Below are 137319 nucleotides of genomic sequence, written 5' to 3'. Positions count from 1 at the left end.
TATGTCTATATTATAAAACAGACACATGTGAGGCTTCCCAGTTTATATGACTATGCTTTAAAATGTATCATAGACTAGTCTGTTCTACCTCCACCAAGTATCTTAAAACAGATATGTCAAAAGTGATTCTAGCCTTGCCACATCAAATGTGTGGTAAATGTTCAAAATCTACATGAAACATTTCAGGTATAACTGATAAATATGGATTTACTACAGTCCTGACATTAAAAATAACAAAATTACCTGTAGTTTGAAAATGATGTACCGTGTTTTATAGCATAGGGGCTCTGGTGTCAGACTGTTAGGGGTTGAATCAAAGCACCTATCTTAAGGGGCTACTGTGAGGATAAAATATGTAATATATATAGTGCATATAAACATTTAAAAGACTGTTTAGTGAATATAAGCACTCAATATAGTTGGCCACAGTTATTTTATTATACTGCTTATATCTAATTCTTATGGAATTGCCTATAAATATACTTGGACTTTTCCTACTTAGAAAATATGTTCATTATATCTACACATGTTAAAATCTAACAGTAAGGAGACTTCTGGTTAAATATGGTGCATTGAACACATGTTTTTCTCTACTCCAGATCCCTCACTAAAATGACAGTGAAGGAATAAAAAAGGTATAAACCAATAAAGACAAAGAAAACAGAATTAGAGATATCTGCTGATGTAGGTTGTCAACAAAACTTAGGAACATGGAGAGTAAATGGATGAGTGATAACTGACTTACCAAAACTAAGAAAGTGAATACCTAAGCTTTTGGGAGGAGGTACAGCCAGCCTATTCACATCATAGACCCTGGAAAGTCTCTGAAACTAAAGTTGCCAAACCTTCAAAAGCAGAGTCAGAATGAGCTACAAACCAAAATCCATTATGAAAGTTTTATAAAGAATGGTGGGATCCTTTATTCCCCCTAATTCTTACTCCATTTCATGTTGCCTTAACTCAGCAAAGGATGGAAGGTTTACTGTCTGGAGAGCTCCTCCGGACACCAGGCAGGGTTCAGGACAGGGATGACTCACTCCAAAGAAAAGCAGAATTAAAAGAATCTGTACATATTGAATTGTGAGCCATAACCTACCCCCCGGCTTCATTCCCAAATTCAGATTCTAAAATGCTGGGATCTTATTAGGAAATTGGAAATATCCTCTTAGGGGAAAACCAGCTGGTCCAAGAGAAAGGCCTACAAATACTGACTTTGGGAGTCCTACAATGGAGAATGTGGCTTGTTACCTATCTGTTTATAGAGAAGTCCAACAGTAGACAATCCCTGCCCATACTAGCAGAGGCTCTAATTGACTTTTTATCATCTCATTCTTAAATGTGAGTATAGAGTCAAGGGTCCCCAGATATTTGAAGAAACCCTCTTACATGAAAGAGGCTCAAATAGACAAACAGGAGAGAAAGAATAGAAATAAAGAAAAGAAACCAAAGAAATAAAGCTAATGCAGAGAGCAGAAAAAGTTGACAAAATGAAAAAATGTTTTCAAATATTTTAATTCACATATGTAAGGAAACTACTGGAGGGAGGTATTCCACTAAAATAAAGTGTAAACCTAAAAACGGAAACACATAGAGCCTGGTAAACAGGAGTTCCAACAAAGGAAAAAACAAAAAGAATTCCCGGGGTCAAGGTGCAGGGAAGTTTGAGGATGACAGCTGTGTACTAGGTCTACAGAGCATCCACCTTCATTCTGATAAAAGAGGGTAGTAGGCTCCAGAGGGGATGTCTCCAAGGAGAAAAAACATCAGAACTGATTGATGACGTATCATATTTGAACCTTATGAACATATAAACATGAAATTACGGGTATAGAGAAAACATAAGCAACCCAAAAAAAGAGTGCATTATAAACTCCAGGGAAAACAAAATATTTGTAGTGAACCGTAGGATTGTTTAAGAATATTTTATGTAAGGTAATCCAAGATGGTGGAGGAGTAAACAGAAGCTACACTAACCTCCTCCCAGAACCAATCTGGAATTTCCACTAAATTGTGGAGAAAACATCCTGAATGACCAACTGACACTAGCTAGAGAGAACTCTTATAACCAAGGACAAAAGAAACCACTTCACAACAATGAAACTGATAGTGAGTGTGGAGGAGGGTCAGAAGGGCTGGATGGGCTCCCATGGGCAGCAGCTGAAGTCCTGGAGGGATATTTTTGTGGCCAGGGGGTTCCCCCTGAGAAGTGTGGTATCTAAACCCCAAGCTGGGCTTCCCAGCCTATAGCGCCAGAGCCAGAAAGAAACCCAGATAACATCCAGCTGTGAAAAGCAGCAGGGTTTCTGTCTGCCAGGGAGGAACAGCTGGAGTTGCAGAGAGCCTCTTAAGGGCCAACGCACAAAATTTCATTTGCAGCCACTTACCCTGGGTTCCAGCAGAGAGAGGGCAGAGTGGACTAGAGAGGCTTGTGGAGAGTCTGGGGTTGGTGGCTCGGGGGAGAGAGCTGAAGGAACAGCCACTAGGAACCCTGTGCTGAGTCATTCCCCATACATCACTCTCAGGCAGAGCACTCCTCTCCCAATGACATCAGGGTGAGGAGAAACATTAGTCCCACCTGCAGGGGTGATCCTGTGGAGTTTAAGCCAGGCTGCTGATTAGAGCTTGATTATTTTAACAGCTGAAACACTTAATGACTGATTAGCTTAGGATAAGAGAAGAAATAACAGACACCAAGGAAATACAAAGGATTGTAAGAAAATATTGTGAACAACTATATGCCAACAAACTGGACAACCTGGATGAAATGGATAAGTTCCTAGAAACATGCAATTCCAGAACTAAATCAGAAAGAATCAGAGAATCTGACTAGACAGATTATACCAAGTGAAATTGAAGTGGTAATCAAAAAATTCCCAACAAACAAAAGCCCTGGACTATATGGCTTCACAGGTGGATTTCTAACAAACATGTCTAGATGAACTAACACAGCTCTTCTTCTAAACACATTTCATAAAATACAAGAGAGAAGGTTCCCAAACTCATTTTACAAGGCCAACATGATCCTAATTCCAAAACCAGATAAAGACACTGCAAAGAAAGCAAACTATAGGCCAATATCCCTCATGAACATAGAGGCTAAAATCTTCAACAAAATATAGGCAATCCAAATGCAGCAATGCATCAGAAAGGTTATACACAATGATCAAGTGGGATATACTCCAGGAATGCAAGGTTGGTACAACATTCACAAGTCAATAAATGTGATTCGCCACATAAACAAAATAAAGGATTAAAACTGCATGATCATATCGATAGACGCAGAAAAAGCATTTGGTAAAATCCAGCACCCATTTAGAATAAAAATTCTCAGCAAAGTAGAAATAGAGGGAACATACCTAAACCCAACAAAGGCCATATATGACAAACTCACTGCTAGTGTCATATTCAATGGGCAAAAAGTGAAGTGTTCCCTTAAGATCAGGAACAAGACAGGGATGTTCACTTTCACCTCCCTTATTCAATATAGTACTGAAAGTCCTAGCCAAGACACTAAAGAAAGAAACTGAAGATGTGGAAGCACTTACTATGTTCATGGATAGCAAGAATTAACAACATTAAAATGTCCGTACTACCCAAAGCAATCTATAGATTCAATGCAAGTCCTATCAAGATTCCAATGACATATTTCACAGAACTAGAACAAATATTTCAAAAATTTATATGAAACCATGAAAGACCCACATAGCAAAAGCAATCCTGTGAATGAAGAACAAAGTTGGAGGAATCATGCAACATAATATCAAACTATACTATAAGGCCATAGTAATCGAAATAGCATGGTACTGGCCTAAAAACAGACACATAGATCAGTGGAACAGATTAGAGAGTCCATAAATAAAGCCACAACTTTAGAGTCAATTAATCTTTGACAGAGGAAGCAAGCAAATACAATGGGCTAAAGATAGTTTATTCAATAAACGGTGTTGGGAAAATTGGACAGTGCATGTGGAAAAATAAAACTAGACCACCTTCTTACATCCACACAGGAATAAATTCAAAATGGATTAAAGACTTAAATGTTAGACCCAAAACCATAAAAATCCTAAAAGAAAACATATGCAGCAAAATCTCTGACATTTCTTTTTTTTTAAATTTTATGTAGTTATTTTTCAAGTACAGTTTTCTGTCTATTTCTCCCATCCCAGAAACATTTCTCGTAGCATTATTTTTTTTTGACATAGCATCTTAGGCAAGGAAAACAAAAGAAAAAATAAACAAATGTAACTACATCACACTAAAAAGGTTTTGCACAACAAAGAAAATCATGAACAAAATAAAAAACAACCAACAGAATGGGAGAACATAATAGCCAATAGACCTGATAAGGGATTAATATCCAAAATTGATAAAGTACTTTTAAAACTCAACACCAAAAACAAACAAGTCAATTAAAAAATGGGCAAAGGACCTGAATAGACACTTCTCCAAAGAGTACATACAAATTGCCAATAGACATATGAAAAGATGCTCAACGTTACTAATCATCATAGAAATGAAAACTAAAACCGCAATGAGATACCATCTCACACCTTTCAGAATGGTTATCATCAATTAATCAACAAATAACAAGTGCCAGTGATGATGTGGAGAAAAGGGGATTCCTTTTGCATTGTTCATGGAAATGCAGATTGGTGCTTCCACCGTGGATAGTAGTACAGAAATACCCTTCAAAATTAAAAATAGATATGCCTTTTGACCTAGTGATCCCACTTCTGGGAATATATCCAAAGGAATCCAAAACACTAATTTGAAAGAACACAAGCACCCCTATGTTCACTGCTGCATTATTACAATCACTAAAATATGGAAGCAGCCCAAGTCTCCATCAATAGATGAGTGGACAAAACAACTTTGGGACATTTACACGATGGAATACTACTCAGCCATAAAAAAAGAAGAAACTTTTACCCTTTGTAACTGTATGGATGGACCTGGAGAAGAACATTATGCTAAGTGAAATAAGCCAGTCAGAAAAAGGCAAATATCATATGATTTTCTCATGTGTGGAATCTAATGAACAAACTGAACTAACAAGCAAAATGGGGACAGACTCATAGATGGAGAGCAGGATAACAGGTATTGGGTTGGGGGGAGTTTAGGGGATTTAGAGATTGAGCAAAAAGGAAAAAGGAATCATGGACATGAACAACAGTGTGGTGAATGCTGGGCAAAGGGAGGGGTATAAAGGGATGAAATGGTAATGAAAAAAGTGCAATACATTAATTTTTTTTAAAAAAAGAATATCTGATGTTACCTCCTTGGAGGAAAATTATACTTCCCTGACTCATTGATGTGGGACCTGGCAGTATGAATTACAGTGGCCAATGAAATAGGGGCACAAGTGAATGTGTCCCTTCCAGGCAGAAGCTTTAGGAGCCATGTTTCTGCCCCTGCCACAAGATGGGCACTGTTCAGATAGGGGCTGCCTCTGGTCCTGAATGAAGACACCATAGAGCAGAACTACAAGGCCCCTGGACAGGCAGCATGAATAAGAAGTGAACCTTTATTGTTGTAGGTTGCTGAGGTTTTTGTGGTCATTTGTTAATGCATCATAATTAACCTCACCTGACTGATATAACATGGGGTGCTGTAGACAATACATGATAGACACTAAAGTATACACAATAATTACTGAACAACATCATATAACATATTAGGAAATTAGTAAATGGCATAATGGCTAAAACTGGAAAGCTAAGACGTGGCAGTAGAAATGTGCTCTTTAGACATGTGGAATTCAATAGAACATTCATTTTCCTTTGAGAAGCAGGCATCAGTGATGACAGATGGAACAGGGCCTCCTGTTTATTATGAGCCTTGTAATTATTTGAGTCTGAAACCTTATACATTATCACCTTGAAAAATATTAATGGTAAGAGGAGGGTAAGTCATATTGTTTTTAATTCAGCCAACTTAATAGACTGACCATCAATCATCCCACAGTACTAGTAAGATGAAAGTTGAACTAATTCTTTTTTTTCAGATAATACAAATATTTACTTAGAAAATTTAAGGGGATTTATAATCATATTGATAATAGACTAGAAGGAGTCTTATTTATCATCAATAAATATTTATAAAACAGTAAAAAAAAAGAAAAAGCCCAAGACATAAGGGCAGCAAAAATCTATAAGATACAACAAATGTGCATTGGACAGAGATGCACACAACAACATTATAAATGAAAAGGGAGGTTTACCGTCGGGCAGAAGGGTCAGCAGTGTGGAGAGGCTGCAGCTGGACACACCATTGAAAATGCTTCAAAAGGATGCTGTCCCTATAACATTATACACATTAATACAAAAGTTAGGAAGCGCCCGTGAACACCTGGTCAACTATTTAATAATAATTGTTTCTTAGCTGGCTAAATGACCTTTTGGACCAAAGCTTAACCAGAGGACATCATATGCCAGTGCTGCTGGTAATAGCTAGAAAAAGCTTTGCTAACTCACCATTTTGCTCAAATACCAAAATAGGGAGGAAATGAGTTTTGGGGGACACCTGGGGTTTGCCTTTTCTTAAAATCTAGCCTTTATGGCAGCATAACATAATGTTTAAAAGTGCAGTCTCTGTAGCCAGATTATGGTTAATCCGAACCCCTATATGCCTGAGTTTCCTCATCTGTAAAATGGAAAGAACAACAGCTGCTTTGCTTAGAATATTAAAGGGATTGAAACCGGAAAAGCCGGCATTCGTGCTGCCTGTCACCTATCAGACCCAATAAGCAAAGACAGGGACTGAATCTTTATGGTGCTTTATTCAGATGGTCGTGCTCTGATCCTTTTTATAAGGAGAAGGAAAGTGTAGATAAGGGCTTTGGAATTCAGGGAAGAAGTTAATCAGATAAAAGCTGCAGAATTCTTTCATCTGTGCCTTGGGTGGTGGTCTTTCTATAGGTCCTGAGCATCTCACCCTGGAGCACAATGGCTCAGAGACCATCCTGATTTCTTGCAGTCCTCGTGAGGCACGAAGGTGGAACTGCTTAGGGTCTCCTAGAGTCAAGGCGGGTCATACTGACAGTTCTGAAACAATAGCTTTTTATATACATTGATAACTAATCTTCTTTGCTATTACCTGAAACTAAAAATTTTCCACCATTTGAGTCCCCCACCATTCCCCCACTGTTAGTTTAAACTACCATATTTCTATGAGATCAGTTTTATAGGTAAGTACTAATTTTGCTGTTGAGCACATGTCTTAGCATTAGACCACCTGGCAGGGGGCTTAGGAATACACTTAATTGCAGATCCACATATGGGGGCACATTGTATGCGACAACAAGCTATGACAAAGCACAAAACAGTTTTTAGCACAGTTAACAAAAGTTGCACACTCTCCAGCTGGGGCTACAGTAGGGACTTTTAAGGAAAATATTTCCCTGTCCTTCAGTGTTACCACAGGTCCCCAAGTATAAATATTGCAGTAGGTTATTTTCTTATTGATATGCTTAAACAAAGTATAACTTCAAAGGCTTTCTAGGGGAATACAAATACCTATAAGACATGAGGTGAAAGTTTATTCAACATAAGTTCCTCCTGAAAGACAAAATTCAGAGATGTTTAGAACATTTTTGCTAAGTACACACAAATGTTTTCATCTCATTTGAAAGGAACAGGTTTCCTATAACATTACCAAAAAAGTAATGAAAAGACTGTAAGTCACTGTTTTTGAAAGGCAACTTTCAGGTCTTCTTGAGGTTCAGCGGTCCATTGTTCCTCCAGTGCTTTCTTTGCTCTAGTTCGATGAATCCAGGGTTTTATTCCTGCCAACTTTATCATGGTGGGGGTGGTGAGGAGTACGTCCCAAGGTTCAGTCCACTTCTAGTTGTCTTTCTGGAGATCCAGTTGTCCAAGTCTTGAGTAGTACCTTATCTCCAGCCTCAGGGTGTGTAGCCAAACTTGTGAGGGAGAGGTCTCTGATACAAACAAGGTCATTAATTACAGCTAAGTTCTAACTTAAATGTTGTACATTTTCTTTACGTTCAAGTCTTGATCTACATATGTATCTCTCACCGTAATCATAGCCTGAAACGGACACCCGTACACAATTTTGTAAGGACTCAGTTGAATCCCACTTCGAGGAGCCACCCTTACCCTGAGCAGGGCAATAGGCAGGGCTTGATCCAAATGGAAATGAGTTTCTCGGCACAGCTTTGCTATATTTTTCTTCAAGGTATGATTCATCTTCCCTATCTTCTCAGAAGCCTGAGATCTCCGTGCCATGTGGAGTTTCCACTTAATTTCTAAAATTTACTAAACTTGCATGATTTCTGAAACAAAAGCAGGTCCATTATTGCTCTGGATGTTGCTGGGTAGGGAAAAGCAAGGAATTATTTCCTTCAGTAAGTCTTCCACTACCTCACAAATTTCTCCGTTCTAGTGGAATAGGATTCTACCCATCCTGAAAAAGTGTCAACAAAGACTAGCAAATATTTCTACCCTTGGACCCTTGGCATCCGGGTAAATTCCATTTGCCAGTCCTCAAATGGGCTCTGTCCTTGGTATTGTTTCCCTTCTTTCTTTTGATGGGGATCAGTCTTGGGGTTGTTGTTCTGGCACGCAATACATCTAACAATTATTTTTCACATGGCTTTAGAAATTCCAGGACCTGTGAGCCACAGTTTAACATACATGGTTAATGAGTCCCTTACATAGTGAGTGACCTCATGCAAATGCTTCATGCCTGGCTCTACTAAATGTTCAGGAAGCTGTATAACTCCTTTCTTATTCTTTTTCTATCAGCTCCTTTTTCATCAAAATCCCAGCTCTCAGCTTTCTCTCTAAGTCTACAGTCAAAAATTCGAGGTCAAATTGTGACAAGTCTAGAACAGGTACCAAAGGCATTATAAACATTCCTTTAGCAGCCTCTTTTGCTGCTTGATCAGCCAGATTGTTTCCTCTAGCCACTTCAGTGTCCTCTTTCTGACGCCCTGGGCAGTACATAACTACCACCTGTAAAGGTACCTGAAAAACCTCTAATAATTTTAAAATTTCTGCTGCATACTTGATCTCTTTCTTATTGGAGGTTAATGGTTCTGTCTCCTTCCAGATGGAACCATATGATTGCAAAATTAGAAAAGCTTACCTTGAGTCGATACATACACTCACTCCCATCATGCAACAATTCCAGGGCCCTTGTGAATGCAATCAGTTCAGCTTTCTGAGCAGAGGTTCCCAGCCTCAAGGCCTTGGCCTCTGCTCCTCCTTCAAGAGTCACAACTGCCTACCCAGCCTTTTTATTTCCTTTGTCCATAGAACTGCTTCCATCTGCATATGGAGGCCAGTCTGCCTCTTCTAGAGGATGGTCCTGTAAACCAGTTATGATAGAATAAACTTCATCAATTATCTCAGCACGGTCATCAGTGCAGCTAAGTCAGGCTTCAGGAGAGGAGAGGCAGGATTTAACTCATAGTTTTGAGGCAGACATTGGGATTATCAGGAAGAACGACTTGGTATCTGCCCCTTCTTCCAGCAGTGAGCCACAAATTTCCCTTTTGCTTCAGCAGTCTCAACACTTGGTGGGGTGCATAAATGGTAATAGGCTGTCCCAAGGAAATTTTTTTGCTTCCTGTAAAGAGCTCCCAGGTGGCTGTCACAGCTCTCAAGCAGGCTGGCTGCCCCTGGACTGTGTTGATCTAGTTTCCTTGACAATTAAGTGAGGGGTTGCAAAATGTCACCAAGCATTTGCATGAGGACTGCTAGGGCAATGCCCTCCTTTTCATCAATGTATAACTGAGAAGAGTTTAGTAGGTTTGGAAGCTCAAAGGCTGGTATAGATGCCAGGTGCACCTTCAGGGTCTCAAAAGTCTGAGTGCACTCCTTCATCCATTCTAAAGGGATACATTCTGGTCCTTTCAGAGTTCTTGCAGTTTAACAGATTTGATGTAGAAAATGGAGTATGTGTCCAGTAGCATCCAGCAGACTAGCCTTCTGGCCCTACTTCCACTGGAAGTTTCCACAAAGGGTAGTGCTCTGTCCTAGTGGGGGCTTTTCCACCACCAAATTTGGTTCCCTGACGGGTTCGAGCTGGCAAGAGCAGTTCAGGCTCATTTCCCCCAGTCCCCTTACCTGAGTAAGGAGGGAGATTTCCACAGGGCTGGAGGGGGTGTAGGAACCCTGACCATCCTCACAGCAGCCATAATATCTAGATCTTTTGGGGCCCCCTTCTTTGAGCTTCTGCTATCTTTCACAGGCAAATTTCCTTTCCTCTGGACCATTAATCTATTTCCTTTTAATCCTGCATCCTGATTATGTAAACTCATGAAAGTTTCTGAAGATCACTTCCCCAATCTTTGACAAAACAAATCTGGTTATGGTATAATGCAGTAATTTAAAGACCCATTCAGTGGCCAGGGCTCTCCTGAGTCCAGATTATACAATACATAAGCCAAACAGTATTACAATAAAAACCACTTTCTTTTTAGTCACAGGTTTATAAGCATAGGTTGACCAACTCACCAAAACTTGCCCCAAAATACTGTTTTCCAGAATGAAGGCTTTTTCCCCCATTCTACCAGACAGAGAGACCTCTGTAATGTCACAAGAATCAGAAGCACCTTCTGGTTTAATTAAACCAGAAGACATCGTTTTACCAGACAGCGCTCTGTAAATCAGAAGGCACTTTAATTCCTGACGATCTAAGTTGTGAACCAGGATTGTAACCTTAACCAGAAAGTGCAGTGATTCAATCAAATTTGAAGACTATGAAAGGTGCTGAGAGTCAGAGGAGGGTAGTCCCCTACTGAAATCACTTGGCAGCTGCTAGGGAGTCTCCAAATCCCATTGCGGGGCCCTCCAGGCCAGAGAGCTGATGGGAAGCCCTGTCAAATACTCAGACTTACCAGAGAGTCCCAAGTCTGTCCCAATGGAGTCACCAGAATACGAAACCTGAAAAGCCCACATTCATGCTGCCTGTCACCTACCTACCAGACCCAGTAATCAGAGATGGAGATTGAATCTTCATGGGTGCTTTATTCAGATGGCCAGAGATCTGAGAAAGATGGTGGTGGGTTTGTACCCTAACAGGCCATCTTTAAAATTAATTCTTTTAATTAATTTTACTTTTAAAAATATCTTTTTTAGAAAATTAAATAAATTAAAGCAGAGCTTTTTCATTGTTTACATTGTCCACTGCAAAATAGAAATGTGTATGCTGCTTTTCCAGTATTTTGATTCCGCTTCCTCCATCTGTTGCCCTTACTGTGGTCTTTCTTATTTATGCTGTACTACTTATATGAAGCTGTCTTTCTTACTAACTTAAATTTGAAAATAACCTCCATGACTATGGAATTGTTATGAAAGTCTACTTTATATATTTCAATTTTTTCTTTTAACTTATTTTAGAGACAAGGGATGTGGGAGAAAGAGAAGGAGAAAAACATTGCTATGAAAAACATCAATTGTAGCCTCTTGCTCACACCCCTAACTGGGAACTAAACATGCACCCCAACCATGTATCCTAACCACAATCAAACCTTTCCGTTCACAGGACAACACCCAGTCAATTGAGCAACACCAGACAGGGCTAAAGACTATTTTATACTTTCAAAAATACTTACACAAAAACTAAATCCGTGTTTTCCTCAGCAGCATTGCAGTGTTAAAAAAATGTTACGTGTACATAGACATATATGTATACAGTTATATATATAACACTTATAAAATATGTGCAAATAATAAGTGCTACATAATGGGTTTTTCACACGCTTTGGACATTTTGTACCTCATTCATACTATTGTATGTACAGAAACAGGATTGGGGGCAAAAAACTAAGCAAGTCCAATTGTTCCATTAGTCATACAGATGAAATACAGCAAGCTCTCCTTAGTCTTTCAGTTCTACAGTGTGTCCCCTTTGTGATGTTCAGCACCTTCCTATCCTTACCCCAACTATGCCTTTTTCTGAACAGCAATTCAGAAACAGTAATTCTCAACAGATAATTACTTGGAATCCACAAAGTACTAAGCATATTACTAAACTCCTTGCAGTGCGCTGAGTATATGATGCTGCTGCCACTTTGTAGATCTGGCACTTTGTAGATCCACTTTGTAGATTCTTGATCTAAAAAACTATTCCTCTTATTCCTGAAGGTTCTTCCCAGTTAGACAAAATGGCCGCCTTTTCAGGAAGTTACCCTACCCCCAGAATTTGAAGACCATCCTCCTTATTCTCATAGTACTCTCTATGTTTTCACCAGAGGCATCAGTTCCTGCTATATATTTTGAGCACCTTTAAAACAGAAACCTGGCCTGTTCTACCAACTACACTGGAGTAACCTCAGTGCCAGGGTGACTGTCTGACTGATAATGGACTCGGCATTATTGTCTATCTTTCCCCAACATGCTATACCCTCCTTAGTGGTGGGCCTGTGATTAAACTTTTCCCTTTAGCAGTTAGCATTTAGCATGAGGCAATACCATAGAAATTGTAAAATACATTAGCTTCTCTGCGTTATGACTCACCTTTAAAATGTGTAGCTATCTAAAATATAAAGTATCTTCACATTATAGAAAGAGGGGGTGCTGGGGATGGTTACTGTTTTATTTTACACATAGGAAAACAATACAATATGAAAAATAAGAGACTACAACTACAAATGCTGAGTTGTGCAGCTGTGCTCTATGCTATTATTCTCACATGTAACCGACAATAGGAAAAGTAGAATAAATTCTTAAAGGAATAGCCTTATACTCAGCTAAAAATTTATCAACAACAACAAAAAAGTTGGTACTTCTACCTAAGTGAGATTCTATCAGTAAATATTACCTAATTTTCCTTATTCATACAGTGGTATCTTTCTAGCCCAAATATACTAACCACCAAAACCAAACTGTGATCAATATACAAAAAACACTTCTAGTACCATACACATGAGAAACTGAAATTACAAACACAAATCAACTTACAATGGCATGAAGAATAAAATATTTAGGAAAGAATTCAATAAAAATGCATTAAAAGAATTTAACGTTTTCTACATAAATGGAAAGATAGCCCATGTTCACGGATTGAAAGACTTAATACTGTTAAGATGTCAATAGTCTCCAAATGAGAGTTACACTTCAAAGGAACCAAATTGAACTGCTCATAATTGCCAGTGTGTCACAGGTAATGCAACAGTCCTAGGGGAGTGTGCTGCTCAGTCCCTAGAAAAGGACAACATAGAGGAGGACCCTTGGCCCCATGGGAAGGGGTTTGACAGGAAGCACTTCCCCACCGGACCCCCCATTGCAGGGGGCAACTCTGATGGTTTCGTGACACAAGGAATCAAAGACTTCATCTGCCTCTGCCAGGACCAAAGGGCACTGTCCTGTTCCTACCTGGTTAAAGCACAGACTGCGTCACACACACAGTGATCTATCCAGAGACAAGGACTGCAGGGTACATTCCGAATACCACAGATAAAATCCTCAGACTTGCTTAAAGGAAGCCTTTGATCCTGAACTTTTAATGGTTTTTTTTCCACATGGTATTCTGTATGCTCAGTGTCAGGCTTCTAGAACAATTCAGAAACAAATGGCAGTACACATTACATTTGTACTTATATCCTGTTCCATACTTCCATGCCGCATATTCACCTGAAATTATTCCTTTTCTCAATAAAAAATAACTTAATTAATACGCCTGTAGGATAAAACATTTGAAACACATTTTTGCAGAAAATCATAACCTATTGCTACACCTCAGAGGAAAACTCATGGGACCACAAACAGACAAAAATCATATTAAAAAAAAAAAAACAAAGCTGGGAAAGGGTTTACAGGCACAACTATAAAGGACACCTGGACAAATACAAAAGGATGTGGAAATTAGAGGGAGGTGGGGAGCACAAGGGGATGGGCTGGGATGGGAGTGAAAGAGAGAAAACTGTACTTGAAAAACAATTAAAATAAATTTTAAAAAAAGAACAAAGAAGATAGTGTGACACTTACCAACAGCAAAAGCAGGTTTTCACAAATTTAATTTACTTATTCATAGAGAGAAGGGAAGGCAGGGAGAATTACTGACAGACAAGCATCAATGTGTGGTTTTCTCGGGCTGGCCCCCTAACAGTTCCTGGCCTGCACCCCAGGCATGAGCATTCACTGGGAATCCAACCCTAGAACACTCGGTTCCCAGGCCAGCACTCCATCCATTGACCACAAACTCCAGGCCTGAGACTATGTTATACTTTCAAGAAAATTAGACAAAACGACAATCTATAGTTTCCTCACCGCCCTTAAAATGACAAAAAGGAATGTTATGCATAACTGTGTATAGATATATGTAACACCTATAAATAATTTGAAAATCAATAGGCAACTTCATGTGTTTCTCACCCTCTTCTGGTATTTTGTACCTCATTCATACTATAGCATGTGAAGAAAAAAGCTCAAGGGCAACAAAAGTAAAATAATCCAATGGCTATAGGCATCATCCAAAATGAATATAGTTAGCTCTCCCTATTCTTTCAGTTCTTCAGTGTGTCCCCTTTGTGATCTCAGACACCTTCCTATCCTCACCTCCACCTCTCCCTTTGGCCCAGAACTAGTTCATTCTCAGCAGATTCTTACCTGGAGTCCACAAAGTGCGAAGCCTACTGTGAAACTTCCTGTAGTCCCCTGAGTATATGATACTCCTGCCACTTCTTAGCTTTGACAGTGGGGTGCCTTGATCTAAAAAGCCACTCCTCTTATTCCTGTGGCTTCTGAAAGCCATGTTCCCAGTAAGACATGACAGGCACCTTCTTCGGGAAGTTACCCTAACCCCTGAGTCTAAAGCCCTTCCTCCATGTTCTGATAGTACCCTCTATGTGTTTTTACCAGAGCCATTATGACCTGCTATGTATTTTGAGCCCCTTGAAAACAGAAACCTGCCCTGTTCTACTAGTTGCACTGGCAGTGACCTCGGTTCCAGGCTCACTGTATGCCTTCAATTGATCTCCGTGTTATTATAGATCTTTCTTCAATATAGTATATGCTCCTTGGTGGTAGGCCTCTGATTAAACTTTTCCTTTTAGCAGTTAGCATTTAGCATAAGACAAGCCATTGGAAATTGTAAAATACATTAGCTTCTCTGCATTACCATTCATCTTTAAAATGTGTAGTTTTCTGAAATGTACAGTGTCCGCACATTACATAAAGATCAGGCAGGCACTGGGGAGCATCCTGTTTTGCTTCACATGTAGAGAAAAAATAGACATGGCAGACCTGAGACCATAGACTACAAATGCCGAGTCCTGCAGCTGTGCTTTATGCTGTTATTCTCACACTTAACATACCAATAAGAAAATTAGAATGAATTCTCAAAGGAATAACCTTAAAATAATCAGCTAATAGTTTATCAACAACAACAACAAAAATGTGGGGATTTCTACTTAAGTCAGATTCTAGGAGTACATGAAACCTAAGTTCCCACATTCGTAGAGTGGCATCTTTCTAATCTAAATTTACTAAAAACAAATTGTGATCAATATACAAGAAATAGGTGTAATTACCTCCACATCTGAAACTGAAATTACAAACATAAATCTACTTACAATGGCATACAGAGGAATAAAATATTCAGGAATGAATTTAACCAAAGAATGTGAAAAGAAATTAAAGAGCTTCTACGTAAATGGAAAGACAGCCCATGTTCATGGATTGAAAGACTTAATACTGTCAAGATGCCAATAGCTTCCAAATGAGAGCTACAGACTCAATGGGACCAAATGGCAGTGCTAAAAATGCGAGAGTTTGAGAGGTAATGCAACAGGCCTTAGGGGAGTGTGCTGCTCAGTCCCTGGAAAAGGACAACATAGAGAAGGACCTTGGGCCCCATGGGCAGGGGTTGGACAGGAAGCACAACCCCATTAAGCCCCCCATTGCAGGGGGCAAGTCTGATGGGTTTGTGACACAAGAAACAAAAGACTTCATCTGCCTCTGCCAGGGCCAAAGGGCATTGTCCTGTTCCTACCTGGTTAAAGCACAGACTGCGTCACACACCCAGTGATCTATCCAGAGACAAGGACTGCAGGGTACATTCCAAATACCACAGATGAAATCCTCAGACTTGTCTAAAGGAAGCCCTTGATGCTCAACCTTTAATGGGTTTTTTTCCACATGGAATTCTGTGTGCTCAGTGTCGGGCTTCTAAAACAATTCACAAACAAATGGCAGTACACATTACATTTGTACTTATATCTTGTTCTATACTTCCATGCCCCATGTTTTCTTCTCGTCAAATCGTTCATTTGCTCAATAAATAAATAAATAAATATACATAAATATACATGTAGGACAAAGCATTCCAAGCAGGTTTTTGCAGATAATAAGCTATTGCTAAACCTCGGGGGGAATCTTAAGGAACCCCAAAAGATAAAAACCATATTGAAATAGAACAAAGTTCATAGTGTGACACCAACAGCAACAGAAGTTTTTCAAAGATATTATTTATATGTCTTAGAGAGAGAGGAAGGCAGGGAGAATTAGTAGGAGACAGGAATCAATGTGTGGTTTCCTTGGGGTGACCCTCTTCAGGGTGCTGGCCTGCCATGCAAGCATGAGCCTTGACTGGGAATCCAGTCAAAGTTCAATCCTAGAACTTTTCGTTTCCAGGCCTGCACTCAGTCCACTGAGACACACAGGCCAGGTGTGAAGGCTATGCTATACTTTCACACACCACTAGACACAATGACAATCCATACTTTCCTCAGGGCCCAGCAAAAGGAATGTTATGCATAAGTGAGTACAGATATATCTAACACCTATAAATAATTTGAAAATCAGTAGGCAACTTCATGTGTTTTTCACCCTCTTCTGGTATTTTGTACCTCATTCATACTTTGTATGTAAAGACAAAGGCTCAAGGGCAGCAAAAGTAAAACAATCCAATGGCTATAGGCATCATACAGAATGAATATAGTTAGCTCTCCCTATTCTTTCAGTTCTTCAGTATGTCCCCTTTGTGATCTAGGACACCTTCCTATCCTCACCTCCACCTATCCCATTGGCCCAGAACTAATTCATTCTCAGCCGTTTCTTACCTGGAGTACACAAGTGCTAAGTCTATTGTGAAACTTCTTGTAGTCTTCTGAGTATATGATGCTCCTGCCACATCTTGGCCTTGACAGTGGGGTTTCTTGATCCAAACAGCTAGTCTTCTTATTCCTGTAGCTTATGAAAGCCAATGTTCCCAGTGAGACAGGACAGACACCTTCTTCAGGAAGTTACCCTAACCCCTGAGTCTAAAGCCCTTCCTCCATATTCTGATAGTACCTTCTGTGTTTTTACCAGAGCCATTATGTCCTGGTATATATTTTGAGCCACTTGAAAACAGAAACCTGCCCTGTGCTACTCACTACACTGGTAGTGCCCTTGGTGCCAGGCTCACTGCATGCTTTCAAATGACCTCGATGTTATTATGGATCTTTCCTCAACATACAATATGTTCCTTGGTGGTGGGCCTGTGATTAAACTTTCCCTCTAGTAGTTAGCACTTAGCATAAGAGAAGCCCACAGATATTGTGACATATCTTAGCCTCTCTGCATTACCATTCATCTCCAAAACACATAGGTATCTAAAATATAAAGTATCCTCACATTACAGAAAGATGGGTTTCTAGGGACCATTCCTGTTTTGTTTCACATGTAGAAAAAAATGGACACAAGAGACCTGAGATAGAAACTACAAATGCTCAGTTGTGGGTTTGTGCTTTATGCTCTTATTCTCATACTTAACCTAGCAATAGGAAAACTAGAATGAATTCCTAAAGGAATAACCTTAAAATAATCAGCTAAAAATTTATCAACAACAACGAAAATGTTGGGATTTGTACTTAAGTCAGATTCTAGGAGTACATGATACCGAAGTTCCCTCATTCATGGAGTGGTGTCACTCTAACCCAAATTTACTATACACTAAAACCAAATTGTGATCAATATACAAAAAATAGGTGTAATTCCCTCCACATCTGAAACCGAAATTACAAACACAAATGTACTTACAATGGCATAGAGAGGAATAAAATATTCAGGAATGAATTTAACCAAAGAACATGAAAAGAAATGAAAGAGCTTCTACATAAATGGAAAGACAGCCCATGTTCATGGATTGAAAGACTTAATACTGTCAAGACGCCAATAGCTTCCAAATGAGAGCTACAGACTCAATGGGACCAAATGGCAGTGCTAAAAATGCCAGTGTGTCAGAGGTAATGCAACACGCCACAGGGAAGTGTGTTGCTCAGGCCCTGGAGAAGGACCACATAGAGAAGGACCCTGGGCCCCATGGGCAGGGGTTGGACAGGAAGCACAACCCCATTAAGCCCCCCATTGCAGGGGGCAACTCTGATGGTTTCGTGACACAAGGAATCAAAGACTTCATCTGCCTCTGCCTGGGACAAAGGGCATTGCCCTGTTCCTACCTGGTTAAATCACAGACTGCGTCACACACCCAGTGATCTATCCAGAGACAAGGACTACAGAGCACATTCTAAATACCACAGATGGAATCCTCAGACTTGCTTAAAGAAAGCCCTTGATGCTCTGAACTTTTAATGGGTTGTTTTTTACATGGTGTTCTGTGTGCTCAGTGTCGGGCTTCTAGAACAATTCACAAAGAAACGGCAGTACACATTAAATTTGTACTTATATCATGTTCCATATTTCCATGCCCCATGTTTTCTTCACCTGAAATTATTCCTTTTCTCAATAAAAAATAACTTAATACCCTGGATGATAAAATATTTCAACTGCATTTTTGTAGAAAATCATAAGCTATTGCTACACCTCAGAGGAAAACTTATAGGACTACGAACAGAGAAAGACCATATTGAAATAGAACAAAGCTGGTGAAGAATTTACAGGAACAGGTATAAAAACCACATGGACAAATACAAAACAGGGTGGAAATGGGAGGGAGATGTGGAGTACTAAGAGATGGGCTGGGATGGGAGTAAAAAACAGAAAACTATACTTGAACAATAATTAAATAAATTTAAAAAAGAAAGAAAACTGTACTTGAAAAACAAATAAAATAACTTTTAAAAAAAGGACAAAGAAGATAGTGTGACACTTATCAACACCAAAGCAGTTTTTCACAGATTTAATTTATTTATTCATAGAGAGAAGGGAAGGCAGGGAGAATTACTGACAGACAAGCATCAGTGTGTGCTTTCCTTGGGCTGGCCTGCACCCCAGGCATGAGTATTCACTGGGAATCCAACCCTAGAACACTCAGTTCCCAGGCCAGCACTCAATCTACTGACCATGAAATCCAGGGCTGAGGCTATGCTATACTTTCAAAAAACTTAGACAAAACAATAATTCATACTCTCCTCAAGACCCAGCAAAAGGAATGTTAGACATAAGTGTATACAGATATATCTAACATCTATAAATAATTTGAAAATCAGTAGGCAATTTCATGTGTTTTTCACCCTCTTCTGGTATTTTGTACCTCATTCATACTATCGTATGTGAAGAAAAAGGCTCAAGGGCAGCAAAAGTAAAACAATCCAATTGCTATAGGCATCATACAAAATGAATATAGTTAGCTCTCCCTATTCTTTCAGTTCTTCAGTGTGTCCCCTTTGTGATCTCAGACACCTTCCTATCCTCACCTCCACCTCTCCCTTTGGCCCAGAACTAATTCATTCTCAGCAGATTCTTACCTGGAGTCCACAAAGTGCTAAGCCTATTGTGAAACTTCTTGTTGTCCCCTGAGTATATGATACTCCTGCCACTTCTTAGCTTTGACAGTGGGGTGCCTTCATCTAAAAAGCCACTCCTCTTATTCTTGTGGCTTCTGAAAGCCATGTTCCCAGTAAGACATGACAGGCACCTTCTTCAGGAAGTTACCCTAACCCCTGAGTCTAAAGCCCTTCCTCCATATTCTGATAGTACCCTCTATGTGTTTTTACCAGAGCCATTATGACCTGCTATGTATTTTGAGCCCCTTGAAAACAGAAACCTGCCCTGTTCTACTAATTGCACTGGTAGTGACCTCAGTTCCAGGCTCACTGTATGCCTTCAATTGATCTCCGTGTTATTATAGGTCTTTCTTCAATATAATATATGCTCCTTGGTGGTGGGCCTCTGGTTAAACTTTTCCCTTTAGCAGTTAGCATTTAGCATAAGACAAGCCATTGGAAATTGTAAAATACATCAGCTTCTCTGCATTACCACTTGTCTTTAAAATGTGTAGTTTTGTGAAATGTACAGTGTCCGCACATTACATAAAGATAAGGTACTTGAGATCGCTCCTGTTTTGCTTCACATGTAGAGAAAAAATACACATGAGAGACCTGAGACTACAGACTACAAATGCAAAGTTGTACAGCTGTGCTTTATGCTGTTATTCTCACACTTAACATACCAATAGAAAAACTAGAATGAATTCTTAAAGGAATAACCTTAAAATAATCAGCCAATAGTTTATCAACAACAACAACAAAAATGTGGGAATTTCTACTTAAGTGAGATTCTAGGAGTACATGAAACCTAAGTTCCCTCATTCATAGAGTGGCGTCTTTCTATTCTAAATTTACGAAATACAAATTGTGATCAATGTACAAAAAATAGGTATAATTCCCTGCACATCTGAAATTGAAATCACCAAAAACAAATTGTGATCAATATACAAAAAATAGGTATAACCTGCACATCTGAAACTGAAATCACCAAAAACAAATTGTGATCAATATACAAAAAATAGGTGTAATTCTCTCCACATCTGAAACTGAAATTACAAACACAAATGTACTTACAATGGCATAGAGAGGAATAAAATATTCAGGAATGAACTTAACCAAAGAACATTAAAAGAAATTAAAGAGCTTCTACATAAATGGAAGGACAGTCCATGTTCATGGATTGAAAGACTTAATACTGTCAAGACACCAATAGCTTCCAAATGAGAGCTACAGACTCGATGGGACCAAATGGCACTGCTCAAAAATGCCAGTGTGTCAGAGGTAATGCAACAGTTCTCAGGGGGATGTGCTGCTCAGGTGCTGCACAAGGACAATATAGAGAAGGACCCTGGGCCCCAAGGGCAGGGGTGTGACAGGAAGCAATACCCCACCAGGCCCCCAATTGCAAGGGGCAACTCTGATGGTTTCATGACACACGGAATCAAAGACTTCATCTGCCTCTGCCTGGGACAAAGGGCATTGCCCTGTTCCTACCTGGTTAAATCACAGACTGCGTCACACACCCAGTGATCTATCCAGAGACAAGGACTACAAAGCACATTCCGAATACCACAGATAAAATCCTCAGACTTGCTTAAAGAAAGCCCTGATGCTCTCAACCTTTAATGGGTTGTTTTTTACATGGTGTTCTGCGTGCTCAGTGTCAGGCTTCTAGAACAATTCACAAACAGATGGCAATACACATTACATTTGTACTTATATCCTGTTCCATACTTCCGTATCCCATGTTTTCTTCACCTGAAACATTCCTTTTCTCAATAAATAAATAATACATATGTAGGATAAAAAATTTCAACTGCACTTTTGCAGAAAATCATGAGCTATTGCTACACCTCAGAGGAAAACTCATGGGACCATGAAAAGAGAAAAACCATATTGAAAAGGAACAAAGCTGGGGAAGGGTTTACAGGAACAAGTATAAAGGACACATGGACAAATACAACTCATGTGGAAATGGGAGAGAGGTGGGGAGCACTAGGGGATGGGCTGGGATGGGAGTGAAAGAGAGAAAACTGTACTTGAAAAACAATTAAAATAAATTTTAAAAAAAGAACAAAGAAGATAGTGTGACACTTACCAACAGCAAAAGCAGGTTTTCACAAATTTAATTTACTTATTCATAGAGAGAAGGGAAGGCAGGGAGAATTACTGACAGACAAGCATCAATGTGTGGTTTTCTCGGGCTGGCCCCCTAACAGTTCCTGGCCTGCACCCCAGGCATGAGCATTCACTCAACCCTAGAACACTCGGTTCCCAGGCCAGCACTCAATCCATTGACCATGAAATCCAGGCCTGAGACTATGCTATACTTTCAAAAATTTAGACAAATGACAATCTATAGTTTCCTCACCACACTTAAAGTGACCAAAAGGAATGTTATGCTTAACTGTGTATAGATATATCTAACACCTATAAATAATTTGAAAATCAATAGGCGACTTCATGGGTTTTTTCACCCTCTTCTGGTATTTTGTACCTCATTCATACTATCGTATGTGAAGAAAAAGGCTCGAGGGCAGAAAAAGTAAAACAATCCAATGGCTATAGGCGTCATACAGAATGAATATAGTTAGCTCTCCCTATTCTTTCAGTTCTTCAGTGTGTCCCCTTTGTGATCTCAGACACCTTCCTATCCTTACCTCCACCTCTCCCTTTGGCCCAGAACTAATTCATTCTCAGCAGGTTCTTACCTACAGTCCACAAAGTGCTAAACCTATTGTGAAACTTCTTGTTGTCCCCTGAGTATATGATACTCCTGCCACTTCTTAGCTTTGACAGTGGAGTGCCTTGATCTTAATAGCTAGTCCTCTTATTCCTATAGCTTATGAAAACCAATGTTCCCAGTGAGACAGGATAGGCACTTTCTTCAGGAAGTTACCCTAACCCCTGAGTCTAAAATCTTTCCTCCATTCGCTCAAAGTACCCTCTATGTTTTTACCAGAGCCATTATGACCTGCTATGTATTTTGAGCCCCTTGAAAACAGAAACCTGCCCTGTTCTACTAATTGCACTGGCAGTGACCTCGGTTCCAGGCTCACTGTATGCCTTCAATTGATCTCCGTGTTATTATAGATCTTTCTTCAATATAGTATATGCTCCTTGGTGGTGGGCCTCTGGTTAAACTTTTCCCTTTAGCAGTTAGCATTTAGCATAAGACAAGCCATTGGAAATTGTAAAATACATTAGCTTCCCTGCATTACCATTCGTCTTTAAAATGTGTAGTTTTCTGAAATGTACAGTGTCCGCACATTACATAAAGATAAGGTACTTGGGATTGCTCCTGTTTTGCTTCACATGTAGAGAAAAAATACACATGAGAGACCTGAGACTACAGACTACAAATGCAAAGTTGTACAGCTGTGCTTTATGCTGTTATTCTCACACTTAATATACCAATAGAAAAACTAGAATGAATTCTTAAAGGAATAACCTTAAAATAATCAGCCAATAGTTTATCAACAACAACAACAAAAATGTGGGGATTTCTACTTAAGTCACATTCTAGGAGTACATGAAACCTAAGTTCCCTCATTCATAGAGTGGTGTCTTTCTAACCCGAATTTACTACCCACCAAAAACAAATTGTGATCAATATAGAAACAATAGGTGTAATTCTCTCCACATCTGAAACTGAAATTACAAACACAAATGTACTTACAATGGCATTGAGAGGAATAAAATATTCAGGAATGAATTTAACCAAAGAACATGAAAAGAAATTAAAGAGCTTCTACATAAATGGAAAGATAGCCCATGTTCATGGATTGAAAGACTTAATACTGTCAAGACACCAATAGCTTCCAAATGAGAGCTACAGACTCAATGGGACCGAATGGCACTGCTCAAAAATGCCAGTGTGTCAGAGGTAATGCAATAGGTGCCAGTGTGTCAGAGGTAATGCAACACGCCACAGGGAAGTGTGTTGCTCAGGCCCTGGACAAGGACAACATAGAGAAGGACCCTGGGCCCCAAGGGCAGGGGTTTGACAGGAAGCAAAACCCCACCAGGCCCCCAATTGCAAGGGGCAACTCTGATGGTTTCATGACACACGGAATCAAAGACTTCATCTGCCTCTGCATGGGACAAAGGGCATTGCCCTGTTCCTACCTGGTTAAATCACAGACTGCGTCACATACCCAGTGATCTATCCAGAGACAAGGACTACAAAGCACATTCCGAATACCACAGATAAAATCCTCAGACTTGCTTAAAGAAAGCCCTGATGCTCTCAACCTTTAATGGGTTGTTTTTTACATGGTGTTCTGCGTGCTCAGTGTCAGGCTTCTAGAACAATTCACAAACAGATGGCAATACACATTACATTTGTACTTATATCCTGTTCCATACTTCCGTATCCCATGTTTTCTTCACCTGAAACATTCCTTTTCTCAATAAATAAATAATACATATGTAGGATAAAAAATTTCAACTGCACTTTTGCAGAAAATCATAAGCTACTGATACACCTCAGAGGAAAACTCATGGGACCATGAAAAGAGAAAAACCATATTGAAAAGGAACAAAGCTGGGGAAGGGTTTACAGGAACAAGTATAAAGGACACATGGACAAATGCAAGGGATGTGGAAATGGGAGAGAGGTGGGGAGCACTAGGGGATGGGCTGGGATGGGAGTGAAAGAGAGAAAACTGTACTTGAAAAATAATTAAAATAAATTTTAAAAAAAGAACAAAGAAGATAGTGTGACACTTACCAACAGCAAAAGCAGGTTTTCACAAATTTAATTTACTTATTCATAGAGAGAAGGGAAGGCAGGGAGAATTACTGACAGACAAGCATCAATGTGTGGTTTTCTCGGGCTGGCCCCCTAACAGTTCCTGGCCTGCACCCCAGGCATGAGCATTCACTGGGAATCCAACCCTAGAACACTCGGTTCCCAGGCCAGCACTCAATCCATTGACCATGAAATCCAGGCCTGAGACTATGCTATACTTTCAAAAAATTAGACAAATGACAATCTATAGTTTCCTCACCACACTTAAAGTGACCAAAAGGAATGTTATGCATAAGTGTGTATAGATATATCTAACACCTATAAATAATTTGAAAATCAATAGGCGACTTCATGGGTTTTTCACCCTCTTCTGGTATTTTGTACCTCATTCATACTATCGTATGTGAAGAAAAAGGCTCGAGGGCAGAAAAAGTAAAATAATCCAATTGCTATAGGCATCATACAAAATGAATATAGTTAGCTCTCCCTATTCTTTCAGTTCTTCAGTATGTCCCCTTTGTGATCTCAGACACCTTCCTATCCTCACCTCCACCTCTCCCTTTGGCCCAGAACTAATTCATTCTCAGCAGGTTCTTACCTACAGTCCACAAAGTGCTAAACCTATTGTGAAACTTCTTGTAGTCCCCTGAGTATATGATACTCCTGCCACTTCTTAGCTTTGACAGTGGAGTGCTTTGATCTTAATAGCTAGTCCTCTTATTCCTATAGCTTATGAAAACCAATGTTCCCAGTGAGACAGGATAGGCACCTTCTTCAGGAAGTTACCCTAACCCCTGAGTCTAAAATCTTTCCTCCATTCGCTCAAAGTACCCTCTATGTTTTTACCAGAGCCATTATGACCTGCTATGTATTTTAAGCCCCTTGAAAACAGAAACCTGCCCTGTTCTACTATTTGCACTGGTAGTGACCTCAGTTCCAGGCTCACTATATGCCTTCAATTGATCTCGTGGTATTATAGCTCTTTCTTCAATATAGTATATGCTCCTTGGTGGTGGGCCTCTGGTTAAACTTTTCCCTTTAGCAGTTAGCATTTAGCATAAGACAAGCCATTGGAAATTGTAAAATACATCAGCTTCTCTGCATTACCACTTGTCTTTAAAATGTGTAGTTTTCTGAAATGTACAGTGTCCGCACATTACATAAAGATAAGGTACTTGGGATTGCTCCTGTTTTGCTTCACATGTAGAGAAAAAATACACATGAGAGACCTGAGACGACAGACTACAAATGCAAAGTTGTACAGCTGTGCTTTATGCTGTTATTCTCACACTTAACATACCAATAGAAAAACTAGAATGAATTCTTAAAGGAATAACCTTAAAATAATCAGCCAATAGTTTATCAACAACAACAACAAAAATGTGGGGATTTCTACTTATTTCAGATTCTAGGAGTACATGACACCTAAGTTCCCTCATTCATAGAGTGGTGTCTTTCTAACCCGAATTTACTACCCACCAAAAACAAATTGTGATCAATATAGAAACATTAGATGTAATTCTCTCCACATCTGAAACTGAAATTACAAACACAAATGTACTTACAATGGCATTGAGAGGAATAAAATATTCAGGAATGAATTTAACCAAAGAACATGAAAAGAAATGAAAGAGCTTCTACATAAATGGAAAGACAGCCCATGTTCATGGATTGAAAGACTTAATACTGTCAAGACGCCAATAGCTTCCAAATGAGAGCTACAGACTCAATGGGACCGAATGGCACTGCTCAAAAATGCCAGTGTGTCAGAGGTAATGCAATAGGTGCCAGTGTGTCAGAGGTAATGCAACACACCACAGGGAAGTGTGTTGCTCAGGCCCTGGACAAGGACAACATAGAGAAGGACCCTGGGCCCCAAGGGCAGGGGTTTGACAGGAAGCAAAACCCCACCAGGCCCCCAATTGCAAGGGGCAACTCTGATGGTTTCATGACACACGGAATCAAAGACTTCATCTGCCTCTGCCTGGGACAAAGGGCATTGCCCTGTTCCTACCTGGTTAAATCACAGACTGCGTCACACACCCAGTGATCTATCCAGAGACAAGGACTACAGAGCACATTCCAAATACCACAGATAAAATCCTCAGACTTGCTTAAAGAAAGCCCTGATGCTCTCAACCTTTAATGGGTTGTTTTTTACATGGTGTTCTGCGTGCTCAGTGTCAGGCTTCTAGAACAATTCACAAACAGATGGCAATACACATTACATTTGTACTTATATCCTGTTCCATACTTCTGTATCCCATGTTTTCTTCACCTGAAACATTCCTTTTCTCAATAAATAAATAATACATATGTAGGATAAAAAATTTCAACTGCACTTTTGCAGAAAATCATTAGCTATTGCTACACCTCAGAGGAAAACTCATGGGACCATGAAAAGAGAAAAACCATATTGAAAAGGAACAAAGCTGGGGAAGGGTTTACAGGAACAAGTATAAAGGACACCTGGACAAATGCAAGGGATGTGGAAATGGGAGGGAGGTGGGGAGCACTAGGGGATGGGCTGGGATGGGAGTGAAAGAGAGAAAACTGTACTTGAAAAACAATTAAAATAAATTTTAAAAAAAGAACAAAGAAGATAGTGTGACACTTACCAACAGCAAAAGCAGTTTTTCACAGAATTTATTTATTCTTAGACAGAAGGGAAGGCAGGGAGAATTACTGACAGACAAGCATCAATGTGTGGTTTTCTCGGGCTGGCCCCCTAACAGTTCCTGGCCTGCACCCCAGGCATGAGCATTCACTGGGAATCCAACCCTAGAACACTCGGTTCCCAGGCCAGCACTCAATGCATTGACTACGAAATCCAGGCCTGAGACTATGCTATACTTTCAAAAAAATTAGACAAAACAACAATCTATAGTTTCCTCACCACCCTTAAAATGACCAAAAGGAATGTTATGCATAAGTGTGTATAGATATATCTAACACCTATAAATAATTTGAAAATCAATAGGCGACTTCATGTGTTTTTCACCCTCTTCTGGTATTTTGTACCTCATTCATACTATCGTATGTGAAGAAAAAGGCTCAAGGGCAGCAAAAGTAAAACAATCCAATTGCTATAGGCATCATACAAAATGAATATAGTTAGCTCTCCCTATTCTTTCAGTTCTTCAGTGTGTCCCCTTTGTGATCTCAGACACCTTCCTATCCTCACCTCCACCTCTCCCTTTGGCCCAGAACTAATTCATTCTCAGCAGATTCTTACCTGGAATCCACAAAGTGCGAAGCCTACTGTGAAACTTCTTGTTGTCTCCTGAGTATATGACACTCCTGCCACTTCTTAGCTTTGACAGTGGGGTGCCTTGATCTAAAAAGCCACTCCTCTTATTCTTGTGGCTTCTGGAAGCCATGTTCCCAGTAAGACATGACAGGCACCTTCTTCGGGAAGTTACCCTAACCCCTGAGTCTAAAGCCCTTCCTCCATGTTCTGATAGTACCCTCTATGTGTTTTTACCAGAGCCATTATGACCTGCTATGTATTTTGAGCCCCTTGAAAACAGAAACCTGCCCTGTTCTACTAATTGCACTGGCAGTGACCTCGGTTCCAGGCTCACTGTATGCCTTCAATTGATCTCCGTGTTATTATAGGTCTTTCTTCAATATAGTATATGCTCCTTGGTGGTGGGCCTCTGATTAAACTTTTCCCTTTAGCAGTTAGCATTTAGCATAAGACAAGCCATTGGAAATTGTAAAATACATTAGCTTCTCTGCATTACCATTCATCTTTAAAATGTGTAGTTTTCTGAAATGTACAGTGTCCGCACATTACATAAAGATCAGGCAGGCACTGGGGAGCATCCTGTTTTGCTTCACATGTAGAGAAAAAATAGACATGGCAACCTGAGACCATAGACTACAAATGCTGAGTCCTGCAGCTGTGCTTTATGCTGTTATTCTCACACTTAACATATCAATAAGAAAATTAGAATGAATTCTCAAAGGAATAATCTTAAAATAATCAGCTAATAGTTTATCAACAACAACAACAAAAATGGGGATTTCTACTTAAGTCAGATTCTAGGAGTACATGAAACCTAAGTTCCCTCATTCATGGAGTGGTGTCTTCTAACCCGAATTTACTACCCACCAAAAACAAATTGTGATCAATATAGAAACATTAGGTATAATTCTCTCCACATCTGAAACTGAAATTACAAACACAAATGTACTTACAATGGCATCGAGAGGAATAAAATATTCAGGAATGAACTTAACCAAAGAACATTAAAAGAAATTAAAGAGCTTCTACATAAATGGAAAGATAGCCCATGTTCATGGATTGAAAGACTTAATACTGTCAAGAGGCCAATAGCTTCCAAATGAGAGCTACAGACTCGATGGGACCAAATGGCACTGCTCAAAAATGCCAGTGTGTCAGAGGTAATGCAACAGTTCTCAGGGGGATGTGCTGCTCAGGTGCTGCACAAGGACAATATAGAGAAGGACCCTGGGCCCCAAGAGCAGGGGTTTGACAGGAAGCACTTCCCCACCGGGCCCCCCATTGCAGGGGGCAACTCTGATGGTTTCATGACACAAGAAACCAAAGACTTCATCTGCCTCTGCCTGGGCCAAAGGGCACTGTCCTGTTCCTACCTGGTTAAAGCACAGACTGCGTCACACACCCAGTGATCTATCCAGAGACAAGGACTACAGGGTACATTCCAAATACCACAGATAAAATCCTCAGACTTGCTTAAAGAAAGCCCTTGATGCTCAACCTTTAATGGGTTGTTCTTTACATCGTGTTCTTGTGTGCTCAATGTTGGGCTTCTAAAACAATTCACAAAGAAATGGCAATACACGTTACATTTGTACTTATATCATGTTCCATACTTCCATGCCCCATGTTTTCTTCTCCTCAAATCTTTCCTTTTCTAAACAAACAAACAAACAAACAAACATGTAGGACAAAGAATTTCAACCAGGTTTTTGCACAAAATCATAAGCTATTGCTAAACCTCAGAGGAAAACTCAAGGGACCCATAAAGATTAAAAACCATATTGATAGAACAAAGCTCATAGTTTGACACCAACAGCAAAATAATTTTTTCAAAAATTTTATTTATATGTCTTAGAGAGAGAGGAAGGCAGGGAGAATTAGTGGGAGACAAGAATCAATGTGTGGTTTCCTTGGGGTGACCCTCTTCAGGGTGCTGGCCTGCAATGCAAGCATGAGCCTTGACTGGGAATCCAGTCAAAGTTCAGTCCTAGAACTTTTCGTTTCCAGGCCTGCACTCAGTCCACTGAGACACACAGGCTAGGTGCGAAGGCTATGCTATACTTTCACACACCACTAGACACAATAACAATCCATACTTTCCTCAGGGCCCAGCAAAAGGAATGTTATGCATAAGTGAGTACAGATATATCTAACACCTATAAATAATTTGAAAATCAGTAGGCAACTTCATGTGTTTTTCACCCTCTTCTGGTATCTTGTACCTCATTCATACTATTGTATGTAAAGACAAAGGCTCAAGGGCAGCAAAAGTAAAACAATCCAATGGCTATAGGCATCATACAGAATGAATATAGTTAGCTCTCCCTATTCTTTCAGTTCTTCAGTATGTCCCCTTTGTGATCTAGGACACCTTCCTATCCTCACCTCCACCTATCCCATTGGCCCAGAACTAATTCATTCTCAGCCGTTTCTTACCTGGAGTCCACAATTGCTAAGTCTATTGTGAAACTTCTTGTAGTCTTCTGAGTATATGATGCTCCTGCCACATCTTGGCCTTGACAGTGGGGTTTCTTGATCCAAACAGCTAGTCTTCTTATTCCTGTAGCTTATGAAAGCCAATGTTCCCAGTGAGACAGGACAGACACCTTCTTCAGGAAGTTACCCTAACCCCTGAGTCTAAAGCCCTTCCTCCATATTCTGATAGTACCTTCTGTGTTTTTACCAGAGCCATTATGTCCTGGTATGTATTTTGAACCCCTTAACACCAGAAACCCGCCCTGTGCTGCTCACTACACTGGTAGTGCCCTTGGTGTCAGGCTCACTGCATGCTTTCAGTGATCTCGATGTTATTAAGGATCTTTCCTCAACAGAGTATATGCTACTTGGTGGTGGGCCTGTGATTAACCTTTCCCCTTAGCAGTTAGCATTTAGCATAAGGAAAGCCATTAGAAATTGTGACATCACTTCTTGGCCTTTTGGCTAAGATCAAGTGTAGAAATTGTGATATGTATTAGCTTCTCTGCATTACTATTCATCTTTAAAAAGAGTAGGTATCTGAGATATAAAGTATCCTCACATTACAGAAAGATGGGGTTCTAGGGACCGTTCCTGTTTTGTTTCACATGTGGAAAAAAATAGACACGAGAGACCTGAGACCACAGACTACAAATGCCAAGTTGTGCAGCTGTGCTTTATGCTCTTATTCTCACCCTTAACCTACCAATAGGAAAACTAGAATGAATTCTTAAAGGAGTAACCTTCAAATAATCAGCTATAAATTTATCAACAACCACAAAGAAGTTGGGATTTCTACTTAAGTCAAATTCTATGGGTAAATAATACCTAAGTTCCCTCATTCTTGGGGTGGTGTCTTTCTGACACAAATTTACCATTCACCAAAACAAACTGTGATTAATATACAAAAATTAGGTGTAATTCCTTACATATCTGAAACTGAAGTAACAAAAACAAATCCTCTCACAATGGCATAGAGAGGAATAAAATATTTGGAATGAATTTAATCAAAACACACTAAAGGGAATTAAAGATGTTCTGCATGAATGGAAAGACATCCTATGTTCATGGATTGAAAGACTTAATACTGTTAAGATGCCAGTAGCCTCCAAATGAGAGTTACAGACTCAATGGGCCCAAAGGCAGTGCTCAAAAATGGTGGTGTGTCAGAGGTAATGCAACAGGCCTCAGGGCAGAGTGCTGCTCAGGTGGTGTATGGGGACAACACTGAGAAGGACACTGGGCCCCAAGGGCAGGAGTTTGAGAGGAATTACAACCCCAGCAGGGACCCCATCCCACAGAGTGGAGGGGGCAACTCTGATAGTTACATGACACAAGAAACCAGAGACTTCATCTGCCTCTGCCTGGGCTAAAGGGCATTCTTCTGTTCCTTCCTGGTTAAGGCACAGACTGCGTCACACACCCAGTGATCTATCCAGAGACAAGGAATGCAGGGTACATTCCGAATACCACAGATGAAATCCTCAGCCTTGCCTAAAGGAAGTCCTTGATGCTTAACCTTTAATGCATTGTTTTTCACATGGAGTTCTGTGTGCTTAGTGCTGTGCTTCTAAAAGCAGTAGCAAAAGAACTAGGAATACAGCTTACATTTGTTATTTATTTCCTATTCTATACTCACATAGCCCGTCTTTTTTTCCTCCTCAAATAATTCCTTTAATAAATTAATTAATTAATTAATTAATCCCCAGGACAAATAATTCCACCCAGGTTTTCACAGGAAATTGTAAGTTATTCCTAAGCCACACAATGAAAACTCAAGTGATCCCAAATAGTCAAAAACTATATTGAAAAAAACAAAGCTGATAGTATGACATTTGCCAACATGAAAAGATTTTTTTGAAGGATTTTATTTCTTTATTTTCAGAGAGAGGGGAAGGCAGGGAGAAATAGAGGGTCACAAGCATCAACTGTGGTTGCCTCTGGCTGGCCCACTGCAGGGTCTTGGCCTGCAACCCAGGTATGTTCCTTGACTGGAAATCCAACCCTAGACCCTTTGGTTCACAGGCCAGCACTCAGTCCCCTGGGCCACACCAACCATGGTTGAAAGGCTATTTTATAGTTTCAAAAATAATTAGACAAAACCACAATCCATCATTTCCTGAGGACCCTCACAGCAGTCCAAAGGAATGTTACGTACAAGTGTCTACAGGTATACCTGACAACTATAAATTATTTGAAAATAAACAGCACTACTTAATGGGTTTTTCATCCTCTTCTGATATTTTGTACCTTACTCACATTTGTGTCTAAAGGAAAAAATTTGGGGGCAGCAAAATTAAACTAGTCCAATTGCCATAGGAATCATACAGAGAGAATGTAGCTAGACCTCCCTAGTCTTTCAGTGCCTTAGTGTGTCCCCTGTGTGATCTTAGCCACCTTCCTATCCTCACCTCCACCCATCCCTTTGGCCCAGAACTAATTCATTCTCAGAAGATACTTACCTGAAGTCCACAAAGTACTAAGACTATTACTAACTTTTTGCAGTTCCCCAAGTATATGATGCTGTCTGCCACTTCTTAGCTTTGGCAATGTGCTTTCTTCATCTAAAAAGCTACTCCTCTTATTCCTGTAGCTTCTGAAAGCCAATGTTCCCATTAAGGCACAATTTGTACCTTCTTAGGGAAGTTTCCCTTACCAGGATGAGTCTAAAGCCTTTCCTCCATATTCTCATAGTACCCAATATGTTTTTTCCACAGCCATTTTGTCCTCCTTTGTATTTTGAGCCTTAATAAAACAGAAATCTCATGTGTTCTACTAACTGCTAGTTGCTTGGTGGTAGCTTCAATGTACGCATTCGAATGGTCTCAATGTTATTATCCATCTTTCCTCAACACACTATATGCTCCTTGGTGGTGAGCCTGTGATTAAACCTTTTCCTTTAGCAATGAGCACTTAGCATAAGACAAACCCATAGAAATTGTAAAATACATTAACTTCTCTGAATTACCATTCATCTTTAAAACATGTAGCTATCTGAAATATAAAGTATATTCATATTTTAGAAAGATGGGGAGCTGGGATTGTTCCTTTTGTGTTTCACGCATAAAAAAATAATACATGACAGACAAGAGACTAGACTACAAATGCCGAGATGTGCAGCTGTGCTTTACCTGTTATTCTCACACTTAACATACCAATAGGAAATCTGGAATGAATTCTTAAAGGAATAACATTAAAATACTCAGCTAAAAATTTATCTGCAACACAAAAGTTGGGATTTCTACTTAAGTCAGATTCTGTGGGAGCATGATACCTAAGTTTCCTCATTCATAGAGTGGTGTCTTTCTAACCCAAATTTACTATCCACCAAAAACAAATTGTAATCAATATATAAAAATTAGGTATAGTTCCCTATACATCTGAAACTGAAATTATAAAAACAAATACATTTACAATGGCATCAAGAGGAATAAAATATTTAAGGATGAATTTAATCAAAACACATTAAAAATAATTAAAGATGTTCTCCATAAATGGAAAGACAGCCCATGTTCACCCGTTGAAAGACTTAATACTATTAAAATTCCAATAGCCTCCAAATAAGAGTTACAGAGTCAATGGGACCAAATGGCACTGCTCAAAAATGCTGGTGTGTCAGAGGTAATGCAACAGGCCTCAGGGGAGTGTGCTGCTCAGGCGCTGGACAAGGACAACATAGAGAAGAACCCTGGGCCCTACGGGCAGGGGTTTGAGAGTAAGCACAACCCCACCAGGCCCCCCTTTGCAGGGGGCAACTCTGATGGTTTTGTGACACAAGAAACCAAAGACTTCACCTGCTTCTGCCTGGGCCAAAGGGCACTGTCCTGTTCCTACCTGGTTAAAGCACAGACTGCGTCACACACCCAGTGATCTATCCAGAGACAAGGACTGCAGGGTACATTCCAAATACCACAGATGGAATCCTCAGACTTGTCTAAAGGAATCCCTTGATGCTCAACCTTTAATGCGTTGTTTTTTACATGGTGTTCTGTGTGCTCAGTGTTGTGCTTTTAAAAGTAGTATTAAAAACAACTGGAAATACACCTTATATTTGTATTTATTTCTTATTCCATACTTACATGTCCTATTTTTTCCTCCACAAATCATTCCTTTCTAAATAAATTAATTAACCCACAGGACAAAAAATTCCACCTGATTTTTGTAGAAAATCATAAGCTATTTCTAAAACATACATGAAAACTCAATGGACCCCACATAGCCAAAAACCATATTGAAAAAGAAAAAAGCTAACAGTGTGACACTTGCCAATTTGAAAAGAATTCTTGGAAGGATTCTATTTTATTTTCAGAGAGAGTGGAAGGCAGGGAGAAAGAGGATTAGAAGCATCAATTGTGGTTGCCTCTGGCTGGCCCCCTTTGGGGTCCTGGGCTGCAACTCAAACGTGTGCCTTGATTGGGAATCCAACCCTAGACCCTCTGGTTCACAGGCCAGTACTGGACCTACCAGTCAGGCCTAAAAGGCTGTGCTATATTTTCAAAAATGCTTAAGACACAGTGACAGTCCATATTTTCCTCACGAGCCTTGCAGTTTTCAAAAGGAATGTCATGCATAAGTGTCTACCAGTATATCTAACAACAATAAATTATTTGAAAATAATTAGTGCTGCTTAATGAGCTTTTCACCTTCTTCTGGTATTTGGTACCTCATTCATACTATTGTATCTATAGGAACAGGCTTGGGGGCAGCAAAAGTAAACCAATCTAATTGCTACAGGAATCATACAGACAGAATGTAACTAGCTCTCCCCACTCTTTCAATTCCTTAGTGTGTCCCCTTTGTGATCTTAGCCACCCTCCTATTTTCACCTCTACCTATCCTTTGGCCTAGCACATCTTCATTCTCATCAAATACTTAAGAGTCCACAAAATGCTAAGCCTATTACTAATTTCTTGCAGTTCCCTGGGTGTATGATGCTGCTGCCACTTCTTACCTTTGGCACTGGATTTTTTTTTATCTAAACAGCTACTCCTCTTATTCCTCTAGTTTATGAAAGCCAATGTTCCAATTAAGATACAAGGGGATCCTTCTTAGGGAAATTTCCCTTACCCCTCAGAGTCTAAAGCCCTTCCTCTATTTTCTTTTAGTACCTTCTATATTTTTACCAGAGCCATTATGTCCTGCTTTGTATTTTGAGCTTCATTTAAACAGAAACCTTCCCTGTTCTATTCATTACACTGGTAGTGGCCTCAGTGCCAGGCTCACCGCATGTCTTCAAATGGTCTCGATGTTATTATCTATTTTTCCTCAACATACAATATGCTCCTTGGTGGTGGGCCTGTGATTAAATTTACCCTTTAGCAGTTAGCACTTAGCATAAGACAAGTCCATAGAAATTGTGACATATATATTAGCCTCTGCATTACCATTCATCTTTTAAAATGTAGGTATCTGAAATATAAAGTATCTTCACATCACAGAAAGATGGGGTTCTAGGGACCGTTCTTGTTTTGTTTCATAGGTAGAAAAAAATAGACACGAGAGACCTGAGACCACAGACTACAAATGCCAAGTTGTACAGCTGTGCTTTATGCTCTTATTCTCACCCTTAACCTACCAATAGGAAAACTAGAATGAATTCTTAAAGGAGTAACCTTCAAATAATCAGCTATAAATTTATCAACAACCACAAAGAAATTGGGATTTCTACTTAAGTCAAATTCTATGGGTAAATAATACCTAAGTTCCCTCATTCTTGGGGTGGTGTCTTTCTGACACAAATTTACCATTCACCAAAGACAAATTGTGATCAATATACAAAAATTAGGTGTAATTCCTTACATATCTGAAACTGAAGTTACAAAAACAAATCCTCTCACAATGGCATAGAGAGGAATAAAATATTTGGAATGAATTTAATCAAAACACACTAAAAGGAATTAAAGATGTTCTGCATGAATGGAAAGACATCCTATGTTCATGGACTGAAAGACTTAATACTGTTAAGATGCCAGTAGCCTCCAAATGAGAGTTACAGACTCAATGGGCCCAAAGGCAGTGCTCAAAAATGGTGGTGTGTCAGAGGTAATGCAATAGGCCTCAGGGGAGTGTGCTGTTCAGGTGCTGGACAAGGACAACATAGAGAAGGACCCTGGGCCCGATGGGCAGGAGTTTGACAGGAAGTACAACCCCACCAGGTACCTAGGGGGCAACTCTGATGGTTTTGTGACAAAGAAACCAAAGACTTCATCTGCTTCTGCCTGGGCCAAAGGGCATTCTTGTGTTCCTACGTGGTTAAAGCAGGCTGCGTCACTCACCCAGTGATTTATCCAGAGATAAGGACTGCAGGACACATTCCAAATACCACAGATGAAATCCTCAGACTTGCCTAAAGGTAGCCCTTGATCCTTAACCTTTAATGCGTTGTTTTCCACATGGTGTTTTGTGTGCTCAGTGTTGTGTTTATATAACAATTAGCAAAACAGATTAAATTTGTATTTATTTTCTATTCCATACTTCTGTGCCTATTTTTTGCTCCTCAAAATCCATTCCTAAAAAAAATCCATTCCTTTCCAAAATAAATAAATATATCTTTTGGAGAAACTATCCCAACAAGCTCTTTTGGAGAAAATGGTAAGCTATTCCTGAAATTCATATGAAAACTCAGGGGCCCGATATAGCCAAAAACCATAGTGAAAAAGAAGAAAACTCATAATGTCACCCTTCCCAACTTTAAAATTTACTACAAAGCTGAAGTCTTCGTAGCATGGTAATGTTATGAGGAGAAATGTGAGCCAATGGAATAGAATGAAGAATTCAGAAACAAACCCAGACATCTACGGTCAACTGGTTTTCAACCAGCGTGCCTAAACAGTTCAATAAGGATCACTTTTTAAAATACAAATAATACTAAAATACTGGATATGCACATGCTAAAAACGAAGTTAGCCCTCAACTTCAGTGCACATGAAAAAAATAATTCCAAATGGACCCAAGTCATAAATGAGCTAAAACTATAAAACTCTTAGAAAAAAACATAGGTGTAAACCTGCATGATAGTGGATTAAGTAATGGTTTTATAGATGTGACACTTGAAGCACAATCTAAATAAAATACAGCAAGTAGATTTCATCAAATGAAAAAACTTTCCATGAAAAGGACACCATCGAAAAAGTGAAAAGACAACCCACAGAATGGGAGAATATATTTGCAAATCAAGTTCCTTATCACTGTCTGATAAGGAACTTGTAGTAGAATATATAAAGAACCCAACTTTGATCTGGCCAGTTAAACTGGCATAATCAGGTCTTTACCTATAGTTTCCTTTCTTATGGGAGATAGTCAACTTTGTAATAAACCTTACTAAGAGGACCTCAGTACCAGTGAAGGTAACTTCCAGAAAAACTGTTGTTAGGATTCTTTCTCTCTGATTCATTTGCTCACAATCCAGTAGAATACTTAGGACTGTAGGTTCCATTACTATTAATGTGTTGGCCTTCTCTTTAATTACTTGGCTATGCAGGTCATGAGTGCTTTGATCTAAAGAGAGACAAATTATTCCTTAACATTGGCAGGTACTTGCAAACTAAGGAGAAGGAGCTTATCTCAGAATGCTCGTACAGAAGAGGCCACCATGGTAATGTCATATTTAACTCTAACATACTTATTGAATATAGCAACTAAGAGAATCAAATGCCAAAGACACACACAGTTAATTTGATCACATAACTACATATATAGCAAAAAAATCGACTTAATATTTTACTGTTTCCTTGAGGGAATAAATGTGTTTTCAATATCTTTGTGATTACCTCATGGAAACCATTCTTTTGATTTAAGGAAAAAATTTTAAGATTTTATTTTACTTTTTAGAGAGAGGGTAATGAAGGAGAAAGAGAGGGAGAGACACATTGATGTGCAAGGGAAACATCGACGGTTGCCTCTCACTGCCTCTTGCAGGCCCCTAACTGGGAACCAGGCCCACAGCCCAGGTGTGTGCTCTGACTGGGAATCAAACCTCCAACCTTTCAGTTTGCAGGCCAGCACTCAATCCACTGAGCCGAATCAGCCAGGAAAGGAAATTTGGTTCTAGCCTAACTAAACCGGTAACTCACAAATGTAATTGTTACTAAGAAAATAAGTAACAAATAAGCAAAAACTGGTGGTTAAAAACCCATTAAAAACATATTTCACTTGTAAATCAAATATGTAAATCAAACATATTTCACTTGTCATCCAATACTTCTTATGGCTCTAAAAATACTCATCCAAATCTTTGAAATATTTTCTAGTGAGATTAGACTTCATATGAAACTTCCCAGAGAATACTGATATATCTACTTTTGCTGACATACAGAACTAAAACTCTGAGAATTGGTTTAAAAGTTTTATTGTATATAAATCAGAAATACTCTAGTAGAGAGAAAAATTAACCAAAATGGTTAGGTACTGTTTTATAAAAATAAATGCTGTCAATTAATGCCTACAGTGTGTGATTTAGCATGTTATTTATGGTTCTACAATGGTAAAATCATCTATTTTCTTCAGTCTATGTTATGGCTGTTGGAATTTATCTTGAACTCTTTCTTATAATTCTCTATTAAATGGCTCCACAATTTTCATTCAAATTTTGCTTCTCTTCCTATAATCCTGAATTGATAGTAATCACAGGAAGGAGAACCAACATAAAAACCAGGATGTCTATTTTCAAATGGCAAAATCAATACTACCTAGGCATATTCTTTAGGGTTTAGAGATTGAAGTTGTTTCAGTGCTGTTTCCACAGAATTAAAGTATATTTGCTCAAAATAGTTTTCAAAATTCTTTGCTGATCTATGAAATGCTTTAAAATAAACCTCTTTGTCTCCTTATCAGAGCTATGTGAAACTTGGAACATTATGGGAGTGAGGGGTAAGTACAGTTACAATTTACCCATAATTTTTTGGTGGTAATTGGAGAGGGGGTTGGGGTCCAGAAGTAGTTCTTTTAAAAGACCCCTCAGATTAAATAAATTCTGACATTTACCACTTTGGACTTGAAAAATTATACCTTGCTTTATATATATTATAATAATAAGCTTGAAAACACAGTAATACAGTATGTGAATGTTATTTTAAAATATATTTCTTTTGTTCTACTTTAATTACACAAGTATTAACTAATAAACAGCTTTAAATTTCCAACAATCATCCGTATACATAAAATTTTTTAAATGTTTAAATGTTTTTCTACTCTTTGTGTGAATGGTTTTGTTCTTTGGGAGTATGAGGAACTTATTATAACGAAGTATGTGACACTGTTGTATTTTTCTTTTAAAGTTCTATACAAATCACTCAGTAGAGCTGTGTAATTATTTACCAATGGAACTTAATACCTAACTCTAGGTCAGTATATTTAGGTTCAATTAAATTACACTGCTAGCATTTCAAATAGTGGCAATTGATTGTGGAAATTCCTAGGAAAAATATAAAAGGAGATAAATAAGAACTACACAGAATATCAAAAGCCAGTATTATGCCTTGGCCAGGTGGCTCAGTTGCTATGACAGCACAGTCCCATGCACCAGAAAGGTTGTGGATTCGATGGGTCAGGACGCAGACCGAGGTTGTGGGTTTGGTCCCCAGTTGGGGTGCATACAGGAGGCAACCAATCCATGTTTCTCTCTCACATTGATGTTTCCCTTTCTCTCCCTTCCTCTCTCTCGAAAATCAATAATCATATCCTTGGCTGAGGAATTTTTTTAAAGTCAGGATTACAACATAAATTTTTCTGAGGTTTCTGTAATTTCTCTTGTTCTAATTAACTCCATGTTATGGTATTCTTGGGGTTAACATGAAGGTCATTATGAAAATCAAACACCACCCCAATACATGGTGGCATGTGTATACGCACTGCATTCCAGGAGCGAGGAATGGAAGCAGTCACCCCTGACACAGGCGACAGAGAATACATTGTTTGCAGAGTATTTAAAAATGATGAAACTTAGGAAAAGTCGTCTGCTTTTTATTTTCAGGATCAAACTAAACAACAACAGTGAAAAAATACTCCTCCCTGTAGGGCAGAGTCTCCCACCGCTCCACCCTTTGAACACTATTGCCCGTATGAGTTCAAAAATACAACATAACCAATGCATTTGAGATATTTATTGTGTAGAAGAATGTTATCGATACTAATGAAGGCAACTGCAGCCTGTAATAACCTTAATTGTAGAATGTATATAATGAATATTTCTTAAAATTCCAGTGAGGTTGAGAGAGGAATTGTGGACATGAGCTTACAGATATTATACACATTGAGCATTCAAATATTGATAATCCAGTGTTTTAAAAACTCTCAAGTATATGCCTGAGGAAGTAACTGTAAGAGCAAAACATGTCACATTTGCATTCAGTGCATGAGAATCTATAGAACCAAATTCCCACGAAGGATGTGACTCCTTAGAAATTCATTCTAAGACAGTGTAAGACCTTTATTTATTTATTTTTTTCATAATAGACACCCATCCTTAAGTAAGGATTTATCACTTTATTGTACTGGACTAATGCAATATTCCAATCATGTTCACATTATTGAAGCCCATGTGTATTTTAGCTGACTCCTTGGAGCCTGAGTTCATAAAGATATGAAGAATTGTAGAACAAAAAAAAAACCATCAGCAAAAGAAAATAAACATTAAAGCACAAAAGCACCTGCACTGATGTTCTTACTGCCCACAGTTTCCCATACTTATGAAATTCTCCGACACTTTACCTGTAACACTGTGGAGTTAGGGAAGGAACTAGTGCTTTTCACATGCAAACGTTTTCTTTCAAATGCTCTGGTACAGGTGAAACCCATAATGAACAACAACAAAAAAGAAAATGATAAGCATTTTATATACATGCAAAAAGGCAAACACAATGACCAACGGTTTAAAGAAATACAAAGTAAAATTTATTAGTAGTATATGTAAAAAAATAATTTTACTTGCCTTGGGCAAATGCCTTAATTTTTCTTTCCTTTGTGGGGGGACTAACTAAATTAGAATGACAAGAAGTTCACTTCCAGGATATATTATTCAGGATATTACTTTGTGTATTTGTATATGTATATGAATGATACATGCTTAACTGGAAGGAAAAAACTGTACCTCTGTTATTTATAAGTCAGTTCACATTTGCAATATCAAATCTAATCATTGTTTGTTGGATATAAATTTTGTTGTCTATAAGAAAAGAAACACATTTGCACATTTCAGAAAACGTGTTTGTATTTTCACAGGTAAAACAAATATGTGTCAATTTCTTGGACAAGCAGAATTCCAGTGTTAGAACACATTCTTAAATGAATCATTTCTAAATTACTACTTAATCTTATAAGGAATTTACAATTGGGAACTTCATTAATAAATATGTATTTATTAATAAATATATAATTGCTGTGCTTTGTTAAGGCACTGGCATTTGGCCATTATATATTTATATTCACATTATGTGTGATATACGTTAAATATATATCATACAAACCAAAGGCAAAAAGGTAAACTCACTTAAAGCCATAATCTGACTTCAAATATCCCTGTTAATTCATTGTAAATTCATTGTCTGAAGCAGTTTCTCATTGGGCCAAGGTTATAAACTGCAGTTCAGCCTCCAGGTAAGTCCACAGAAGTCTATTAACCCATAATTTAAATGAATTTTAGTACCATGTTTAAGAGATACGGAAACTACTCACCAATTTAGGAGTTTGTTTTGGTTTGGTTTTCTTTTTCTATAGGAGCTGGTTTTTAGCTGTGGGACCAAGGGATCCTACTCCAACAGTCTGGGTCTTAGGAAGGACTGTCAGGGTCAACAGCAACCGAGAAAAGGACAAAAGGAAAACTAGTAGCAACATCAGATAAAAAATGGAGTCTTCAAGGAGGTAGGTGACTAATTGAGTAGGTCCATAGTAAGGGTGGTTTTGCTACTGCCCCACCCAAACATTAATTAATTTAAGAAACAACTTTATTTTATAAGTGAAAGTTTCAAAAAGTAAAAAAAATAACGTAAGTGAAAAAATCTTACAAAATACCTCTCTGGTCATTACAAGGAGATGTTTTCTGTGATTGAAAAATATGGTGCCAAAGTACAAACTGGATTATGTTGGGCAAATCAATGTTTAGTTCTTGATTCCAAACAAAGTTTATATTATATAATAAGGTTTAGACCAAAAAAGTTTGAAGAAAAGTTTTCATTTACATATACACAGCCCTGATGTAGTCTGGCCTATGTAGAAAGCCTACCTGCGCTTACACAGAAAAATCTTCTGGCTAGACTTCAAGCTTTACAGGTACACGCCAAGTGATCAGGTTATCTTTTCCTTGAAATGTTAGAATGCTGTAGTGTTATTCTATTATTGTTTCCTTGTTCCATAGAACTGCACCCATTTCTCCCATTTTTAGTAGCACAGAAAGATGTTGAATAGACAGGGCTGGAGAGAAATGAAAACTTATATTTCATAATATTAGCAAACAATAATTTAACATTCTAAAAACAATTCCAGAAAAAGAATAGAGGCTGTGTTTAAAAAATCAAGACTGGTCATTCAACCTCTGTGGGCTCTGAGGACCATAAATTAATCCACAAACCTCTAGTTGCCTCAGCCCACAGACTGCGTTTGGCCACACATCTTCAGTTGTGCCAATACACGTGCAGGTGTTTCTCCCTCTGACATCAGCAATACTTAACAGGATCTTTTAAAATAACGAAAATATACTTGCATTTGGAACAAGAATAACTTATAAGATATAATTATTGTCTTATAATATACTTATATAATACCCTACATTTATATTATAACATACATTTGATGTATATTTGTTTATTATTCTACTCTTAGTCTTGTTCTTCAAATATGCCTGGAAGAGAATTTTAGACAGATTTGTAAGTGAAAATATCTAAATGTTCAATTACTTTATAGTACTGGAAAATGTGTTTGGATACTATGAAAAAGCAAATTAAAACTCTCCAAATATACTGTAGAAGATTACATATATGTATCACACAAAAGGAGTAGGGATTCCTTCCTCTTCTTCTTCCTTTTTCTTGAGGGAAGAGCTAGCGAGCTTAAGCTTTAATTAACAGGTTAGAAAAAGGCATTTTACACATATAATAAATTAAAAGTTCTGTTAGTAACTACTAAGTGTTTAAGTCACTAGGTTTCCTAGCCACTTCAATGGAATCAGCAGTCATAGATCCAGCCTCGACTCCAAGGCTGGACCGTCGTAATGAGAGTTCCAGGGCAGAAATTTGACGTAACTCTTTGCGGCACAGCTTTACAGGCATGACACTATGGAGCTGTCTCACATTTCCCGTTGGCTGAATTTGGGATGATAGTTGACTGTGAGGTTTTAGAAACTGATTTTCCTCCATTTCTGTTTTATCCTCATTGCTTAACAAATGCCCACTAGTGGGTGCTAAAGAGCTATAAATCGGAGGTAATTCTGGGCCATCTTCCCAGAGCTTCTGAGGATTTGGTTGTGTCCTTGAGCTGCTTGCTGAACTGTCTAATTCTCTTTCCCTTCCACTTAATTTCATACTTTCAGTTCTAGATGCCCATTTTAATTCTTCTGAAACTGTGCCTGCTTCTTCTGTATTCAGGACTCCATCACCAGCATCATGATCTAATAATCCAAAAAGAAAAAAATTTAAATATTTCCTCAAAAGCAGGTATTTTAGTCATAATAGCCTAACATAATTTTATTATTATTACACAATATAAATTCTTTCAGCTTTTTTTTTTGTTAAATGACTTCTTAGACAAATAGAAAGTAGGTATGAATTATTCTTATTTTACTTTGAGGCATCTTGCATATGAATAACTGAGAACTTTTCATTCCTGGAACAAAGTTGAGAAATAGCCTGCTAGTAATTTTGGCACTCCCTGGAAACACAGGAGTGCACTGACTGGGCCTCCCTGGTGCCCTTCCACACCTGCCCTCCACTGAGCTTTCCACTGGTGACCACATCCAAATCCTGGCTAAAGTAAAGCCATTGCTGGTGAATACTGTCTCTGCCCCTCCCTCCAGTGACTCTTCCAGGCTTTGGCATTACATGTGTGAAAATATAGTCTTGGTTAGTGCTCCCAGCATGACAGGGGTATGCTGCTCTCTGAACATACTCTGGGGTTCTATTAGAACAGAGATGGGAGCATAGGTCCTCAGTGGGGGATACCCTGCTGGAACACAGCTTTGAGGTCCTCAAATCATAGAATCATCTAATAGCAAAGACAAAAACTTGCTTAAGGGAAGTCCACATAGGTATTGGACCTATTATAATAAAAAATGCCAACTTTAACATATGTTGACACATGATTAGTACATTCTGGTCCTTTGAATACCAAGTTTAAACACAGAGGTTGCACAATGGCAGCTCCCAAGCCAAATCTGGCCCACAGACAGTTTTTACTTAGCATATAAAATAATGTATGATCCAGCCCTGGTCAGTGTGGCTCAGTTGGTTGGACCATTGCCCTGTAACCAAAAGGTTGCAGGTTTGATTCCCAGTCAGGGCACATGTTTGTGTTGTGGGTTTGATCCCTGGTCTGGACACTTACAGGAGGCAGCCAATCATGTTTCTCTCTCTCCCTTCTCAAAGCAATGAAAAAAATGTCCTTGGGTAATGATAAAAAAATAAATATAATAAAATTAAAATTAAAAAATAATACATGACCCAAATTAAAAAATTGTACAGTTTCATATAAAGATATAGACTTCCAACACTTCTAGGAAAAAAGGGAACTGATAGTTTCTGCCTGGCGACAGCCACTGGAGCAGAGCTGCCCGCCCACCCAGACACGCTGCAGGCGCCACTGCCCACTTGGATTCCCGGCTCCTGCAGTCATGTTAGTAGTTTGTGACCCCTGGGTTAATTATTTTCTAGCTTTTAAAATTCTCTCACAAAAAACCCTGAACTAGCAATGACACTGATCCTCACATAGAGCTAGCAGATCCTCACAAAGCTGTCCACAGACAGTGGCTCCCAAGGTGGGCTTCACAGTAGAATCAATAGGAATCCTTTAAAAAATCTTGATGCCCAGGCCACAGTGCGACATGTGGGACAGCTCAGATGGGCTCACTAGAGAAGCTCACTCACAAGCCCACTTAGATTCATAGAAAGTTACCCTCTTCCAGAATTTTACCATTTGGGAACAAATTAGAGAAACATTCATTTGCCCAAGGTCACAAAGCTACAAAAATAAGAAATTAGGATTCCAACCTAGGTCTTCTGACTCTAATACTCCTCGCACAGAGTTTTATAGTGATTTGAATTGATACGAGGATATGGATTTTAAATACTTAAATAAGTGCATAGACTATGTGTCCATATAAACTGGTTTTATCCTCACAAAATATGTTGGAAAACAGATGTACTATACAAGGCATGACCAAGAAGTAACTATAGTATTTTGGTCAAAAGATTAATTTTCATGTCCTTGAAAATGCTAAAAATAATCAAAGAAGATGAATATAAGTCTGATAGGCAGACAATGAAAAGACTACTATCAAAAACCAATGAACTCAATACAAGACAGTTATGTATTAACTAGGGTATTGATTATTAAGCACACAGTACTTTTTAGGCAACTCAGAATTATAAATTGCCATATTTTATAATTCAAACAAATCTTGTTTAATGTCATTATATTAGAGTAACATTTTGAGATAGGATATGATACAAGCTATATCCCTAATATGATTCCAACTGCATTTTTTTTTAAATCATGGGGGAAATACTAACCAGATTTATACTAAATGTTAATAGTTCTAGGTAGAATTATGGGTGATTTTTTTCTGTATTTTAAAATTCTTCTATAATGACTATATATCATTTTTTATAGCAAAAAAAGTATTTAAGATGTTTCTAGGTAGAAGAGTGAACTAGCTGAAATAATATCTTCAACATTTTTATCAAGACTACCTCTCCCAAGAAAGTTGGTCAGATGGGAGTAATTATTACTTTATACAATTCCAATATTATTTAACTTAGAGGTTTTTATGTTTGTCTCTTTAAAAAGCAGGATGAGGATCCAAGTTCTTAAATCTGTATTCCACCATGCCACATGGTCATTCTAAGAGATGTCTAGTAGATACAAATATGGGCCATTTAAACACCAGCTATCTAATGTGAGATATCTCAAATTTGAAAGTGGCCTTAAGCTAAAATGACCTTATGCTGATTGTTCTGTTTCCTATTGAACATCTTTTTACATTTAATATTTCATAGGTAGTGTTTCAAATAAAAGGTTCAGCTATATACTGCAAGGAGTTTTCAAGTAAATGTTTTAATTATATTAGTAAGTACCTCTGCAATACAACATTGAGAAGTTTAGTCTCTTTGGCCAGATTTGTGTGTTTGCATCACTTCTCTATCCTGAGACAACTTTTATCATAGAATACTGCACCAGGAGTCAGAAAATGAAGGACCTTAGACCACATTCCTATTACTGTTCTATGAGTCACTTGTCCTCTGTAAGTTTCAAGTCCTTCCTCTAAAAATAGGGTCAGCAGACATTGGCCTACCTTGAGTTTGAGGGTTAAATGGAACTACTTGTGAAAATATGTGCAAAGTGTAAATATCATAAACATAAGGTAGCATTAGAACTACTTTTCTTTTTTTTAAGATTTTATTTATTTATTGTTTTTTAGAGAGATAAGGGAGGGAGAAAGAGAGGGAGAGACACTGACCAGTTGCATCTCTCATGCCCCCAACTGGGGACATGGCTTGCAACCCAGGCATGTGCCCTGATTGGGAATTGAACCAACGACCTTTCAGTTTGCAGGCCCGCACTCAGTCCACTAAGCCACACCAGTCAGGGCTAGAACTACTTCTCTAAAATATTACTGAGTTTTAAATTTAAAAACTATGTTAATTCTGCCTGCATTATATATTCAACATATAAACTTTTCATTACCCATACATATATAATTTTTCACTGGCCTTTTGTTGTATCCATCGTTAAGCAGTTTTCTCCACAGATACAAAATACTTATATTCTAAAAGGTTGTAAAATCAAATCTTCATAAGCCATACTCAAAGTATTACAAGTCTTCTGTTTTCTCTAAAGGAAGGCTAATTCTTTTATAAAATGTAGAATATATTCTCTGAGAAATATTGATTCCTCGTTGGCGGGCTCAAAGAGAGTGTATTTTAATCATGGCACTTTTCACTTTTACAAAGTATTCTGTCATGTTTTAATATTTCATTTAGAAGGTGCTAATTCTGCATCTCTACACACAATTATGCAAAAAAACATCTTTTGTCGCAATAATGAGTTTTATTATATTTTTGAGTTTCCACAGGTCGTGATATGAAAAAGATCTGATAGATTTTAGAAATACATATATTATTATTTCACCTTTACTTTTATTATTCTCTATTTTACATCTTTGTGTGATAATCAGAAGACGAAATTTACTATAAAATAGGAAAGCAACAGCTATCTTGGATTACAGGGTTATTTTAAGTCAGGGAACACACAAGCCCACGGCACACGGCAGGCAATCAACACATGCAGTTCCCTTTGCGCGCGCGCACACACACACACACACACTCTTATTCTTTCCTTCAATTTTCTTTGGTTCTTTCTATCTGACACATAGACTGGAGAATATTTTTCTTTACAGAGTCAGGCAGAAGGTACATATCCAATCCTAAATAACCAAATCAATTGGGAAAAGCTAACCTACAAATCAGACCAACTTCATCAAATGTTAGAGAAACAGCATGACAATAGCACAAGATGTCTTACGTTCTGATGGTACTAGTCGCCTCCGAATTGCTTCCCCTAACAATTCCTTAAGTTTCTTCTTAAGATCTCTGCTGGTTTTCTTATAGAAATAAAGATCTTTTTCCAGCTGCTGGATTTTATCTTCATATGTTTTTAAAGTTTCCGTAATGCCTTCCCCATCTTGCTCTAGAAAACAGAAATTTACATTTAAAATCAGCTTAAATCATTGAAAATGAGGTTTTAACATAGCTCCCAGACCACATTTAAAGGGTCAGAAGGATGTTACCATTGTATCTGTCACCTGAATGGATTTGTTTTCATCTACAATTTGGATTTTTCTGCCTGTAAAATTTTTCAAAGTAGGACTGATGCCTTAGTCAATTTCTCTACTTTAACCCCTACAAACTACCACATTTTAATGATTTATATGCACTTTCTGTTTAGCTACTAACTAGATTTATCCTTAGGACAACAGAAGGATTTTTTTCTATAAAAAGTTCACATTTGGAACTCTGTCCATCAGCTGCATCAATATCTTAAAGTGTATAATCAGGAATAGTGGGTATATGAAAAGCCACAAGCCTAAAGTTTATAGGCCCAGAAAATATACAACACCCCCCCCAAAAAAGAACTCACCCCCCCAAAAAAACCCTGCTAAAAGAACCTAGAAAGATAAAATTACAAAGGAAAACACCACAAAAGGGGAGAAAATAGCATAAGGCAAATTCCATTTTATGCTACAATATAGTAACTTAAAACTTCTAATTAATATTATTAAATATCTAGAAATGTCCCCATTGGGGTATTTTCTAAAACCACTAAAACTCAGTAACCTTCAGAACATACAGACTTTTAGACCTATTCTTTTCTACTGGTAAATTTATAAAATGGTCCTACTGGTTTGTAATTTTCTTTTGTCATAATTGGTTATTTTGTAAAATTTTATCTAAGTGTATTTATATATTTACAGGGTGGGGCAAAAGTAGGTTTAGAGCTGTTCATATGGAAAATAAAATAATAATTAATAAATAAGATAAAAGACTAAACTGTTTCACATACTCACAGCTGTAAACTTACTTTTGCCCCACCCTATGTAAGTAACCCATCTTCTTCTAAAAGATAGTTGAAAGTAAATAACATCATAAATAAAAGTCCCCACAAGTAACATCAAATAAATGAACTTAATTTTATATCCCATATTCAACTGAATTTAGAAAATTTATAAATTGTTAACATTTTCAGATACAACTTTGTTATGGAAAACTCGTCCCAGTTTTAGAAATGAATTTTTAAGTCTCTTACTATTAGAGACTTAAGATAGAACTAAAATAAGGTAAGCAGAGCACATTTGAATGGTATGATGTATGGAATCCCGTCAAGAAAATCCTGTCATCAGGCAACTGGATACCAATTAACTAATTACGAAATTAATTTAGAAGCAAACTGCCTTAACACTTAAATTCATATATTTTGTCATTTTCTGCTTCCTTGGGTTGCTTTTTCCAGATCCCTTTTAACTCATTTCCAGCTATAAATTCCCAAGAATCAAGACTAAGCAGCTAAGCAGCCTGGACTGAAGCACTACCACTATCACCTAGCAGTGATTTTGTTGCCATAGCAACTGTTTTTGTACCAGCCATATGCCCAGGTAATGTGAGGACTGACTGCTATGACAGCTCTTTCCATACCAGAGTTGATGGTTGAACTACTGTAAACTGGTACGTGCCCATCAATGGTAGGCGAATTTTGACCTAAGATATAACCTTAATGCATAAAAGTTATAATCTACTGAAAATTATTACAAGAAACATAACCAGAAATCTGACAGAGCCTATCACCTTAATTTTATGAACGGAAAGTAATTTAAATATCAAGGTACTATATCCTTAGGAGACAGAAACTTTTCAACTGTACCCCACAAAGCCAAAAGTCATCCCATATCCCTACATAAACACTAGACCAACAACAAATAGGATTGCAGCAGTTCTTTTGTGTGGCACTGGGGACCTGCACAAGGGGTGGCATTTCAAGCATGAATAACCCTACATCAAAGACAGCAATGCCAACATGTGCTAACCAAAACATAGAAAGCACAAAAACATGTGTAAGTAGTAACTATTGATACATGTTGGACTTTTAAGTGATCAAATGCTGTTCTATCTTCCTTCCCAAATCCCCCTCCTACTCATCATCTCTACATCAGAGCTGACATCAGGGGAGGTACCTTGGAAATGATGTAATAGCAACTGCAGTTTTTGCTCATGTTCCTTTTGCTGGAGGGTCAGTCTCCGGTCACACTGCAATTTCAGATGTTCCAGTGCAGATTCCAACTCACGTACCATATTATCCCGTTCCAGAATCTGCATTTTAATTTCTTTATTCTGTAACTGTAGTTTCCGTTCCGCTTCTCGCAAATTAACCACCTAGCAAATACATGTTTTGATTTCTTAAGTGTGTCTCAGATAGCCTGATATAATACATTAATCTACTTCTGTTCGGCTTCATAAGATAAACTTCCTTAATCATCAGGGTATAATTAGGCAAATGCCTTGTAACATACCCACAGAATAACCTAAGAGCCTTTTGAATTTGTTAGGATTCTGAAATGGTAGTAATTTTATTTAAGCATAATGTTGCTCTACTAATCACCCTTCCAACATTTCTTAGGCATTTTTAATCCCCTAATTTACATTTAAAATCCTATAATTCTGTTTCTCTTGTAAGTGGATTCAGAAGCTAAGAACTCTTGTAACTCCTAGATAATTCCCCATGTTAAATCCAAAATGGATGTGACAGGTAAGTGAAAGAATTTTTTAAACTCAAAATACAGAGTTTGGTTTTAGATTGTGCATTTAGTCCATGGGCTATTCTTTGCATTGATATGAAGTAAAACTGACTGTGTCACAGAGCTTGTTAATAATGACCTTTTTAGAAAAACACTCATTCCTACAAGTGGTTCTCAGGATCAGAAAACCCACTGACCTTGGCCTGGATGCTTTAGGTTAAGAACACTTGATCTGACAACACCACAAAAGAGTTATCTATATCCAGACCTCCGACAGTACTCTACCATTTCTCTGCCCGCCACACCCAGCAATAGGACACACTCTCAGCCACAACAGCAGCTTTCTACTGACAGGAACTATGCAGGAGGAGGGCTGTGTATGACATCTCCATTAATTTTTCATCTTTATTTCACTCATCTAACAGAATTAGAACTTTATTTTAAAACTTCAGTTTTTACTGTTCATTAATTATCTGATATTCCTTCATACTGCATATACTTTTCAGAGAAAAAAAGTTACCTATTTGTTTAACACTTCATAATATATATCATAAGAAAATACATTATAGGAAAGATGGATATAGTTCTCCATGGTAAGAAACATCTGTGAATCAAATTGTCAAATATGTATAAAAATATTTTCACTAATATTAAGCACACTCAGGTTAATGCTAAAATTTATTACTGTCTTTGCCAGTTATGTATCACTTCGTTTCCACATCAGTTCACAGGTTATGATGAAAAAGTAAATGTACCCCCACCCTACAGCAATGAAGGAAAGGGAACCCAAACTTGGAGGCCCTTAGTCTTTCATAAATGCTGATTAGCAAGATTCAAATCTAGAAAACATCAAGAAGTAGTGACTGAGAAATCTAGCTTAAATTCTTTTCTTTTAAACACTATTTCAAAAAGCTCTTCTTACAAAAGGCCCTTCAACTTTAAGAACCACACAAACTTAGACCTATATACTTAGATAACCGCAAAGCTTTCTGCTCACAGCATGCAGTACTATAAAGAGAAATCGTGCTTAAATCTGAAGTTACACCATCGAATCTTTAAGGCTTTAAATTTCCTTAAAAGTTCTAAATAAATGTGAGATATATAGGCATCTTGGCCCTTATTTAGAAGAAAATCCTCCATCCCTCCAAAACTAACCTTATTGAAATATCTGAAAAGGATAGCTCTGATCTCAATAGGATTCAAGCCAATTAGTTTTTCCAAGACATTTGCTTCACTATGAGAGAGGTTTTGAAACGAAGCTCTGAGCGAGTTCTGACGACTTCGGATACTTTCATTCTTGTATTCAATTGCAGCTTCTAAAGCTTCAATCTCTTCTTCAAGTTGGAAAAGAACATGTTCTTCCTAGATATAATACAATAGAAATCACTCATTTTAAATGAAATACTATACCTTGGACTCTGTCATATACTTATTTGCTAATTTACTTGTATGTCCAAATTTAACATCATTGATAGGTTCTTGGAAACTGCAACTGTAAGCAAAACAATGCATAATGAAACCAATGTTGCCATACACTAATTGACACAAACAAGGGTTAAGTTCCTATGGCATTTGTCTATTTGGCCATAAAAACATCACCAAACCTCTGAATAAAGACCCAAACACATTAAACACTGAAATAAATGTCAGCTCTACATACATTTAAGAAAGATTAATAAAAAACAAGTGAGATAATGATTTCCAACCCAATGATTCCAGTTCAGAGTTATAGGTGGCCAGAATGTGTCCCTGCAGCTCATGTTACAAGGTGGGAACCCACACTGGATGTCTTTCCGTTGCAAAACATGCTACACCCACACCAATATTCACTCAGACTGGGACAATTTAGACATATATCTTCTAATGTGCAGAACTTTGGGATGTGGAAGAAAACAGGAGTCCACAGAGAACCCTCACAGACATGTGGAAAACATGCAAATGCCAAACAGATAGTGGCCCCAGCCTGGAATTGGTATTTTTTCCTTATCAACATTATAATGAAATGAGACTTCTGGTCAAGATGGAGGCATAGGTAAACATAGCTCACCTCCTCACACAACCGCATCAAAATTAAAACTAAACTATAGAATAACCATCACTCAGGACTGTAACATACTGAAATGAAGGGAAGTCCAACAACTATGGAATTAAAAAACCACATCAACCCACACTGGTAGGAGAAGTGGAACGAGCTAGCCCCACACCCACATGTGACAGATAAAAATTCAGGAGAGATATTGTGGGAATGAGGGGTCAAAGCTCCATACCAGGAGCCCCAGCCTAGGGTTCCAGTGCCAAGTAGGTAAGTCACCATAAATTATGGCTATTAAAACCAGCAGGGACTGAGTCAGTGGAAGAAACTGCGGGATTCCCAAGCAGTTCCTCTTAAAGGACCTACACACAGAACTACTCAGACTCACTACTTCTGAGCTCCGGTACCAAGGTAGCAGCATGAAAGCACCAGTGGCATACAGAGAGGAACTGAAGTGTCTGGCTTCGGGGTGAGAGCTGAGGGACAGTTTTGTCCCAGGCAAAAAGGGAGGCAGAGGTCATTGTTCCTTCCCTGAACCCTCCCCCCCACAGAGCCACAGAGACAGCAGGTAGGTGCCATATGGGACAATTCATCAATGTGGCTAATGCTGTTTGCCCCTTGCCCCACCCTGCAGACCCTCTGAGACTCTGCCCCACCCAACTCACCAGTCCACCCAAGCTGTTAACAATGGATTTTCCATATGAGTGGCTTGTCTTGGCTCATGCTTCACATCTTCCTAAATCCTCTCAAACAAGCAACAGCTACCCTCAGTGAGTACCTAGCCCCCATACCTCTTGCTAAGTGGCCCCAGGCCAAGGACTAGCAGCAGCCAGCCAGGGTTCACAGCTTGGCTTTGCCTAGGAACCTCCAAGCCCAGCACAAGTAGCAGCAATTTGCAGGTTGCTTTGTAATACCTCATGTTGGGTGGCTCTGGGAAGAATATGGTAGGGGCTGATGTTAGCCTGCACCACCTGGCAAATCCCAGAGCCTGCATACCCAGCAGACAGCTACAGACCACATCGGGCACCACCACACTGCCCCTGTACAGCTAATTTCCATGGAGGGTAGAGGTAACAACCTTTGCCCTCCATGGGTGGTCAGTGGTCACAGCCAGTCCTTGCAGCTGACTGGCCTGGGTAAAACCCTCCCATTGACTTGCCAACAGCAACCAAGGCTCAAGTACAAGAGGAAGGTGTACTCAACCCACTTGGAACCTCATACCTAGCTTGGGTGACAGGAGAGGCTGTGCCTCTGGACTCTACAGGCCACCTGCTATATAGGCCACACTATTAAGACAGGGAGTCATAGCAGCTCTACCTCATACACAGAGAAAAAAACACATGCAGGCTGCTAAAACGAGAAGACAAAGAAACATAGTCCGAATGAAAGAGATCGAAAGTCCAGAAAAAGAATGAAACAAAATGGAGAAAATGCAGAGTTCAAATCACTGGTCATAAGAATGCTCAAGGAATTTAGTGAAGACCTCAACAGCATAAAAAAGATCTATTCAGCCATGAAGGATACACTAACTGAAATAAAGAACATTTACAGGGAAACAACAGTAGCGTGGATGAAGCTGAGAATCAAATCAATGACTTGGAACATAAGAAAGCAAAAAACAACCCATCAGAACAAGAAGAAGAAAAAATCCAATAAAATGAGGATAGTGTAAGCAGCCTCTGGGACAACCAAAAGTGTTCCAACATTTCCATTAGAGGGGTGCCAGAAGGAAAAGAGAAAGAGCAAGAAATTGGAGATCTACTTGAAAGAATAATGAAAGAAAACTTCCTTGATTTGGCAAAGGAAAAAGATATGCAAGTCCAAAAAGCACAGAGAGTCCCAAACCAGATGGATGCAAACAGGCCCACACTAAGACACATAATAATTAAAATGCTAACGGTCAAAGACAGAGAATCTTAAAAGTAGTTACTTACCTACAGGGGCGTTCCCATAAGACTGTCAGCTGGCTTCTCAAAAGAAACTTTGCAGGCTAGAAGTGACTGGCAAATATTCAAAGTCATAAAAAGCAGAGACCTACAACCAAGATTGCTCTACAAAGCAAAGATATTGGAATCGAAGGCCTGATATAGAGCTTCCCAGACAAGAAAAAACTAAAGGAGTTCATCATCACCAAACCATCATTATATTAAATGTATAAAGGACTTATACATATCAACAATTTAATCTAAAAAATTAAGCAAACAATATGAACAGACAAAATCATGGATATGGAGAGCATTTTGATGGTTGCCAGATAGGAGGATGTGGGGGAATGGGTAAAGAGGTGAGGGGATTAAATACAAATAGGTAGTTATAGAACAGCCATGGGGATGTATAGTACAGTGCAGGAAATGGAGTAGCCAAAGAATTGATGTGCATGACCAATGGACATAAACAAAAGTGTGGGGATTGCCTGAGAGAGTGGGGAGTACTGGGTAGAGGGTGGCAAAGGGGGAAAAATTAAGACAATTATAATAACATAAGCAATAAAATATAATTTAAGAAAAAGCATTGTAACAAAATTACTTTGAGTGAAATGACATTATTCAAGGACCTGCTGTGTCTGAGTCTAACAGATTACTAACCTTTAAGAAAAGAATGTTTACTGAGTGCTTGCTTTGCTACACAGTACACTGTTCGTATACACATGTATAACAGTCATTGATCCCTGCAATAAACCTATGCAGTAAAATGAAAAAGGCAGAAGCTTACGTAAGTTATGAAACATCCCAAGGTCATACAGCAAATGCTGAGCACCAGGGATTACACTCAAAGCCACAGCCCACAGGATTAGCAGTTTTGTCATATATCTCCCTAGCTCTTAACATGTATATTATGTGTCGGTGAGATCTGGAGACCCTGTGATGTTTCTTCAAGGATCCATTAAACAATTATACTGCTAGGAGGGAAAGAAAAATAGATTCGGGATAAATTAAGAACTAAATCAGCTCTAGCTGGTGTGGTTTAGTGGGTTGAGCATCGGCCTACAAACTGAAAGGTCACTGGTTCAATTCCTAGTCAGGGCACATGCCTTGGTTGTGGACCAGGTCCCCAGTTGGGGGTATGCAGGAGTCAACAAGTTGATGTTTCTCTCTCACATCACTGTTTCTCTTCTTCTCTTCCCTCCACCTCTAAAAATAAATAAATAAAATATAAAAAATAAAATATATCTAAAAAAAGAAAGAAAAGTACAAATTGGTAAAATAGCCATGGGGATGTACAGTACAGTACAGGAAATGGAGTAGCCAACCGAAGAGCTCATATGCATGAGCCATGGACATGAACAATGGTGTGGGCATTGCTTGAAGGGGTGAGGATGCTGGGAGGAGGGGGCAGAGGGGGCAAAGTGGGACAAATTAGGACAACTGTAATAGCGCAATCAATAAGATATTTTTAAAAAGAACTAGTAATCAAATTTAAGTCTCTAGGGAAAAAAACAGTATGTCATTTTTTAAAAAGTAGTAAGGATTTAAGGACATGAGGCATTTCATAAGATTTCTATGAGACATCATTGGAGGGAATATACAGGCATTAAAAATGGTTGCAACATAACAGTTTTTTCCTTTGTAGGAAATCTCTTTGCCAGAGATTTCCTTTGTAGAAAAAAATGCGATGAATACCTGTCAGGAAATCTAGTGGTTCTTTGAACTATCCAAATAACATATTATTTGGGGGGAGGGATCCAAATCTCGGTTAAGAAATTATTTAGGACTTGGTGACATTTTAATACACACACACACACACACACACACACACACCTATACATATGGTGGATGTCACCTAAACTTTAAGTTTCTTGAGGGCAGAGTGTCTTGTCTATATTTGTGTCCTGATTGCCTAGCACAGTATATATCACACAGTTTAAACTCAGTTAAGTATCTAATGAATAAGTTAATGAAGGATGAAGAGAAAAAATATTTTCATTATGTCTTGGCTATATAACCCAAGTATTTCTTTACACTTCTCTCCCCAGCATTTCAAGAAAAATAATGTCAGTATTTCTAATCTACCTAAAGAACAGAGTGACTTCCAGAACTCCTTTTCTGAAATTCAGGGAAATAGTACGTAATAACCTATTCCAATGGAAGGTCAAAGAATACTTATTTTTAAAAGCCAATTTATAAAATATCCTGAAAGAGCCATTTTGAAAAAAAAAGTTCTACAGCCATTTTATTTCTCTGTGCAATCACTAACCATCATGAAGGGCCTGGAAGAGATTAACCAAATAACGTATCTGCACATATGCACAGCCCATGGACATAGACAATGGGGGAAAGGCCTTGGTGGGGGGATGGATGGAAAAGGGCAAAAGGTGGAAAAATGGGGGACATCTGTAATAGTGTCAACAATTAAAAAAATATTTTAATGATTTGATAATGGCTCCATAAGAAGAAAATAATATTTACCATATAAAGAAAAATAAACTTAAATCCTAAAAGGTAATTAGGTGAATGAATGAGGAACCAGAAAATAAATTATTCAAAGGACACATCTGACTTATGAAAGCATACTGTGTTTATATTTCCACCAAAAACAAACGTGGAGAGGTTTGCCTCTATATATGGCTAAGGACACTTTGGTACAATTTTAGTTCCTACAGTTCTGGATCTAAGTTAAGGAAGCACCAAGATATGACAGGGTAGTACAGCAACCACAGAACCCCGAGACTATCCTGCTCCACAAGGCTTAGCGTGTAAACATGGGTGGTTTCCGCTAAGCCAGCAATAGGTATAGGGTAACAAGATGAGTGGCAATAGAAAACTGTTCCAGGATGAAAATTAACCACAACTCAAACCACAGATTACTAAGAATTAACTATCTTTTATCATAGAGCACTTTTCAAAACTTTATTGTGAACCCAGGAGCTTGTTATAATGCAGATTTCTAATTCAGCAGGTCTGGGTAGAGCCTTAGGCGCTGCATTTCTAACAGGTTCTCTGGTGATCCTGTTGCTGCTGGTCTGGAGAGATCAGGGATGAGGGTAATGGGAATCTAAAGCAGTGGGTTTCCAAACCTCTTAGATCACACATCCCAATCAGTGAAAAAATAAAAATGAACAAAAAAAAACTAACAAAAACTTGAGCAAGCACTACACATGTACAGAGGTGGGCAGAACTAGGCTTACAGTTGCATTGTGACATTCTTTTGACTTAATAAAGCTATTGTAATCATCATGACTTGCATGTGTTTTTCCATAGGAAAAACGTACATACATACATACAGAGTATGTATTGTATATTTCTCAATAAGTTATATGTATCCTCTAATCCTAAAACATGAAATTGAAAGTTTAAAATATGAAATAAACATAGATATAATCATTCTTATACTTTCTTCCATACCTCAATTAATAGGCAACTGCTCTGCATTATTACAAAAATTGTTAATTTTAAATCTTAGTTTCTGGATTTTATCAAAAGTGATTTGCTTACGTTAAATTGTTGATTTAAAACCTATCACTTTACCATAAAGTAATACAATCAGAAAAATATTTTGAGTTATTGTGGAGAGAGAAACAATTCTAAGCAAGGTTAAAGACATCAAAACGGCAAACCTTTCCACCTAGGTGTCCCATCAGGATCTGATGTTCCCCATCATCTGCTCTTGGCAGATCCATCCGGTAATATCAGCATTGGATAGAAAACAGTGGGGAGAGCAGAGCCCACTTCAGAGCCGCACTAAGAACCAACCACGTGGAAGGAAGAAGGGCACAGAGAAGCTAACCTGACTAAAGGGGACCGAGTGGCTTCTAAATAGGTAGCAAGCACACTTCTCCATTTCTACCACAAAACCCTACATAATTTCAGTTATAGAATTCCACATGAAAAAGAAACTAAAAGTTTCTTGGTGACAATAATGGACCCTTTATCCTTCTGCAAACATAATTTGCTCATTCCCATCTTCATGCCTTATTTAAAAGTGTTCTGAAAATTGTCTTTTCTATATTGACCAATGTAGTATAGTATATTATGTTCTTCATAATCCAGATCAGGATTCCAACCCACCAAGGCTGCCTTAATAATCTTCTCCCAAATGATCACCACATTGCTTTGTGTAAACAATGTAGTAAGTATGGCTTTATTATATTGTCTGTAACTTGCTTTTTTATGTTCTTCAGGGTTTAGAGTTTTCTTATCCTCCTGTTTCTTTTCTTCAGATAGAGTATAAATTTCTCAAGAGAAGCATAATATTTCTTGCTTTTTTTTAAATTTATTCCATAGGGCCCAGTAACAGTCCTGGGCAGGCCAGAATTCCTTACTTATATGTTTTTCTGTATTTTAGGCTCTCATACCTTCAAATTTACCAGCTTGGGCTCCAACGTGAACAACCCTGGGAGGACAGCCTGACCCTGTGATCCTCTGCAGAGCTACCTAAGATGAGTTATAAAATAGGGCAGTAGAGGTTTATAACCGCACAGAGCCCCGAATTAATTTAGTCTTTAACACCTCTGATCAACTCAATGAGCGATAATCTAATATAATGAAATCCTTTCTCCTGTTCCCTCTTAACCAGGCCCCTTAACTTCCTCTCATTCTTGCTCTCATCTAGAACAATACAAGACTCAGCAAGGTGCCTGTTTCCCAGCTACTCACTTTCCCTTAGCAATTTTCTCTTGCTTTGGTAATGACAAGGTGTCAAAAATAAATATTCACAGAGAAAACTTGGGCTCAAAAGTTCATCTTTGTTTGATCATAGGTACCATTGCCAAATGAGGTAAAATTCTGAAAAAAAGACAAGAGTCTGGGGCAATTTGATAGGCAATATGTGAAATATCTTTTACATAATTTAAAAAAATAAAGGTGACAGGAGCTATATGGTCCATTAAATGAAAACTCTAACTAAAGGGTATTTTTATTGGGATTTGAATTTTATGCATCTGCCTGGAAGGGACATGCTCTCCTTTATATTAGGCCTTTGTCAACAGAGGTAACATTAAAAATTAACCCTTAATTCCCTAAACATCCACTGAATGTAATAAATTACCTAGTATCATTCAAGAAAGATGCAGAGAGAGAAAGAAGGTGCCCTCTTTGGAAGAAATGAGAAAAAGAGTCCCTTCAAACCACTGTGTGCTTTGTGAGTTCAGAGGAGAAACCTGGCTGAGAAACTCCGGACTCTCAAGGAAAGGGTTAGTCTTCCAATCCCTGGCAACCCAGGAAGGGACCACGTTCAAGGACCTCTGTCTGCATAAGGACATGGCAGTCCTAGTGAAGCATGGCTTACGGTGCCCAGTAAACTCAATGCATCTGACGAATTGTCAAGAAAACAAAGTTCACCAGATTTATCGTTTTTATGTTTAAGTGACAGAGACGAAGGAAGTCATCCAAGTGATCCGTCATACAACACTTCCAGTTTCAAAGAATACTGACTTACTTCAGGTGACAGCGTGCTACCATTTTTAAGTTTCTCATCCACACTGTTTCTTCGTCTCTGTAGCTGATCTTTTTCTTTCTGGAGGGCTTGAAGTTGTTCCGAAATCTTTCTTTTCTCCTCAGTTGTACTGCTCTGGAGCTGCACGTTCTTTTCAGACAACTCTTGGTCCAACAAGTTCAGGCGAGTTGATATTTTCAAACTATCTGTGTTTAAGGCCTAAAAAGATACAATCAACAAGACACCCATAAAAAAATTTATTAGAAATCCAGACTACGTATAATTAGGAAAAATGTACAGAAAATTACTAACATATTTTTAGCTTCTACATTATTTTCTCCCATTAATTTTTTGAAAGGAGGGTAGAGGGGTTTCATTTTCTAAAATCTTAGGTTGACTGACTTTTTTAAAAAAATGAAAATTCAAACAATAAATTTACTACCAAGTATTGCTGGGCCACACCAGACCACACAATATAGGTTTGGAGGTGTGTGTGTGTGTGTGTGTGTGTGTGTTTATATTTATATATTTATTTATTATTATTTTTTCTAAATTGAACTTTTCTTCTTTGACCTGGTTACAACACAGAATTAATTACATTAAAATTTCCTAGAGTTTGAGATTTGGTTTGTTGTTGTTTAAACATATAATTCATTTCTACTTGTTTCACTCTAGTCAGAAAATACAGCCACTTAGATTTATCAAGATCTTCATCATAGACTAAGTTAATTTTTTACTTACTAATATTTTTTCACCAATTTTATGTATACATCACCATAAGGTTTATAATTTTTTAAAAGCCATCCTCTATCCCAACCTTCACCCAAATCTTGTTCCCCAGAAACAACCATCATCAAAGTTTTAGCTATTTTTTCTGGCATTTATGTCCATGTTTCTAGAAAACGATCAGTTTTAGATATCATCTACTGACTGACAATTATGAAAGATCGGGATTTGGCGCTTATGCCTTCTCTTTCCTACTTCTCCCTTCATTTTCCCAATATGTATTATTTTACAGTTTTACAATAAATCAATATTCAGTTTACATGACCTCGTGAATACAGTTTATAACTGATCTATAAAAAATGATCACACTTCTACCTGATACAATGTTTTTTTGTATCTTTTAACTAATTCCTCTCCAATAGAACTATATGATTCCTCTCAACATGATTTTTTCACTTGATCAAATTTAATGAGGAAATTTTTTCATTCCATTCTTTTCTGGAAATATTTTACCTGGAGCCTCCATATTCTGGCTCCACACTGGACAAGTTGTTTTGGGATTTCCCTTTGGTATTATCCTGGGAATTGCCTTGTTGGGTCACATTTTCAGTCCTGAGTCTTCCTTTTTCATTGTTTATGCCCTCTTTTTTGTGGAGGACATCATTCAGTAGCTTCCTGAGCCAGGTGGGAGATAATTTTTTTCACTAGAAAATGTCCATATTCCATCTTCACATACAATAGGTCTTCTTTTGTGACTAGCTTCACTTACTTTACATATTTCCAGGATTTTCCATGTTGCAACATGTGTTGCTACATCATTCCTTCCCATTGCTTAATAATATTCCACTGTAAGGATATACCACATTTTGTTTATCCATTCGTCAGGTGATGGACATTTCCATTGTTTTCAATTTTTGGCTATTATGAATAATGCTGTTATGAAAATCCATGTACAAATTTTTGTGTGGATATGTTTTTTACTCCTCTTGGACATATACCTATAAGTGCAATTGCTAGGTCATGTGGTAATTCTATGTTTAGCCTTTTGAGAAACTGCAAGATAGTTACCGAAAACAACAGAACTATTCAAAAATCCCAGCAGCAGGATATGAAAGTTCCAATTCCTTCATGCCTTCACCAACATTTAATCTATTTTTCTGATCATAACCATTATTGTTGGTGAGAAGTGGTATCTCACTGAAATTTTTATTTGGACTGGTGTAGCCACTGTGGAAATAGAGATACCTCAAAAAATTAAAAATGGATCTGCCTTTTGTCCCAGGGATCCCACTTCCAGGAATATACCCAAAGGAACCAAAAACACTAATTCCAAAAAATGTAGGCACCCCTGTGTTCACTGCAGCATTATTTACAATTGCCAAGATATGAAAGCAGCCCAAGTGTCCATCAGTAGATGAGTGGATAAAACAACTATGGGACATTTACTCATTGAAAAAATACTACTCAGCTGTAAAAACGAACAAAAAAATTAACCCTTTGTGACAGTATGGATGGACCTAGAGAACATTATGCTGTCAAATAAGCCAGTCAGAGAAAGACAAATACCATGTGGTTTCACTAACATATGAAATCTAATGAACAAATTGATTTAACAAGCAAAACAGACAGATTCATAGATGGATAGCAGATGATAGCTAGTGGGGACGGGGGCAGGCTGGGGATGGAAGGATTGAGCAGAAAGGAAAAAGGACTCATGGACATGGACAACAGTGTGGTGGTTGCTGGGGGAAAGGAGGTATAAAGGGATGAAACGGAAATGGCAAAATACAATAAAGATTAAATTTTAAAAAATTTGATTTGAATTTCCCTGATGGCAAAGGATGTTAAGCATTTTTTCATGTGCTTATTGGTCATCTCTTTATCTTCTTTGTCTATTAGATCCTTTGCCTGTTTTTAATTGAATGTTCTTTATATTATTAAGTTGTAAGAGCTTTTTATATATTCTAGATATAAGTCCCTTATCAGGTATACGATTTGCAAATATTTCCCCCAATTCTGTGGTTTTTACTTCTTTAATGGCATCCTTTGCATCACAAGTGTTTTTAATTCTGATGAAGTCCAATTTAATTTTTCTTTTGTTGTTTATGCTTTATGTGTACTATCCAAGAAACTACTGCTTAATCCAAGGCCATGGAGATTTATGTCTGTTTTCTTCTAAGAGTTTTTAGTTTTACCTTTTATATTTACTTTACACCTTTGACTCATTTTGTAGTTAAACTCATATATGGTATGAATGTATTTTTTAACTATCATGTTCCTTGTCTGAAATGCATATGATCAATTCCTGTAGTTCTTAAACTCTAAAAAATATATAATATTTTTATGCCTTTTATTCAGAAAAGAACCCAGTAGTATAACAATCTTAAGTTTTCCTTCTGTTTCATTAACACAATCTTGAAAGAATTAATTTTGCTTTGATCTACTGTTTCATTTATTTATACCGTCAACATATCTCAGTATGTTCTTGCTCCTAAATATTATATCTTCTTGGAACTATGAAATATGTTCTCATTTTTCTTCTGTATCATGGAGTAGATTTATCTCTAGAAAAAACTGTCCTCCTTATTCTTTTTTATTTTTTCTTATGATACAGAACATATCCTAAAGGTCCCAGGTTTTCTTCTATTTACTCACTTGATATTTTAATTTGGTAATTCCCTTTGCTCTCATTTACATGTTTTAAGGGGCAGCTTTTATGTTATTTTTTTCCTTTTGCTTTTAATTGTTGTTCAAGTATATTTGTTTTCATTTTCCCACCACAACGACCCCCACCCCACCCATCCCCATCTCCCACCCTTGAACCTAACCCCTTTGGCTTTGTCCATGTGTCCTTTATACATGTTCCTTGATGGCCCTGCCCTTATTTCCCCCCGTTATCTCTCTCCCCCATCCCCTCTGGTTACTGTCAGTTTGTTCTTTATTTCAATGCCTCTGGTTATATTTTGCTTGCTTGTTTGTTGATTAGGTTCTACTTATAGGTGAAATCATATGGTAGTTGTCTTTCACTGCCTGGCTTATTTCACTTAGCATAATGCTCTGGCAGCTTTTAAAAATTCACCCCAATAGCTAATGTGAGCATGCCACCTGGACATAGCACCACCAACTAAGGTGACTGGAGGGGAAGCCCTTACCCCTATGTAAAGCAGCCTGGTGCTAATACCTATTTCACCATGTTGGGGGGATGGAGACAGAGCAGAGTTCCATATAGGTCGCCATCCCTGTCTACCTAGTATTTTGAGTAGAGAGGTTAAGAATACGCCATGATCAGTTCAGATCCTACTGATCTAGATTTTGGATTAAAGGCAGATCTGATAAAGGGCACTGATCCTCTTTGTTCCGTGATTCAACATTAAATTGGCCTAGGACTCAAGGCCTCCTGGAGGCAAAGGTTTGGGTAGGGAGTCCTTTCAAGTCTGTGGCGAGCCAGCTTCATTTTTAGATTCTGTTGTTAGTGTTGCTAATGATGAAGACATGCGAAGATATAGCAAAAATGTATTTTCATGGTCCTTCTACTCCCTTCACAATCTTTTTTATTTCCAAAACTTGAAATTGAGGCAAGCTCCTTCATAAAATCACTTCTTTGGCTCATAAAATCCAAGTCCTCCAGCAAAAATTTTTGTAAAAATCCTCAAGTCTTTATAATTTGAAAAATAAGCAAACCTTCATTAGATAAAATCCTCTTTTATAGGATCCCCTGCAAATTTCTGACTTTGGATGGTAGCGATAGCTAGATCACTTTGAGTCTATTCTTCCAGATCCCCAATGTTCAGTGTACAGCATCAAATATTTATCCTGAAAATATCCACTAACGTTAATAATAGAGGTTTCCAGGGGAAATGGAGAGTTACTGCTTAATAGTTACACAGTTTCTGTTTGGGGTAATAAAAAGTTTTAGAAATAGGTAGGAGTGATGGTTGTATAACATTGTGAATGTAATTAATGCCACTGAATTTTACACTCAAAAATGCTCAAAACAGTAAACTTTATGTTATGTATATTTTACCACAATTTTTAAAGTACCCCAGAAAGTTAGTAATAAATCATATTGGGAAGAACACTCAACATTTTACCTCAAAATTGCAATAGATTTTAGTGATGGCCATTACATAAGCAGTGATAAGCAAAATACACTGAAAACCAGAAGAGTTTTCTTCTTATTTCCAACTTCACAATGATTTACTTTTTAGAGGAAAAAATCCTACTTTACATGACTTACGACCAGAATGAAACAGCGTATTAAACAGAATACCTGACTAGTTCTCAACTTCTTATTTTCCAGGTCATTCTTCTCCTGTAACAGGGCCTCCTTCTTAGAAACTATAGCCTCTCGTTTCTTTAGCTCTTCTTCCAGCTCCTCTAATTCTTGGCGTTGGTTCAGCACTTTCTCTACTTCTTCGTCTAACCACTTCTTTTGCTCAACCAATTTCTAAATTAAAATATCAAAGAAATGTTACTCGTTCCCCTTCATTGATAAAATTTATATAGTCACCTAATTTCAGATGGGCTGAAACTCCTTAAATGAACATTGAAAACTACTAGTGAAAATAACCAAATAGTGTTCCTGTCTAAAACTGTCTAGAAGTACACAGTTTCAGTTACCATCTTGCTGTGTTGTTTAATAAGGAGTTAAAATTCACCCCCCAAATATGTTCGAGTCTGGGATTTTTTAGGTTGACCTAGGAAAGGACCAACAATTTTCTTTACCTATATTAAGAGTTAGAATATGCTGGGAACCTTTTTCTCTGTCATAGCGCTGCATACGTCCACCACAGCATGTACGCTGCTGGTTGTTCCACATACAGTTTGTCTTCCCAGCTTGAGATCCTTGACTGATTGTGGGATTGTACTTTCGCCTTTGTTTCCCCAAAGCCTGGCCCATGATTGGCCTTCAATAAAATGTTATAGGAATGACTAACTAATTGATGTTATAGGAATGACTAACTAATTGATGAAATCAATGAAGTGAATGAATGGATACACACAGTGGAAGGTACAGATGATGGAGCATTAAAATTCAATCTGTACTGTATTCTGTCCACATCTAGTAATTATACAATAAAATATAGTCAGAAAGATTTCCAAAACAAGTATCTTAATATGCTCTTGGATTAAGGATACCCAGAAATAAGAACAAACAAAAATATGAATAGAATTTGACTGTGCAAGATGAAGTCCACCAAGCACTCATTTGCACTACGTGTTTACAGTAGGGAGGCAATGCCAATTAAGTAACAGATACCACACAACAAATCAACACAATACTATTTTCCAGTTCATCTCAAACTTGATTTTAAAAAATGGTTCCTCAAAATCTATATTAAGATAATGACATAGTAAATATGCATGAGAAAATAAAAAAGAGCAAAATGGCCACAGCAAAGAGCCGCAGTCTTCGACCCAGACCTAGAAAGTATGGTCGGATAGGACTATCACATTCAAGCTATACTGACGCCTAAAATGGTAGCTCTATAATCTTTAGGAACAGAAAGGATACCCCAGAACAACTATAAAAATACTTTCATTTTGTTATATCCAGCTATACCTTAAAAACTCCATATATGAGACCCTATGAAGTCCAGCAATTAAACATATTCTACAAACATTCCTTCACTATGAGACTGGTTGGAAAGATGAACTACAGCACTTTTGTAAGCTCCATACCAACAGGAAAGAAACCAGAAAGTTATTACTGTTGATAATAAATGCTAACGCCTACGTACCATGTAGGCAAAAATTAAGAAAGGGATTGGTTTTGTCTGAAAAATGGAAGAAATGTCAATGCCAGCCCTACAGAGTAGATAGAATTTTAGCTGTCCTTTGAAGAATGGGTAGGAGTCTGCTAACATAATACAGGCTTTTTAGGGAAACAAAAATAAGTGGATTTTTCTGCAACTGATACAATAAAGGTTATTATGATTTGTGTAAATTCACTGTATCTTAGTTTTCTGAAAATTTCTTGATTTTTATAGTATTTTTGATTTTTAAAGAACTTTTTATAGCAAAAGTTCTTACCAAACAGTTCCAATATTAAATACTTTCTTCTTATAAAGGAAATCCATATCAAATCAATGTCCTATTATAAGTTCTCTGGATACGCATATTGATTAACTCATAATCCTGTCCTTGTTTTGAGTCAAATTCTGAAAAATGGGTTTTAGTGTTTACAACATTAAAAACATCTAGTTTTGTGTTTTTTTAAAATCCAACAGTCAAAGCCCTGGCTGGTGTAGCTCAGTGGATTGAGTGCCAGCCTGTGAACCAAAGGGTCACAGGTTCAATTCCTAGTCAGGGCACATGCCTGGGTTGCAGGCCAGGTCCCCAGTAGGGGGCCTGTGAGAGGCAACCACACACTGATGTTTCTTCCCCTCTCTTCCTCCCTTCCCGTCTCTATAAAATAAATAAATAAAATCGTAAAAAAAAAAAAACAGTCAGTGCAAGCAACAGGAATCTATCACTGTATTCACTTAAAATTTGGATCCCTAACATTTTAAAACATACCTGTCACTATTCTTTGCCTTCCAACCTCTCCTACTCCCCCCACATACCCTTTCCACCACAAATGCTCTTTACCAATTTCTAAAATACACTAGGAATATAAATAACTGGGAATACAGTAGTAAGTCCTCACTTAGTATCATTGGTAGGTTCTGCAATTTTAGGCAAAACTAACTACTTATAATGAAAAATTTTTACTATAGGCTAATTGATATAAACAAAAGTAAAGTTCTTAAAGCATCTCATCAACATTATAATGATGTTGAATGAAATAATGTTATTGAAGAACCTACTGTACATTTATAAACTAAACTTTACTATTAAAGTATAAAATTTAGGAAAAGAGAACAAATTTTTTAGCATCAAGGTGATGTGTATGCATTTGAATGTAATTATAATGTTAAGTGTAGTATTTTTCTGTAAGACTTTTAAAATTGCCATTTTGAATTTATATAACATTAAGATTTTGTTTCTCTGAAATTTGGTATTAGTTTATGAATTTCGTTTTTTAAAGACTGTTATTTATTTTTAGAGAGAAGGGGGAATGAGAAGAAGAGGGAGAGAAACACTGATGTGTGAGAGAAGCATCCACCAGTTGCCTCTCAACACATCCTCATCTGGGGACCTGGCCTGCAACCCAGGTGCCCTGACTGGGAATCAGACCAGCAACCCCTCATCTTGGGCACCAGCACCCAACCCACTGAGCCACAGTGGTCATGGCTGAATTTCATTTCTTTAAACTTTTTTCTTCTTTAAAGATTTCATTTATTTATCTTTAGAGAGGGAGGGAAAGAGAGAGGGAGTGAAATATCAGTGTATGGTTGCCTCTTGTGCATCCCCTGCTGGAAACTGGCCTGAAACCCAGGCATGTGCCCTGACTGGGAATCAAACTGCAATCCCTTAGTTCACAGGCCCACGCTCAATCCACTGAGCTACACCAGCCAGGGCTGAATTTCATTTTTTAAATGTGGTGTTAAAACAATAGCTTCTTAATATATTACATATGGTGCATATAAAATGAATGGAGAGCTCTGATTTTTAGAAATACATGAGTATGTTTCCATGAAAATAAACCAGTTTTGACATGGGAATAAATACAATCTAGTAAACATGGATTTCATGTATATATTCCACAGCATTCAAATACCCATTTTTTTACTGAAATAAGAATACAGCACATTTCTAGATAAGAAAATAATTTTTAAATAAAAGTTTCAGAAGAAATATTAGAAATTTTAACCTCAAGTGCAAAAATCTAGGGTTTGAACATTTTCTTCAGAGTTCACTACTTTTTACCTCTACTTAGACAATCATCAAATAGAAGAAAAATCAAAAGCACTAAATAGAATTGACAAACCTGTAACTGGTCTATACTTCCAAACGAACTTTTATTCCTTTTCATCTTAAATGCATCGAGGTCCTCGGCTTTCAGTTTTAGACGTTCTTCCAGTTCTGTTTTTAACTTTAGTTCCTGTAGAAAAGAGAAATCAGAATACCTTATGGCTTTTACTATGTGGCCCTCATTAAATATTTATGAAATAATCATTTTCTTAATATTTGCTTCCTTAGTTTCAGAAAGAAAATGAATAGATGAAAGTTGAGGCTATTTTGAGAAGAAAATAACATTAGCTTCTCATGGAAGCAATTAAATCTCACATCAAAAATCAGGGTTTACTGACAAACTAAGTGGGTTTTTTTTTCATTCTTTCCCACTGTTACAAATTAGTGTTAACATGGATAAGTCTGAAAATTATAAATGTACTTTTGTGCCTTTGTGAACTCATTACCCTTAGTTAGTACACCCAAAGCACCCACCCACCATGGGGACATTAGAATTTATGACAAAACAGCTTTGCACAATGGCAGTAGCATAGCCAATGAGGTTTAGTGAGACACAAGTACTGCTAATAGAATTTATGACAATAGATATGTAAAAAGGAAGGTACTACTCCCTTTGACATTCAAAAATCAGATTTTATAGCATGAGAATAGCCTTGCGGATGGATCATGGTCCTGTGAAGAGTATTTTCCAAATTCCTTTAGTTCCCATCCACATCTTAAGAGTCACGTCAAGAAGCCCAATGCTCCCAGGGCTCTCCCAAGGTTTAGAGAAGATGCCACTGTCACCACCACAGCTTAGCAGGAATCAGGACGGAGGACAGGAATCAAAGTGGGCCAGTCCGCAGACTACCTCTTACTGATCCATGATAGGTAAGTACAGAAACTGAAAGTGCTTAGAAATTTTTATCACAATTTGACAGAATAATTTTAAATCTGTTGAATTTACTAATTAAGAAGATGGACTTTTACATTTTAATTTATGGTTTTTACTAATTCATGTTTTTAAGAAGTATTTGGCTGTGATAAATTAGTAATAAAATCCAAATTGTACCTTTTCCACAGGTAATTTTAGAAGTATTGATATAAAGTAAAAAGGAAGTCTACCATTTTCCAGCCCTGGGAACAGCAGAAAGGAGAAGAAAGACAGTAAGAAAAATGTGTGTTCCAATTTTCCTCTCTTTAGTTCTGGCCCAGAATGGGGGTGATAAGTAAGGTATCACCACGGGCAGAGGTAGAAAATGTAGATTGCAGTGTGGAAGCCTCACACCAATGTGGGAATGTCCAGCTTTCCTGAAAGAGAAAAGTGCGGTCAGGAAAGAGAGACTAATTCAACCTGCTGGTCTCAGGTGACATGGACCCTGAGTTGAGAACCAACAGGGTCAATTATACAGAATCGACCCCAAAACTGAAGGTGAGGATAGACCACAAGCTAAGTGGAAGACCATTAGGACATGAGATGAAGTCAAAGCAACACCATGCTCTATGCTAAAAGCAAGACCAGACTGTGAGTTATGCCAGGCACAAGTTTCATCACCGGAGGCCAGCAGGGAAAGGTGGACGAAGGAGAGCAGATTCCAGCTATTCACATCCAAGGACCAACTGAAACTCAAGGGGCCACTTCCCTCTCACCTCTACATGTTGCAATAAGAAACTCACACCCAACCACCACATACACTGGATTCCATCTGAGGGAGAGAGCACAGGGCAGAAGAGGCTAAGAGAATGAATATTCTTATTGAAGAGAGCTGAAAATCATTTAAAGGAAATGTTTAATTTAAATAGACTGGACATTTAGTTAGTTCCCACCATGTGTCTGGGAATTATCATGACATGTATTAGGCAGGGTCAGGGGATGTCATAAAGAACACAGGTCTGCTACAGACTAAATAAATTTTCACTGCCCACCTGAGTTGCATTATGGGTGAATTTGGACCCTATTATAATTATTACCCATCAATTTTTCAGGCTTCCCTAGATCTAGCTCATAGTTACGATTTATCGCCTGCTATAGTCACAGAAACTTCAGGATGCTTAGACGAAGGTAACATGTACTTGGAGCTAACTCTCTATAATTCCTATTCTTTCCTATACGCTTTGAAAGAACATTGCACTAGGTCTAATTCCTTCCTCTACATGATGCAGTAGACACTACTGCCTTTATTTTATATTGTAATCCCTGTTACAATATTAACATAACTTTCTGCCAGGCACTGTGCTAGCCTTTTTACATCTATTCAAGTACCCCACTGAATCCTTACAATAATCCTATTGTCAGGGATTGTTATGAACTAAATTTTATAAATGAGGAAATTAGTGCTTACAGAAGTAAAAAGCCCAAGATCACACTATGGCCCACAGTACCAAAAGTTCCCACACCTTTTCTTTATAGCTCATCCATGGACTTCAGTGAAGAACTGCTGTTCTAAGAAGAACCTATGCAGAGTCATAGGATTCTCTGGAGGTGGCGCAATTGAGTGGAAAATGGACAAACAGCCGTGTCACTTAGCTCCCAACAGAGGGCAGAATGACCTTTAGGACTGTGAGCAGGTTTTCTGTTTGTGTGTGAAGTAACACAAACTTCAATATATCTTTGGGGCAGATTGTTCCTTTTTCTGGAATACTCATTCTTCCCCTTAAATAAGTCATTTCCCTTGAATGTAAAATATGACTAAAGGAACAAAACCGTCCTACGTCAGAATGTAAAAAGTTAACATTACAAGCAGAATTATATTTTAGCAGTCTATGCTCTCTGACTAAAAGAGTTTTTTCTTTTCCCTAAGCATAGATTTAGAAAGTTCTATGTCATTCTTTTTTTATCCTCATCCAAGGACATTTTTTTATTGCCTTTAGAGAGAAAGAAAGAGAGAGAGAGAGAAACATTCATGTTTGAGAAACATCAGTTGGTTTGCCTTCTTGAATATGCTCCGACCAGGGATTGAACCTACAACTTGGGTATGTGTCCTGACCAGGAATTGAACCCGCCACCATTTGGTTTATGGGATGACACTGCAACCGACTAAGACACACTGGCCAGGTTGAGAGTTCTATGTCTTGGGTTAAGCCATGGCCTCTGAGAGATGAGCAGCTAAGATCCAAAGACCATAGAATGGCAAGCAGGTCTGTTTCCCACACTGCAGGAAGGACTAAAGAGACAAGGTCATTGGCAGTAGAAATAAGAACTGAATAGACTCAAGATATTTAGAAGATATAATCTATAGGACTTCGTGGTTCATTGCACATGGGATAAGGAAAGGAAAGAGTCAAAAATTACACCAAATTTCTAGCTTACCCAACTGAGTAGTTTGAAATATCAGATAAAGTGTATTAGAAAACTATATTTTTCCCCCATGAAGAAAGCAGGAAAGGGGGACAGTAGGGAGATTAGCAGGGAAGATTGTAACCTAATTAACCATTAGCATAACCTAATGAAGATGTCAACAAATATGAATCCAGAGTTCAAAGAGCAAATCTGGGATAAAGAATTAAATCTAGGAGTTGTCAGAGTTTAACTGCAGCCATGGAAAAAGATGAGGTAACCCAAGACAGAATATAGAAGAGGACACAGGGTGGGCTTTGAGGAATTCCCATATGTAAAGGACTCCTAGTGTAAGATGAGCTAGTAAAGACAGAGAACAAGTAATCAATCAAGAAGAGAAAAAGACAGATAATTTCACCAAGGCACTGGGGAAAATATTTCAAGATGGAGGAAGTAGTGAACTGTACTAGATGCAACCAAGGTGTTAAGACAAGGACTTTAGCCCTGACCACTGTGGCTCAGTTGGTTGGAGCATTACCCCGTAACCAAAAGGATGCAGGTTCAATTCCTAGTCAAGGCACATACCTATGTCATGAGTTCAGTTCCCTGGTCCAGGCACATATGATCCCCAGTCTAGGCACATACAAGAGGCAACCAATCGATGTTTCTTTCTCACATCGATGCTTCCCCCTCTCTCTCTCTCTTCCTCTCTCTCTAAAAGCAATAAAAAAGGTCCTCGGGTGAGGATTTTTTAAAAATGGGCAAGGACTTCACGGACAGAGAGCACTAGTGAACTTCTCAGAGCTTTGAAATGGAGCCTGAAGCCAGACTAGAGAGGATAAGAAATTAAATGGAAGCAGAGAAAACAGAAACAAATACAGTAAACTTTTCCAAGAAGCTTGGTTAAGAAGGGGAGAACAGAATGAGAGAAAGTAATATAAGACTGAAGGATTAATTTTAGGATGAGCAAAAAAATCTAAGATGTTTCAATGCACTCCATATCAAAATTCTAGTGGCCTTTTCTACAGAAATGGAAAAGTTGATCCTTAAGTCCATATAAAATTGCAAGGGGCCTCAAATAGCCAAAATGATCTAGAAAAGGAAGAAGAAAGTTGGAGGGCTGACTACCCAATTTCAAAACGACCAGAAGGGAGAGGGGAGGGAATTTAAGGGGAAAAAATGGGAGGGATTTAGAGGAACAAGTATAAAGGACACAGGGACAATAACTAAGGGGGGTGGAAATGGAAGGGAGGTGGGGTGCATGGGGGAGGGATGGGCTGGGATGGGAGAAATAAACAGAAAACTGTACTTGAAAAATAACTAAATAAATTTTTTTAAAAACTTAGTACAAAATCACAGTAATCAAAACAGTGTGGTACTGGCATTAGGACAGACTGATGGACAAATGGAACAGAATTGAGAGTTTAAAAATAAATCCATAAATCTACAGCCAATTAATTTTTGACCAGGGTATCAAATCCATTCAGTGGCGAAAGAATAGTCTCTTCAACAGATGGTGCTACGATGAAGAGATTTTCACACGCAAAAGAATAAAGTTGGACCCCTATTTCACACCATACATAAAAATTAACTAAATATGAATCAATGACCTATTAAATATAAGCGCTAAAGCCATAAAAATCTTTAAAAAACACCAGAGGGGTAAGTCTTCATGATCTTAGCTTTGGCAGTGGATTCTTAGACATGAAGTACAAAAGAGAAAATACATAAATTGGACTTCATAAAAATGAAAAACTTTGCTGCATCAAGATTATCAAGAAAGTTTAAAGACAACCTATAGAATGGGTTGAAATATTGAAAGTCATGTATCTGATAGAGTTAAATGTCCAGAATATATAAAGAACTCCCATAACTCAATAACAAAAGACAATCCAATTAAAAAGTAGACAAGACTCCTTCCATCACCATCCATCCTGCATATACCTTCTGCCTCCACCCCCTTCCCCTCTGGTAATCACTATGCTGTTGTCTGTGGCTATAAGGTGTTTTCTTTTCTTTTGCTTAAACTCTTCACCTTTTTCACCCTTATTTTATTAATCAGTGTCACCCCAATAAATTCAATAAAAAATAAAACAGGTTGAAATAGGAACAAAAAAGTAAATGAAGAACTTGAATAGACATTTCTCCAAAGAAGATATAAGCACATGAAAAGATGTTGAACATCTTTAGTCATTTGGGAAGTGCAAATCCACAATGAAATACCACTTCACAGGGAATTGGATGTCTATAATAAAAAACAGAAAATAACAAGCATTGGCAAAGGTATGGAGAAATCGAAACCCTTATACATTTTTAGGGAGAATGTAAAAGGTGCTGCCTCTACTGAAAACATTAAGGGCTTCCTCAAAAAAGCTAAATAGAGAATTACCATATGACCCAGCAATTTCATTCCTGGGTATGTCAATTCCAAAGGAACTGAGTGCAGGGACTTGAACAATTACTCGTACGCCAATGTTTACCACAGCATTATTTCACAATGGCCAAAGGTGAAAACAGCTCAATATCTACCAACAAAGGAATGGATAAACACAATGTTGTATATGCACACAATGAAATATTATTCAGTCATAAGAAGGGATGAGGTTCTGATACATGCTACGATGTGCATGAAACTTGAAAATATTATATTCTAAGTGAAATAACCCAGACACGGGACAAATATGTTGTATGATTCCACTTTTATGAAATTTCTAGAATAGGTAAATTCATAGAGAGATAAGTAGATTAGAAGGAGGAGATGGGGAGTTCTTAATGGTTCCGGAGTGTCTGTTTATAGTGATGACAAAAGTTTTGGAAACAGATGGTGATCTGCACAACACTGTGAATGTAACTGATGCCACTGCACAATTGAACAATGTTAAAATGATATCTTTCATGATATATATGTGTATATATATTTACCACAGCTTATAAAAGTTAATATGTAATAACTGAAACCTATTAAATTACATAATTTAAATGGGTGAATTGAATAGTATGTGATGTATATCTCAATAAAGCTGTTTAAAAAAAAGAATCAGTAACTTGGCTTAAATGTTTTTTAAGCTCCCTTCCATCATGAAATTCTATGATTTTTTTAAGGTCTAAGAATAGATTATATTCCAAAATTAAATATATAGGAAATCTGCAATTATGTTCCAAGCTTTGGGTCTGGCTTATCATTTCAATGAGAGACTGGTACACAGTGCTAGATAAGGACTTGTTGTTGTTGTGATCGTGACCTCCCCTCTATATTCAGAGCCCTGTCAGGCGAATATGATTAAGGCCATTATAAATATGAATAAACAGATTCAAACAGGGTGACTTTCCTCAATAAGTGATCTAGCTAGGAACTGGGAGAGCTCAGATTTGAACCTGTGCCAGCCTGGCTCCAAGCCCCAGGCTGACGCCACTAGTTCCTCCCCATCCGAATCCATCGTATAGACCTGCTGGACGCTATGGATGAAATGGGACCATTTTACCTTGTACTTTTTTTCTATGCCACCACATGGTCAACGCATTTCAAAGGATTTTAAAAATGAGAAATTCCATTCAAATGTTAGATGTTATTTACAAAGTTGGCTTTAAGTGTTTTTGACAGGCGCAACTAAAGTTAAAGCCCTAGTAATCTGTGAAACTGTATCACTGAACTTTCTTTTGTCAAGTCAAAGCCTTCAAGACAGTACTCAGAATTCAACACATAGGTTTTACTATGTTGATGAACAAAGTTTAAAAAGAATGAGGAGAGCAGCCAAGCACGGGCCACGGTTAGATACCTCACAAGCCAAACAAGTCAAGACCTTGGCTTCCTTAGCTCTGCGCCATTTCACATTTCATATTACGGTTAGCAGGAAAGTATGACAATATTACTTTGATTTTTTGTTGATCCCGCTTAATTTCTGTATCCAGTTGCTTCCTGTTTTCATTTTCTTCTTGAAGTCTTTTTTGCAGCTGTACCTTTTGATATTTCATGTGATCTACACTCTGCTCAAGTTCATTAGCACATTTCTCATTTTGGATCGAAAGTGATGCCAACTTCTTACTATTTTGTTGCTTCTTCTGTAAGACCTGGGACCATATGGAATATTTCAAAATGAAAAATTGCATCTCATAAACATCAAGTAAAAAACTTTTCAATTAATGGCAAGGGTAGACATTTCGCCCAGATTTTAATTTATTTTTTATTTTTGATGGGTTCACAATTGTTTTCTACATTTCTACTTTGATAATTGGGCAACTGCCATAATTTTCACAAGATACTGAGAATGATGAGATGCCCTGATGCTGACAGCCAAAGAGATCAAAATTCATCTCTTCATTTTTTATTAATGAGCATTTTAATTAAAAATATTGTATGTGCATGGTAAAAACTAGAACAATACAAAACTAAACTTACATTTAATTTTGACAGTAATTGCAATGCTGGAGCAAAATAATACTAGCATTTTAGTATTTTGTCCACATCAGTATAAGTACTGAAAATCTTATTTAAAAGTGAGATAGGTTATCATTGTCTTTTGCTCTTAATCCAGAGATGCTCAAAAGTGCACCAGTTAGCATTGAAATATTAATGCAGCATATATTACTGTATTTTGCCATGTATAATGCACATTTTAACCAAATTTTTGAGGGGAAAATACAGATGCACATTATACATGGGTATAATGATTGCATTCCATGGGAATAATAATCCAGTGTATAATGCACACAAAAACCATGGGTGTGCATTATACATGGTGTGTGTGTGTATATATATATGTATATGTGTGTATATATGTATATATATGTGTGTGTATATATATATAATGACATAAAGAATGTAGATTTCAGCCCTGGCTGGTATATGGCTCAGTGGATTGAGTGCCAGCCTCTGAACCAAAGCGTCACTGGTTGGATACCCAGTCAGGGCACATGCCTGGGGTACAGGCCAGGTCCCCAGTTGGTACGTGAGAGGCAACCACACATTATGTTTCTCTCCATTTCCTTCCCCCTCTCTTCCCCTCTCTCTAAAGATAAATAAATAAAATCATTTAAATAAAAGAATACACATTTAAGATTTTTTCATTAAAAAAATTTTGTTTTACAAACTGAAATAACTTAATTGTACCAAAAACTCTAGTATTTCAATATTTAAAATGGTACATTAGAATATAGAAAGCTGGTATTTTTACTACAACTAAGTGACCCTGAAATGGAATTTTACCTTTTTAAATCTTAGCTTGCTCATTTATAAAACAGGATAAAAATACCCACTTCAAAGAATTAAATAATGATTAAGTAACACATACAAAACACCTATGTACATGGCACTTTGTGACACCCAATATCTGGTAACTGTCCTCCTCCTCCTCACCCACTCCATCCTCCTTCGTCTTCATCATTCCCTCCCCCACCAGTCGTGCATGGATATGTCAAAGGCGGTCATTTCTAAAACTACATAGGAATCTTGTTTCAGTCCTCTACTGTGTGAGATGTTCTGTCCGAACTTAAGTTCTGTGTATGCTTTTTTTTCCTTATCAGAACCCTTAGGAGAAAAGAATATGCAGCATGAAACTCATAAAACAAAGGGAACATGGTAATTCACAAGCCCTATTAATAATCTTTCATTTAATCTCAACCATTATAGTTGTATGAGATACAGAACATATGAAAATAATCTTTGCTAAATCCATAAACAAGGCTTAAACAGAAGATACATAAATATAATAACCTCCTTAGAAGAATAGTAATTCTAGCCATTATTAATACTGATATAAAAACTGAAGTTATAATCAAATGGTTAGAATATAAAACTCTGAAATTATAAATAATACAATAAGCACGAAGAAAAAGTCTTAATTGTTTTGTTCTACTAATGTTTTATTAAAATGAGTACTTTGTAACACACCACAACCTTAATTAATGGATCAAGCAGTAAAAAAAGAATTAATCCCAAGACTCTCTGAGGTGAACTAAATGAAAATAAGTATTCTGAAGATAAGTAGAAGGTGTGATATGGACAATGACCACATTCCTTTAATCAGTTCAAATTTTCGAGTTATTATTTTAACTTGGTGTTGACTTGAGGCTACTTAGGTAAAAAATTTTAGTGGTGACATCCAGATGTTTGAGGTGTCATTATAAAACCCCAAGAGGATGGATTTGGGGGGTACTGTCAATCTCTGCACTCCCACATAGAACAGGACCTGGCACAGAGGAGATGTGCAGTAAACACCTCGTTGAAAGAAAATAACTACAGAACAGCTTCAAAAATAAATAAATAATGCCTTGAACAGGTTACCTGCAATTCTGTTCTACCTACAATTCTGTTCTACATACAGTGGAAAAGATATGAAAGCAATAAATTATGAATAAAAAATGAAAGAAAGCATTCTAGCAAATTCACTGCAATCAGACTAATGAAGCAGTCTGACCATACCAACAGTAGCAAAAATGGCTTCATTACACCAAATCTCTCTAATCAAATCTCTCTCATTGGATAGAATTTTTAACGGTAGCTAGTTCTGAGGATATATCTAAATACAGCATTAGGAAACTAATAAGCTGTAGTACTAGGAATTATTAGCCTTTCTTCAACCAATCATTCATGGGTTGAGAAAAGTGAAACAGTTATTTGCTGAGTGTCTACAAAGTGCTGTGCAGATGTTTTATGCCATTATTTAATCACCAATCTTTTGTCCTTTAGAAAAGAACACTATTTCTGTGGTTATCTTTATTTCTTACCTTATGTTTTTTGATAAAAAAGTTAAGGTAAATATACTTTTTTCTTAAAGATTTTATTTATTTTTTAGAGAGAAGGGAAGGGAGAGAGAAAAAGGGGAGAGAACATCAATGTGCGAAGGAAGTACTGGGTTGCCTCTTGCAGGTCCCCAACTGGGTACCTGGCCCACAACCCAGGCTTGTGCCCTGACTGGGAACTGAACAAGTGACCTTTCAATTTGTAGACCAGCACTCAATCCACTGAGCCACAACAGCCAGGGCAAGACAATACGCTTCCTGAATGCAGAAATATATTACCCAGATCAAAATTTTGCAAACCTACCAGCACTCTGGAAAAGAAAAGCTGCATTCCAATTTATCCAGCTGGTAAAAATAGAATCCTACTTCTTTCCTAACTAAATACAAGAATCCTCAAAAATAGAAAGCTTTAAGTAGGTTTTCTCAATTACATTTTAAAATTACCTGGACTTTCAGCTTTGCAGCATCCATCTTTTTACGGAACTCCCTCTGTAATTTTACTTTCAAAGCAACATCAGAAAGATCTTTGTTTTCCAGTTCCTGTAGCTTCTTTTCTGTCTCAATTAATTCCACTTTCGCCTGTTCTGCTTCATGCGCAAGTTTTGTTACTTTCAGAGAATACTGTTTGCTTACAGACTTGGCATCATTACCTTCACCATAATAATAACAGTAATAACAATTATAAGTTATATTTTTAAAAACCAAAATATCAAAAATATAAAAATGTTCTCCTCCTACAAATCTAGCTGAGTGTTGTAAATATTTAAGGCATCACATTAGAAATTCAAACACAACTTGACACCTGGCCTCTTAATAGTTAGTTCCTTAATGACTGCTTCCATCTGGTACCATTCAATCTTCACAATGGATTTTTTGTGTTTAGTGGACACTTCTGGTCTTCTGAATGTGTAGTTTAGCTCTGCTGGCATCAAACTCTAGTTAAGAAGGGTATCTGGGGTTACTCTTTGGCCTTTTACTTATTTCACTTCAACTTCCTGCTACCCATAATCCGTTCCTCTGAATTCTTTTTTTTTATGAAAAATTTTCAACATACTAAAAGTAGGGAAATGAAAAATTTCCCTACTATGAAAAATTTTCAACATACTAAAAGTAAGGAAATGATATAACAAGTGCTCATCACCCAGATTCAAGAGTTATCAAGTTTTGCTACAGTTACTTTATCTATGTTTTTCTTTCACTTAATTGCTTAAAAATTATAAAACCCCAAATGTCATATCTCACCTAATCATACTTCAGTGAGCATCTGTACAAAATACAGACCCAACCAGAATCATTATACCTAACAATATAAATACCTACCAATGCCCTATTCAGACTTCCCCAATTGTTTCAAAATGTCTTTTACAATTGGTTTATTTTAATTATGACCCAAACAAGATCCATGACATATATGACTGTTATGTCTTTTAATCTTTTAATTATAGCTGACCCCTCCTTTTTCATTCCATTGAACATGTTAAAGGTGAATTATTTTTTAAAAGATCTTATTTACTTTTAGAGAGAAAAGGGAGAGAAACATCAGTGTGAGAAAGAAACAGCAATCAGTTCCGTCTCACACACACCTTGACAGGGGGCCAAACCCACGACCCAGGCATGTGCCCTGACCAGGAATCGAACCTGCAACCTTTCATTTTGTGGAATGATGCCCAACAAACTGAGCCACACCAGTCAGGGCAAAGATTAATTCTTTTTAAATGCTTTTCTGACAAATATTTAGAACACAGAGAAAAATAGGATGAGATGTTTCTATATTTCTTTTCATTCTAATCCAGCTACTGAACCGAAAAACTTGGTTTTGATTGGTTCTGAAGAGTCAGCTGTCCCTGAACTAGACTAGCAAACTCGTGGCAGTGGGAACTAAGAGTCTAGAGGTCATGAGATGAATAATCACCAGCAACAGTTTGTCATATTGTTACACTAAAAATCTCTTAATTTTTTAATAAAAAAGAGTTATTGAACTAAATGCACTGTGAGTTGTCTTCTGGCTCTACACTCTACGATAATTTGACTAACTTCAAAATATATATGACTACTACATTGTAATAAATCTAAGACACCATAAAGTGTTCACACCAATATTTTATGAACTAAGGTACAGTGCCAATTAACCAATGGCATGATAAGATGCTAAGATGCCACTGATTGTAAGGTATATTCTGATTACAGAGATATTAAAATGTGAAAAATGTGTTACTAGAATTGATAAAACAGTACCATCACTGTTACTGGTGGCTGAAGTAGTTGAAATTTGGGAAAAATCTTTATTGAGGCGCCTCTGAAAAGTCAGCACACACTGAGCCTTTTGCTAGTCACCATCTTAGTTTGCTAGAACTAAGGGTCCTTGGTTCTAATGAGTAAGAAGAGGATCTTCTCTGTACCCATTCAGGTACCCTAAGGCAACCAAAATGGGTAACCCAGGCTACAAAAAAAAAAAGTGTGCTTGTTCAGTGAGATACCCCGTGTTGAGATAACTATCTAAAATTAAGTCATTTATTCCAGAAGGGTAAATGTCCTCAACTTCCACAGGCAGTACCCTAAAATTTTAGGGATGGAGAAGCTATTTAGACCCCTCAATCAGTTCCTGGATACTCCTAGGAGAGTTCTACTGGCATTGATCCTGCCTGTGAGGAAGGAGCATGGTCATGTTTAATTAGACATCTGAGATACTGGAGTTGGGATGATGCACAGCACATATGTCAGTAGGAACAGGAAGGAAACCATTTCGGGACAGCAGCTTGGGAGAGGCGGTGAAGAAAGAAGGACCAACGGTCAGAAAGCAAGTTTGCAGGAGAGAGAGGGGAAGTGGGAAGACAGGTTTCCCCTTGCTGTCAGAGGAGTTGAGACCAACCATAATTCATGTAGTTTGGGTGTGATTATAGCCTTGAGCTTGAAGGAATAAAAGATAGTATTTCCTTCAGGTCCCCTAAATGTGACCAGAAAGTTATGTGTATTATTTCTTTCTTTTTTTATTGTTGCTCAAGTACAGAAAGTTATTTTTCATTGGAATTAGGGAAAAGAAATGTGTCTCTAACTCCTTCAATTCTTAACTGAATTTCAAAGTAGTCAAGGCTCATACATTGAGTGTATCTGGGGAGGAAGGCAAAAGGCTTGAGATGGCCTTTTTAGGGCAAGCCTAAGGTAGCTGCGGGTGAGGACAGGATGTGGTACATACACCAACCTGGCACAAATCTGCGACTCAGAAGAGCTAGAAGCTTAGCTCACTCAAGAGAACAGCTCTCAAGAATAAATCCTTGTGTCTTCAGAGAAATAAAAATCAACTTCATTTAAAATATAAAGTTTAAGATTACTGTTAAAATGAACTATCCAAGAAAATAAAGATTAATGATTTAAATAATTATTAAAATGACTTAGAGAAACATCTCAGATATATTCCCAGATACCTAGTATAATGTTTCTTTAAAACTGGCAACCCTGGCTGGGGTGGCTCAGTGGATGGAGAGCTGATCTGCAAACTAAAAGGTCACTGGTTCAATTCCTAGTCAGGGCACATGCCTGGGTTGCAGGTCAGGTCCCCAGTTGGGAATATGTGAGAGGCAATTGGTTGATGTTTCTCCCTTTCTTTCTCCCTCTCTCCCCATCTCTCTAAAAATAAATAAATAAACAAACAAACAAATGTAGCAAAAAAGCAGTAAGTGGACCACAGAGTTTCAACAGAGCACAGAATTCACACTGGTTAAAACAATTCATAGAGGAATCCCAATATAACAGAGTTCTTTTAATAACTAACCTCCACATACTGACTCTAGAACACACCTTTATCAGATACTATTACCTGTTTTCATTAATTCTTTAATCAGGTCCTCCTTCATATTGATGTTAATTGTAAGTTCTCTCATTTTTTGTTTAGCTTCAGTAAGTATGAGTTCTGAAGTTCTTAATTTTTGCAAATTCAACTCCTGACTCTCTCGGAGACCTTCAATCTTTGAATCTTTAAAATAAAAGAAACAAAACTGAGAAATAAAATTATGTGCTTATGAAATATTCAACAGAAGTAAAGAAGCTAAAAAAGAAAAGCAGACACAGAAGCAGTCTCTAGAGGCAGCAGAGGAAGAGACAAACAGAGACAGGGAAGGGAAAATACATGGAAATTGGGACTCTAGTTCTCTAGCTTACAGGAAGAGTTTTCCTTTCCTTTCCTAAGAGACACTAGCATTTCTTTTCCCCAACTCCAGTGAAAAACTCCTCTCTGGTCACCTTTATGTCAGAACTGAAGTAAATACTGTCATTTTTTCTTCAAGTCCAAGGCTATAATCACACCCATACTACATATATGCTTTAGTCACATCCCATAGGTTCTGACATAAGTTTTCATTGCCCTCAGATATTCTGCAATTTGAGTTTTTAACTTGAATTATTTAAGAAAGTTGTAAAATCTCCAGGTAAGTAGAGGTTTGAACTTTTTCCCTATTAGTTTCTAGTCTTGTTGTAATCAAAGAATGTATTCTACACCAGACTACTAGAGGGTGGGCCAGCACTGTTCGCTGTTATCTTACGCCAGACTGTAAAGCAACTATGTCACCGTTTGGTTCAGCTGATCTTTCTTTCATAGAAAGACTTCCCAGTGACAGAGCTAGTGCACTGATCTAATTCTGACATAAGTTTCTTTACTGCTTATAAGCCAGTAATAGTCAAGAACAGCAACTTGGATAGCACTTACCTATATCGCTTATGAATTTAAAATGTTACTTCGGTTTTATTTGTGACATATAGGTAATTTTAGTTAAATATTACATGCATAGGTTCTTTAAAAAGGCTCTCCATTTTCATAGTGTAGACTTATTTATCATTTTATTTATATTTTCTATACTTATACTTTTTGTACTTTTACCACTCATTGGCCAAGATAAATGAGTTAAAAATATCCTACTACAGTTTTAGAACATAGACATTTTATGCTGTTATGCATCAAATAATGTGTATTTGATTATGAGCACCCCTGGACTAATTTGGCTCCAATGCCAAGAGTACAGCACTAATGGTAAGCATGTGTGCCTGTGGAACAGGAAAGGAGATGCCTAGTAAATTATATAAGATGTATTTTAAAGCAGGCAAGAGTACAGTGCATACCAACTCAGGTTTGAGTATAAAGTCCCCATTCTAAGAGAGTGAGCCTATAACTCTAGCCAGAATTGACTGGTGGGAAAAATGTATTACTGAGGAGTAAAAAAGAATAATAAATCAGAAGCAGAACACAGAACATAAAGGAAGTTCTACCAACCAGGAAAACAATCCTATCTTTGCGAATCCCTGGATGGTTCTTAACTTACTGACTGAAGAAAAAAAAGATGTCTTATAAACATTAAATGTAAATTACTGAAGTAAGTCTGTGTACCTTCATTCCCCAGACTTGACTTTTGTGTTTGATCATGCATATCATTCAATTCAACAAGAGAACAAACAGAGCCTGGCTTTTGAATCCATGAGCGACTTCTACGTCTAAAAAAAAAGATCAGGGTCAAAGGTAACAACTTGTCTGTTAGTGTTTGCTAATCTGCCCTCTAATTAGCTTCCCCCCAAAGTGCCAATAATGTTGAGAGAATTACTAATTATATAAACAGAATTTTACTAATATTCCCACCCACGCTGGGCCCAGCGGGAAATTCATTATTGTTTGTTTGTTGCCACTGTAGCAGCTGAATCTGGAAATCCAAAACCATTCTCTCTGAAAACTAACATATAATGACTATAAAAGCTCTAAAAGCAAAATTATTTTTCAATCATGACTCTGATGACTCGTGTTCAAACACTGGTTTCACAGTACACTAGTTGACAGTACATTTAGCAAAAATTACTAAATGTACTGTCTAAAATTTAGTAATTTAGCAAAAATTACTAAAAATTACTAAATTACTACTATTATTTAAATGGAAAAGATATAGTTTAATAAAAAACTCTCCATTTGTATATTTATTACATCATAAAAGTATATGTTTACTAATTCGGTCTATATTTAACATACCTAATTTCAGATTTCTCTTGGCCTTCTGACTCTTCATCATCACTGTTATCAGAAAACTGGCAGTGGAGGACTTCATCCTGCTCTTCTATGTGGCCCAGGAGCATCTGACTTCGTGTTCGAAATCCAGCAACTACTCGATCCAGAGAGCACACAGAAGGGCTTGTGTAGACCTTCCAAGTGATTTCCACACCCAACAACAAAAAAAGTGATTTTTAAATGTCTATTTTTATCTTACTACTCAACACATTTTAAGGGGTTATTAAATAAGTACTCTAAAAATACACAATCACTGATAATATGTATGACCCCCTCAAAAGTGTCAAAATTCACTCCACAATGAATGTGAAATGTGCCTCACAGACACATACTTCTTTCAGAATCTACAGAGCTCTTTCTCTTCTAAAAACTTCTACCTTCAACTACAGTATAATATTCAAAAATGAAACCAAAGAGAGGCTGAGCGAAAACATCACAGCCCCAAGATACCACAGGCACTCCCCCAGGAACGCAGAGCCCGTATGATACACAGTCCACTGCACATCGGTGCGGCAGGGGGCAACTGTCTCACAGCCCACCAGTCTTCTGGGTTCTGAACACTAGGAGCATCATGGTGTTGATGCTCAGGGTCTGCATCCCCCTCCAATCCAAATCCATTAAATAAAGAAATCCAAAGCTGTCGCCACTCCCTCTGCTAAGGCAAAATATTCTCAATTTGGAAATCCAAATGTATTTACTCACACTTCACATGTGGTAATTAGGCACAGCTGATTAATACTACAGGCGACATACTGAATATGTATCATAGGACAATTAGATGCTAGTGTGGGAACTTTCTAAATATATTATAAGATGCTTCTATTGCCAATGGACCTTAAGTTCTCAAAAAATGAGCATGGAAAAAAACAACAATGAATTAGAAATTGCCCTTATACTCTTATTCTAGTTTCTGTTACCAAATATTTCTTTTCACGACCTTTGTAATCAAGTATCAGGGTGATTTCTCAAAAAAGGTAAATAATAAAATCTTAAGAGGAAAGACTCAATTTTTTTTCTTTTTTTTTTATTGATTATGCTGTTACAGTTGTTCTATTCCCCCTTTATTCCCCTCCACCCTACCCCTCATCCCCACCATTACCCCCCCTTTAGTTTATGACCATATTATTACAAGCTATTAAAGTTGTAACATACAGTGAAATGTGTATATCACAAGGTGCTCAAGAGTCAGTTCACATAGGTCCCTCACATACTCCTCTCGGAAAAACCTACCTGACACCCTGATGTCTGACTTTGATGCCTCTACTCTTGGTCACCTAATGAGACCATCTGTCACATCAGCACCATGATGGATAAGGCATCAAGCGCTCTGGGTAGCCTCCCAATTCTGGAGTTTTGGGTGGGGGAGGGAATTACTTACAGAAGAACCAACTCAAGAAGTATTTATCTAACAAACACTTAATCTAACAGCTTGGCCACTTGATCCACAGCTGATAGGCACCAAGGTTTTTCTTTGTCAGGGAGGTGGGAATTATTTCAGGAGCAAAAGAAATTTTTTGTTCAAAGTCAAATGTTGTTCTCCGAGATTACAATTTGCTTTTTAAAACTTCTTTTTACAAAGAAAACAAATAACCCACCTTAATAATGAACACCAAATAAACTCTGCCACGAGTTTAAATAATTATTAACATTTAGCAAATTAATTCTTTTGTTGTTGTTGTTTTTGTTTAAAGATTTTTACTTTATTTTTAGACAGAGGGGAAGGGAGAGAGGGAGAGAAACATCCATGTGCGGTTGCCTCTCTACTGGGGACCTGGCCTGCAACCAGGCATGTGCACTGATTGGGAATCAAACCAGCAACCCTGTGGTGGATAGGCTGGCACTCAATCCATTGAGCCACACCAGCCAGAGTGCAAATTAATTCTTCAGTAGTCATTCCACACAACCCAATGGTTCTTTGACCTTTGCAGGCTTGTAAAGCCTACAATCCAGCCCCTTCCTACCTAGGTACTGGGTCCTGCTTCCCTCAGTTGCTTCTGCATTCCACAGCTCTCTGATAGGGATATTTTAGCATTTTCAACCATACTCCCTAGAGTACTAATCATATATAAGTACTCAAATAGGCTAATCATTCAGATAACTGACATGTATCCAATTAGAAGCCATTTGTTTTATTCTAACCATTTTTTTCCTAGAATTACATAGCAACGAGGCTAGAAAAACTTTACGGTTATTGAGTTCAACTATCCATCCCACATTCGACTCTCCTCTGTAACACTGCAGGCAAATCGCCATTTAACCTCTGCTGGAACACATTTGCTGGGGATGCCCTCACAGGCCTCATATCATCTTTGCCAGTTCCCACTAATAAACCCCTCTATCTATTCCTTTAGCACTTCTCACTGGTCCCAATTCTAAAGACAAAGTCTAACAATAATGATAAACCTTCAAATACAGGTTCACAGCCTTGAGTAGGTGAAAGACAGAATTTATTCTTACATTATTTATTTGTATTACAACTATAAACCTACTTTCGTCCACCACTGTATTTGAAAAATCATCACGTCCCCTCTGAATCAGACTAAACCTAGAGGTACTTCAGATTTCCCCCAATGTCCTTCAGCAGCTTGATTTTTCTCGGAAAATAATCTAATGTGACTTAAAGCACTATACCCAGACTGGAATGTAACATTCTAAATCCCCATACAATAAGAGAATCTCCTCTCATCATTGATGCATTTGATTTTGTTTCATCAGATGTGCTGCAACTTTGCAAGAATGCCTGGCCGGGCAGCTCAGTTGGTTAGAGCCTTGTCCTGATATGCCAAGGCTACAGGTTTAATCCCTGGTCAGGGCACATACGGGAAGCAACCAATAAATGCATAAATAAGTGGAACAACAGGTCAATGCTTTTCTCTCTCCTTCCCTGTCAGTCTATCAATTGGTAAATAACATTTTAAAATGTAATTTATTTGGGGAAGAAAAAGATATTACAAATATTCCCCTTTTGTGAATCTGGAGATCCCAGAAGGCTTTTAAAATATGTCCCTTAAGAATATTTCAGTCAGGTACTAAAAGTGATATTGTGTACCTACTGCTTTTTTTCCCTTTTCATGATACTATATTTCATCAAATCTAAAATGCCATCAACTGCAAGACACACCATTATTTTTATACTACCAAGAAAGGAAAATGGTTATCAAACTATGACATGCTATCAATTAAAAAAACAAATCCTGCCATCAAAAATGACAAAATGTGAAAAAAATAGGTAAGTTTTACCATCAACAAAATACAATAGATTTTCATGAAGATCTATGGTGTTATACTAAACCTAAGTAATAACAAGAACACCTTTGTAATTTTTTTCTTTCCAAAGTGCCTTAGTATGTATAACACTACTTTTTTGCTTTAATTATATCATATTTGTTTTGTTAATCTTTATTATTTTTCATCACTTTTTACTGCCATTCTATTACAGTTGTCCCAATATTTCCCCCTTTGCCCTCCACCACACATCCCACCCCACCCCCTGCTCCCACAGTCAATTCCCACACTGTCGTTGTCTAGGTCTGTGGGTCACTTGTACATGTCCTTTGTCTAGTCCTTTCCCCTTTGTTCCACCATTATCCCCCTCCTCCTCCTCTGTGGTCACTGTCAGTCTGTTCCATGTTTCTATTTCTGTGGTTCTATTTTGTTTGTTAGTTTATTGTTCACTAGATTACTGTTATAGGTGAGATCATATGGTATATATCTTTCACCGAGTGGCTTATGTTTCACATAGCATAATATTCTCCAATTCCATTTATGCTGTCGTAAAAGGTAGGAGCTCCTTCTTTCTTTCTCTCTGCTACATAGTATTCCATTGTGTAAATGTACACAATGGAATAGTTTTTTGATTCACTCATTTATTAATGGGCACTAAGACTGTTTCCAGCACTGGGCCATTGTAAATAGCACCACTATGAACATAGGGGTACATAAGTCCTTTTGAATTGGTGACTTGGAATTCTTAGGGTATATTCCCAGCAGCAGAATCACTGGGTCAAAAGGCAGGTCCAGTTTTAGTTTTTTGAGGGAATCCCATAGTGTTTTCCACAGTGGCTACACCCACCAACAGTGCACTAGGGTTCCCCTTTCTCCATAACCTTGCCAGCATTTGTTGTTTGATTTGGCCATCCTGACAAGTGTGAGGTGATATCTCATTGTGGTTTTAGTTTGTATCTCTCTGATGGTTAGTGACCTTGAGCATCTTTTCTAATGTCTCTGGGCCCTCTCTACGTCTTCCTCGGAGAAGTGTCTATTCAGATCCTTTGCCCATTTTTTAAATTGGATTGTTTGTCTTCCTGGTCTTGAGTCATATGTGTTTTTCATATATTTTGGAGATCAAACCCTTGTCCGATATATCATTGGCAAATATGCTCTCCCATACAGTAGGTTCCCATTTCATTTTGATGATGGTGTCTTTAGCCATGCAGAAGCTTTTTAGTCCCATTTGTTTATTTTTTCCTTTATTTCTCTTGCCCTACAAGCTATACCAACAAAAATATTGGTACATGCGATATCTGAAAATTTCCTGCCTATGTTTTCCTCTAGGAGTTTATGGTGTCACAACTTATATTTAAGTCTTTTATGCATTTTGAGTTTATTTTGGTGTATGGTTCATCCCAGGGATGCAAGGATGATACAATATTGACAAATCAATAAATGTAATATATCACATAAGCAAAAGGAAAGACAAAAATTACATGATCACTCAGTATATGCTGAAAAAGCATTTGCCTAAATACGGCACCCATTTATAATAAAAACACTCAGCAAAGTGGGAATAGAGGAAGCATACCTCAACCTAATAAAAGCTATATACAAGAATCCCATAGCCAACATTATACTCAATGGGCAAAAACTAAAAGCTTTCCCCTTAAGATCAGGAACAAGACAAGGGTGTCTGTCCACTTTCACAACTCTTATTCAATGTAGTACTGGAGTTCTAGCCACAGTGATCAGACAAAAAAAAAAAAAAGAAATAAAAGGTACCCAAATTGGAAAGGAGTAAGTAAAACTGTTATTATTCACAGACAACATGATAGTGTACATAGAAAACCCTGTAGTCTCCACCAAAACACCACTTAACCTAATAAATGAATTTGGCAAAACAGCAGAATACAAAATCAATATGCAAAAATTGAAGGCATTTTTGTATACCAACAATAAAATATCAGAAAGAGAAACTAGGAAAAAAATCCCATTTACTATAGCATAAGAAAAATAAAGTACCTAGGAATAAATTTAATCAAGGAAGTAAAAGATATACTCAGAAAACCACAGAACACTGAAGAAAGAAGTCAAGGAAGACACAAATAAATGGAAGCATACACCATATTCATGGACTGGAAGATATAACAGCATTAAAATGTCCATACTACCCAAAGTAATCTACAGAGTCAACACAATTCCTATTAAAATACCAATGACATATTTCACAGATCTAGAACAAATATTTCAAAAACTTATATGGAACCAAAAAAGACCCCAAGTAGCCACAAAAATCTTAAGAAAGAAGAACAAAGTAGGAGGGATCACAATACCTACAAGGTCACTGTAATCAAAACAGTCTGGTACTAGCATAAGAACAAACACATAGATCAATGGAACAGAATAGAGAACCCAGAAATAAACCCAAGGACCTACGGTCAATTAACATTCAGCAAAGGGGACATGAGCATTCAATGGAGTAAAGATAGCCTCTTCAACAAATGGTGCTGGGCTGGTGTGGCTTAGTGGACTGGTTGCCAACCACACATTGATGTTTCGCTCCCTCTCTTCCTCCCTCCCTTCCTCTCTCTCTAAAAATAAATAAATAAAATATTTTAAAAAATAATAAATAAATAGTATTGGGAGAACTGGCCTGATGCAAATAATAACTGGACAACATGCAAATAAATTAAACTAGACCACCAACTTACTCCATATATCAGAATAAACTCAAAAGGGATAATTATATCATATTGCAATGTTAAGAAAGTTAGGAACGTCTATTATATTTTAAGTTTAAATCAGGAGTCAAGTTTGCATTTCATCAGATGAGTTCTGGTATCTATTGAGACCAATGAGTTCTTTTCTTTCCATATTAATTAGGTAGGTAATATTAGTACTTTTCTTTTATTCACCTGTATACTATTTGACTGTGAGGGGCAATTTCTTTGGGATATTTGCATGAGTCGACATGTCCTATAATCTCATTCTGGTGTTTAACTTTTCAGATTAAGAGAGAGTTGAAAATAAAAGTGCAACAACGGGAAAAAGCACTCAATGGTATACTTTTAGAATAAATATTATTCAGACATTAAAAATCATGGTACATTATAGAACAATATTTCATAACTATCAAATGCTTATGATATCTTAAGAAAAGCTAGTAATGAAAGTACATGTATAAATATAATACATTTTTAAAATAAAATCTTTTCATTCTTTCCCTTCAATATGTATAAAAGTGCACAAGAAATAAAATCAAACTCTTTCTGTAATCAATTTAAAAATCATTTAAGCCACTCTTTTGCTTTTTCTTTTGAAACTATTTTAAGCTAAAGTATTTCTCTTACCAGACTATTTTTACTTCAAGAAAATATTAGAGCTTAACTCTGAAAGAAAATAATTAGGGCTGGAAAATATTAACTAGACTTCTGCCAAGGACAAAGAAATCCAGGAGAAAATAAAATGGTATTTCATATGTCCTCTTTGGCTTAATTTAGCTAGTTTTGGTATCCGACATGAGGCTTTCCCCTCATGTTTAAAACAATGTAACACTAAACAGGACTTGAACAGGGCTTACCATACTACCTGTCTTCCACATGCAAGCCTGCCTTTTCAGGTCTGCCACAATAACCAGGCCAGACAAAAGATGTGGCCAGGATTTCTGGGCACACATTAGAAGATCTCTCAAAACTGCTAACCGTATGACCTTTGCACCTTCTTCCTTTTTCCATTTATAAAGTGGATAGGTGGTTCTTTGGGGGTATAAGGAAATTCTTAAAGCAATGCTAAAAATTTACTAATTTGAAACGATTCTAGATGTCTGCTCCAGGTCTAATTAAACTACAGATATCAGAAGGGCCTACCTTTCTCAAGTGCCCATAGAGCTTTAACTGCCCCAAAGAGTGTGTGTATGTGCATGTGTGTGTGTGTGAATGTCTAGTAGAAGTAAAAAACAAAGACTGAGAGAGAATAAGTGTGTGTAATTCTTGTAATCAGAAAAAATATATATTCTTAAAAATAAAAGAGTGGAAACAGGAAATACTTTCACATAACTAGCCAATAGTAAAAAAATTTAATATAGAAGATGATATATAGGTATTAAGTTGAGGTAATCATATAAATCATGTGAAGAATTTCTTTTTTCCTGAATGGTTTATGAAAAGGTACCATGTATTTAACCACAAGGATAACGTCAATGGCTCTACAAAGTAAAACTGAAATTAATAACAATGGTATAAATTCTTTAATTCAACCACTCAAAATTGAAAACCATACACGTAAGGATAACATCTGTCTTACTCAGGCTGAGGTACTGAATCTGACACATAGTAAAAGTACCCCAAAGACATATATTGAGGGCACAATGTGCCAGGCACTTTCAGAGTCACCACCTCATGTAAATCCTCCACAGACTCCTCCCCCTTCCGACAGGTAAGGACCCTGGGACCCGCACAGGTTCAGTCATATGTGGGCCTATACAAGAGAGCTGCCGTTCACATCCAAGCCTACCTAACTGCAAAGTCTATGGCATTTCGTGTATTTCAGATCCCTTTGACTGTAACCACCAATCACACAGATTTCAAACAAACCATTTCTCTTCATAAAATCAATAAATAAAAACCAAAATTCATGAATCTGCTAATCAGTGTTTTCCATAGTAGAGATTACTTGATGATTTTTCAAGAGAAGCAGGTGTGCATATATTTACTACAACACACATACTCATAAATAAGTACAAATTAAAAGTCCATACTGCTCTTTATACAGCCTTGACATGTCAGGTTGGCAAGACTGAGTAATACATAAATGTCATTTGGGGAAAAACTGCCCAGACTGGTGTGGCTGAGCTGATTGGGTGCTGCCCACAAAGTGAAAGGTCGCCAGTTTGATTCCCGGTCAGGGCACATGCCTGGGTTACAGATTCAGTCCGCAGTTGGCGCGTGCACAAGAGGCACCTGATCAATGTCTCTCTTACACAATGATGTTTCTCTCCTCTTTCTCCCTCACTTCCCCTCTTTCTAAAAGTAAATAAATAAAATCTTTTTAAAAAGAAAAGAAAAGAATAAGACAAACCAAATAAGTCGAAAGAAATAACCTCCAACCTCATCTCAACTTGATGTGGTTAAAGAAAGAAAAAAAATTCATGAATATATCACTCAGTCCTATCTGAAAATAAGATGGCAAAGGACAGCTTTTCTCCCTTGATGAATATAGATATTATCATCAACTATTCCTTCCAAATATAACCATACATTCTCTTATTTACTGATATTTTTTATTAAAAAGAAGCATGAGCCCTGGCTGGTGTGGCTCAGTGAATTGAGTGCCAGCCTGTGAACCAGAGAGTCCCTGGTTCGATTCCCAGTCAGGGCACATGCCAGCATTGTGGGCCAGGTCCTCTGTTGGGGGCAAGAGGGATGCGGCTACACATTGATATTTCTCTGCCTCTCTTCCTCCCTTCCCCTCTCTCTGAAAATAAATAAATAAAATCTTAAAAAAAAAAAAAAGAAGCATGAGCCCTGGCTGATGTGGCTCAGTGGATTGAGTGCCAGCCTGTGAACCAAACGGTTGCCTGGGTTGCAAGCTGGATCCCCGGGGTGGGGGGGTGGGGGGGCCAGGGACATGTAAGGGGCAACTACACATGGATTTTTCTCTCCCTCTCTTTCTCCCTCCCTTCCCCACTCTAAAAATAAATAAAATCTTTTAAAAAATAAAATAAATAAAACCATGATATTGTAAAAGAGAATACACAAAGTCCACAAAACCAAACAGAAACCAAAAATACCTGCTGAGACTATACACATACACTGTGATATCATATTACATATAACATTTTTAAGATCTCAAAATAAGAGAAAGATTAATGTTTAGACTTTACCTTCCTGGTATCTGATCTTGCTGGGATATAAATATAATGCCCCAAATGAGTATCAAATGGTACAGTATATGGTCTCTTTTCAGGTATCCTGTTATCCGGCCCATCTCCACAAGTATCCTTAGCGGAAGAAGTCATTGAGAGGTTAAGTTTTGTTAGTTCTTCACTCAGCTGATCCACAAGAAGTTGTTGTTCTATTATTTTTTCATTCTTTGTAGAAGAGAAATGAGAATTTTAAAAATAGAGATCCTCAGTATGTGTACGGATGATAAAAAATAAATTATATAGTGACCAAAATCATAACTATAAGTCACAGCTACCTTAATAGTACAGTAAAACCTCATTTATCCAAAGACTTCTTGTGTTCACAGGTGTGTAGGACTGTTCTGAGTGGTAAACACCTCTGAAGACTAAGCAACAACAAACACAGCATAAACGCTCAAAAACAAAGGCCCCATACACTGTGACTGGTTGGCTTGTCAACCTGAAGCACTCTGATTAGCTGGTCTTTACAAAAGTTTAGACTTTCTAAGTGAAATCCAAGAAGTAACAAGAGACAAGAAAGCTGAAAAGTGGAGGAAGAGCTGCAAATAACAGAGGTGGCAGCAAAGGAGACAGAAAGTGGCAGCAGGTGCAGTGAAGTAAAAGCCTTTACTCAGTGAAAAAAGAAAGCCAAAAGCAGAAAGAGATAGAAGGTAGGCAACTGATAGTCCTGGGAGAAAGGAGAGCTTGCAAATCAAGGGCAGGACACATTGTGTGTGTGTGTGGGGGGGGGCGGGTGTGTGTGTGTGTGGTTTAGCTTTTTTAGTGTCCTCTAAAAAATGTTTAAAGTATATCCAATCCAGAAAACTCTACCATCAATCTTTGCTTTACAAGCACAAAACTACATAAATAAGAACTTGTCATTCATTTTAGCATTTCATGTGTACTACAGTGTATAAAATTGTTTTTAAACCTTAAAGTTTCACTGTGTTAATACTGACCTATAAAAATGCAACCTTATTTAAAAGTCATGCATACAGATAATTACAATATACAACAAAATAGTACATAAGTTGAGAGTAGGTGTTAAATGGAATCTTTACATTGTCTGGGGAAAGGGTAAAAATACCAATTAATATTAAATTTTATTAAGACAAGGATGAATGGCATACCCTCTAGGATAAACCACTAAAAAAAGCAGTAAAAGTACAACTTTTCAGCCAATGAAATTAAAATTAAAAATACACAATCTAAAAGGAGGTAAGAAAGGAGAGAAGAGGGAACACAGAACAGGGAGAATAAATGAAAAGTACAGTGGAGGGCTTATAGCCAAACAGAATAGTAACTATGTTAAATTTATAAATGTAGTCCAATTAAAAGATAAAGACTGCCAGAGAAGACTGTAAAATTATTGAACCTGCTGCTTACAAGACACAAAATTAAGATTAAAAAATAAGATGAAAAAAGAGATACCATGTAAATATTAATCAAAAGAAAGCTGGCATAGCTACATTCATAACAAAATGGACTTTAAGGCAAAAACATGACAAGAGATAAAAAGAGGTGAAAATGATCTTTTAAACAAGTCAACTCACTATGACGATGTAATTATTCTACATCTCTATGTATTTAATAACACAGCTTCAATATATCATGCAAAAATTATATATACTTCATGGAGAAGACAAATCCAAAATCACAGTGGGAGATTTCAACATCACTCTCAATTACAGATATTACAAAAAGACCCCAACAGATGGGTAAAAATATAGATCTGAATAACAGAATTAACAGCACCCAATATTACAGAATATACTTGCTTTTCAAGCACAACTGTAATATCTACAAAAATTGGCCTCATACTGAGCCATAAAGCAAATTTCAACATAGTCAAAGGACTGAAATCATAAGGACCACAGCACAATTAAGCTAAAAATTATTTTTTAAAAATCCTCCATGTGTTAGAAATAAAATAACTATATAATCCACAGGTCAGAGAAAAAAGTCACAATAAAAACTAGGAAATATTTTGAGCTGAATGTGGAATGCAGGTAAAGATATGCTTAGATGACAGTGGCCTGGTGTGCTCAAACTGTTTGTGCAGACAATGTGCTCTCTGCTGAACACCTGCCTTCCTTCTGGTCGTCTGGAGCTGCGCTACGTGCTGGGCAGAGAGTGCCTTCAATAAGACCGGCAGGCACTGAGCCTCTTCTGAGTTTCCCTAGGAAACAACCTTTCATGTGTCTTGTCACAACCACTCCTGGGGGAATTAAGCACATCCATGTGACTCCTTTGGGAGAAAACTCTTGGACTTTTGTGCTTAATTTCCTCCACACTTTGCTCTATGTGCCTTTTCTTTGCAGTTCACTGTTCTCCTTTCCCCATAATAAATCTTAGTCATGAGCATCACTATCTGCTGAGTCCCCTTACTGCACTATCCAACCTGAGGGTGGTTTTGGGGATCCCAGACAGAACAATACAACATGACTGAGAAAAGAGAAAAGATTTATTCCAGGAATGCAAGACTGATTTAAATAAAAAAAATCAATATAACTGACCACACTAAGAGTACATGCATGATAAAGAAAAATTATATGATAAAATTCATAATAAAAATTCTCAGCCAAGAAATTTGCCTTGATTTGATAAAAGGTAAATAAAAAAATAGCCACAGCTAACATGGTACTTAATAGTGAAGGCTTTTCCTCTATGACTGGAAACAAGACAAGATGCTTGCTATCACTTGTATTTAACACTGTATTGAAGACCCCAGCCAAAGAAGAAAGTTAAGAAAAAGGAAAAGGTATAAGGATTATAAAGACATAAAACTGTCATCATTTGCAGATGACACAATTATAAACAAAAATTCAAAAGAATTTACATAATTAGTAGAATTAGAAAGTCAATTTAGGGCTTCTGGTCAACGGGGAGGTATACGTAAATATAGCTTGCCTCTTCACACAACCACCTCAAATTACAGCTGAAGTATAGAACAACCATGACACAGAACCATCAGAAACAGAGTTCAATGGAAGTCCGACAATTACAGAATTAAAGAAACCACATGCATCCAGACTGGTAGAAGGGGCAGAGACACAGAATGGGCTGGTCCCACATCCACGTGCAGTGGATAAAAATTCCAGAGGGATAAGTTGGAAGCAAGCAGTCCCAGCCCCACACCAGGCACCCCAGCCCAGGTTTCCAGTGCCAAGAAGATAAGTCCCCATAACTTCTGGCTGCAAAAACCAGTGGGGATTGAGTCAATGGAAGAAACTTCTGGACCCCAAGCAGTTCCTCTTAAGGAACCCACACACCTACTCAGATTCATTCCCTCTGTGCTCCAACACCACAGTAGCAGCATGAAAGGCACCTGTGGCATACTGGGAGGAACTGAGGTGTCTCACATCAAGGCAAGAGATGACAGACAGCTTTCTCCCAGACAGAAAGACAGGCAGAGGAAACTGTCCCTATTCTGACCCCTCCCCAAATAGAGCCACAGAGCTGGCAGGCAGATGCCATATCTGAGACTCCATCAACCTGGCTAACACTATTTGCCCTGCCCTGGAGAGCCCTGGAGACTCCATCCTACCCAATTTACAGGTCCAACCAAGCTGTTAACAGTGGCTTTGCACATGAATGGCCAGTCTTGGGTCATCCTTCACATCTTTGTGAATCTTCTCAAACAAGCAACAGCCAGCTTCAGTGAGCCCCAGCCCCTGTACCTCTTACTAAGTGGCCCCGGGCACACCATTCAGAGCAGGCAGCCTGGATTCACAGCTTAGCTTCCCCTGGGAAACTCCAAGCCCAAAGCAGCAGCCATCTCAGATTGCTTTATAGCTCATTCAGGGTAGGGCCAGTACAGATAACAGGTGGAGGCTGACTTTGGCCTGAAACACACAGCACACCCAGGGCCTGTGCACCCTGGGGACAGCTACAAACCACATCACAGCACCACCACCCTGACCCTGCACAGTTGATTCTCCACAGAAGGTGGAGGTTGGTGGTTAGTGGTCAGAGCCAGTTCCTGCAGCTAACTGGCCTGGGTAAATCTCTCCAGTTGACCAGCCACCAGCAATCTAGGCTCAAGTACAAGAGGAAGGAGTATTCAGCCCATATGAAGGGTGCACTTTGAATACACAGCTGGGGTGATGGGGAAGCTGTGCCACTGGGCCCTACAGGACACATACTACATTAGGTCACACTACTAAGATAGGGGCCATAGCAGCTCTACTTCATACACAGAAACAAACAGGGAGGCTACCCAAATGAGGAGACAAAAAAACAAGGCCCAAATGAAAAAACAGATCAAAACTCCAGAAAAAAAAAAACTAAACTAAATAGAGAAAAGTAATCTGTAGAGTTCAGAACACTGGTTGTAAGGGTGCTCAAGGAACTTAGTGAGGATCTCAACAGTGTAAAAAAAATCCAGTCAGAAACAAAAAATTCACTAACTGAAATAAAAAATAATTTACAGGGAAACAAGAGAGAGGGAATAAAGCTGAGAATCAACTCAATGACTTGGAACATAAGGAAGCAAAAAACACCCAATCAGAACAAGAAGAAGAAGAAAGAATCCAAAAAAGGAGGATAGTGTAAACAGTCTCTGGGATAACTTTAAGAGGTCTGATGTTCACATCATAGGGGTGCCAGAATGAGAAGAGAAAAAGCTAGAAACTGGAAATCTATTTGGAAAAAAAAATGAAAGAAAGCTTCCCTAATCTGAGGAAGAAGATAGATAAGCAAGTCCAGGAAACACAAAGAGTCCCAAACAAGATGAATGCAAAGAGGCCCATTCCAAGACACATCAAAATTAAAATGCCAAAGGTTAAAGATAAAGAGGGAATCTTAAAAGCAGCAAGAGAAAAGCAGTTAGTTACCTACAGGGGAGTTCCCATTAGACTGTCAGCTGATTTTTCAAAAGAAACTATACAAGCTACAAGGGATTGGCAAAAAATATTCATAGTCATGAAGAGCAGGGACCTACAGCTAAGATTGGTCCACCCAGCAGAGATATCATTTAGAATCAAAGGGCAGATAAAGAGCTTCCCCAAAAAGAAAAAAACTAAAGGAGTTCATCATCACCAAACCATTATTATATGAAATGTTAAAGGGACTTATTTAAGAAAAAGAAGATCAACACTATAGACAATAAAATAGCAATAAATACATATCTATCAACAATTGAATCTAAAAAATATACTAAGCAAACAAGAAGAGAGACAAAATTATGGATACAGAGAGCATTTGGATGATTGCCAGATGGGAGAGAGATGTGGGAAATGGATAAGGAAGTGACGGGATTAAGAAGTACAAATAGGTAATTACAGAATGACCATGGGGATGTAAAGTACAGTATCGGACATGAAGTACGAAAGAACTTACATGCAAGACCAAAGACATGAACAATGGCGTGGGGCCTACCTGAGGGAGTAGGGGGTGCTGAGTGGAGGGGGGCAAAGAGGGAAAAATTGTAACAACTGCAATAACATAATGAATAAAATATAATTTTAAAAAAGTAAATTTGGTCACATTGCTGGGTGTATCAATATACTAAAATCAATATATTCATAAATACCAACAAACAATTAAGAAAACAAAATTTTAAAGATTCCATTTAGTTATGTTAAAAAAAAAAACAAGTGTCTAGAAATGAGTCTAACAAAAGATAATGAATACTTCCACACACACATCCAGACAAAGGAAACCTAAGTAATGAAGGAAAATACCATACTGGATTAGAAGACTCAAAATCAAAAGATGTCAATTTTCCCCAAATGAATCTACAGACAGCACAATCCCAATCAAAATCATAATAAGTGGTTTTCTTTGTGGCTCTAGATAGTTGATCCCAAAATTTACATGGAAAAACCAAGACATTCTTAGAGGTTAGGGGAATCAAGCAAAAGGCCTTGCTTTACTGAATATTTAGAGCAGGGGTGTCAAACTTATTTTCACTGGGGGCCACATCAGCGTCACAGTTGCCTTCAAAGGGCTGAATGTAGAGCTCCTTGCCCCTAGTTAAGGAGTATTGACATTTATACAGTCCTAAAATTACATTCGGCCCTTTGAAGGCAATCGCAAGGCTGATGTGGCCCCTGGTGAAAATGAGTTTGACAACCCTGATCTAGACTTATTATGAACCTACAATAAATAAGAAATGTGAGAATGTTTCAAGGTTAGCAAACCAAGGATACAATATAAGACCCTTAATAGACAATAAATTCAGGCACAAATGAACCTTGACTTATGACAAAGCTAGCACTCAGAACAGTGGTAAAAAAATGGTCTCTTCAATAAATGGTGACAGAACAAATAGATATCTACATGGAGAAAAAAAAGATGTTTACCTTACCCCATACACAAAAATCAATTATAGAAGTACTGCAGAGCTCAATGTTAAAGGCAAAACAATAAAGCTCCTAGAAGATACCATAGAAAATATCCTCCAAGGAAAGGAAAAGGAAAGGCCTGTTAGAGCACAAACATCATTAACCATAAAGAAAAAGATTGTTGAATTTGATTGCAATACGTCTTTTCATCAAAAGACCTCATTGAGAATGAAAAGCCAAAGAGACAAAATATTTGGAACCATGTAACTGAAAAAGAGCTCATCATACCCAGAATGTACAGGGACAGGCGAAAGTAGGTTTACAGTTAGTTGTTCCTTTGGAAAAATATATAATACAAGAATAAATAATAATGCGAGAATAAACTCTGTGGTTCATGTATTCACAACTGTAAACCTACTTTTGCAGCTGGTGGCAACCAGACTTGCCATCTGGTCCTTAAGTGACTTAAAAAGTGGGCTCAGGACTTCCACCAAGATGGAGGTTTAGGTGGATGTGCCGTACCTCCTCACACAACCAAGTTTAGGGACAACTAAATATTAGCACCAGAAAACACAACCAGAACACGGAAAACTGAACTTTTCGGAAGTCCGCTAACAATAAATTCTTCGGCCCGACCGGTAAGGGGCAAAACCGGCGTCGGGTGAGGAGTTACAAAGGAGGGCTCGATCGACCCGGGCGCGGAATCCGGGCGCGGAATCCAGACGCGCGAATCCAGTCGCACGGGTTCCAAAACCAGGATTGGACCTAGTGAGCGACCGAGCGGCCCACCGGGTGAGCGACTACGGAGGAGTCAGTGGGGAGGCGGTGGCAGCGAGTTGACTGTGGTTGCCTGGTTGCACGTGGCGGCGGCGGCGGCCATTTCCCCGCTCTGACCACGCCCCAACATACAGCGCCACAACCCAGCGACCTGGGAATCCAAGGCGACGCTCCTCCCACTTAAAGGGCCAGAACAGACCAAAAATGTCGCAGGGAGACCTCAAAGCCCCAGAGATAAATCTAAGTGACGAAGAAATAGCAAATCTCTCAGACGCACAGTTTAAAACACTGGTCATCGGCTTCCTCACAGATCTGGTGGACTATAGCCACAAATTAGAGAAACATATGAAGGCTAAATTAAGGGAAATGAATGGAATTCCACAGGAAACCCATAGAGATGAAAAAAAAACTGGGACTCAAATCAATGGAGTGGACCAGAAGGAAGAAGAAAAAAATAATCAAACAGAAAGGAATGAAGAAATAAGAATTCAGAAAAATGAGGAGAAGCTTAGGAACCTCCAGGACATCTATAAACGCTCCAATATCCGAATTATAGGGGTACCAGAAGGGGGGAAAGACACAACCACCAGTGGAAAAACTATTTGAACAAATAATAAAAGAAAATTTCCCCAATCTGGCAAAGGAAATAGACTTCCAAGAAATCCAAGAAGCCCAGAGAGTACCAAAAAAGTTGGACTCAAGAAGAAACACACCAAGGCATATCATAATTACATTAGCCAAAATTAAAATGAAGGAAAGAATCCTGGAAGCAGCAAGAGGTAAGGGGACAATCACCTACAAAGGAGTCCCCATCAGACTGTCAGCAGATTTCTCAAAAGAGACCTTACAGGCAAGAAGGGGCTGGAAAGAAATATTCCAAGTCATGAAATCTAAAGACCTACAACCAAGATTGCTCTACCCAGCAAAACTTTCATTTAGAATGGAAGGACAGATAAGGTGCTTCTCAGATAAGACCAAACTCAAGGAGTTCATCATCACCAAGCCCTTATTATATGAAATGTTAAAGGGACTTACCTAAGAAAAAGAAGATAAAGAAACATGAACAGTGAAAGGACAACAAACTCACAGTTATTAACAACCACACCTAAAACGAAAGCAAACTAAAAGGACAGCTAGATCAGGAGTGGAAACATAGAAATGAAGATCTCAAGGAGGGTTAGCAACAGGGGAGTGGGAGGAGGAGACGGGGGGAGAAGGTACAGAAAACAAGTAGCATAGACAGTAGATAGAAAATAGATGGGGGGGCAAGAATAGTATGAGAAATATAGAACCTAAAGGACTTGAGACACATGGACATAAACTAAAGGGGGGTAATGGTGGGGTTGGGGGGGCAGGGTGGAGGGGAATGAAGGGGGGAATAGAACAACTGTAACAGCATAATCAATTCAAAAAAAATAAATAAATTTATAAAAAAAAAAAAAAAGTGGGCTCAGTCCTTTGGCAGGGCCACAAAAGTTCTGTATTATTTTCCTCATTACCTGCCATCCAACTTATAACATTATCACATTGCCTATTACCTTGGCAAACAATGAAAGGCAAAAGTATGAAGAAAAGATAACAATGTAAGTTAAACTAACAATAAAAATGTTTTCCCTTTACACCAATTTAGGAGAAAAACTATAATTCTTTTAGGTGCTTGGGTTCAGAACTGTTCAACTGAAATCCACTTTTGTAAAGATTCCCATGTATCATTTAAATGCTATTCTATTAAGTTAGTTAGTAGTCCAATTAAATCTGCAGAGCGAGATGCATTAGTAAACTCTACCTGCAATCTATTCACTTTTTGTGCTTCTTTCAAAGATAGAACATGTCCTTTGTTTTCCTGCACCATCATCTGCACTTGATTCTTTAGTTCCTTCACCTCCAGTTCCTTCTCGTTGAATACTACTTCATCAGCAGCCAGCGCACACTGGGAGGAGGGAAAGAGAGCACGAGATTCACCATGGAAAACACTCGAGAGGCCACATTAATACCACAAAAGCAGTGATTTAATGACAGCTTGACAATGTCTCTTAAAATTTTTCTTACCCTATTCAAATTATTTTCTAGTTTGTTTATAAGGAAGGCAGAAACAGTTGAGAGGAGCTAGTATTGTTATAACATAAGAATTATCATAAAGATGAGAAGATTCTCCTGATTTTTATTTCCTGCCTTTTAAAATGAAAACCAGTTATTCAGGTTCTAGAGTACATTACATAAGATTTTTACAAGTTTGCTGGAATTTCCATGAGATTTTAATGTGGGTGTTAATTTTTTATTTTAATCTTTTTAAAAAGATTTTATTTATTCACTTATTTATTGAGAGATGGGAAAGGAGGGAGAAAGAGAGAAAGAGAAACATCAGTGTGTGAGAGATACATCAATCAGTCTTCACACCATGCATGTGCCCTGACCAGGAACTGAACCGGAAACCTTTTGGTTTGCAGGCCAGCACTCAATCCACTGAGCCACACCACTTAGAGCTTAATGTGGATTTTTAAAAATCAAAGGTCATATTTTCCAAACTGACCTAAAGAATGTAAGAATGCATTTGAATTTGTTTTGCTTTGTTTTGTTTTTCATGCCAAAACCCGGGAACAAACCAATGATGTTTAAATAAAGAAAGTTTGCTAATTTTTGTACACTTCCTCTATGAAGAGATATATTTCGAAGATGTCTGAAAATATGGTTAAACAAATACTTTTCTTAGTTTTTAGTGAATTACAACTATTTTTAAATAAATTGAGTTATGCAAGTAATACTTTTAAAATAATTTTAAATCAAATAAACAAAGCAAACTAATACTTGGCATTTTCAAAATATCTCACTGAATGGACATGTTTTTTTCTTCTTTGAAGAACCTGAAGTTCAGTGAAATTAAAACCTTTTCCCAAGATGACTCAGTAGATAAACTGAATTCCTGACACTAAATCCCTGGGCCTGTACAGATCCAAAGCCTAAGCCACAGGAAAAGACAAGAACAAGTAGTTGGTTTCCAAAACAGTGTTCACTTTACAAATAAGATTTAACTCACAAAAAACAGAGTACGTGTGTGACCCCTCAGGCAGTGGCACATGGGTGGATGGGCCTCTGTACCAGGAACCTGTGGACTGAGGCCAGCCTTGATTTTGCCACAGGTTCACAGAGGGGTTGGGGCCAGTCCCTTCTTTCTCTGCTTGGGATCCTCAAATAAACAAACGAGGAGGGAACATTCGACACTGAGAGTCCTTATCACCCCATGTGTTCATGTAACCTCCATGACCTTCTCTCTTCTATAAAATAAGATAGAACTGTAATTCTCATGAGTTAATATCCTCTTCTATTGGCAACTGTCCATTTGAGAAGCTTATAATTGGTCTCCCAGTGCTGCATATGCTTTCACATATGCTTCAAAAACTACAATTTTATTGCTTATTATTCATTTAAAAGTGTTTAACTGTTGATTGAGTATATCAACAGTTAACAAGAACAGATTCAGTACTGCTCTTGAATTTAACATTTGGAATTTTGAAAGAAGCAACAAAGTCCCTCAGAAAGTATTTTCCAGAGGATGCAGTGTTCTAATGATTGATGAATAGCAAAAATCAAGGTCACAACATTATCTGACACCTTCTAAAAAGGAGACTGTAATTTCAGAATGACACTTCCTGAGCAAATCCAGCTATTACCCCACCTGTGAGTAGACCCATAATTTCATCTTCGCTAGGAATTTTTTAAAAAGTATTAACCTACTTGCCTAAGAGGCTCAAGGAAACAGACTGAGCAAAGAGAATGTCTTTGCCTCTCCCCCCCACAGACCCACTATCTCCCTAAGAGATAAACTTGACAAACTTAGCAGGATGCCTTCACAGTAACTCCTGGGCTGCGGCCCTGTGTGACTACTGAGTCCAATCCCTTAGATGCCACTGATGTATAACCTAGGCACAGGCAGGTGAAAAACAAACAAGAGGAGATAAAATTAAGCTACACTTCAGGGAGCCTTCCTACAATCAACCTTGTCATTCACTTAATGGGAACTAAGGCTTTAAAAATCTTCACAACAACCTCAAGGGTCGTTATTACTATTGTTTCCATTTTACAGATAGAGAACTTCAAGCAGAGAGATGTCAAGTATTTACCCAAAGTCACAGAGCTGGTGAGCAGAGAAGCCAGGATCCGCCCTTCAGTGTTTGGTACCCATGTTCTTAACTACTGTGATATTCTGCCTCTCACAGAGAACAAGAACAGAATTGCAAGTTTAAAAACAATATTTTTAAAGAGGCATCGCAGGGTGAGGAATGACACCAACCATTTCTCTAGTTACTGCTTAGTCTTCTCCAACTATCACTAGTCCTGCAAGACTGCAGACCAAAAAAAAAAAGTACCCATTTCTTAAAATTAGGAAACACAATGCTACGTCTTTCACTTTGAAATTCATAATATACATTAGCACTTTCAAAGTTCTGAGAATTCTTAGAATTAAGAAACCTGTTTGCTTCTTGCAATCTAGCATTCCCCCAAACAATCTGATTGTGGTATCCTTTTTGTTAGTATTTCAAGGAAGTCATAATCTAGAGTATACAAGCTACGGCAAGTTTAAATTTATACTTTCCAGCTGTTGGATGGAGTAAACTACTACCCACTCCACCCCAAGCAGTGGATTTTATGAACTTCCAATTTCAGCCACTTGAGAAGCATGAAGGAAAACCAACTCTTACGTGTCCCAGAGTTTGAGCTTCCAACCACCTGTATACCAGATCCTCACACCAGTGAGAAAGGGTCAGGCCTGCTCTATCTGGGACAAAGGGCAGAAGTACTATCTTTTTTTAAAAAGCCATGATTTTAAAAGCATTGCTTTACATGCTTTGAGTTAAATATCACAAGCTTTGTAATAGGGCAGCAGTTCTCAGCGTATGCAGTAGAGACCCTCTCAGCATGTCCCTCAGATCCTTTCAGGGTGCTCATAAGGTCAAAACTATTTTCCTAATAATACTAAGATGATATTTGTAATTTTTTCTCCATGTTTACATTTGCCCTGATGGTATAAAAGCCATGGTGGGTAAAACTGTTCACTCCTAACACAAATAAAGGAAGCGTCACCAAACTGTACTTCACCACCATGTGCTCCCAATACAAACCAGTAACAGCTTTACTTAAGAATATCTCAATGAAGCATGCCCTGGCTCATGTGGCTCAGTGCACTGAGTGCGGGCCTGTGAACTGAAAGGCTGGCGGTTCAATTCCCAGTCAGGGCACATGCCTAGATTACAGCCCAGGTCCCCAGTTAGGGACGTACAATTGATGTTTCTCTCCCTCTCCTTCACTTACTCTCTAAAAATAAATATATATGTTTTTTTAAAAAAGATTATCTTAATGAAGCAATAAAGTTATCTTATTCAATCTCAACCCTTGCGTATGTGGGTTTTTTTTTAGCATTTTACGTGACAAACTGGGAGGTATGCGTAAAACCGTGCTGCCGCACATGGCAGGGCAACGGCTGTCTGTGTGAACAGTCTTGTGCCCGTGTTTGAACTGCAAGCTAAACTTGCCACTTTTCCCACACAATACGTTTTTTTTTTTTTCTGTAAGAATGGCAGAAAAACAATAGTTATTCACACTGGCATATGGCAGACATTTTCTTGAAAAATGAGAACCATGATTTTCAAAGAAAACAAGGGTATCTGTTACAAATGCTAAAACTCAAAAATTAGAGTTTCATGCAAAAATTAGAGTTTGGGAAAACAGTTCTGCTACCGTGAGCATGAAGACAGCTTCCGCGCTTAAAGACGTGGATGGTACGATGAGTGCTGGTGGTGATGACTGCGACTGCTTGATCCTGTGTGATGAAATGTGCCAGCGCCCGGAAGGGCTGCTTAACTTAAGTAAGTATTTTCCAAATGACCAATGCATGATGGTTCAAAATCAGGCGTGAATAAGATCCATTCAAAGTACAAGACAGAGACCAATGAATTTAATGCATAGATCTTAATGTAACAAAATAGCTGCAAATCCCAAGTAACCTTTAAAAGATTTCTATTTGTTGAGTTTTGGTGCAAATTCAAAGACTATCCACAATTATCTACAAAGGGCATTAAATACCCCTCCCTTCCAACTACAAATCTATATGATGCTGGATTTTCTTCAACTAAAACAACAGACTGCAACACTGAATGCTGAAGCGGATATGAAAATCCACTTGTCTTCTATTAAATCAGCTATTTAAAGAGATGTGTAAAAATGTAAAACAATTTCATTCTTATTAATTTTTGTTTCTGAAAATATTTTTCATAAAAATGTTCTGTATATTAATAATTATATTATTACTGTTAGTTTTGAATAACTTAATAGTATAAATTTTTGTTTTAATTCTAATATATTAAATATTTATAGATACAATGGGGAACTTGATTTTAAGAAATCTGCAAATAAAAAGTTCAATAACTGCTATAATGAAAAATAATAATACAACTGGATTTTTTTCTAATCTATATAATAAGGTATTGAGGAAAGATTCCTAACTAGACAGCTATGTTTTTAACCTTTCTACTTTTAACTATGTTCTCTATTTTAAAAACTGGAAGAACATCCATTTGCCCACCAAATTGCAAACTCCACATGAGCAGAATTAGGTATGTCTTGGTATCCACTATTTCTCTCATGACACATAAACTTTACTCAATAAAATTTTTTAAAAATATTTATTTATTTTTTAGAGAGGGAAAGGGAGGTAGAAAGAGAGAGAGAGAGAAACATCAATGTGTGATTGCCTCTCACATGGCCCCCACCGGGGACCTGGTCCACATGTGCCCTGACTGGGAATCAAACCTTCGGCCCTTTGGTTCCCAGGCCAATGCTCAATCCACTGAGCCCCACAAGCCAGTGCTCAATAAATGTTTTCTGAATAAAAAATGCGGAAATATAATTCTGAACTCAATAAACATACATACAATGCATACACATGTACGTACATACCCACATTTCTTTTTTTTTTAAGATTTTATTTATTTATCTTTAGAGGGGAAGGAGAGAAGGAGAGAAAAATCGATGTATGGTTGCCTTTCATGCATCCCCTGCTGGGAACTGGCCTGCAGGGAACCAGCCTGCAACCCAGGCATGTGCCCTGACTGGAAATTGAACTGAGATTCTCTGGTTCGCAGACCTGTGCTTAATCCACTGAGCTACACCAGCCAGGGCCCATACCCACATTTCTTAATCATTAAGATCATTATGATCCTTAAGATCATCATTAAGATCATTAATCATCAATTTGTTTTTTAAACAAACAAATCAAATATGATGATTTGTTTGTTTAAAAAATCAGTACCTCGAACTCAAGGGATGAAATATTTTTTTCTTTCAAGAACCACTGACCCATGGAGGGATAAAACTCAATAAAGTATAACTTGATTTTGTTTCTGAAACTGTGTTTCTTCTTCCTCCAAATTTGGTGACCAAGTCTACAAATTGTACTTAATAAATATAACAAATTAAAATCATTTTACTGGAGAAAAAAGAAGCCATGAAGGGTATGAATTATAAGGGGACAGCAATAGGAAAGGGTGAGACAGAGCAAAGCCAAATGAAAGTTCACATAAAATCCTTTCAAAATTTTTCTGAAATTCTATGACAACTCTTAGTTGCCCCAAATAAATTTAGTCCTTAAACAAGTTATTTTATAAAAGCAGTGTCTAAGTACCTGGCATTTCTTCAGCTCTCGCTTCAGCTGGATAACTGTAACATGCTGTGGTCCTTCTTCCAAGCTTTCAATGCCTTGGCTTCCTCTGAATGAGGTAAGAAGGGCCTTCCTGACCTCCTGGGTCATGTTAAACCACTCCTGCAGTTTTTGTTGCTGCTTTTGGTTTAGTCTGACGGCATCTTTTAACTCCACCAGGAAGGTGAAGGCCTCCTCTATACACTTTTGGTAACCCAGACATTCTCCTTGGAGCTGAGCTACTTGCTCCTCAAGAGAAAGGATCCTCTTTTTCTCAGGAGTCCCTTCTCGATGGCTCTGGCTGGTTTGGCTGATACTACTAGCCTGCTGGCTTTGCAAAGCTTCTCGAAGCAACTTAATCTCAAATTCCATTTCGTCCATCCGGTCTGACTCGGGGCTGAAGTTTAAGGTGGGTTTGTTTCTGATGTTCCGCGCTCTGTTGGCGTATTTGAGAGAATTTAAGGATTCGTCAAAATCCAACGAAGACGGACTGACACAAGTGATCATGACTGTCTTGGCACTGCCACCCAGGGAGTCTTTCAGAAGTCGGGTAATTTTAGCATCCCTGTATGGGATATGTGAACTCTTCCTGCGTGGGTCCCCAAGAGCACTTATTACATTTCCCAAAGCCAGCAACCCACTGTTGATCTGAATGGATTCTTTGAACCGTTCGCCGGTATTCCCTGTTTTCGTTACTCTTTCTGATCCAGCCAAATCCACAAAGTGAAACTTTGAGACAATATGTCGACGGGAACACCAGGATCCATCTTCAGGTGGCTCTGTACTTTTTACAACTTGACAAATGCTGATTGTAAAAATTGCATGTGATCTACTGGAGTGTTCGTTCATCTGGGTGGTACCAGTGTGCCGGGCTGCATTCCCCATCTCCAACAGGCTCATCACTTCATCTGCACTCTCCACCTGGCATTCCTTGCTCCCTACAATCACTTAAAACAGAAAGTTTCTAAACCAAGTTTTAATCAAAATCCAGTATAGTTAAATTAACCACACAACAGTTATCATTTGCAAGACTACCCAGCTAAGACAGTCCCTTTAAAAAAATCAACAGTATTTCCAATAATAGTACACATCAACATTAAATAATTTCAGATGATATCCCAAAGGAACATTTTACAGAGAGCACTCATTTTGTTTAAATTCTAAAAGATATCATACTGTACATCATTTTTAATAATCTGGTTTCTTTGTAGGCACATATCACGCTAAATTTTTCAAAGTAGATGACACGTCCTGGCCAGGTGGCTCAGTTAGTGGGAGCACCCTCGCATATAATAAAATGTAGCAGGCTCGATTCCCGGTCAGGGTACATACCTAGGTTGCAGGTCTGATCCCAGGGAGGGTGCATACGAGAATGCAATGGACCAATGTCCCCCACACTGATGTGTTTCTCTCTCTCTGCATGCCACCCCCCTCCCTCTCTCACCCTACCCTTACTCTCTCTAAGACCAACAATAAAATATCCTCAGGTGAAGTCTTAACAATAAAATAGCTGACCAAAAAAAGCCCTCTTTATTCTAGTATTTGATTTGTAGAGTCTACTAGATTAAAAAATAAAAGATTAGCCATTCCAGCCAAAATGGAGGTAGAACCGGTAGAAACACTGTGCCTCCTCCCTCAACCAAAATTAAGGACAACAAAGATTTAGAAACAAAAACACAACCAGAACTGTCAGAAAACTGAACTGTATGGAAATCCGACAACCATTCAACCAGACTGGTAAGAGGGGAAGAGTCCACAGCCGGAAGAGAGGGGTCGCAGCAGGAGAAGGCAGTGGCTGCCAGACCTGGGAGCACAGGTGGAGCAGGGCTAGCACAGGGAGGAAACAAGCAGACCCAGTGAGGCACGTAAAATGGTTGGCTGCCCGAGGTCACACATTTGCACGCAGATAAACTAGGCAAAATCAGGCAGCGAGACAGACCACCCGACCCAGGGTTCCAGCGACAGGAAATACAGCCTAAAAGCACTGATTGAAAAGATGCCAGGAGAGACTCCCAGCCTCGCAGGAGAGTTCGCTAGAGAGACCCACAGGGTCCTAGAACGTACACAAGCCCACCCACCCGGGAACCAGCACCAAAAGGGCCCAATTTGCTCATGGGAAGCAGCAGAGGGGACTGAAATCTGAGAGAGAGAGAGAGAGAGAGAGAGAGAGAGAGAGAGAGAGAGAGAGAGAAGAGCAAGCACCATTTTTCCCTCTGACCCTGCCCCCACATACAGCACCACAACCCAGTGACTCGATTGCCCAGCCCTGGTGAACACCTAAGGCTCCCACCCTCACTACACAACAGCCGTGACCTGACCAAAAAATTATGGCTCAAACAGAAGAACCAATCAAAGCCCCAGAGCCAATACTTTTAAGTGACCAAGAGAAAGCCAACCTATCAGATGCACAGTTCAAAACACTGGTGATCAGGATGCTCACAGAACTGGCTGATTTTGGTCACAAATTAGATGAAAAAATGAAGGCTACACTAAGTGAAATGAAGAAAAATGCACAGGGAACCAATAGTGATGGAAAGAAAACTGGAACTCAAATCAACGGAGTGGACCAGGAGGAAGAAATATCCAACCAGAAAAGAACAACAAGAATTCAAAAAAATGAGGAGAGGCTTAAGAACCTCCAGGACATCTTAAACGTTCCAACATCTGAATTATAAAGGTACCAGAAGGGGAAAAGGAACCGCAACAAATGGAAAACTTATTTGAACAAATAATAAAGGAGAACTTCCCTAATCTGGCAAAAGAAATAGACTTCCAGGAAGTCCAGGAAGCTCAGAGAGTCCCAAAGAAGTTGGACCCAAGGAGGAACACACCAAAGCACATCATAACTACATTACCCAAGATTTAAATGGAGAGAATCCTAGAAGCAGCAAGAGATAGGGGACAGTCACCTACAAAGGAGTTCCTATCAGACTGTCAGTGGATTTCTCAAAAGAGATCTTACAGGCAAGAAGGGGCTAGAAAGAAGTATTCCCAAGTCATGAAAGGCAAGGACCTACATCCAAGATTACTCTATCCAACAAAACTTTCATTTAGAATGGAAGGGCAGATAAAGTGCTTCTCAGATAAGGTCAAATTCAAGGCGTTCATCCTCACCAAGCCCTTATTATATGAAATATTAAAGGGACTTATCTAAGAAAAAAAAGATTAAAAATATGAAGAGTGAAAGGACAGCAAACTCACAGTTATTAACAACCACACCTAAAACAAAAGCAAGCTAACTGGATAGCTAAAACAGGAGTGGAGCCACAGAAATGGAGATCACATGGAGGGTTAGCAACATGGGAGTGGGATGAGGAAAGGGGCAAGAAGGTACAGAGAATAAGTAGCACAGACAGTGGGGAGAAAATATCAGGGGGAGGGCAAGAGTAGTGTGGGAAATGTAGAAGCTAAAGAACTTATGACACATGGACATGAACTAAAGGGGGGGAATGTGGAAGGGAGGGGCTGTACAGGGTAGAAGGGAATGAAGGAGGGAAATGGGACAAGTGTAATGGCATAATCAATAAAAAATATTATAAGAAAAGATAAAAGATTATATAATTTAATTTTATAATGTAAAATAATCAGTAATAGTTGATTTTTAAAAGTTAGTTTCTTTTGAGTTTTGTTACTATTCAAGCTCTCCTTAGATTTAAGGTGTTTTGATATTGTGAAGTAACAACCAACAATAGATGAAAATTTCCGTATACTTATTCATTTTGAAAACAGGTATGCCCTACATAATATCAAGAGTGCAAGGTAAACAAATGAGATGGTAATTCAAAACAAGCCACAAAGTTTCTATTTCAACAGCAGAAAAAGAACCAAAAAATAATCTAAGCTTACTATTACCCACATTATTTGTTTATACCCAAAATAGTTCAGAAAGGAGTAGGCAGATTTTGGATTGGAATCAAAGCAGTGAAACTCCTGATTCTCAATTCAAATCACGGTGTTGTACTTCCTTTTTAATCAGATCCTGCCATGCCACTGTTTCTTTGAAAAATAACCATTTTGATTACATTATGTTCATCATGACACATTTTTTAACAACCTGGTTCATTTAAAGCTCTAAAGTACCTGCACTACAGACAGAGCTAAAATATTAGCAATTATAAAATATCACAGGATAACTGTAAATCATAGCATAAATTTTATAAAATTTTTCTAGTGTTAGGCTACAGCTTAGTACTCTCCATGGTTTTCAAACCTAGCTGCACATCACCTGGGAGCTTTATAAAAAAAAAAGTACCAATGCTGGCCCCACCCCAGACTGATTCATTAGAATCTCTGAAAAGTGCCCAGAAACCAGTATTTTTTTAAAAGCTCACCTCCTCCCACAACCACATCAAAATTACAACTAAACTACAGGACAACCATCATCACAACCACCTAAAATCAAGCAGATGGAAGTCCCAGAACAATGGAATTAACACATAAGACTGGTAGGAGGGGTGGAGACTCGGAAGGGGCTGGTACCTCACCCATGTGTAACAGATAAAAATCTGGAGAAAAATCTTGGTTGTGAAGGTCCTCTCTGAGGAGCAAAGGGTCCCAGCCCCACATCAGGCCCCCCAGCCCAGGTTTCCAAAGTCAGGAAGAGAAGTCCCCATAAGCTCTGGCTATAAAAACCAGTGGGGATTGAGTCTGAGAAAGATGGAAGGTTCATCAGGCGGAGTCTCAGGCAGTTTTTCTTATAGGGCCTGCACGTGAAATTACTTAAACTCACTCCCTTTGAGCTCTAGCATGAAATTGCAGCAGCTTAAAAGAGACCAGAGACACATGGAGAGGAACAGAATTGTTTGGCATAAGTGCAACAGCTTTCTCCCAGACAGAAGTGCTGAGAGGGGCCATATTTCCTTTTCTAAGCCCTCCTCCCACAGAGTCAGCAGGTAGGTACCATATCTGAGACTCTACTAACCTGGCTCACACTGTTTATCCTGCCTGGATGATTCCCTGAGGCCCTGCCCTACCCAACTTTTGGGCCCACCCAGGCTATTTCCATCCAAATGGCTTATCTTGGCTCATGCTGCAGATTCTCCTAAATTCCCTCAAACAAGCAGCATCTGGCCTTAGTGAACGATATATCTCTCACTATGTGGCCCCAGGCTTAGGACTAGCAGCAGTGGGCTTTGGTTCACAGCTTGGCATTGCCTGGGCACCTTTAAGCCCAGTACCTGTAGAAGTCATTTGCAGATCACTTTGTAGCTTATGCCAGGTGGCCCCAGGAAGAACACAGGCTGTGGCTAACCTTGGCCTGCACCTCCGGGAGGCCCCAGAGCCAGCACACCAAGTGGACAGCTTCAGACCACATTGAAGCACCACCATCCAACCACCTACACAAGCAACACACTCAAGGGGCAAATTCAGCAGGCAACTGAGCCCTGATGAATTAAGTCCTGCTCTGTGGAGTGGGTCCCTGCAGCTGATCCTCCATGGTGGTCAGAGGTCAGTGATCAGTGGTCATAGCCAGTCCGTGCAGCCAGCCGATCAGCCTAGGTAAATCCCTCCTACTGACGTACAACCAGCAGCCAAGGCTTAACTATACGAGGAGGGTATACAGCCCACATGGAGGTGCAACGCAAGTGCCAAGCTTGGGTAATAGGGCAGACTGTGCCATGGGGCCCTAAAGGACACCTTCTACATTAGGCCACTCTACTAAACTTGAGAGAAATAGCAGCTCTACTTAATACATAGAAATAAACACAGGGAAGCTGACAAAATGAAGAGGCAAAGAAATGTGTTCCAAATAAAAGAACAGAGGAAAGCTCCAGAAAAAGAACTAAACAAAATGGAGACAAGCAATCTACTAGACGCAGAGTTCTAAATATTGGTTATTAAGCCCTGGCTGGTGTAGCTCAGTGGATTGAGTGTGGGCCTGCAAACCAAAGGATCACAGTTCAATTCCCAGTCAGGGCACATGCCTGGGTTGCAGGCCAGTTCCCAGCAGGAGATACACAAGAGGCAACCATACACTGATATTTCTCTCCCTCCCTCTTTCCCTTCCCCTCTAAAGATAAATAAATAAAATCTTTAAAATAAATAAATAAATATTGGTTATTAAGATGCTCAAGGAACTTAGTGAGCACCTCAACAGTGTAAAAAAGATCCATTCGGAAATAAAGGATACACTAATTGAGATAATAAATAATTTACAGGGAAACAATAGAGTGGATGAAACCCAGAATTAAATCAGTGATTTAGAACATAAGGAAGAAGAAAATACCCAATCAGAACAATGAGAAAAAAAAAAGAATGAAAAAAAACAAGGACAGTGTAAGGAGCCTCTGGGACAACTTCAAGTGCACCAACATTTGCATCATGAAGGTGCTGGGAGAAGAAAGAGAAAGCAAGACATTGAAAATCTACGTGAAAATATAATGACAGAAAACTTCCCTGATTTGACAAAGGAAATAGACAAACAAGTCCAGGAAGTACAGAAGTTCCAAGCAAGATTAACACAAAGAGGCTTACTCCAAGACACAGCATAATTAAAATGCCAAAAGTTAAATACAAAGAGAAAAACTTAAAAGCAGCAAGAGAAAAACAGTTAGTTACCTACAAGGGACCTCCCACAAGACTTTCAGCTGGTATCTCAAAAGAAACTTTGCAGGCCAGAAGGGACTGGCAAGAAATATTTAGAGTTAATATTTCAACCAAGATTACTCTACCCAGCAAAGCTATCGTTTGGAATCAAAGGACAGATAAAAAGCTTCCCAAACAGAAAAAAGCTAAAGGAGTTCATCACCACCAAACCAGATGTTAGAGAGAAATCTTTTTCTCTCAAACCAATGTTATGGAGAAAAAGATTAAAAATATGAACAATAAAATGGCAACAACTATATATCTATCAACAATTGAATCTAAAAATCAAAATAAATGAACAAGCAGAACAGAAAGGGACTCATTGATACAGAGAACACTGCAACAGTTAGGAGAGGGTTCAAGGAGAGGGACTAAAAGGTGAAGGAATTGAGAAGTACAAATTGGTTGTTACAAAACAGTCACGGAGATGAAAAATACAGCATAGGGAATATAGTCAATAATAGTATAATTGCTATGCATGGTGTCAGATGGGTGTGAGATTTATCAGGGTGATCACTTACTGATTTATGTAATGTCTAATCACTGGGGTGTACAACTGACATAATAATGTATGCCAACCGTAATTAAAAAATGATTTGAAAATTTTAAAAACTGTATTGATCTCATAATTTTATAAACTACTATATATGCTTTCTGCAAAAACAACAACAAAAAACAATTTCTTCAAACATCCAGAAGTGCCAGAGCTACCAGGACAGGGCCTTTAAGGTGGAACCTGTACTGCCCCCTGCAGGCTGCTGTTTGAATGACAATAGCCATCTTACTTTTCCTAGCCACTGTGAAATTCCCCCAACCAGTCACTCCTCTGGCAGGACCCTTTATCTCCTGGAAGGCTCTATTAAATGTGTTTTCTAGGAGAGGAAGACATCCAAGAACAGTAATTTCTTATTAATAATAGTGAAAATATGGAAAGAGCCTAAATGAACAACAATGGAACAGTGTTAAATTATTATAATATACTCAAAAGACAAATTACCACATGACTACGAAGAGTCACAGGTTGAAAACTATTTAATAACATGGAAATGCTTACAATATAAATATTGAGTAAAAAAATTAGATGCAATACTCTATGTGGGGGATACAAGTACATTAAGAAACAATCATACAGTCCCAGCTGGGTGGCTCAATTGGTTGGAGCACTGTCCTTTACATCAAAAGGCTGTGGGTTCGATTCCTGGTCAGGGCACACACCTAGGCTTCGGGTTTGATCCCTAGTCAGGATGCACTGAGGAGGTAGCTGACTGATGTTTCCCTCTCACATTGATATTTCTTTCTCTCCTTTTCTTTTTCTCTCTCTCCCTTCCTCTCTCTCTAAAATCAGTAAGCATTATTATCCTTGAATAAGTTTAAAAATTTTTTAAATTCAAAAATAAAAATAAGTAACTAAATAACAATTATACATGCACAGGCAAAGAAATCTGGGAGGCCTTCACTTCATCCAGCAACTAGCACCACTCCCAGCAGCACCGCCCGGCACTGCCCACACTGAGGCCTTTGTCTTGGGGCTTGCCTGCATCTACTTGGCCCTTATCCTACAAGACAATGAGGAGACGGTGAGGTGCCATGTGATGGTGATGGAGGATAAGATCACTGCCCTCATTAAAGCAGATGGTGTAAATGATGAACCTTAGGGGCCCAGCTTGTTTGCAACATTGGGAGCCTCATCTGCAATGTAGGGGCTGGTGGACCTGCCCCTGAAGCTAGTCCTGCACCAGCAGGAGGTCCTGCCCCCTCTGCCTCTGCTTCTCCAGCTGAGGAACAGAAAGTGGAAGCAAAGAAAGAAGAATCTGAGGAGTCTTTTAATAACATGGGCTTTGGCCTTTCTGACTAACCCTCTTTTGCAATACGTTCAATAAAAAGCTGAATTCTGGAAAAAAAATAGATGATCTTTAACTTTCCTCCTTATACTTTTCTGTTTCCTAAATGTTCTATACAGAACATGTTACCTTTTAAGTCAGAAAAGCAGAAAGTATTATTCTTTAAAATACTTGCATTTTAACCCTCCCCTCCTGGCCTTCTCCCATTTCCAAACAAATGGATATTTCATAAGATTAATGTGTTAAGCACAGGGTGTCAGACTTTGAGAAGCACAACAAAAAACAGGAAAATGTCACTATGGAGAAGCAGACACATAAACCCTCTACACTTGAAAAAATAGCACGCAATAGGTATACTGGGACAAAAATCGAAGGAGAAAGAATCCTGGATCAGCCTGGATGAACACCAAAGGAAGAAGCCATCCCCAATCTTCAGGTAATCAAGAGGAAAAAAAGTACAAAGCTAATTTAAATGATTCCACAGTCTCACTTAAGGTCAGATGCAGGATGGGGGGCAGGGGTGCGTGGAATGGCACAGTGCAATCATTGGAAATAAGTACTATCTCAAGTTACAACTTAATAACTTCATCTCACCCACTAGTTGAACCAGTTAAATCACCTGGGTGATTTAACTGATATTGTTAATCAATAAGCCATTCAATTTTAAAGTAAAAACAAATTCATTTTGCTTCTGTGTGTTTTTAAAGATTCTTTGGAATATATCCAGAAACTGAATTAAATCATATCTATTTGATAAAGAAGACTACCAAGTAAGTAGGCTATTTTACCTGTGTTTCCTTTTTCATCTTCTCGGATGTGAAGATCCTTCATAGATGTCTCCAATTCTAGAAGATCTCTGAGGTCTTCTTTGTACACTTCTATATAAGACACTTTTATTTTAAAGTCAGTGCTCGGATTTTCAGAGATGTTTTGAAATATTTCTTGGATAGCTCGAGGAATGATGCCCTTTTGATCCTCCACAACTGAAGCTGAAAATTTAGAAAAAGAAATCACATAGTAAACTTAAAATTTAAGAAAAGCTACAACATAAAATTTACAATCAATAAATTTCTTCTTATAATTCCCTATATTATATATCTTTTAAACCATAACTGCAGAATTCATAGGTAAAATTTTTCACATGCATGCCCTTACTCAAAACTCACTCATGCATTCATTTAACAAATGTTTCCTTAGTGCTCTCCACGTGCCAGGTGGTATTCTAGGAGCCTGGGAACCATTACTGAAGAAAACAGAAGAAAAAAAATCCCTTCCCTTGTGGGACTGCACTGAGAAAAGACAGGCAACAGCAAAATACAATGACTGACAACTCATTTAAGTGGTCTATTAAAAGTGATAGGTATGCCCAGATAAAAGGACAGAGTAAAAGGGAGTGGAAATGTGAGTGCATTTAGGTGGGAGGTGTTTGCAGCTTTCAGTAGGAAAGTCATGATGAGCTTCATTGAAAAGCTAACGTTTGAGCAAAGACTTGAAAGAGGTGGCAGAAGAACCACGTGGATATCTGAGGGAAGGGTGACCTAGGCATAGAGAATGGCCAATACGAAGACGCTGGTGAGACTGGTGTGCTCTATAAACAGGAAGGCCAGTGTGGCTGAAACAGAGAGAGCAAGGAGAGAGTGACTGGAGATGATGAGGTCACAGAGGCTACAGAAGCCAGAACATGTAAGTCGTTGTAGACTTTGGATTTTACTCTGAGTGAGATAAGAGCATGGGAGACAGCAGTAAGTTGTGATTTAAGAGGCCACCCAGTTGTGATTTAAGAGCCCACCCTGACTACTGGGTTTTGCAAATATCACAGAAGGGCAGGGGTGGGTGTGAGGAGACCGCTCAGAAGGCAGAGCAGTTATCTGGGAGTTGAGAGGGTGGAGGAGTAGACATGATGGTGGCTCACAGCAAGATGGCAGCAGAGAAAAGGTGAGGAGTGACCTGCTTCTAGGTTTACGTTGAAGGGAACAACATTAAAATCCCCTGGCAGACTGGAACTGAAATGTGAGAGAAAGCAATGAGCTAACAATGACTCCAAGGTTTTGTCTCGAGTCACTAGCGTTGCCATCAATAAATATGGGGAAAAGCAGGGATTGAAGTGGTTTGAGGGGAAAATGGCAGTTCTTTTTTTTAAAAAGATTTTATTTATTTAATTTTAGAGAGAGGGGAAGGGAGGGAGAAAGAGAGGAAGAGAAACATTGACATGTGGTTGCCTCTCTCACACCCCCAACTACGGACCCAGCCTGCAACCCAGGCATATGCCAACTGGGAATTTTGACCCCTCGGTTCACAGGCCAGCACTCAATACACTGAGCCACACCAGCCAGGGCCATAAGTTCATTATTTTCTTTTTTGACCAATTAAGCTCAAGATGTCTGTTAGCATTCCACTGCAAAAATTAAGCAGGCATTTGAATATATAAGTCCAGAGTTCAAGACAGTAGCCTGGACTGGGAATTAAAAAAACCCTGGAAGTCAGTTACCTATAGACAGTTTTTAATGTCATGAGATTGGATAAGACAGTTATCAACAACCACACCGAAAACAAAACCAAATTAAGAGGACAGCTAGATCACGAGTGAACCATAGAAATAAAGATCACGTGGAGAGTTAGCAACAGGGTAGTGGGAGAAGGAGAAGGGGGGAGAAGATACAGAAAATAAGTAGCATAGATGGTAGGTAGAAAATAGGAGGGAGGGCAAGAATAGTAGGGGAAATATAGAATCTAAAGAACTTGAGACACGTGTTCATGAACTAAAGGGGGGGAATGGTGGGGGAGGGGTGTGCAGGGTGGAGGGGAATGAAGAGGGGAATAGAACAAATGTAATGGCATAATCAATAAAATTAAAAAAATTTTTTTAAAAAGATCAGGGGAAAAGTATAGTCAGAAGACTCTCAATACCTCTTCTCCTTTATCACTTCCACAACCCAAACGAACAGCACACAGATCAGTACAGTAACATTATGAATGAACAAAAGTGCATACAAGGGACTCAGATACTTGTACACCAATGTCCACAGCAGCATTATTCACAACAGCCAAAAGGGGGAAACAATTCAAGTGCCTACCAACAGAGGAATGGATAAACAAAATATGACACAGAAATAAAATGGAATATTCTTCAGTCATAAAAAGGAAGTTCTGAAAGAATCCAGACACAGGAGAACAAACATTGTATACTCACTTCTAAGAAATAGCTAGAAGATGAACATTCATAGAGAAAGAAACCAGGGGGAGGGGGAGGGGGAGGGAAGTTATTTCTTAATGGTTACAAAGCTTCTATACATTTATGTTGCTGAAAAACAGCAGTGATGGCTGCGAAACACTGAATTGAATATCAGAGAACTGTGCTCTTAAAATGTCTACAATGGTAAATTTTATGTTACATATATATATCATCACAATTTTTTAAATAGTAAAAGAAAAGTACAAGATAAAATTTAAAATAAGTGAAAGAATAAACTGGGACTTAAGGTTAAACTTCCGCAGGACCATTTAGAAAGAAATCCACCTATCATTTTCAGCATTGTTCCACAAAAAAAAGTTACAAAACACTGGCTTATAAATGTACCTCCACACAAACTTGTTTCCATGTTGAAGATTACCAATGTTTAGATTTTTGGCAACACTGGTGCAGAAAATCCGAACCTCTATTAAACTGGGCTGCCTTTTACCTAATTTAGGATGTAACACTGCCATCGTGTAGCAAGTAAAGGAAGCTGTAGGTTTTGTAATACAATGGAGAAAGATTCCTTTTTGGCAGTTTCCAGGAACTTGCCAATAGCAGTATCTATAAACTATAGTATATGTTAAGCATTCTGGATTAGGAAGTATATATAGCTGATCATTCCCTACTTCAGCAGATAATGAAACAGCACAAAAATTCAAAAGACTTATTAAAAAACTCAATTTCAAATAAAATTTATAATAAAGCTTCAGATACATAGTTTGGTAGCCTAAAAACCACATTTCAACGTTAGGCTTATCCCGAAATAAACTGTCTTTCTTGCATATTTTTTCATTTTGAAATAAACTATTTCATTCAGAGAACTTACAAAGTTTTATATCTCAGCAGTCATTAGCTCAATAGCTTATTATATACTATTTTAAAAGTACAGAAATGAAAGTTTTTAGAGAAGATTATGCCCAGTAAAGTTAGTACGTACATTCAAGATTCTGAAAAGTAGAAAAATTAATATTAGTTTAAATAAGGATCATATTAAATAAAAGAAATTTTCACCCTGCCATAGTAACTAGCAGGGTACTCTAAATACTGCAAATGCTCAATAAATTATTTATGGGGGGAACCCCAACATTATTTGCATAGCCAATAATCAAACAGCAGACAACTGACCCAGAATTGGTGTCAGTATGGAAAATTGAAAATGCTCACTGGACTTCCGCCAAGACGGAGGCATAGGTGGAGACACTATGCTTCCTCACACAACCAAATTTAGAGACAACTAAATAATAGCAACAGAAAACACAGCCAGAACACAGAGAATTGAACTTTTCGGAAGTCTGACAACAACAAATTCTTCAGCCTGACCGGTAAGAGGGGCGAAACCAGCAGCTGGCAGAGCGGGGTTGCACAGGAAAACTCTGTCAGATGGACTCAGGTGCGCGGAATCCAGGCGCAGGGTTGGACCTGGTGGGCAACTCAGCGAGCGACTGCGGGGAAACAGCGAGGGAGCAGGGCTTCGGGTTGACTGTGGTTGCGTATTAATGTGTGGATAGACAAGCGAGGGAGTGGGTGACTGGACGAGAGCCAGCAGCCCCAGCAGCAAGCGGAGGGCGCCGCCATTTCCCTGCTCTAACCCCGTCTCCACATACAGCGTCATAATCCAGCGACCTAAGTGGCCCTGCCCCAGTGAACAACCTGAGGCTCTGCTCCTCACCCAGCTGCAACAAACAGCAAAGGGGGCCGCCATTTCCCTGCTCTGACCACGCCTCCACATACAGTGTCACAACCCAGCAACCTGGGAGTCCAAGGCTCCGCTCCTCATACTTAACGGGCACAAACAGACCAAAAATGGCTCAAGAAGAACTCAAAGCCCCAGAGCCTATAAATCTAAGCGATGAAGAAATAGCAAAACTCTCAGACGCACAGTTTAAAACACTGGTCATCAGGATCCTCAACTGGTTGATTATAGCCACAAATTAGACAAACATATGAAGGCGAAACTAATTGAAATGAATGGAATTGCACAGGAAACCAATAGTGATGAAAAGGAAACTGGGACTCAAATCAATGGAGTGGACCAGAAGAAAGCAAATAATGGCCAAACAGAAAAGAGTGAAGAAGCAAGAATTCAAAAAAATGAGGAGAGTCTTAGAAACCTCCAGGACATCTTTACACACTCCAACATCCAAATTATAGGGGTACCAGAAGGGGGAAAAGAACAGCCACCAGTGGAAAACTTATTTGAACAAATAACAAAGGAGAATTTCCCCAATCTGGCAAAAGAAATAGACTTCCAGGAAATCCAGGAAGCTCAGAGAGTCCCAAAGAAGTTGGACCCAAGAAGAAACACATCAAGGCACATCATCATTACATTAGCCAAGATTAAAATGAAGGAGAGAATCCTAGAAGCAGCAAGAGCTAAGGGGACAGTCACCTCAAAGGAGCCCCCATCAGACTGTCAGCGGATTTCTCCAAAGAGACCTTACAGGCAAGAAGGGGCTGGAAAGAGGTATTCCAAGTCATGAAATCCAAAGACCTACAACCAAGATTGCTCTATCCAGCAAAACTTTCATTTAGAATGGAAGGACAGATAAGGTGCTTCTCAGATAAGATCAAATTCACGGAATTCATCATCACCAAGCCCTTATTCTATGAAATGTTAAAGGGACTTATCTAAGAAAAAGAAGTTAAAAAAACATGAACAGTGAAAGGACAACAAGCTCACAGTTATTAACAATCACACCTAAAACAAAAGCAAACTAAAAGGACAGCTAGATCAGGAGTGGAAACATAGAAATGAAGATCTCAAGGAGGGTTAGCAACAGGGGAGTGAGAGGAGGAGAAGGGGGGAGAAGGTACAGAGAATAAGTAGCATAGACAGTAGATAGAAAATAGATGGGGGGGGGCAGGAATAGTATGGGAAATATAGAATCTAAAGAACTTGAGACACATGGTCATAAACTAAAGGGGGGGTAATGGTGGGGACGGGGGTAGGGTGGAGGGGAATGAAGGGGGGAATAGAATGACTGTAACAGCATAATCAATAAAAAAATAAATTAAAAAAAAAGAAAATGCTCACTAATTTCACGAATACACAAAGAAGGGTAACTTCAAACAACACAGTACAATTTTTCACTTATCAGATGGTAAAAAAAATACTTTGGATTTATATATCCAGGAAATGATAACCATATGAAAAAATGGCTTGCATATATTGATGGTGAGAATACATACAAATTGGAACAAGCCTTTTTGGAGGATAATTTGTCAGTTACCTGTCCACACTTTAAATGTGGTTGATTCCCCAAATCCGCTTCCAGAAATATATTCCATAGAAATACTAATACACAAATGAAAGTTAAATGTACAAAGATACGTAATGCAACTTCTTTTATGAGTAAAAATCAGGAACAACCTAAATGTCCGTTAATACAGGAATGAATGAACCATGATCCATTCAAATTATAAAATACTATACAGCCAAAAAAGTGAAATGAAATTCTATGACCCAATGGGAAGAAATAAAATGATATTTTGTATGGTTAATGAGAAAAGAAAGTTACAGAACCACAGGTATAATATCTCATTAAACAAACAAAAAAGAGAAGCAAAAACTACATGTGCATCTGTAACATGCCTAGAAAAATGTCTGCAGGACTCTAGAATGGCACACATCAAACTGTTATTTCCTGGGATGAAAGGGGCATTTGTTTAATTTCTTAAGCATCACCTGACAATAATACATATATTTTTTAAAAACTAGGGGAAAAACACCATCAAAATAGTTTCTAATGGTGATCTATTTCTCTAGGTACAGAGTGCCTTGGAGCAGTTAAAGTATTTTAGGACGATATATAACTTTTTCCCTTAAAAAATTAAAATTATGCCCTGGCTGGTGTAGCTCAGTGGATTGAGCATGGGCCTGCGAACCAAAGGATCCCAGTTCGATTCCCAGTCAGGGCACATGCCTGAGTTGCAGGCCGGTTCCCAGCAGGGGACGCATAGGAGGCAACCGTACACTGATATTTCTCTCCCTCTCTCCTTCCCTTCCCCTCTAAATATAAAAAAACAAAATCTTAAAAAAAAAAAAGAATTAAAATTACACTCATGGCCTCTTTAAAAAAACTATAGCTACAATTGTGACCAAGATCTGAACATCTCATACTCCTATTAGTATAATGCACATATTGAGTCTTTAAGGTCATAAGACAATGGCCAATCAAAATGAAAAAAATACAGCCCTGGCTGGTGTGGCTCCAGCCAGTGGATTGAGCACCGGCCTGTGAACATAAAGGCTGCAGGTTCAATTCCTAGTCAGGGCACGTGCCCGGGTTGCAAGCCAGGTCCCAAAGTAGAGGCCTGTGAGAGGCAACAGATCACTGTTTCTCTTCCTCAATTTCTCCCTCCCTTCCCCTCTCTGTAAAAATTAATAAATAAAATCTAAAAGCAAAAAAAATTACTTAAAAAATACAATCTTCAAAAAAATCCACAATAGTAGAGAGCCTGAAATTTATTTTGAGAACCTAAAATAATCTCATATCTTGAGTCTCCTAATCCTGTAACCCAGTGATCCTTTAAAAGAAGAATAGTGGCACTGGGCACTAAGGGCCCCTCCACTGAATATTTGGAATTAGGGCCTCCTCATACCACACAGACACCTTCCATACCTCACCCCTGCATCCCTGCACTTAATGAGAGATGCTTCTGAAAGTCACAAATTCTACCTTTGAGAAGTATGAAAGTAGAAAAAAATATCGAAAGCCGTTACATGTACAGACATTACTCATGATAATTTTAAACAATCATGTATATGCACAACATTCAAAAGATTGCTTTTAGTGTGAAAAAAGTAAACAGTCTCAAAAGAGGTCATGGCTTTCCAGTCCAGGGCTGTCACCAGCCACCTGACTCAATGAGCCCTTAATCATTCTGTGGCCGGAGCTCCTCACTTAATAAAGGAAGAGAAATGATTCTCAAGGTTCCTTCCAGCTCTAAAGGAATCTCATGAAACTACCTTTTCAAAAAGATAATTACAAGCAGGAAAAATTATATCCTAAAGTATTCAGTATTTAAAATAGAAATCTGTATACAGTGAGGTAATGGATGTGTTAACTGGAAGGGAAGAATCCTTTCACAATGTACACATACTTGTATATCAAATCACCCCGAAGAACACTTAAAATATCTCACAATTTTATTTGTCAACTACATGCCAATAAAGCTGCAAAAAACTGAAATCTGGCTAGGAAATGGTGGGGGGAGACACTTTACATAATAAATTTCTCTTATATTCCTCTAAGTTCTAGTTACAGGACTCAATATTTACAAGCAGACTATTAAAAGATGCAAAGTCTAATCATGTTCATTCATGTCTAACTTAAGAGACATGAATTTATAATTGCAAATTAAATTGTTTAATAAAACTTCAATATTTAAAAACAAATGTTTCTTTTTTATTACTATTTTTTCCTTTGTATTGAATTTATTGTAATGACACTGGTTAACGAAATTATATAGGTTTCAGGTGCACAGTTCTACAACACATCATCGGCACAGTGTACTGTGTGCTCGGCACCCCGAGTCCAGCCTCATTCCCTTACCTTTTATCCCCATACACCCTCCTCCACCTGCTCCCGCCACCCTCCCCCTTAAAACCAAATGTTTCAAAGATGACATATGAGCACTCCTGACTATCCTATTCATTATTTCATTCAATCAGTATGCCGAGCACCTACTATGAGTCAGGTATGGTCATATTTTAGTTTCGTTCAAGTGTTTCAAAAGTCAGAGTACGAGGATCTTACCAACATGGCCTCCTCCGATGGTGTACGTCTTCCCAGATCCAGTTTGTCCATAGGCAAAAACAGTTGCATTATAGCCTTCGATGAGTGACAACACAAGTGGCTTTATGCACACATTATAAACTTCAGCTTGAGTGGAATTTTTGCCAAAAACAAAATCAAAAGTAAAGACTCTATCTCTCCCAATGATAATTTGCTGGGTGTTTGGAATAACTCTCACACAAACTTGATGATTATGAAGAACTTCTTTGCAGAGCAGAGGTCTAATTCTTACAGCAACTTTTACTGGTATTTCTTCCATGGCAGCTTAGATTTTACTAAACAGATTTTCTACTCAACATTCAGTGCCTAGTGTGAGAAACTTCCATTTTACATAAGATCTGGACTCCTGTGTATCAAAATAAAAACAAAATTGAATTATTGACACTTCTACCCTAATAAACAAATCACCATCTAAAGCAAAGTCGATTACAGCAGGTTTTGCTCCAAAATAAGATAGTTACAAAGCATCTGTCTTGTAAAAGTACATCTATAATTTATAGATGAAACACTATGATGTCTGGATTTGCTATAAAATAACCTTGGAAATGAAGGCCATGTATTGGCAAAAGCACAAGGGATTCCAACGTGCCCTTCTTTCTGTAATGCTATTTCCCAGCTCAGTCTAAATATTGAATAATTAGGGAGTTAGAAAATTAAGGCAGGAAAATAACTGGGAAATTGTACAGAGGTGTTGAAAGCAAGTCCTCGAACTAGGTTTTATGGCTATGCATTGAAAAATAATATCTCTTCTTTGCCACAGATATTATATAAATAAACCCATTAAAATAATTACAAGGATTTCCAAAAGTCAATATAAATTTAAAAGGAAGTTTTTATTCAAAATAATCAAAACTAACAGAAAATTGCTTTTGTACTCCTAAATTATGTTAAACATATTTCTGAAGCTCTCTGGTAGAATTAATACATTAAAAATTAAACTGCACCCTGGCTGGTGTGGCTTAGTTGGCTGGAGTATCATCTCATACTCAAAGGGTTACAGGTTCCATTGCCTGTCAGGGCATACACCTAGGTTGTGGATTCATTCCCCAGTCTGGAATGAATCCTATGTGCCCAGTCTGACACATAAGATCCCTAGCCCAGGCACTTAAAAATGGCAACCTATTGGTGGTTACACTGATGTTTCTCTCTCTCCCTTCCTCTCCCTCTAAACAGCAATGAAGAAATGTCCTTAGGTAAGGATAAAAAAATTTTAATTGCTAGCTATACTTACAACAAACAACTTGAAAAATAAATTAAGAAAACAACTCCACCCTGGCTGTATGGCTCAGTGGACTGAGTGCCAGCCTGCAAACTGAAAGGTCACCAGCTGGATTCCCAGTCAGGGCACATGTTGCAAGCCAGGCCCTGGTTGGGGGTGTACGAGAGGTAACTGATCATGATTTCTCACACACTGATGTTTCTTACCATCTCCTTCTCCCTCCCTTCCACTCTCTCTAAAGTAAATATATAAAATATTTTTTAAAATTCCATTTACATTAGCATCAAAAGAATAAATATACTTAGAAATAAATTTTTTAAGATGTATAAAATTGATACTTTGAAAAGTACAAAATATTGTTGAAAGACAGTAAAGAACTAAATAAGTGGGAAAAAACATCTCAAGTTCATGGATTGGAAGACACCATTGTTAAGATGACAATATTTCCCAAACTGATCTACACATTCAATATAACTCTTACCATAATCCTTACTTCTTTGCAGAAATTGACAAGCTAATCCCAAAATTCATATGCAAATTCAACGGACACAGAGTAGCAGAAACAATAGTGAAAGAGAACAAAATTAGAAGACATACTTCCCCAATTTTAAAACCAAGCAATAGTGCCCTGTGTGGCATGGCTCAGTGGATAGAGCACCAGACTGTGAACCAAATGGTCGCTGGTTCAATTCCCAGTTAGGGCACATGCCTGGTGTGGGTCACATGTGAGGCAATCACACATTGATGTTTCTCCCTCTGTTTAAAAGTAAATAAAATCTTTTAAAAAAACAAAAAAACAAGCAATAGTAATCAAGGCAGTATGTACAGGCATAGGCCAGGCTTAAAAATCAATGAAAAAGGAGAGGTAGAAGGTAAAAAGGGGATAAATGGTGAGGGAAGGAGACTTGACCCAGGATGGTAAACACACAACACAGTATACAGATGATGTGTTATATAGAACTGTATACCTGAAACCTATATAATTTTATTAACCAATGTCACCCCAATAAATTCAAAAAATAAATGGAATATGGGGAAAATATTAATGGAAAAGAATTGAGAATCCAGAAATAAATAATCACATTTATAGGCAATTAATTTACAACAAGCATGTCAAGACAATTTAATGGGGAAACATAATCTTTTCAACAAATAGTCATGGGACAACTGGATAGCCACAGTCATAAGAATGAAATTGGACTCCTACCTAATAGGCACAAAAGTTAATTCAAAATGGTTCATAGACCTAAATGCAATGGTTGAACTATAAGATTATTTTTAAGATCTTATTTTTTTTTAAAGAGAGGGTAAGGGAGGGAAAAAGAGATAGAGAGAAACAGTGATATGAAAGAAAAACACCAATTGGTTGCCTCTTGAATGCCCCCAGCACACCACCAACTCGGGGCCTGGCCCACAACCCAGGCATGTGCCCTGACCAGGAGTCAAACTAGCAACCTTCCCTTTGGGGATGATGTACCACCCACTGAGCCACAATGGTCAGGGTGAAACTATAAAATTCTTAAAAGAAAACATAAGGGTAACTCTTCCTAACTTTGGATTTGGCAATGGTTTTTCATATAGAACACCAAAAGCAAGAACAATGAGCAATAAAAGGAAAAATTTATAAAATGCATTTAATCAAATTTAAAAGTTTTATGCCTCAAAAGACACCATCAAGGACATGATGCAAAGACAACTCACCGAATGTGAGAAAATATTGAGCAATATATATAATAAAGATCTGTATCTGGAATATATAAAGAACTATGACAACTCAATACTAAAAACTTTTTTTAAGCAAAGGCTCTGAAAAGACATTTCTTCAAAGAAAATATTAAAATGGCCAATAAGCAAAGGCAAAGATGCTCAACATTAGCTACCTGGGAAATGCAATCAAAACCACAATGAGATGCCATATCATGCCCACTAACACAACTGTAGTCAAAAAGACAGATCACAAGCCTTAGCAAGGACATAGAGAATATAGAACCCTCATACACTTCTAATGGAAATGTGAAATAATGCAATTGCTTTGTAAAACAATCTGGCAGTTGCTCAATAAGTTAAATAAATGGTTATCATTTGACCCAGAAACTCTGCTCTTAGATATATATCTAACAGAAATGAAAACATCTGTTCACACAAAAACTTGTACACGAATACAGCCTTGGTAGGATAAAAGGTTTAAAAGTATAACCAGTAACCTATGATAATGTTTAGTGCAGATGATGAAAAGAATCAGTTTGGGAGAAGGCAAGTCTTCAACAGTATCATTAAGTAACCTAGCAGGCTAAAACTAAAATAACGTTTTTAGCACTACTTGCCATGGAAATATTAATTAAGACATATTTAACATTCGCTAGCCTTTAAAAAACTCTGCAGTGAGCGGATAAGTCTGAAAAGGATCATAATAACAAAAAGCATTTACATCACTCTATTTAAGGGCCCACTAGGAGTTAAAAAAATCAGCTCCTTGGGCTATAAAATTCCAAAACAGAGTCAGCAAACTATCTTTAATGGCCATAGAAATGCATCTAACCTTGTCAGTTTTATTCATTCCACTAATATTCAGTACTGAAAAAAATAAATACTCATATGTTTGGTAAATCTTTTCTAGGACCCTAAAGGACTCTACAATCACTTGGTACTGTAAATTTCTCCAAAGAAACTGCAGAGATGCTGTGTCGAGGTGGTTCTTCCCAATGTCTCTGAACACCTACATTAGAAGTTTTCATCATATAGATTAGTTTTTTTTAATGCCGCATTAAAACATGGTTTGTGCCTTGGCTAGCGTAAATCAAGTGGATTGAGGGTGGGCTGCAAACCAAAGGGTCACCAATTCGATTCCCAGTCAGAGCACATGCCTGGGCTGTGGCCCAGGTCCCCAGTATGGGGGGCAGGAGAGGCAACTGAGGCAACAGCACATTGATATTTCTCTTCTCTTCCCCCTCTCTAAAAATGAGTAAATAAAATGTTAAAAAAAAACACAAAAACATGGTTTGTGTTAAGCCAAGCCTAACTACTTCCAACGAAATTGAAATGAAAGTAGTGTTAAGTGTAGTTAGGATATTTTCGTTTTCTTGGTCTTCGTAATCGGAATTTGGCTACACAGGCAAGGGCCTGCAAAAAATTAATATACAAGGATGTGATGAAAAAATCCACAGCACTTACACTTCTTCAGCTTCTGGTTAATAACAGTGATCAGAAGCATAAGTATTATGCCATCATTAAATGTAAAGAAAGATGAAATCTGACGGGCTAGTACTATTTAGGCATACTCAATGGAAGTTTGAAAGCTGAGCAAAAGGCAAGAGAAATACTTGACCATTGTTGCCATGTCATCAATCAGAAATAAGTGCTTCCAAATACTGTTGCCATCCTGTGCCCTTGGTTTTTCAGAGGTAGTGATTGTCTAAAAACTGTGGCTTGTTAGTATTTCCTTAAGAAATTTCCCAGCTCCTGGATAGTGAGTTTTATAAGGATCTCAGAAAAGGATCCAAATACATAACGAACTAAGTGAAGAAAATATGAAGAGGGAAAACAACAAAGTTTAAAAAACTTGAAGAGGGCGGCGTTATTTGAAAGGTTGTAAAGAAAGAATTTGGGCACCCTTTTATCAATTTATGAACTGAGGGAGAGGGCTACCGGACTTACTACAGCCCTTATAATGCGCCAAGTTTCAACAAATCCGGGATGGAAAGAAAGCGGCCTGCGACAGACAAAACGAAAGCTCCAAAGGAGGTGAGCCTTCCCCTACCTTCCAGATCCCGCACTCGGAAGTACCAACACAAAAAAATACAGCAGGATCTGACTCAGTGCGGCTCGATCCCCCATCCTTATTCCCTCTGCCCTTCTCAGAGGGACCCAACTTCCTCCGGCCACTAGGCGGGAATCCCAGCACCCCCTCGGGCACCCTCCTCGGCCTCGCCGCTGCCCCAACCGCCCCCCGAGCCCACCCGCGGCAGAACCCCACCCCGAGAGCCCCAATCTCGGCCGGCACCCCCTCCTCCCAACCGCAGGCCTGGGACGCGGCAGGACTCCGCACGGCACCCAACCCTGCTAGCCCAGCCGGCACGCCCGCTGCGCACTGACCGGCAGGAGAAAGCCTCGGTCTCCGGCGGCGAGCACAGCGCAGAACTCCAGGATTTCCCTCCAACGCGCCGCCGCAGCCGCAGCCAGCGCCTTTTGTTGTCACGGGTTCTCTTGGCAACCGGCGACGCCGGAGGCCAACACCGCCCCTCCCAGCCAGCCGCAGGGCACCGCGTCGGCCCCGCCCCCAAGCCGCGTTCGACTTGCTCCAGCCAGGTCCGGAGGAGGTAGCACAAACCCTGTCCATTCCGCCCGGCCTCTAGGGAGCCGGCTGCAAGGCACCTGGTGGCCTACCTCCCAGCGTCACTGAAAATCCAGCACCCAACGACCCCTCTCAAACTACTGAGCCAAAGTAACTCTCTAGGGCCAGGTCCTGGCGGGGTAGTCCTCCTCATTTACCAAGATTGCCGGTTCAATTTGGGGTCAGAGCACAAACAAGAATCAACCAATAAATGCATCAATGGTGGAACAATAATCCGTGTCTAGGTGTCTCTCACTCTCCTTTCCTCTAGCTCTCTAAAATCAATAAATAATTTTTTTTAAAAAAGTAACTTTCTACAGATTTATAAAATGAATGTGAGTCACATTGCGTTTCAACATTTTAGCTACCAATTCAGTTTCTTTTTATTGAAGTAAAGTTCACATAAAATGAATCTTTTAAAAATATATAATATTTAGCCCTGGCCGGTGTGGCTCAGTGAATTGGCCACCTGCCTGCGAACCAAAGGGTTGCAGGTTCAGTTCCTAGTCAGGGTACATACCCAGGTTGCAGACTAGGTCCCAAATTAGAGGCACACAAGAGGCAACCACATACTGCTCTTTCTCTCCCTCTCTTTCTCCTTCTCTTCACCTCTATCTAAAAATAAATAAATAAAATTTTATAAGTATATAAGTCTCCTTATACTCCCCTCTGCCCACGATCACCACACTGTTGCCCATGTCCGTGAGTCCTTTTTCCTTTTTGCTCAATCCCTCCACCCTGTAGCATACCACCCCCATTTCAACTGCTCTCCATCTATGAGTTTATATTTTGTTTGTCCATTTTGTTCATTAGATTCCACATATGAGTGAAATCATATGGCATTTCTCTTTCTCTGACTGGCTTATTTCAATTAGCATAACATTCTCCAGGTCCAGCCATACTTTCACAAAAGTGAAATTTTATTCTTTTTTATAGTCCAGTAGTAATCCATTGTGTAAATGTCCCATAGAAGTTATATCCACTCATCCACTGACAGACACTCCGGCTGCTTCCATATCTTAGTAAATGTAAATAACACTACAATGAACATAGGGGTCCTTGTGTTCTTTCGAATTAGTGTTTTTGGTTCCTTTGGATATATCCCCAGCAGTGGGATAGCTAAGTCTAAAGGTAGATCCATTTTTAATCTCTTGAGGTATCTCCATACTGCTTTCCACAGTGGCTGCACTGGTCTGCATTCTCACCAACAGTGCAAAAGGGTTCCCCTTTCTCCACATCCTTGCCAGCACTTGTTGTTTGTTGATTTATTGATGATAGCCATTCTGACAGGTGTGAGATGGTATCTCATTGTGGTCTTAATTTGCATTTCTCTGATGATTAGTTATGTTGAGCACCTTTTCATATGTCTATTGGCCATCTGTATGTCCTCTTTGGAGAAGAGTCTGTTCAGGTCCTTTGCCCATTTTTAAACTGGGTTGGGTTTTTTTTTTTATGTTGAGTTTTGTAAATACTTTATAAACTTTTTTTAAAGCTTGAGACACCAAATTTATTCTTTAAGATTTTTTTTATTTTAGAGATAGGGAAAGAGAGATAGAAACATCAACGTGCAAGAGATTCCATTGCCTCTCACGTGCCCCCAGCTGGGGACCTGGCCTGCAACCCAACGCATGTGTCTGGACTGGGAATCCAATTGACAGCTTCTCAGTTCATGGGCCAGTGCTCAATCCACTGAGCCACACCAGCCAGGGCTTCTAAACTTTTTTATATTAACCCCTTATAAGATGTATCAGTGAATGTGTTCTCCCATTCTATGGGCTGTCTTTTTATTTTGTTGAGGACTTTACTGTGCAAAAAATTTATAGCTTAATGTAGTTCTGTTTATTTCCCTTGCTTGGGGAGATATATCCAATGAAAAATTAGATGAACAATGTCTAAGGTTTTCCTACCTATGTTTTCTTCTACCATTTTTATGGTTATGAGTCTAACATTTAAGTTTTTGATTCATTTTTAATTTATTCTTGTGAGTAGTGTAAGAAGGTGATCTAGTTTTATTTTTCTGTGCATATCTGTCTAATTTTCCCAACACCAGTTATTAAATAAACTATCTTTAGCCCATTGTATATGCTTGCTTCCTCTGTCAAATATTAGTTTACAATAAAGGTATGAGTTTATTTCTGAGCTCTCTGTTCTGTTCCATTGATCTATGTTTCTGTTTTTAGAAAAGTACCATGCTATTTTCATTGATATTAGGTAGTGGGATTCCTCCAACTTTGTTCTTTCTCAGGATCACTGTTGCTATGAGCAGCTTTTTGTAGTTCCATATAAATTTTTGAAATATTTGTTCTAGTCCTGTGAAATACATCATTGGCATCTTGATAGGAACTGCATTGAATCTATAGATTGCTATGCATAGTAAGGATGGTTTTTTTAAAAGATTTTATTTATTATCTTTAGAGGGGAAGGGAAGGAGAGAGGGAGAGAAGTATCAATGTATGGTTGCCTCTGCTGGGGACACACAATGTATAGTGTGTCCCCTGCCGGGACCTGGCCTGCAGCCCAAGCATGTGCCCTGACTAGGAATTGAACTGTGATCCTCTGGTTCACAGGCCCGTGCTCAATCCACTGAGCTACACCAGCCAGGACGTAAGGATGTTTTAATGATGTTAATTCTTCCTATCCATGAACACAGTAAATGCTTCCACTTATTTGTATCTTCTTCAATTTCTTTCTTCAGTATCTTGTAATTTTCCAAGTACAGGTCTTTTACATCCTTGATTGGCTTTATTCCTAGGTATTGTATTCTTTTTGAAGCAATTGTGAATGGGATAGTTTTCTTAATTTCCCTTTCTTTTTGTTCATTATTGTCATATGAAAATGGCACTTATTTATGGATATTAATTTTGTAACCTGCTACTTTGCTGAATTCATTTATCAGTTCTAGTAGTTACTTGGTGGAATCTTTGGGGTTCTCTATGTGTAGATCATGTCATCTGCCAATAATGATAGTTTTATGTCTTCCTTTCCAATTTGTGTGGCTTTTATTTCTCTCATATTTATATGCCTTTTTGTCTGATTTCTATGGCTAGGACTTTCAGTACTATGTTGAATAAGAGGAGAAAGTGAACATCCTGTCTCGTTCCTGCTCTTAAAGGAAAAACCTGCTGTTTTTGACCGTTGAGTATGATGCTGGCAGTGGGTTTGTCATATATGAGCTTTATTATGTTTAGATATGTTCCTTCTAATCCCACTTTGCTAAGAGTTTTTATCATAAATGGGTGCTGGATTTTATCAAATGCTTTTTCTGCATCTATTGATATGATCATGAAATTTTTATCCTTCATTTTGTTTATGTGGTGTATCACATTTATTGATTTGCAAATGTTGCATGAACCTTGCATTTCTGGAATAAATCCCACATGATCATGGTGTATGACCTTTTTCATGCATTGCTGTATTCAGTTTGCTAATATTGAGGATTTTTGCATCTATATTAATCAGGGGTATTGGCCTATAAATTGCTTTCTTTGCCGTGTCCTTATCTGGTTTTGGAATTTGGATAATGCTGACCTCATGAGTTTGTCAACCTTCCCTCCTTTTGAATTTTATGAAATATGTTTAGAAGAGGTATTAGTTCTTGAAATATTTGATAAAACTCCCCTGAGAAGCCATCTAGTCCAGAGCTTTTGTTTGTTGGGAGTTTTTTTGTTTTAAGACTGAATTTATTTTTTTTAAGATTTTTATTTATTTATCTTTAGAGGAGAAGGGAAGGAGAGAGGGAGAAAAATATCAATATATGGTTGCTTCTGGTGTGTCCCCTGCTGGGAACCAGCCTGCAACCCAGGTATGTGCCCTGACTGGGAATCAAACCACGATCAATCCACTGAGCTACACCAGCCAGGGCTTGTTGGGAGTTTTTTGATTACTGCTTCAATTTCACCAGGTGTAATCAAACTATTCAAATTCTGATTCTTCCTGATTTCATTTTAGAAGATTGTATGTTTCTAGGAATTTATTCACTTCATCCACATTGTCCAGTTTGTTGGCATACAGTTGTTCATAATATTTCCTTACAATCCTTTGTATTTCTTCGGTGTTCATTGTTATTTCTCCTCTTTCATTTCTAATTTTATTTATTGTAGTCCTTTTTCTTTTTTTCTTTATCAGTCTGGTTGAAGGTTTGTCAATCAAGTTTACATTTTTAAAGAAGCAGAGCTTGGATTCATTGATCTTTTGTATTGTTTTTTTTAGACTGTTTCATTTATTTCTGTTCTGATTGTAAAGGTCATTTTTAAAGTTGAGTCAATTCGGGTCTTGGTTCCAAGGAACAGAAACCAACTCTGGATTTTTTAAAGGGGGAAAAGAGACTTGTCTGAAAAGTTTATCATTAATGAGCATTTTATAAGTAATAGAAACTCCAAATTGGATTATCTTAAATAAGAAAATTAATTTCAGTTCATAAAACTTGAAATGAAATGTGAAAAGTTATGTTTTAGAGTCAACGGAACATTTTTCCATATACTCGAGTTTATTTGAGGGACACCTCCATTCTGTTACATCAGTTAATTCCTGTACCAATTCCATACAGCTTTAGTTACTCTAACTTTCTGGTACATTTTGCTATCTGATAGGACAAGCCCTTCCTTACTGTTCTAAGTTTTCTTAGCTGCTCTTGGTATTTGTCTTCCTAAATAACTTTTGAATCAGTTTGACAATTTCCAGAAGAAAGTTCCACTGAAATTTTTAATTGGGATTGCATTTTATTTTTTCTTAATGTATATGATTTTTATAAACATAAAGGACAACTTTTAAATTGTAAGAATTTCAATGGCTCTTTATGATAAAGTCCAATCTTCTGGACATGGCATACAAGGCCTTCCATGTTCTACTTTTTTGCTTACCTTTCTAGACTGCCTTTCTACCCTGCTATTTCTTTCTCACATTTTATTCCTCAGTATCAGCAGAGACTATATATTATTTATTTTTATGTTCCCCTTGTTGAGCAGTGTTTAAAACAGTATATATTAAGGTCACTGGACACATTCAATAAATATTTAAAGAAATAAAAATTAAAAACAGAAAACAAGTAACTTGCTTAAGGCTACACAGTCGGTAAGTGGCAGAGGCGATCTGAAGTCTGTGTGTGTCAGATGACACAGTCAACACTGCCTCCCCAAAGACTATGCTAGTCTTCTACATAATGCCTATCTCTCCTTTTTCTTCCCTTCCCCACCCCTCCTCTCACGGTTTATTTGCCATCAAGATCCAAACATGGTCCACATGTAGTGTTTGGTTGATATGCTGCTTAATTCTTTTAAGCAGTTATAGGTACCCCCCACTTTCATGAAAATTGTGGTAAAATACACACAAAATGTACTCTCTTAACACTTTTTGCAGTTGCATTTACACTGCTGTGCAACTCATCTCCAGAACTTTTTATCTTGAAAACCTGGAACTCTACACCCTTAAGCTAAACAATAGTTCCCCGCTCACCCCTTTCTCCAGGCCTTGGCAACCACTGCTGTACTTTGTTCTCTATGAATTTGAACTCTGGGTACTTCATACACTGGAATCATGCAGTATTTGTCCTTTTGGGACTGGCTTATTTCACTTAGTATAATATTCTAAAGGTTCACCCATATTGTAGCTTGTGTCAGAACTCCCTTTTTAAGACTGAGTAATATTCCATTGTGTGGAATAACATTCACATTTTGTTTTTATCCACTCATCTCTTGTTGGACACTTGGGTTGCTTCTTTTAGCTATTTTGACTAACGCTGCTATAAACAAGGATATACAAATATCTCTTTAAGATCCATCTTTCAAC

General features: G+C 38.2%; 1 protein-coding gene and 1 long non-coding RNA gene across 3 annotated transcripts; one reads left to right on the top strand and one right to left on the bottom strand.

Moving 5' to 3' along the window:
- The first annotated feature begins 38984 nt into the window (after positions 1-38984).
- LOC128626072 (uncharacterized) lies at positions 38985-59266 on the top strand. The gene is made up of 3 exons (XR_008389961.1): positions 38985-39021; positions 41866-42009; positions 58956-59266. It is a non-coding gene; the product is annotated as an uncharacterized LOC128626072 (long non-coding RNA).
- Positions 41997-131356, bottom strand: KIF27 (kinesin family member 27). 2 transcript variants are annotated; one of them, XM_053656573.1, is made up of 18 exons: positions 131298-131356; positions 125948-126332; positions 117742-117942; positions 108513-109474; positions 102624-102767; positions 93753-93959; positions 84623-84792; positions 83996-84099; positions 82436-82591; positions 79066-79271; positions 75754-75951; positions 68644-68757; positions 65041-65217; positions 60048-60263; positions 51797-52003; positions 50081-50279; positions 47878-48042; positions 41997-43750 (listed from the first exon to the last, which is right to left on the bottom strand). In XM_053656573.1, exons 2-18 carry the CDS (start codon positions 126243-126245, stop codon positions 43266-43268), a joined length of 4209 nt encoding a protein of 1402 aa, XP_053512548.1. In that variant the 5' UTR covers positions 126246-126332; positions 131298-131356; the 3' UTR covers positions 41997-43265. The 2 variants fall into 2 exon arrangements, with proteins under 2 accessions (XP_053512548.1, XP_053512549.1); XM_053656574.1 differs by lacking the exon at positions 75754-75951.
- Positions 131357-137319: the final 5963 nt, after the last annotated feature.

Source organism: Artibeus jamaicensis, unplaced genomic scaffold, assembly GCF_021234435.1.
Source record: "Artibeus jamaicensis isolate MK-2021 breed Jamaican fruit bat unplaced genomic scaffold, CSHL_Jam_final scaffold_1964, whole genome shotgun sequence".
NCBI lineage: Eukaryota > Metazoa > Chordata > Mammalia > Chiroptera > Phyllostomidae > Artibeus > Artibeus jamaicensis.
Note: the sequence above shows the minus strand (reverse complement) of the source record. Positions and strands in the feature narration are given on the sequence as shown.

What these genes read in the sequence shown, in the direction of transcription:
- KIF27 (XM_053656573.1), bottom strand. Translation starts at nt 126,245, where the DNA reads ATGGAAGAAATACCAGTAAAAGTTGCTGTAAGAATTAGACCTCTGCTC. An exon ending in TTTTCAGATATTTCAATAAG is followed by an intron (nt 50,280 to 51,796) that starts GTTAGTTTTGGA and finishes TGTATTTGCTAG; the next exon opens with GTGGTTAATTTGCGAGAAGC. An exon ending in GCGACTAGTACCATCAGAAC is followed by an intron (nt 43,751 to 47,877) that starts GTAAGACATCTT and finishes TTGGATTATTAG; the next exon opens with ATCATGATGCTGGTGATGGA.